Below are 144,179 nucleotides of genomic sequence, written 5' to 3'. Positions count from 1 at the left end.
TGCTCTTCAGCTTTCAGTAACCGTGAAAGCAGTTTTTACCCTACCTGTGGTGATAACTAGAAAGATAAACTCCTACACAGAGAGGCAGTGGGAGTGTCGGGGGTGGTGGTTACGGGCTGTGTGGGAAGCTGTAGGCTGCTGGGACACTTCGTAGTCCCAGGCTAGACCCCTGCTCATCTAACTATGGCATTACCATTTAGGACAGGCTTTTACTCAGTGTTCTTTCCCCTCCCCTACATTTGTCCCATACTTTCAAAAGCCAGCGTTGCTTTTAAAATGAAAACGTTGGGGTTCGTATCAACTTGTACCAGGACAGGAGATAATTTATGAACCACTTTCATACATTTTTAGTATACAGAATGCATGCCTGTGTTTAAACATGTTGTTGGGTTGTTCCACTTCAAATAGAGATGTCATGTATTCAATAATATTAAATTCAGCATTTTACCAGAAACTCCCTAAGGTTTTGGGTCACAGTGTTCACAGTTATTGCCAAGGAACTGTGACCTATATTGCGTTGTTAGTTGAAGACTGTGTCTGAGAATTATCTTAGAATACAATGTCCCTCTCATCAAAAGCATCAAATAAAAATTGTTATTCTGAGTTTCTTCTTAAGGTTAAGCAAATCCACCTTCAGGTCTTCACACACACACACACACACACACACACACACATACACGCTTGCACGCATTTGAAATTTACTGCCTTAAAAGCCAAATAATTTAAAACTTTCCACATGTTATATGTATTTTTATATATGTATAAGTATGCCTTTATATTTTTCTCTGGGTGTATAAATACATACACTCATATAGATTGGTAAAAGAAAAGAAAGAAACTAAAGTCACAGCCCTTCCAGTTATTTTTCCTATTTCATGGACACCCAAAGAGGCCTCTGACGCATAATCTTGGCTCAAAATCTGACCCCAAGCACCCACAGCTTCCACGAGGAGCTTTGAGATGATGGGGGCCATGGCATCATCTGTCTTTTCTGTTTTGTTGTTGTTGTTTCTCATTTGTACAAGGTAATTAAACTAAAGCCCGTGCTATTTTCCAAGCTCAATAATTCATCAACGTAACGGGAGGCGGGACTTCCTATTTACGCACAGTGCTGGCACAAGCCCCTTTGGTCTTCATTTCTACAGCTTAGCGTTCAATACATCATTAAAGTTGTTTCTGAGAACTCAGAGAAATTGTACCACATGTCTCCACTTCCCTCAAGACAGAGGCTCTGGGTCTTCAGATGCTGCCACACTTGCCTTGTAGCAGAGGCAGAGTTAGGATTTCACAAAGTTGTGGTCTGGGGCCATTAGGCCTCCAGGGTGACTCCTTCATGGTGTCAAAATCAAGGTAGTCTTTCTGCAGCAAAACTAGGACCAGGCTATAATTTTTCATGAAGAATTCCCTGATGAGTTAGAGTTCACAGAATCATGGCATAGAAGACATAGAAGGCAGCAGAGAAGGCAGCAGAGAAGGCACATAGAAGGCACATAGAAGGCAGCATAGAAGACATAAAAGGCACATAGAAGGCAGCATAGAAGACATAGAAGGCAGCATAGAAGACATAGAAGGCAGAATAAAAGGCAGTATAGAAGGCAGCTTGGATGCACATGGCTATTCTTAAGTCAGCTCAATGCCCACATCCTGCACACCCTAGGACTCAAGCTCCTTCTGTTTGTTTATGTGGACAGAATACCTGATGGACTCCTGTTACTTGTCTGTGTGTGTCTCAGTCTGCACAATCACCCTACAAGAACAGCAATAATTGAGAGAGGAGGAAAACAAAGCTTCCAAAAGGTCTGAAGTCCCAAAAGAGGGTAAAATGTAAGACACTCCGCCTCATAGGATGCTAGGAATCTAGTGCAGTGGGACTGACACTGCTCAGAGCACTAACCCCAGAGGCATAACAGTGAACTACCTATTGGTTCTTTTTTTTTCACTTTTTTAAATTTAAATTTAAATTTTTATTAGTTTATTCATATGACATCTCAATGGTTATCCCCTCCCTTGTCCCTCCCTCCCATTTTCCCCTTACTCTCCTCCACTATGACTGTGACTGAGGGGGACTTCCTCCCCCTGTATATTCTCATAAGGTATCAAATCTCCTCTTGGTAGCCTGCTATCCTTCCTCTGAGTGTCACCAGGCCTCCCCATCAAGGGGACATGGTCAAATATGGGCACCAGAGTTCACATGAAAGACTCTCCACTCAACAATGGAGAATGTCCTGTCCATTGGCTAGATCTGGGTAAGGGTTCAAAGTTTATTGCACATATTGTCCTTGGCTGGTGCCATAGTTTGAACAGGACTCCTGGACCCAGATCTGTGCATCATAATGTTCTTGTAAGTTTCTAGGATCCTCTGGATCCTTCTATTTCCCCATTCTCCCATGCTTCTCTCACCTAAAGTCCCAGAAGGATGTCCTCCCCTCTGACCCACTTTCCTGGTAAGTGAAGACTTTCATGGGATGTGTACCTTGGGCTAGTGTCCAGATATAAGTGAGTATATATCATTTGACTATTTTTGCTTCTGGGTGAACTCATTCAGTCCATTTGTCCATAAATTTCGGGAATTCCTTGTTTTTAATAGCTAAGTAGTATTCCATAGTGTAAATGTACCACTGGTTCTTTATCCATTCTTCTACTGAGGGACACTTAGGCTGTTTCCATGTTCTTGCTATGATGAATAAGGCAGCTATGAACATGGTTGAACATATGTCCCTGTTGTGTGGTAGAGCATTTTCTAGGTATATTCCAAGGAGTGGAATAGCTGGGTCTTGAGGAAGCCCTATTCCCAGTTTTCTGAGAAAGCACCAGATAGATTTCCAAAGTGATTGTACTAGTTTGCATTCCCACCAGCAATGGAAGAGTGTTCCTCTTTCTCCACATCCTCGCCAGCATGTGCTGTCACTTGAATTTTTGATCTTAGCCATTCTGATGGGTGTGAGACAGAATCTTAGTGTTGTTTTGATTTGCATTTCTCTGATAACTAAGGACATTGAGCATTTCTTTAAGTGTTTCTCAGCCATTTTATATTCCTCTGTTGAGAATTCTCTGTTTAGTTCTGAGCCCCATTTCTCAATTGGGTTATTTGGTTTGGTGGTGTTTAATTTCTTGAGTTCTTTATATATTTTGGATATTAGATCTTTGTCAGATGTAGGGTTGGTGAAGATCTTTTTCCAGTCTGTAGGTTGTTGCTTTGTTTTGTTGACAGTGTCTCCTGCCTTACAGAAGCTTTTCAGCCTCATGAGGTTCCATTTATTAATTGTTGACCTTAAGGCCTGGGCTGCTGGTGTTCTATTCAGGAAGTTGTCTCCAGTGCCAATGTGTTCCAGGCTCTTCCCCACTTTTTCCTCTAATTGATTTAATGTCTCTGTTTTTATGTTGAGGTCTTTAATCCACTTGGACTTGAGTTTGTACATGGTGACAAATATGGGTCTAATTGCATTTTTCTACATGTAGACATCCAGTTAGACCAGCACCATTTGTTGAAGATGCTATCGTTTTTCCATTGAATAGTTTTGGCTTCTTTGTCAATAATCAAGTGACCAAATGTGTGTGGTTTCATCTCTGGGTATTCAATTCGATTCCATTGATCCATCAGCCTATTGCTGTGGTTCTTGAAGCACACATCAGGGGCCGTGAGAAAGGAGCCAGGCAAGGCATAGCATGCTGACCTTAAACTTGCCAGCATCCTCCTATCTTGAAACTATTGGCAGAAGCCACCATGTGAAACTACAATCCATGTTCTGGAGAGGTTAGAGGACATCTCAGGTCCGAGCAGGGATTTCTTCCTGGGCAGCCCGGAAGATGTACCATATTGGCCTTCATGCTTCTAGCAGAGTAAAGCCCATGTGCTCTGATTCCTCAGGGATCAGACGGATATACCCTGACTTTCTTCTTGCAGCAAGAATTCCAGTAGGTGTTCATACTGTCTTCCCAGAATCCACATGGGCCATAAAGGAGAGAATGTTATCACTGTACGAGGTATTCCTGGTACCCAGTTACTTGTTATATTCATTGAGTAACAGAACATACCAAGTCCAACAGCAGCTGTTATGCTAATGGATGGAGGAGGGATGAGTTGCCACACTTAAAGTTAGAAAAGAAGGTGCTTTTCCATTTCTCTTCATATGCTCTATGATTTTGAACAGTTTATGTTTTACACTGTTCTTACGATTGACATTTATAGTTTAAAAGTTAAAGAAAAAGTTATTTTAGGTTTTTGGCTACTCCAGATTCTCTGCATATTTGTGAAATAGAGGAAAAGTTTGAACCTAATACTTCATAAATACTAGATATTCTTATAGCTTAGTAATATATGCAATCACAGTTTTATCCAAGACCTATTTGCCATACTGTTCAAGTGAGCAACCTTTTTGTTGTGCTAGGCATCCAACACTAGGTTTTTTTTTTTTTAATTAACAGGTATATGTGTTTTATTTATTTTCTTTTTAATTTTACATATACTTTTATATTATTACACATATGTACAGTAAACTACCTATAGCAAGAAGAACCATGATACAATCAGGAATTCTATAAACGCTACATCTTTAGTGTTTTGGCTATTTGTATTTGGCAGCCTTGAAGAAAACATCTTTCCTATCTTGGTGCATCTAAAACACCACTATATCTTCGATACTCTAGTTTCATATTTGAAAAAGTTTTAATTCCTTGGGTAAAATTACAGCAGAGCAAAACCAAAACATAGCAGAATAATGTAAGAGCCATATTTGGAGGCTGTTCCCCTCAATTATACATGGACATTAAAATAGACTATTGGGGTTCTGGAGAGATGGCTCAGCAGTTAAGAGAACCCACTACTATTCTTGAGGACCTTGGCTTAGTTCTCACCAATCAAATGGGAATTCACAACCACCTGTAACTGGCCTCCATGGGAACAACATGCATATGGTATACATATATGCACATACAGGCAAACACTCATACACATAAAAGAAAAATAAAAATCTTAAATTAAGAACACTCAGCTTAGAAGCCATAATGCCAACTTTGTGCCTATATACTAAGCTATATAAAAATGTGCTGTGTGATATTTGCCATACAAAATGGTAGATGATTTGTCCCGGAGGGATATTCTTGCATGGTCCATACTAATGCTATTTTTAGAAGAAGCAACTGAGACAGCCAGTGTGTAAACAGGCCCTAATATATATATATATATATATATATATATATATATATATATATATATATATATATATATATATATATATATATATATATACATATATATATATATATATGTGTGTGTGTATTTACATAAATTAATATAAATAATATTAAATACTATATTATACATTATATAGTTAAGGCATACACCACTGGAGAGTAATGCCTTGGTTTAAATTAAACTTCTATAAATAGACTTTCTGCTTGGTATATAAAATAACTTCCAACATAAGTTTTAATATTATTTTATGAGTTTCAAAGTGCTGCAGGGAAACTTTTACATTTACAATATAATTTTCTGATTCCTTTGGGATAAAAGATTGAGGCCCTCTTCTAACTTCTGCATAGTAGAAAGCTTTACTGGAAAATACCCATAAAGCTATCCATATGCCATCTGTATACCCCTGAGGTTCCTGTCTATTCCCTGGTGCCTGACCTTCACAACAGTTGGAAATTAAGATCTGAGGATTATGGGAATGAGGGTCACAGACAGTAGGCGGGGCCCACAGATGAACATCAGGAATAATTTTCCTCCTTTTATTTTTCAACTGAAAACAAAATATAAGAAAAATATTCCTTCAAATGGGGTATGCAGGGTTTCCAGTACCTACTATCCATTCCGTGAATGGAGGCTGTAGGCATTGTTCAATCGTTGAATGGAATGGATTTGGTTCAGATCCCTGGTCTCTACGTTAATACTCTCTGGGTGGTAAGAGAGGGATGATCAAAGGCAAAGCTGATGTTGAAAACAGGCAGGGGTCTTGGAACTGGACGGGAAAATACATCCATGAGCTCTGGAAACAGGAAAGGATATGATGGCGGGGTTAAAAGTCACAGGTGCTGAGTGCTAGAGCCCTCCAGGGGCTGATCTGTACCGTCAACACCTAGCATTGCTCTTCTGAGAGCTACAGTGTCTTTTGGGTTCCCAGACAGCTGCGATTCTCGTTCATACGCGTCTCTAATCCATCTCCGCTACTTCTGCCTTTTTAGGAAGGAAACACATGCTCATCTCCCGCACCACATCTTCGCATGCTCTACGTTCCTTTGGGGCAGAGGATTGCAGAACAAAGCAGAATGGGATGTTTTCAGAGATTCAGCTGATGTTTTCATAAATACCATGTGATCTACCCTGAACTGTCTTTTAAACCACCTTTGCAGGGCAGTGAGTACGGTGGCCGAGAGCAGTAGCAAGCATACATTAAACTGATTTTGAAATAATTGCCAAACTTTTGCTAGGCCTACTTCTCATTCCAGGTGCCTGAATAAGATAGAAAACAAAAATTCCTTTTATGAATCTGGGCACTTCAAGCTAACAAACTTGATCACAGCATGTTGGCTTAGGAGACAGTGGGACACAAGCATGCAATATGACCCTTTTGGTTTTATACTCGGTCCAACTGGGAATCCTTGCACAGCGATTTCTGTCCTTCAGTAGTATCGCAGGTGACATCCTGAGGTTGTGAGCAAAAAATATAATCGACCTCTGCTTTGAATCTCTTGTGGAAATCTTAAGTACCAAGATGTGAAAAGAGTCATGGCCTCCCTCATGAAAGATGCTGGCGGGTTGTCTAGTATCCCAGTTCTCTCAAAATTATTACCTAACATACAGAATGTATTAGAAAAACTGGGAAGCTAGCTTACAGCTGACTAATGCTGCCAAACCTTTTAGAAAAACGTAACGGTGGTGAGATCTTTGAAAGTAGAATCTGCAACCGTATCGACTGCCTTCACAACTTCTGTGTCTTCTCAACTTCAAGTCCCTCTCTGTGATTTGGACACTGGATGCCACAAGGTCAAGCGGGAACAGGGCCTGAGTTCATGGCATGCACAGAGAGCCAGAGAGCACTTGGAATTCCTTCAGGAGGCAAAGGGGACTATCGTGGCACATCTGTGCAAGGCAAACTCGGGCACAGCCTGAATTTGAGGCATAAAGACCTGTGCAAGTTTGCTGACGGCACGGGCAGCTTGTCTTTGGAGACAGGCAAGGCTGTCTTCTCTCAGACCTGCAGTTGGGAAGCTGCTCACCTGAGACTTTTTACTACTCTTTGGATTTGGAGGAAGATGCATCAAGTCTGAAGCTTTTGTCTCTCCAGTGCCAACACTAACGTGTCTTGTGTTACTTCATCAGTCTCAGCCTCTCCCTCTTCCCACGCTTGTCCTGACACATGTGCCCTCAAGGTGTGTAAGCTTCGTTTCTCATCAGTCACTTTAGACGCAAGTCTTTAAGTTTTATTAAAAAAAATTGAGTCACTTCCTTGTTTTTCCCCTGAAGACCAATCTTTGGACAGAATGATATTGTGTGAGCAGCCCTGGTCACTGAGCTGGCAGAAGGCCAGCCCATGCTAGTGTTGATGTTCAGTGGCTTGGATACACTGAAGAGATGCGGGGCTTCAGGGACATGTTCTAACACTAGTATACCACAGCAATCTGAGGAGAATCCAGGGTCCTTTCCAAATAGAATGGTGGAAAAAGAGGTAACAAAGGCTGTCCATCCACCTTACAGATGCTCTTCTCCCCCCAACAGCATTCCCATGAAGCTTACCTGTCCATTTTCCAGTTTTTAATGAAAAACAACCTTTCACTTGAATTGACAGGATTGAAATATGCACCTATGTGTCTCCTCTGTCATTTAATTTATGTGGTTCATTATCCAGTGTAAAGAGGCACATAACTTGAGTTGGGAATTCTTCCGAGTTGTAATAATAATGTTCGGGCCATACATTTGTGCAGACTTCTGTGCTGTTAGAAATGCATACAGCAAGGGAAGGCCTGGCTTTGTGGAAGGTTCCATTCTGCAAGGACAGCTTAGCACCCAACCTTCTTGATGTTAGAGGGTGCATTTCTTCTTACTCTTTTGCCATCACACTAACGGGGCATATTCTTGGGAAACAGTAAATACTTATTTTTTTTCACATGAAGAGAAATGAACAGGGCAAATGCCATTTTGTATTAACTGAAAGGCTTTTCAAAGGGCATTCAAAATATCTTGAAACAATGGTGTTTCATCAACTGTGTTTAATAACTCAGATTAAAGGCAATTTATTTCTCATTTTCTATTTTATTTTAAGAGAGAGGTTGCTTGACTGCCTGTGCAAACTACATGAATTATGTTTTTCTTTTGAATAATTTTGAAAATATATAAAAATACAAAATTCTAAAATTTCCATGGATTCAACCCCTAGAATTGATACTTATAAAAACACCATTGTTTTGGTACTAGAAATGATCATACTGAGTGAGTCAACCCAAAAGCAGACTCACATGCTTTATACTCACTTATAATTGGGCACTAGCCCAAAAGGCATGTCCCATGAAAGTCTTCACTTACCAGGAGATTGGGACAGATGTGAGGACATCATACTGAGACTCTAGGTAAGAGAAATATAGGAGACGAGGAAATAGAAGGATCCAGAGAGTCCAAGAAGAACATTGTGATGGGTGGATTCGGGCCTAGGGGGCTCTGCTCAAACTATTGCACTAAGCGAGGACAATACAAGTAGTAAACATCAAACCTCTACTCTGATCTACCCAATGGACAGGACATTCTCCACAGTTGTGTGGAGAGCAGGGACTGACTCTGACATGAACTCTGATGCCCCATATTTGATCACCTCCCCTTGGTGGGGAGGCCTAGTGATACTCAAAGAAAGAATAAGCAGGCTACCAAGATGAGACTTGATAGCCTATGACCATATAGTGGGGGAGGAGGGCCCCCTTGGTCATAGATCTAGGGGAGGGAAATAGGTGAAATAGGGAGGGAGGGAGGTATGGGGGGATACAAGTGATGGAATAACAATTGGGTTGTAATCTGAATAAATTAAATAAAAATATATTTAATGTAAAAATTAAAAAAGAGAGAGAAAAATAAAAACACCGTTGTTTTAAACATGCAGTTCTTTTAAGACTAGTTAACTCTAACAAATGCTCATAGGAATGGAGTTTCAGATGGGACATCTTGTAAACTGGTTTTAATTGGTGTGTCTGGGTATTACATGCCTACTCTGCTGAGAGCTGGATTGGTGTAGTCAGGCCCACACAGTAATGTTTGCCATTATTTACTCTGCTTCCCTTAACCTACTTAAAGAGTGAATTCAACATAAATGTATGGTATCAACAGTTAATACTCATTTGCATTAGGTATTTCATCAGCAAACATTTCATTCTGGAACTGGTGGAAATATCTACATGTTTGTTCTACTCTGGAAAAGCATGCCACTGCTAAGGGAGACTGTTTCCTAGGGTGATAATAGATATAATTCTCAGCCACTGCTTTTTCTTCCTTCCTTTCTTTCTTTCTTTCTTTCTTTCTTTCTTTCTTTCTTTCTGTTTTAAGGTAATACACTTATTTCTGGAGGGCTTTAAAGACCTGCTATTTAGACATTAACCTAGCTACTGCTTGTTCTCTCAGGGAAAGAAATGATGAGATGAAAGAGAGGAACATTCCTAGAAGTGAGTATTTGACCTGTGTGGTCCTTACAGTAAATTGTACTAATTCTAAACTTCTGTTTATGTGTGGCCCTTTAAAGCTGATAGAAGCTTTCCACTCAGTGGGCAGGTGGATTTCCTGTAGGACCCCAGTTGCCTAAAGTGTTTTCTTGTGTTTCCATTGCAACACTAGAGACTAAAAGGGAATCCTCTGTGGTATTTCTCATAGGTCGTGCATCTTTTTATCTATAGGTTGTGTTTGTACCGAGAGGTGAATATTAATAGCTACTGAGAGCAGAGCGACAAGGGGGGAGTTCCCTGAGCATGGGCGGGTTAACCTTTCAAAATACAGGTTTCTATTTAAACCACTCAGTTACTGTTTGATTGGACCTCTGAAGACAAGGGCTCCATGTTACACCCCACTGTGCCCGACCTAAATCTGAGAGCAGCTTTCCTATAGAGCATGGTGAGTGACACACGACGTGCTGTGCCTTTGCTTTCATTTTGCTTGACCATACTCTAACTTTTCTTCTTAAACTGCTTAGACTTTTCCTCTTAAAGTGGTGTGCATGTGTGATCACGAGCTCAGGACCGTTAGCAACCAGAACACGGATCTTTGGGTTCTAGGTGGGAAGTGACATTTGACTTGTCACAAGTGTAATGATGTGTGATGTTTCCCTTTAAAACATTCATTTTAGAGCTGTTGCCATTAAGGTATTTCATCCGCATCACCTAAGTTATTGAAGTGAACTTCTTACTGCATGAGTGCCATTTAGATCAGTTTTATAAATGATAACTAACTGAAGTGATATATGAATAATTATACTCTAGTCACTTTCTTGGGCCATTCAGAGTCTAGCAATACTGATTAAATTGGGATCAATAAAAGCATCATTTGGTGCGTTCTATAACTGGGGAACTTCTCCGTTGCATCCCCCATGCTATCATGTACCCCCGTTAATAGGGACTTCTAAAGTAATGTATGTTTTAAAAATTAACATTACTAGGATTATTTTGTTAGGTTTTCCAAAGGAGATTAGAAAAAAAATTCTAGGAATACTTTAAATATGTTTTCAGGGGAAAGCTATTTTACTAGTAGACAGAAGTAGGCTCTCTGTCTGTGGGAATGCTAATACTGTTGCACTAAGCTGTAAGCATAGCCAAGGAATTCCTCATAAAAAATGCTGAGAGCCATTATTGTTCTTGAGTTCTGAAATCACCGAGTGCATTCTGGTACTTGGTGGGGCTTCCACAAACTCATTCCTGCAGCGCGCGACCTCCACGGGCTCAAACAAAGACAAGAAACAAGGGGTAAAGTATTTGTGGAGTGGATCAACTTTCGCACACTATTTCTCAGTTATACTGCCCTTAATATTTTGTAGTATTAAAAATTACAAACCGCAATGTATTTTATAGTTAAAAGGCCCTCCTCGCGTCCTCTTCTCCTTTTCGCTACCTCTGTGTCTGCATGCCTAACTCTAGCCTTCTGTCTCTACAACAGATTGCTCCTGCTCCCTGCATCCATGAAGGATACATTTAATTAAGATATCATAGGCTCTAATATGACTTCCCCATTAAATTTGATGCCATTGTCCCAGTTTTCATGGCACAAGGAAGAAATAATGTTTAATCATGAGAAGCTGTTAGGTTCAATTCTCTTCCCATAGCAGGCAAGGAGATGAGTAGCCCAGTGTAGAGAAAATGAAGTCCTGTCACACTGGTTGTGTTCCTGGGTGAGCTGCTGGGTCTCTTTGTCCAGGAAAGCAGGAAGTGAGATGTGAGGAGGAAAACGCAAAATGCTTGGGTTTCCATCACCTGAACACTTCCTGCTCATGAGAAACTGAGCCTCATTTTAACTATTTTGGGATATTTCTGTTTAGTTCTCTGGCCTCTAGCTTTTTAACTGATATTGCTAATTTATAATTCTTTTATTTGATGTGTTTGGAATAGTGATGGTTCTGATTGTTATAAAAATATTTATTCCATGAAGAATAAGTGTTTATACTGAAAGAAACTTGCTTTCCCCACATATGCCTTTAACTTTAAAAATAAAGAGGCAAAAGTAAAAATGTCTTTCCTTGAAGTTGCATAGAACATGAGAAAAAAATCAATTTTATTTGAATTAAAATAGGTCAAAAATAAAATATCTTTGTAATTTTAACATAAAACACCATGAGGACCATATGGCTTCAGTGGATGAGAAGCACAGTCCAAACAAATGAGTGTCTTGGTGGATTTGAGATTTCTAGTGACAGAGGAGCCTCCACAGGCCAAGTCAGTCTGCAGTGAGTGGAGTGTCCTAGTACGCACTCAAGGCTAAGCACTTTTTGCCTTTCCTGACCCGAAATGTATACATTGTACCAGAAAAGACTTGGTCTCTAACGCAGACTGGAACAGAGCAGCTAAAAAAGATGCATCCGAAGGGAACCTGCCCTGCCATTCTCTCAAATTTCACCTCAAATTGTAAATCAGCAGAAAGGTTTCCTTCCTTCAGATGTAAACACATGTAGAGAAGGGCCGTAGGTTGTATCCAGGTGACTCTCAGAGGGATGGTACCCTTGCCACTGTGCTCAGCATCATTTTTGGGGTGTAGCCATAGTTTTTATTTTTCAGTTTTAGAGAGTACCTGGTCATTTTTCACAAATTTTCACTTGGAAAGTTGTTCAATTTTTTTCCTTCTGAGAAAATAGCTTGCTTCATTGAATTCCCAAACAAAACAAGTAAATTGGGTGGGGCAGCCCACGGATATAATTCCAGCAGTAAGGAGGTAGAGCCAAAATGGGTGAGAAATGTATCCTCTACTAAGCAGCAAATTCTAAGCTAGCTGGGATATATCAGACCTTGTCAGAATAAAACACAATAGATTTCCCTTTACCCTGGGACACACAGGGAGCACCAAGTGTACTCAGTGGTTTATTGCTATTGTTGCTAGTTTGTTTGTTTGTTTTTGAGGTTGTAACTTAATTCGATTTTTTTTCCCTTCCCTTTTCTCCCACCAAACCTTCCCACACACCACTCCTTACTCTCTTTATTTTATGTTATTGCATGCATACATGATTATATACACATATGCATGTATGTATATGTATATTCATATAATCCTAAATATAACCTGCTCAGTTTGTATATTGTTACTTGTATATATGTTTTCAGGGCTGATTGGCACTGGACAACCAATTGGTATGCTCCTTCCTAGGAAGGACCACCTCTCCCAAGCCCCAGCTTTCCTCAGTTGCCTGTAGTACTTTGTGGAGGGCCAAGACCTCCTGGGCTTCTCCCTATCCACTTTGCCTTGTTTGTTGGTGTAGACGTTGTTCAGCTCGCATTTGAATGGTCACGTCGGTGAGACATTATTGGTGTAGCTTCTGATGTTACTAGGAGACACACTCTCACAGAACACTCCCTGGTCCTCTGGCTCTTATCTTTGGACTGTCCTCTTCAGCAATGTTCCATGAACCTTAGGTGTGGGAGTGTTTTTTGGATGTATCCATTGTGACTGGACTCCACAATTCTGCATTTTGGTTGGTTGTGGTTTTCTGTAGTGGTCGCCCTTCGTTGCAAAGAAAAGTTTCTTTAATGAAGGGTGAGGATAGGTGGCAGAAGAACGGTGTTTATAGATCGTTGTTGGAGATTACACTGGTTTAGTGAAGCAGTGGGTGTAGATTCTGTGCCAACAGTGCCATGACTTCAAGAGTACTGAGCAGTTAGCTACATTTCCAGCACACAGCATGGTTTTATCTTGAGCGGGTCTTAAGTCCAATGGGAGAGTTGTTGGTTACCACCAGTGTGTGTATTCCACTACTGCACCTGGAAAATTTTTGTGTTTATGCTGGCCATGGATGTAATTCATAGGTATCATAGTTGGGTAGGATTGTTGACTGTTTCTCTTTTAGATGCTTGACTGGCACTCTCTGGTACCAGGAACTCTAGCCTTCAAAGAGGGACATTCAGATCAGTTCCAGCTCAGGGGCCTCTGGGCCGTTTCTGAAGTGCATGGCATCTTCAGCAATAGAGACATACCATCCAACTCTGGGGAATAACTAAATGCAACAGCAATAGACTGTGTGTTTTGGGAGACTCAGACAGCCATGGCCAACAATTCAAAAGAGGGCTTCTCATGTCTGGTATTGGTGTTTTTCTTAGGTAATCTTTTATCTATTGGGAGAGACCACATAAGTCTCTCTGATTAAAGTTTCTTTTTAACCGTGTGTGTGTGTGTGTGTGTGTGTTTATATACTGAATTGCTTGTATTGTAGTGTTTTTTGTAGGTAAATAGTTAATAGTTTAATTCCCTGTGATTTTTCTCAGAAATCCACATTGTTGTTCGTTCTAAGCCCCTCCTTTGGCTGTATTTATCTCTTTTCCCACTCTCTAAGGAGATCCCTTTTTCTCACTGGTTCACTTGTATTCCTCTATTTCTCTTTACTGTTCTCCCACATTCCTTAGTGTTTACCCCCTCCCCATCCCTAAAGTGCAACCCTTTCCCATTTCCTTATACGGATTAATTATACGCTACTATTCCCTTTCTATTGCTCCCCAACCACTCTCCTCATACTAACAAGGGTCTTGTTTTATTCTCCTAATTTTGCTAGTTGGACAATATTCCATAATGTTTATGTACCACATTCTCATTATCCAATTATCAGTTGAAATGCATTTAGGTTGTTTCCATTTCTAACTATTGTGAATAGAGCAGCAATAAACAAGTCAAGTAACTGTGGGGTAGGATATTAATTTCCTTGGGTATATGCCTATGGTACATATGGGTCATATGTAGGTTTATTTTTAGCCTTTTGAGAATTCTTCACACTTATTTTCATAATGGTTGCACCTCTATGCAATCCACCAACAGAAATGAGGGTTCTGTTTTCCCTGTGCTCCCTCCAGTATGTGCTGTAAGTTGTTTTCCTGATCTTTGTCATTCTGACTAAAGTAAGATGAAATCTCAAAGTTGTTCTGATTTGCACTTCCATAGTTACATTGGACAATGAGCATTTTAAAAGGTGTTTCTTTGCCAATTTGCTTCTTGTGAGAACTCTCTATTCAGGGTCGAGACCCATTTTTCAAATGGGTTATTTGTTTTATTTTGGTTTTGGCTCTTTTAAAAATGTATTAAAAATTTTACATATACATTTATGTCATTACACATATATACAATAAACTACCTATAGCAAGAAACAATCAGGATTATATATATATACATATATATATACATATATATATGTATATATATATATCTTACATTTATAGTGTTTTAGCTATTTGTATTTGGCAGCCTTGAAGAAATCATCTTTCCTATCTTGATGAGTCTCAAATTGTAAATGTAAATCAATGTCTATCATATCTCATCATTATCAACTTAAAACATCTATCTAGATCTAAAAACATCTTAACCCCTAAACAACTAAGCTTAATTGTACATTATCTATCTGGTCTTCAGCCCCATCAGAAACTTGAGAAGGAATAAAATTGATTACCTGAGTATTCTGGGAGTGCAGGTTAGCAGCTTCCCAAATGAGAAGATGACAGAGATAGTTTGCTATCTGAACAGTCACCCAAAACTCTCTATAATGTTGGAGAATCATCTTCAGCCTTCTGGCCCAATATATATCTGACAGATATATTTGTGAGACAGGAACTATTGAGGACTTGCTTACCCTGTCTTGGCAGAGTTTGGCCATCAACTCTGCCTGCATCTAAGCCTGGCCAGTTTTAGGCAGAATGCTGTCTGTGGTAGAAATGAGGATATTTTGCTCAGTGTCTGGTTTTTAATTCTTGAACAAATTGAGTCTAACTCAGGAAGCCCTTTCCGATGCCCATATTTTGTAGAGTACTGTTTATGGAATACATGAGACCCTGTTTGGAAAAAAAAGTGAATTGTCCTATACCTACAAACATTCTAGTAGCACTATGTATATTCAGTATCTTTTGAGAAAAACAAAACAAAACTAAACACATAAAATTGGGAAGGAATAAGGGGAGGGGTAAAAAGAAAGGAAAGAAACCCCAGGGATGAGAAAGGGGCTGGATTTAGTCAATACAACACAGTATATGCATATATGAAACTCTCAGACAATAAAAGGCACTGTAATGTATTAAAATTAGAGGAAGATTGTTCAGCTTTAATGGGAAATGTTCACGTCTTGCAAATCCTTGTAGAATTAAACATAAAACATAAATATTACCAAAACCTCAATTGTTTGATTTACGATAAAAAAGAAGTATAACGTGTCTAATGTGGACAAATTAAAATTTGCCTAAATGTGGATTAATATAGGAAAGTAAATTTTTATTAGAATATCTGTTTCTTCTTTAAAAACATGAAACAATATTTTAAAATAATAATAAATACTGAGATATAATTATTCTGAGAGGATATGGTAAAAAAGAGAAAGGAAGGAAAGAAAGAAAGAGGAAGGAAGGAAGGAAGGAAGGAAGGAAGGGAGGAAGGAAGAATGGATTCTAAACCTGGCATCCATCCTGGCCCTCATCACCAGAAGAGTGTTACCAGTGCAGTCTGAGCTCAGCCATCATTTCTGATGGCTATAACTGATTTGTCTTTCACTTATTTTCATTTGGAACTGAGAGACACTGCCTTCACTCTTTTGTGGCTGTGTGTAGAACCCAAATTCTGTGCTCCTGGCTTCAGTTCTCTGAGTTTATTTCTGTCAATCGAGGGACGAGCACCTAAGTATTGATTCGCAAGGCAATCCCTGTGTAGCTCTGGTAATCACGTCGAGTGCAGTTGACTGACGTTAGCGATGGCAATTTGAAAACACATGCTCTCTTCATTGTTAAAAATTTAGGACAGGTTAGAATATTTAGGTTACACAGTAAAACCTTGTCTTAGAGAAACAGAAGCCAAACAATCAAACTGAGTTAAAGTTGTAACAGAGTGATGATGGATTGCTCACATAGCATAAAATACCTAGATCCATCCCCAGGCGCATAAACAAACAAACAGTGGCTCAGCTTGGGCTTTACCAACTTCCTTTTCAAGTGAGTGGGAATGTATCTGGGGATTGGTACTGTAGCAAGAGGCTAAGGTTGGAGGAGGGGCTGGCTTACCTTCTGAAACTACCTGAGGCGTATCTCCATAAAGAAGACCCATCTTCAGTGCTCCATTGCTGACCTTCCTCACAATAGTCTGCATTCATCAATAATTACAAACACGATAACATTTGTGTCTCTTTACAACTCGCTTTCTCCACAGGCGTTTTAGAGAGCTTTGACACACCAAATCTACCACATGTAGAAATTTCAGTTCACCAGAAAACACTAATCAAATTATCTGGTAGTCAGAGGAGCTGAAGGCTGTTTTAAAATGGACCATCAGGCCTCACTATCTGGCTCCTCCTCTGTAAAAGGCAAATGTCTGCTTCACAGGTGGAGCTTAGTGTAAAGGGCAGCTAGCTCGTTAAACGCAGGAGATAGGGTGAGAGCCAGGTCTTCTGATTTTAAATCTAGTCAGCCTTCCAATTAAAATGTGTAAAAGGATGACTTTGTAATTTCAGAAACTTTCATTAAAATTGTCCAATTAAAAAAAATCTACAAAACATTAAAAAATAAAATCTACAATGCAAAAGCATTTCCCAGGAGAGGGCAAGACTAAGACTAGGGAGACGTGTGTCCTGCTGCAGATGAGAGAACCTTCCACAAGCAAACCATATGTCATAGGGTAGAAGTTGGTTGTTGATGGTTTTTCACTAAGCCTGTGTGCACAACGGCAGGATTTAAACAATGCCGGGTTCACCAGTTTTCATGACTCACAGTACTGGAATGAGTTTTTGATACTGTCTACAAGTAGTAGTTTCTAGTAAGTGGGGCGAGAGACTCTGGTGTTCTGATTTATGATCTCGCATTCCTGGCCTTTGGGACATTTGGAATGGCAGTCCTCCAAGTGCCATTTTTTTTTTTCAGGTGAAAGAAATGCAGGTACCTGAACTATGTGACTGAACTGTGTAGAATATGTGGTAGAAAACTTTGACTTCTATAAAGCAAAAAAAAGGTTTCTTAGAAGGAAACAGGTGTTAAAAGTCCCATGGTTTAACACCTTTCTCAGAAATATAAAATGGAAAAAAAAATACCTCAAACTATAACTCTTTGGTTGTTTCTTTTGATTTATCCAAATGACATGTAACCGAAGGTCTCTCATTCTTAATTTCCCTCAAGCCATTACTGTAAATGAGACAGCTGTGTAAATTTCCTTCCCTCTAATTTCTTCCACACAATAAGCAACTTTGCTTCTAGTTAAGTAGGTGAATTGTGTTGACTAGAGACAGTAAATTAACAAAAGTGTAGAAGCTATACTCTTTTATTGATGCTGCTGACTGATACTGTCATATTTTGGAAACCCATGGCAGTGCAGGGTAGTGTCCACCTACAATCCTAGTACTTGGGAGACAAAGGCAGAGGAGCCAAGAGTTCTGGGCAATTGACCCACATAGTGAGTCTGAGGCTACCCTGAGCTACACAGTGAGTCTGAGGCTACCCTGCGCTACACAGTGAGACACTGTACAAACAAGCAAAGCCGAGCACCTGCTTTTGTTCTTATAGAAATAATAATATTCTGAAATAATGTAGTGGTGCTTTGGATTTGAACTTTTAAATGTTGGTAAGCTTCATCGTTAATTGATAGGTTTTATTTTTCCTGTGAAAGTATACAACTGTGTGTTTATCTGTGTGTTACACACACGTGTGTGTATGTACACACACAACTACTGTGGGAGGCTCTAGGGATAAGGCTTCTTGAACATACAAACAAGTTATTCTATATATGATGAGTGATTTAGACTAAACAATACTTGAGGTGTTATTAGGGGAATGTCTAAATTCTGTACTAGATGTGGTACAGTCTCTTGCATAATTATCTGGTACCATACCTAGTATTCAGTTCATCCATTCCTTGTTTCTGAGGCACTTATGCATCCCAAGCACAGTATGGAGTACTGGGCATCCAGTTGTGGCAACCAGCTCATAGAATTTACAGGCCGATACAGAAGAATAAGCAAGAGTAACCAACTATATGCTCTAAAATAGTAAAATCACAAGTGCTGCTAAGAAGAAGAAGAAAGTCATAAAATTGAGCATTAATGGAGTTACAGCGGCCTGGCAGAGATTGAGCCTAGGAAGAGTAGGGAGCCCAGTGGGCATGGCAGAAGGGAGCACTGCACTTTGGGAGAACTTGTCACTACAGTGACTAGGGGGTAGAAATGGCAAGTACCTGGGACTAGCAGAGAGAGTCCGGTGGCCCCTCTGAGGGATTCCGAGCCTGTCAGCTGTGTTCCCAACACTGTCACTGTGAAGTGAGACTGCAAAGGTTTTATTGTGTGTGTAGGAAGAGGGTACTGACAAGATCGAATGTGTTTTGAGAAGATTGCAGACAGGGAGTAAGAAGCAGATAGGAAACAGGCAGAGCAGTCAGGGTGTTCCCACAGTGGCAAGTGTGGACGGCACTGTCAGCGGTCTCTACACACCGGGAAACCTTGTTTCTTCTCCGTCAACTTGGCAAAGTATTAAATGCAAATGAAAGTTTAACATCTCAGATTGCCATGCTCAGATGGTGCAAATCCCCTATTTGGCTTAGAAAGGCAGCAAACATGGAGGCCAGCAGCATCGGCGCTGTGCACGGAGGATCCTCCTCCCCACATGCCCGGTGCTAAGCATTCATTCTTGGAAGCGGTAGTCAGAAAGCTTTACACTCCTAGGGACCTTAATGTCCCTAGAGATGACTCGATTAAACTGTGATTCTCTGGAAGGTTGATACCCAGAGAGTAAGAGGCTTAGGATTTTTACATTTACTTAATTTAACAATCAGGCCAGAAATGAACATGGAGGGGAAAAAATCTATAATTCCTAATCTACTATGTGGTTTTCCCCTTTGCATTCCTTTTTATTTTTATTTTTGCTGATAATAGCAGGATCCAGTGTTACTTATTACCATCAATATATTGACATCAAATATGTTATGCTTTGAAATTTGCAAAATGCCACCCATAGAAGTTACTAGGCAAAATGAAAGGTAACCAAATGAATGCTGAACCTTCTTCTCATGGCTTTATTTCTAAATGAATGTAATGAATCAGGAAGAGAAATTTGTTTACTCAGTCACCACAGCCATATGTCCACCTGTTGATGTTAAGCTTCCTGACTCTGCAGGTGTCTGCCCACTCCTGCCTGAATCTGCTCTACTTCCTCAGCCTCCACCAACGGACTCTCAATCTGAACTTACCGTACTCTCCCTTCTCTCTCTACAGCACAGGAACAGCGCGAAGGGCAGGCCGTATGCTCGTGTGTGTGTGTGTGTGTGTGTGTGTGTGTGTGTGTGTGTGTGTCTGCATGTATCGCATGTCTGTGTGTATGTATTTGAGTACACCTGCTCATGTGAAGGGGAAGGAAGCAACAATGCCAGGTGTCCTTGTCTGTCACTCTCCACAGTACTCCTTTAAGTCAGTCTCTCACTGAACCTGGAGCTAACATGGCAGCCAGCAAGCATACCGTCCCTGTGCCTCACAGCACTGGAGTTACGGACGTGCATGGCCATCTGGGGCTTTTGTTGTGCTTGCCAGGGATTGGAAGTCAAGTCTTACTCTTGCATGGCAAATGCTCTTACACATGACCCATCTAGAAACAACCAGTTCATTTATTATTACCTCTAAAATCTGAGTGGTGCATTTGCAAAGAACCAGCTTTGTTTGTCCTCCCAAGCTACTTGTGAACTTAAATTTTCTGTACTTCACCCAACTTAAATGAAGTGTATATATACTATGTTTTATGTAGCCAAAAAGTAGACTATTGTATATATGCAAGCTAACTTGTATACCTTGGAAATTTCTAACATAGGTAGTCAGCCGACTAAATTTGGATGGGATTGAAAAATATCATAAAAATCCACAAGCACTATGTATTCAGAAATCATTACTGCTTTCTAATGAAGAAACTAAAATCAGAATCCACAGGATTGATTAGAAGCCCAGGTTGGCAGTCCCCATATATCTCTGCTTTTAAAAAGAGGCATATATTTAACTACAAAATACAGTAAAGTACTATGGATATATTACTCTTCTAGTTTTAACAATATTTTATAAACTTTCTACTTGTGAGTCTCCTTTGGGGTCTGTTATAAAGCTTTGATACATATCCTTTATTTCTATTTTCTATGTATGAATGTTTTGCACATATACACATATACACATATATATGCATGCATGTACCTGATGTCTTCCAGAGGCTAGAAGTGAGTAGCAGATCCCATGGAACTGGAGTTACAGACGATTGTGAGCCACCATGAGGGTTCTGGAAATATAACCATGTCCTCTGAGAGAGCAACCAGTGCTATTAGCTACAGGCAACAATGCCATAAAAAATTAAGTGGCTGTCCATACACATAATATTATATATATCTATCTGTGTATGTGAATGAACATTATGTGTATTTTCAACACAGTATCTTTTATAATTGTTAGTAGTTATATATAGAAATGAGGATAACAATTTTGATGATGGTTTAGGGACTACTAAGGATGTGTCATAAAAATGTACGGAACCTGGTTAACATTCAACTTTACATTTAGCAAAGGCAGATCCTGAAATGAAACAGGCTTGCTAAGCAAGTATAATGAGCTACAAATGGAACACCCCAGAGAGATGCACATATTGTTGAGATAAAAATCACTTGTCAGCATCAAGTACCTCCTGTCTTAAGTGAAGGTGTCATGTCTTTTATGATATTTATATTTTGACACATTCCAACAATATAGCATTGACTGGATTGGCACAGCGTATTTCCGACAATGTGTCTATCCTCTAAGTTAGAATTATTTTGGAACTGGATTGTGTAAACTTCTGCTTAAATAATCAAACAACTTATGATCTTCACTGATGTACTGAACTCCATCCAAGAATCCAAGGTAGTGTGGTAAAGTTAAATACAAAAACACCATCTGCTTCTTTAGCAATATAGAGATCCCTTTGTGAAAAGAAGGAAGTGAGTGGGGTGAGGAAGATAAAGAAGAAATTAATCACATGATGGGAAGGAAGAAGCAAAACTGCTTTTAGCTTGAGGGAATGCCCTCAGTCAGTTTGGTGTCTTTCCTCCTATGGTCTTTAGCACTAACTCTTTCAGTCCTAAAAATTACAAATGACTTGTAATTTATTTCACCACGGAAACTAAATTTTGAAGCAACTTTAAATAAGGTTTTAACCTTTTTGGCTTCCTGTTTTGTTGATGAAAAAGATGCAAAAACAAAACAAATTAACTACTCTACTAAAAACCTGAGTGGACCATGGTTAGCAGCAGTGAAATGTAGCCCTCTACTCTTAACTGACAATAGTGTTTAACTTTCATTTCATCATCTACAGTTGGCATATGATTGTTTTTCTATTGTTAAGATGGAAAGTCCTCACTATGACCTGTACTGGGATATGAAAACAAGAAACTCCTGTTTTGGGACCTGGTTTGTCACCATATATTTCTCAACAGGATGGTAACTTCTTCAGGGCAATTTCCTATAGTCATTTTTGAAACCATTAGTTAAAAAGAGCCTTAGAAAGAATAATTCATATTTAGTTATGCACGTCAAGCTGTGTCAATATGATCATGAGTCCAGATAGTGAACTTACCCACCTCCTCAGAAGGGAACAAAATAGCATTATTTCTCTACAAACGTCATCTTTGCATATTGTATTACTTAGGGGAATCTTATACCATTTCCCAAGTCTTAAAATAATACAATAGTAGCTACCTGCCAGGCAGGTACTCCAGCTGATGGCAGTCCTGTGAGGGCTACACTTATCACACTTAGTACAGAAGAGGAAATGGGGAGGTGTGAGAATATTAGACCCTTCCCAGTGAGCTACTGACACTCGCTCTGCTGCTCTCGCTCTGTGGCCCCCATATTTGACCACTTCCTCTTGGTGAGGAGGCCTAGTAGTACTTAGAGAAAGAATAGGAAGGCTACCAAGATGAGACTTGATAGGCTGTGACCATATGCTGGGGGAGGAGTCCCCTTCTGTCACAGACCTAGGGGATGGAAATAGGATGAAAAAGGGAAGGAGGGAGGAACAGGAGGAGACAAGCAAAGGGGATAAAAATTGAGATGTAATCTGAATAAATTAATAAAAAAAAAGTAGCTCATAACTAGGGGGTAAGGGAGCAGCTCTGGAGTTTTCATCCTGTGATTTATTTTTTTCTAAAGTGGCCAGCGGTGTGCAGCTTGACTTTCTTCATCTCGTTCATCAAACTTTAATGTAGAACTTCCCTACATTGCATCAAAAGAATATATTGTAAATTCTAGAGGTGATTTTAGAAAAGGCTGATAGATTGACAGCAACCTTGTTGAAGATGAATCGGATGTATCATGGCAAGAGTTCTGTTCGACCATGTTACCCACAAAGCACAGAAGTGCTTCTAGCAAATAGTGGCTTCTTAGATTATGAGGCTCACTACACAATCTATCTTTGTTTTCACACTGTTTATTTAGTATACAAATTTTACATTTTACTTATTTTTTAATTGGCATACAAAGTAATGCCAATTTCTTTATGGCATTTTCATGCATAGTGTTTTTGGTTGACCCTCCTCTAACTCCAAGATAACTGCTGTGCAAAAAAAATTATCTTCTGTATCCAGCTTGGTTATTTCATTTAAGATCTGGTTTAAGTGTTTAAGCTGTTTGATAAGGTTAAAATGTCTTGGATTACATCGTACAATAATTCAAGGAGCTATAGTCAAAGGCAATTGCAGTGTGCTCCTAGTGCCACATAGGCCTCTGATTCAAGGCCTCTTTGATATTGTTCCCTTTGCCTTGCTGGCAGCCTTCATACTACCCAAGAGAAATGCCGTAAGTTCATGATCACTCAGTGTCGGGACCGAGTGAATGTATATTGTTTGACATGGGTATGACCATGACAAATATCCCAATGCCTCAGACCCATGGGAGTGCAAAGCCTTCCATGGTAAGTCTCTCTCAGAGGGATGGCAAAGCCTTCCTTTGTTCCAAGAGAGAATGTTGACAGTATACAGATAATATCCATGGTAGTGTTCTCTCAGCTTTCTCCCCAGATCTGTACACCCTAAATACTGCTCTCCTATAGACGTATCCTGCCAAGACTGGCCAAAGATGCCTTCTTGTTCAGCTGGATACAATAGCCCTGCTTCCTTGTTTATCTCAATGCAATAACTCTGCTTCCCTACTCAACTGTATAAAAAAAACACACTGAGTTTCCAGAGACCTGAAGCTTCTCCATCAGAGAGCCTGGTCCACTTGGTCCCAGCTTTTCCGTGTTTGTGTGTATATACTTTGTGCATTCTCTCATGACCTCTAGTCAGCATTCCAGGACCCTAGCTATGGAAGGAGAGGACAACTCAGCTATGTGGAACCTGTGCTTTATTTGCTTAGCAAAACTTTGTTGAGGAGAGTATGTCAGTGCAATTCTTTGATTTGCAAGTTGAGGTTACCCGAATCTGGGATTTGGTGGAGAAGAAGTCTTAAGGTTTCCCTTTCCACACACCCTTTTTAAGATTTCCCAGAATCCAAATAACGTGATGTCATTGCCTCGGACATATCTCCAGATGGGGTTTCATTTATATTGTAAAAATTAGTGTTAAAACAAGTATACTTTTATTTCAAAGTTAAAATATCACCCATACAGTGTGCAATTATGGCACGATGGAAAGGAGGAACCATGCGTCTGGTTCTCAAACAGTGGCTGACTGGTTGTTTGGCACTTTAGCATTCCACTGCTTCCCTGGGCAACTGGGTGTGACAGAGTTCATGATGCCTCCTTTAAAGTAATAGTATCTTTAAGCCACTTGCTAAAAACATATTTATTAATTCATTTAGATTAGAAGAAAACCCCTCATCTTCTAGAACTGTTAGAATAGGCCTTCCTGCCCCTTCTGGTCAGGTACCTCTGGCTTTTCTCTTTAGTGAGTATGGGGAATTGTGCAATATCTTTGGAGCATCATGCAGAGAAGCAGTTGTGCAATTCTGCATAATTAGAAAAAAAAGCTATACTAGTTGGTGGTCCACTTCTCTCAACAGTCTCCAGAGGCATCTGCTTTCATCTAGTAACTGGCTGCCATGGTGGTAACAGATGGCTTTTAAACAGCTGTCACGAGCTGAAAACAAAATGAGACAAAAGCCACCCTCCCACACTGTGCCTAGGTAGCTTGCCAATAGGTAAAGTGAGTCTTTCTCAGAAATCAGGGACAGGCAGACCTAGGGGGCTTGTTTTTACAATTCGACAGAAACTCAAAAAACTCAGGCAAGCTGCCCTTGTGTTTCCCATAGACCCAACTTCCTATGTTTTCTAAAGGGATCATGGCAACTGCTAGTTTCCGGGAGGCATTTTAAATGTGTTAATTGACTACGGGAATTGCCTTTCAAAGGACACACTAGCCATCTAGCTCAGCAGGTGTCACGTGTCAGGGATGCACCCTCTGAGGCAGTGTGCTGCCTCTGTCACTTTTGACAGTTTGGGAAACTAAGTTGCAAGTAATAGTTAATAGGAAAAATGGGAAGTACAATTATTTCCATTAGTTGTGACATCACTAATTCTCCTGTTATTCTGAAAATCATGGAAGTGATTACTAACTCCCATTGAACAAAATCTGGAGTAAACGAAATTCTGGGAAGAAAGGCCTTGGTGGTACTGGTTAGGCGCTCCTGGATAGCTTGTCCCTGCAGTGTGGCTAATTGAATTGCAAACATGTCAGTCTGACAGCTTTAACAGTTTATGCCTTCGATGGTGGAATGTCCAGCCTTCTTCTCCTTGTTACTGGACAATTTCTCTCTGTCATCAGAATCTTCTTTCCCTGACAGGCTCAGCCTTTGTTTATACTCAGTGCTTTGGCCTTTCTCTGAAGCATGCAGAGGACACAGTTGTGGTCTGTCTTCTCATGACTGACAGCACTGGAAAATAAGTCACGAGAATAAAAACATGGCATTGGATGGAAAAATGCATCTGCCAGGTGGTTTCTTTCTGAGACTGATCTTTTTTTTTTTTTTTTTCTTCCCACATCTGAGACTCCCATCCTTTGAATGTATGTTTTGTCTTTCAGATTCCACAGCGCCACCTCACAAAGGAGAAAGATGACGAGACACTGATAACAATCAGTCACCAATGTGAAGATTATGAAAGGTAACAGCAGCATTTCACTTACAGGTTATATTCCTCTAATGAAAATATTCTGCTTACAACATTTTTGCTTTGACTCAACAAGGATGAGTCTGTTAAGAACTCTGACAAGAAAATCTTCTGGATGGAAGTGAAGGGAGTAGATAGGGAAGAGAAGGATAGGTGGTGGAGCCGGGCGTGGTGGCGCACGCCTTTAATCCCAGCACTCGGGAGGCAGAGGCAGGCGGATCACTGTGAGTTCAAGGCCAGCCTGGTCTACAAAGTGAGTCCAGGGCAGCCAAGGCTACACAGAGAAACCCTGTCTCGAAAAATCAAAAATCAAAAAAAAAAAAAAGTGAAAGATATTAAAAGACTTATTACAGCTAAGATTCTTCAACCTTAGTTTTCAATAGGAGACATCTGTGGGGTTGGAGAAATATTTTCAGGTTCTGAGTTTGGGAACAACCTACTTCCAATACGAAGATCATGGGTGTGGCCAGGGGGCTCTGGTAAGGGAACTGATAACAGGAGAGTCAGCCAACAGTGTCTACAAACTGATTAGTACAAAGAGAAGTAGTGTTAATAACAGCAGTGCTCACAGAACCCTACATGTACTTGTACCCTGGCCATTTGTGCTCTCTGGTCTACAGGAAAAGACACACCTGCTGATATGTTACCAATAAATATTTTATATATGTTTTAATTTCAATAATTGCTGTTATATAACCCAAGCCGAGGAGGTAATTCTAAAGGCAGAAGCTTGCTATAAAAGGAAGTTTAAAGTAACCTTACTCAGTAACTTCCTTTTTATAGAGAGGTACTCAGTCTACATGGCCATGTGTTTCTCATCCAGTCTTGATGTCCTGGCAGACTTATATACTATGTTCTTATAAGTAGTGTGTGCCAATCATACTTATATACAAATAAAATATATAAGACAAAATTGTATGGTTGGAATTTTTGTTTGTTAATATGTTTGTTTTTATTTTTAAAACTCTATCACAATATTGAGTTCATGCATTCCTCTAAACTATTTAAATTCAGCATCTCTCATAAGTATATTAACTTCAATCGTGGAAAATCGAGTGTTTTGTTATGTATTGCTCATTGTCCTTCTGTAACAGTGGTATGTGTCTTGACTCCTTGGGAATACTTTATCTACTTCAAGGGAAAGGTTCCCCAGAAAACAATGAACCAACAATAAGTTCTAATAAAACATACAAGAAGTGCATTCACACTACAGGAGTAGTCTGAGGAGCAGTCATATTACACCCTCTGACATTAACAGAGAAAGAAAGTGGAACGGGAGTTGGGGAGGGGCACACCTCATCCCAGCCCTTGGGAGGTAGAAGCAGAAAGGTCAGAAGATTGAGGTCAGCAGAGGCAAGATGACACCTTGTTTCAAAAAAACACAAACAACATGAAAGAATGAACAGGGATAAAAGAGATGGAGGGAGGGAAAATTGAGAAACCCAGTATTTGTACAAAGAGGTAAAAGATATTTCCGCTCCATCCTTTTGTCTTGGACAAATACTGAAACCTGAGCCACTTCCTTCCTCCCTTGTCAGGAATTCTAAGGATCTTATGGAATCTTCAGAGTTTTATCCTATGGCTTTATGAATAAAATGAATCCAAGATTTCAGACTGTGCCCCTATTTATGTGGTGTTAAATTGACTTGCTATAGCCACGCTCTATTCGGCATATTAATATTTAGTCTTTCTGTGTTTACCCCGCCTGAAAAATCACACAGACCATGACAGTTCACATTTCTTTCATACAGTGTAGAAAGTTTTGTCCTGAAAAAAAGAGAGAAGGGTGGGCCTGTTTTAGATTACTTCTAAACCATGCAAATAACTGGCAGGTTAACTTGTGTGGCAAATGTGACTAGAGGTCCAGAAGATAGGGGATGGAGCAAATGCTGCAATTCTAACTTTGTCCTGGGAGAAACAGAAGCTTTGAAAAAAAGACAGGAGATGAAAGCAAACAAGGTAGGAAGTAGCCTGGGTTCACCACTTCTGAACTAAGTCCTTTTTAATGGGAGCATTTCCTATCTCCAAGCAAAACTCAATGCCCTTGAAGTTCCAGGGTTTGTGTAGCGAGCTACCTTTCAAAGGAAAAGCAAAGAAAAGGTAGAAGCATCCTTGATCCTCAGTGTGAGGCATTACTAAAGTCAACATTGATTTTGGTTTGCACGGTCCACGGTGTTTTATTTATTTTTTTTAATTTTTTTATTAATTTATTCTTGTTACATCTCAATAGTTATCCCATCCCTTGTATCCTCCCATTTTCCTTCCACAGTGTTTTATAAGCAACCTTACTCGGCATTGTAGGATCATGGACTCAGTGCTTCATTTATTATTTTTTTTGTAAAGCAATGTTTGCTTGATTTTTGTTATAACATTTATTTTTAGTATTTTTAAATGGGTCATGCATTCAGAAAATTAGTTACAGGCTAGCAAGGAAACCATAATGATTTACCTTAGTCTAAAGGAGAGGTCATCTGAGAAGGAAGTGAATGTGAGTTCTTGTGAACTGTCTGGCATTGAGCTCATGCATGACAGCAATCTTTGGCCCCATATTACATACAGTCTAATACCAGTTATTCATGCAGCAACCTCCTGTCCTCATGTAGCAATATACTGGTTTTCAGAAACATTTAAGGAGCTCTTCTTTCTGCATATCCGAAGTATTCAAGTATTTTATATATATATATATGTATATATATATATATATATATATATATATATATATATAACATTAGTATACTTTAAGAAAATTAAACAATAGAATGTTTCTTTTTCTCCATGTGAATAGCACACTCCCTTCCCGATGCAGTGTTTAGCAGCCAAACAGCTGCTGTCTATTAAAAGTCTCTTAAAGCCCCATTTATTTGCTCATAAAGGGAAGAGAAGTGTAAGTACGTTTATGGGGTGACAGGCAGATGTTTGGCTTGGAACAGGACAATGGTGGTGGTAATCAAAACCTAAAATCATCTCTTTTATGGCATTGTAAGCAAGTATTTTGGCCTCTTTGTTTTGAACCCTTTCCTTCCTTAGTAAAAATTTAGCTATTATGAACAGGCAGCATAAAAGCACTTCTAGATCGATACCCTCTCTACTACAGAGAAGGGACTCATTTTAAGTAAAAGAGAAATCCCTTTTGAAGAGCTGAATAAATACTTTCATGATACAAAGGATGCAAAAGATCATAATTGTTTTTACAAATTGTGCTAATTTATTTGCAATAGAAATGTGTCAGTTTTTCAGAAATTTTATTTCTCCAAACCAATAAACAAATGTCCATCCCAATGGATTTCTGGACATCAATTTTAATTAATTTCCTTTTTGGTTTCCAGACCGAGAAAGACTGTCAACCACGTGCTTATGTGTAATATAGCAAATGAAATTAACCTTTGGTTGGTGGAGACATTCACTGAGAATTGAGACATAGGGCTGGGGAGGCATGTGGTTTTACAAGGACTCAGTGAACCTCGTAAAAATACTCTCTGTGCAGATCATCCATTTCTGAGGCCCCTCTGGCATGGGAAGTCAAAGCAGCTAGCACGGTGCATCTCTCCACAGATGTTAATAAATTGTGCTTGCTTAAGCTTTTGGACCCATTGCAGCAATATCGGAAAGTATAGCAGATTAGACTTTTCCCAATAATTAACTCACTATTTACCTAGGAAGGAACCCCAATTCCCTTTCTACATATGGAATTTTGTGTGTCTGGAGACTACACAGCTTTCAGTGGAATATTTTCAATGAAACTATGAATGCTTGGCACTGGTGTGGAGATCTGCTCTGGGCTCTGGCATCCACCCACAACACACAGCCAACCAATGAGTTTGAGCACACACACACCCTTCCCCCTTCATGCACTGAGTCATTTTCTTTTTGTGTAAGGTTTCAGAATTTATGTTGAATTGTCTCCTCCCAAGCTGATAAAGACACAGACCCTTCTAGGGTCTGGAGTCGAGGGCAATAACATTCCCTCTCTGTGGCTTGCATCTGAGGAGGCTCAAAGGCGATCAGCATGATGAAAGATGCTGCATTAGCAAAAATTCCAATTTTCAGGGCGAGTGGAAACAGAAAACTTCAAACTCTTTCCAAGTCTTTGACAGGAAGTTGTGTGAATACACTGAATGAAAGAGAAGGAGGAGTGAAGGAATAGATTTTGGGAAATTCAGTTTGCTTTTGGTTTGGACAAGTTGCTTTAGTGAAAATTTAGTGCCCTGAGGAAACCAAGTTCTCTTCTCTGGGGGTTTCTTTCAGTAAACGCATTATGAGCCTCTGCTCAAATTTGGCTTTACTGTGGAGACCAGTTAATTATACCGATAAATTGTTTGAAATACATTTTTACTCTTGTCTTTCAGAAATTTTTATCTTGCTAGATTTCTGTTACATAGATTCCATGTGATACCTTATATTACAATGCCTTCTTTCATTAGACCGGCATGTAAATGACTTAAATCATGCATCAACTCATTTCCAAAGCAACAGAATTAGAAACATTTTTTTTTTCTCATTCACGTCTAGGAAATATTTCTAAATCAAGAATCATTTTGCTTTCCAAACTCAGTTATTTTCATTGTTCTTATCATTAAAATATCCTTAATTTCTTTATATTTGCACATGCGTTTTTAATTATCACAGCAAATGGTAGCATGATAAAAGCAAAATTTATTTTGATATGCAAATTGCTTGTTGATGTGTCATTTTGCTTCATTTTTCTCCTTACTGTAATGACTATTTTAGGTTTTTTGAGTTTTTTGTTTTTTGAGGAGACAGGGTTTCTATGAGCAGCCTTGGCTATCCTGGGCTCACTTTGTAGACCAGGCTGACCTTGAATTCACAGAGATACACCTGCCTTTACCTCCCCAAGTGCTGAGATTATAGGCGTGTGCCACCATGCCTGGCTGAAGTTACTATTTTAAAACACAGCAGTAGGCTAAACCCTCACACATAAACCAGAAATCTGAATATAAATCCAGAAGCCAAATATAAACATCTCCAATAAAACTCAGAGATGTTCCACACGTCATAGCTTTACCGTTATTTAATTAGAATTGGATGCCAGTGAGTGCTACCATTCACAATTAGACCTTAGGTTTGTGGAATGTGCTGCATGGTATGGAGATTTATATTGCATCAAAATTTAAAGTAGTTACAGAGAAAGGGGCTCTTTGCTGTGTGTTTCTTCCTCATTTCTGGTTGCATCCATGTTGTGTCTGTTGCTTGGTTAGCTGCTAACACAAAAAGACTTAATGGCAGTGAGGGAGTGACATGTGGCAAGTGCCCAGCATGTGCGATTTTTCTAAGCAGCCCTTAGATCTGAAGGTACAAATTAACCCAACATTCCCATCTTCTTATTCTTGTCTTCTACTTTTTAAAAGGTTTTTTTTTTTTTTTTTTTGAGCATTCTTTTTCTTTTTTTTTTCTCTCTTTTTTTTTTATTAATTTATTCTTGTTACATCTCAATGTTTATCCCATCCCTTGTATCCTCCCATTCCCCCCCCCCATTTTCCCATTATTCTCCTCCCCTATGACTGTTCCTGAGGGGGATTACCTCCCCCTGTATATTCTCATAGGGTATCAAGTCTCTTCTTGGCTACCAGCTGTCCTTCCTCTGAGTGCCACCAGGTCTCCCCCTCCAGGGGACATGGTCAAATGTGAGGCGCCAGAGTACGTGAGAAAGTTGTATCACACTCTCCACTCAACTGTGGAGAATATTCTGACCATTGGCTAGATCTGGGAAGGGGTTTAAAGTTTACCTCCTGTATTGTCCTTGGCTGGTGCCTTAGTTTGAGCGGGACCCCTGGGCCCAAATCTGCCTATCATATTGTTCTACTTGTAGATTTCTAGGACCCTCTGGATCCTTTTATTTTGCTATTCTCCCATGCGTCTCTCATTTAGAGTCCCAATAGGATGCCCTCCCCTCTGTCCCAGTTTCCTGGTAAGTGAAGGCTTTCGTGGGACATGTCCCTTGGGCTAGTATGCAGATATAAGTGAGTATATACCATTTGATTCTTTCTGCTTCTGGGTTAACTCACTCATTATGATCATTTCTAGCTCAATCCATTTATCCACAAATTTCGGGAATTCCTTGTTAAAAGGTTTTTTTTCTGATAATAAAATTAGAACAGTTTATGTCAGTTATTTCTATATGTGCTCACTCTAAGATGTACTGTATATATGCAGAAGTATTAAATGATTGTGAAATAGAAACAAGAAGAATGGGGGCAGGGAACAAACAACTCTTGTTTAATCCCTAATCCAAGATAACTAGTAGAATATTTTGGGTGTCTTGTTTGTTTGCCTACACTGAGATCATCGGAGATGGTATATCCTCTGCCTATCTTGCTTTCAGCAGAGCTTGCCAGGCCACTTTCTTAAGGCCATCCTGCTGCTGGGTCCCAGCCCTGTGACGTCACTGCAGTCCCTCTCTCACACAGCTTTTCTACTCAGCTGTGTTTGTTCTTGAAAGCAAGCATTGTATTAGCTCCTTTTCTATTGTTCCAGACTTTCAAAACTCAAATCAGGATCCAATTAAAAATAAAATTACAAGTTAGTTAATATAACTGAGGCATCACAATTTTAGAATGAACAATTTAAGTAAAGATTAAGAGGGGAAAAAAAAAATAATGAGTATGGGTCATAAAGAAGACTCAGTGGGTAAGAGCGACTGCAACCAAGCCTGACAACTTAAATTCAATCCCCAGAACTCACATTGTGGGATGAGAGAGCTATATCCCCCAAGTTATCCTCTGTCCTCTACATCTGTACTGTGGTGTATGCACAAACATGACCCATCCATCATACACACAAGCACACACACTATAAATACACATAGTAGAAATTATCTTTCAAAAGTGACTATACGATAAAATGATTCCTTTTGAAGTTTCATTTAAAACATTTTAAAAATTCTATCTCTATTTTATATGTGTGAGACTCTGCTCTGCATTCATGTGTGTGCACCACATGCGTGCCTCATGCCTGCCAAGGTAGATGTAGATTCTGTAGAATTGCAGTTACAGATGGTTGTGTGAGTGCTGGGAATTGAACTTAGGTCTTCTGAAATCACTGAGCCATCTCTTCAACCCCAACTCTTTTTTAAAAAGAAAGTACTTATGAAAATGTATGAATTAAGTGTTTATTTGGAGAGTATCCAGTCATGTAGCTCTATGGATATTATGTATCCAGCATCCTGTTTTGAGCTATTTACCTGACTGAATTCAGTCACTTAGCATTAGAAATAGTTCTGTAACAAATACACCTAAATCATTTTTTAAAATATATTTTATTAATTTATTTATATTACATCTCAATTGTTATCCCATCCCTTGTATCCTCCCATTCCTCACTCCCTCCTGCTTTCCCCCTACTCCCTTCTCCTATGACTGTGACTGAGGGAGACCTCTTCCCCCTGTATATGCTCAGATATGTTATTTTGTTGTTGTTTTCTTGGATGAATTCCTAACAGCAGAATTGTTGAGCGAAAGCACTAATACACATAGAATGTTTGATATGCAGTTCCTGGTATTTTTAACAAAACATAACATATCAAACTGTGTCTCCAGAAGCAATTTTTCCTATATTGTTATTGCTAGAGAAACACTGTTCACTATTGAACCAAGTAATTCCATTTCCAATTTTTTTCTAGCAACAATACTATTTATCTCTAAAGTTAAAAACCACGTTCTACCGAAGTCATTGGTGTGATGGTCTGTTTTGGTTTTGAACCCCCATTTATCAAGAAAGATCAGGTGTTAGTACAGCACACTGCTGGTACCCACAAAGAGAGGAGGACCTGTCATGAATGTGGTTGACAATCCCAGTGGGTCACTGACCGCTGGCATGGACTTTCTGTTCCTTTTCCTCTCCCTGGCCTCCCCTAGTCTATCTCTACTCTCCTACACAGCAGCCATAGCAGTACTCTGCACTACAGACTCTCTTTACCATAGTAGACTAAAACTTCTGAGACTAGGAAGAAACCTAAATCCTGCCTCGCTTCCATTGTGTTTCTATCAGACTTGTTCCACTAACAGGAAGGTGTGACCAACACTGCCTTCTATGTGTTCCCCCCACCAAGGAAAAATAAAATCTGCCAGATTTCCTCTTGGTGCATCTTATCTATCTAACTGCCAGGCTCTGGAACCCACTTCTTGAGCTCTGTTCTCTACAGTCTGGTCTAACGCTCTTTGGCCTGAAATGTAGTCTTTTGCACAGAATTTTCTTCACCACCTCAGAACTTGTGACATTTGTCTCTCTTCTGGATGTTCAATTTTGCAGTTTCTTCTGCTGAAGATGCATAGCTATCTAAAGTGAAGGAAGAAAAGTCAGACTACTGTGTAGAGGTTGTGCCTCCTTACTCCCACGCCAATCCTATTCTGAGCATCTTTTCTCTGACCCAAAGGCTCGGCCATCTATTTTTCCGGCCTATCCAATCTCAGGTTCTTGACCATGCAAACAGCACTGGGTTCCAGTTCCGTCTTACGGAGTGGGCCTTAACTCAAATCAGATATTGGTTGATTTCTCCCACGATCTTTGTGCCGTGGTTGCACCAGCACATCTTGCAGGCAGATCACCCTTGTAGATCTAATGGTTTTCAGATGGGTAGCATGCAAAGTACATTCCAGTCCCATGAATACTAGTCTATGGGGTGAAGGTTTTAGATAGGCACCAGCTTGACTTCTCTGTGTTTAATTAGCTGGGTATGTGCTGTTCTCTGCAATAGGACCTTGCTGTTAGTGTCTAGAGCTGCCAATGGCCAATGGCCCTGGCAATAGTCTGGGTTGTTTGATGGCTCCCACAGGACTCTTTCAGCCAAGAGCTCAATTAGATGTGATCCATTTCTGGTACTGAAGCTTCATTAGACGACAAAAGGTCTCCAGTTGGGTCTCTGTCTCTCTTGTTATTTTAATGGTTTAGATTGCCTTCACGAATGTACATATTATAGGAAGTTTTACTCTATTATGCTTCCATATGTCCCTCAAATGGCCCTTAGTTTTTAGCTGTTTCTCCCTATGTTCTCTCCCTTCCTAACCTTTTCCTTCTTCTCCCTGTTTGATCCTCCATTTTCAGTACCTGACCTAGTGAGATTCATCCCACGACCCCAGTCTCTTACTCTCTTCCTAACTTCTGTAGTTATCTGGATTATAGTTTACTTATCAATTGCTTAAGCTATAACATCCATATATATGCAAATACACACCAAATTTGTGTTTCTGGGTCTGAGGTTCCTCACTCAGGATGATTTTATTTTCAGTTACAGCCAATTATCTGCAGGCTTTTATGATTTCAATTTTTAATGGCTGAGTGATGGTCCATTGTGTAAATGTATCACAGTGTCTCCATTGACACACATCTAGGTTGTTTCCAATTTATGGCGATTATGAACAGACTGGCAAAGAACATGGTTGAACAAGTCTCTCTGAGGCAGGATGAAGGGTCCTTTGGGTTTATGCCCAAGCTTTGTTTAGCTGGATCTTGAGGTAGATTGATTCCCATAGTGGCTGTACAAGTTTGCACTCTCACATGCGATGGGTGAGTGTTCCTTTCACTCCACACTCTCACCAGCATGACTTTTCTTTTGTTTTACTGGTCTTGGCTATCCTGGTTGGTATAAGATGAGATATCAAATTAGCTTTAATTTGCGTTTCCCTGATGGTTAAGAATATTGAGCATTTCAATAAGTGTTCATTTGAATTTCTTTCTTTCTTTTTTCTTTTTCTTTTCTTTTCCTACTTTTTTTTTTTAAACGAGTTCTTTATTTAGATCTGTACCCACGTCTTAACTGGGGTACTTTTCCTTAGTATCTAGTTTTTTAAATTCTTTATATATTTTAAATATCAGTCCTCTATCTGATATGTAGTTGATTAAAAAAATTTTTTTCCTGTTCTGTAGGCTGTCATTTTGTCTGAATGAAAGTGTCCTTTGCCATACAGAGGCTTTCAGTTTCATGAGGGCCCATCTATTAATTGTTGATCTTAGTGCCCAGGGTATCAGTGTTCTGTTCAGAAAGTTGTCTCCTGTACCAATGCTACAGAATACAAACTTGTGTTCAAATTTAACGTAATGACAGTGTTTCTCCCATTTACTAATGGTATGATTTATTAGAGAAGGCAAAATCTCTATCGGCAAAGCTGAGACTATGGTTCCTGTTTGTTTGCAAGTGATGAGCACTCACTATCTCAATGATAACCACTTAGAAACAGTGTTGTGGTTAAGAGTGTAGTCAGACTGTCTGAGTTCAAATCATACTTTTTAGGTATGTCGTTTAGTCTCTCTTAAAAATTTTTTACTTTTTTTTTTTCATTTTCCCAGTAGACCTGATAACAGTTGTTAGGATTAAATAAGGCAATGCATACCCAGGCCCTGGTCTGTAGTACATAACCAGTCATCATGCAGGTATCCTTAAAACAACTAGCATGTGCTACTGTGTAGAACATAGCTCACTGAAAGATATTTTGAGTCTCAACCATTTCCGTTTAGATGTATAACAGTAGATGCTGGATACATTACTGGAAAGTATGGTGCTAACTTGCTTTTTTATGATAATAATACATTGTTTTAAAAGCACATAAGGAGTTTTGGGCTCATGGGAAACTTCATAGATATTTTCTGCGTAGGTGAATGAATATAACATTCATCTCAGAGAGCCTTGGAGGGACCCTATAGGACCCAACCACCAGGACCACCCCCTCTGGGCTCCTTCTCTGGATAATGCTGCTAGCTGTATTCAGGGAAGCCACTTACATATCAATGTCAAATCTCCCTCTCTCCCCTTTTTTCTGTTAAAAGTGGGCTTTTGTTTCATAGAAATTCTCCAGTGCAAACAAGACATCCAACAGTTCAGTTCCATTAGCAGCAGCCAGGTGGACATTTAAGCGGGGCTCCTCAGAGTTCATCACTTCCTAGAACAAGTTGCATAACTCAGGAAAGCACTTATGTTTTCAAATATATTACAAGAGAGAGCCCAGCAGTACACAGGTGTCCAAGGAGGGTTTCTTGCCCTTCCTGGGCTACCCTAATCTATCTGCGTGTCACCAGCAGGAAAGCTCTGCCAGGCCCCTTCCCTGGGCACTGTGGGTTAGGAAGACATGTCCATTCTCTAGATGTTGGTGTGAATTCACTGGTGATCAGACTCCATCCGGAAGCTGTGGGTGGGCCCTGCAGGAGGCTTAGCATCATAAACCCAGGTGAGATCCAGAGGGACTAGTTACAAACAATAAAGGACAGTTCCATATCTCAAGAAATGTCTTCTATAGGGTGCTTTGTGCTGGGCCAGAGACAAAGACCCATTAAGTCTTTTTTTTTTTTTTTTTTTTTCATATTAAGTTTGGTGACCTTGTCTAAATTGTCCTCTCTTTTGTGACTCAACTCTTTGCCTTCACTTTGCTTCTATTCCTAATATATTAGTGTAGTGTTGGAAATGTCACTTTAAAGATCACCAAAATGATGAAACTATAGAGCATATAATTTTAAACAATTTAAACTTTAAATTATGCATATAGGCACGTATGCCACTGATGTATATGGAGGTCAGAGGACTCACTTTGTGGAGTCAGTTCTATCATTAACCTTTATGTAAATTCCATGGATCAGATTCAGGTCATTGGTCTTGCATGGCATGATTTAAAAGTTTTATGTATACATAATACATAGTGTGTTTGTGTGTGTGCGCATGTGTGTGTGTATGTGTGTGTGTGTGTGTGTGAGAGAGAGAGAGAGAGAGAGAGAGAGAGAGAGAGAGAGAGAGAGAGAGATTTCCTCCATTATTGTTTAGTTATTATGCTTCATTTCATGACACAGACTGATATCTAATAAACTTGAATAGATTCCACTTAAAATGGACTTGTTAATTTCCCCTTTGGTTCAAGACTTTCTCCAAGCAAAGCTTAGTGAGCGCATTCCGAGTTAAAACACACCATTAAACTCTTTCTTACCCTCTTAAGGCTTCGCTGGCTTTTGAACAATTCTTTACACTTCTGAATGATTCTCTGAACACCCCAGTGTTGACATCAGCAACAATACAAACAAACCAAAAGGCAGTGCATGCATGCTCAGTTTTCACAGACACTGCATGAGCATACCTTGCCAGCCACCTGGCCACCCTTTTTCCTTAGTTTTAGCTCTTTGCCCTTCTCAGTTGATGCTTAGATGTATCGTTTGTTTTTCAACGTAAAGGTCAAGTGGGAACACTCACGAACACAAAGTTGTGTAGCTCTGTGCCCTAAGGAGTTTTCCACACAAAGTCTTGGGTTGTGTGTATATTTAACACTGCAACAACTTTAAATAAATCTGTACATAACAAAGTGAGAACTAATAAATAAGTCATATGTTTATGATGAAATACCTATGCCAGGAGACGTATGGTATAAGCCTAGTATTCTGAAGACTAAGATAAGGTGATCAAAATTTTGAAGCCACAGAGAGAGAGAGAGAGAGAGAGAGAGAGAGAGAGAGAGAGAGATCTGTATGGACACATATCCATGTAAACATTTATTTTATGAAACAGATAACAATCTAGCAATGTATTCATAATATTGAGCCATCATAGTCCAATGGAACTGAAGGAAGAACATTGTGTGTGTGTGTTTTCTGATTTGTTGTTGCTGTTGTTGTTGTTAAAATGCTCTCTCTCTCTCTCTCTCTCTCTCTCTCTCTCTCTCTCTCTCTCTCTCTCTCTCTCCCTCTCTCTCTCTCTCTCCCCTAGAGTGCACCCCTTGATTCCTTCTCTCCTGATGCTTCTACAATAAATCTTATACCATTAAAAAAAAAAAAAAAACAAAACGAATGTGTTTGTGTGACGTAAAAATACCCAGGAATGGATGTAGCTCAACGGTAGAGCCTAGCATATTTAAGGCCCTGAATTAGGGGCACGAGAAAATGTATATATAAATAAAGTAAGAATAAATCAGGCTAGCATATAAAAGTCTGTGATATGATAAGAAAATAAGTGTGCCAACATAGCATAGCTGATGACCTAGATATTTATCTCAGCGTCAATAGAAGGTGGCATTTAAGATCAACAGCATGACCTCAACACTGGAACTGAGGTGAGATAGTTCCTTTAATTTACATTTCTTCGTGCACATAGTGGGCTATTGCTATACTGTGTTAATACGGCATCAATTGATGAACGTCTTCTCAAACCACAGCTGGGAGGTGGCTGAGGTATGCTGAGAGTCCAGCTCTAAATTTGCATGTTGGCACACTTTCTCCATGAAACATAGATGGGTACTCAAATGCTCTGTTCTCATTGGCTTGAGCTAATGTGGAAGATGTGTGATTGTGTCTCCGTTTTAGAAATGCTATTTTCTTTTCTTTTTTTTTTTTGTTATTAATTTATTCTTGTTACATCTCAATGTTTATCCCATCCCTTGTATCCTCCCATTCTTCCCTCCCTCCCATTTTCCCATTATTCCCCTCCCCTATGACTGTTCCTGAGGGGCATTACCTCCCCCTGTATATGCTTATAGGGTATCAAGTCTCTTCTTGGCAACCTGCTGTCCTTCCTCTGAGTGCCACCAGGTCTCCCCCTCCAGGGGACATGGTCAAATATGAGGCACCAGAGTACGTGAGAAAGTCATATCACACTCTCCACTCAACTGTGGAGAATGTTCTGACCATTGGCTAGATCTGGTATTTTCATTTATATTTAAGCATTTTTTTCGGTTGAACCATATAGAATAATACTTAGAAATGAAATGCAGATGCCTGAGGCACAGAACGCTGAGTATTGGTGGACTCTTCAGGAAGCCACTGCGATGGATTTGCCTCAGGCTCCGTGCCCCAGCTCTCCACTGTCAGCCTCAGTATGGTCACCACGCTTGCTCCCTAGTGGAACGTCTGATTAGCAGGGTTTCTAGAATTTCCTCACACCCCAAAACTTCCTTTCCTGACGCCTATTCATCCACATTCATCATTAGGGTCCATTCAAAAGTCAGCCACACTTACTAAAGCCACCAAATTTCCCTTTGCCCTTCAACTCCTACTCTCTTCCCCAACACCAAGTTCTGCTTTTACTTGCTGTCAAGTCTCTTATCACAAAATGACCTTTGCTTTCACTCTAACCTAGCAGATCAAAGAGTCAGTTCCCTTTGTGACACTGCCCTCCTGGGCTTAACTACTTTCCAGTTTGCTCTCATAATGGGGCCTGAGCAGAGGAGTTGAAATAGCCAGTGAGGCCAAGAAAGCAGAAATCGGCTGGAGGAAAAGAAACACTATGCTCTCCGAGGACGTTAAAACAAATAAACAAAAGTTCATCTTTCTGTTGGAAAAAAAAAATGAAAGGCCAAGGTAATGGCTGGCAAATGCTGCCCTGTTCTTTAAATCACATCCAGCAGTCAACCACAGCTCTTTGACCTGAATTGTTTCACCCAAGCAAAAGGAAGTATTATAATCAGAGGGCTGTGTGGTGGTTTCCTAATGTTCAGAGGGAACCTGCTGACCGGGGCACATGTTCAGAGTCCCTTTGTACACGCAGAGATTCTGGGGACTCAACAGCTGCCAACTGCCACAGCTCTGTGTAAAGATTTAAAAAAAAAAAAAAAAGTGCTCAGTAGCGTGGAAAACCCCTGCAGCCTGGAGAGTGCTAACTGGGTACAGTTTTGAGAAACTGGATCTAAATAAAGAGTAAGGAGGACCCTCCTATAAAGTTTTTGAGAAATCTTAGATTGTTAATATTCTACTTAGTTTAACATTATGCAAAAGAGATTTTGTGATTCGAGCAGTGGCGTCTTTGCCAAAAGTCTTCCACAGCTGGTGAAGCTGTTGTTCGGCATCCTCTGATGTGGCTGGTGTCACTGGTTTGGGTGATATCACTGTCGTTTTGAGGGCAGGGAAGGAACCAAGTGAAAGTGGCCACATCTTCCTAGCACATAACAGAATAAATGCTAAATGTCACTCCAAGATTAAAGTGGACACACACAGTCTCCAGGGCACCACTTGCCTGCACAGGCGCCCTTTCCCCTGGGCAGGAGCCCCATCTCAAACTTGTGAATTAAAGATCCTCTAGCATTAAAATAAAAACTTTAAACCATTATTACAGTCTATAGAGAGTTTGGGAACTTTATTTTCCTTATCCTTTTATAGTGTACCTTTACAGATTACCACAGTTTCTTCCTTCCTTCCTTCCTTCTTTCTTTTCTTTATCTTTTTTTTGTTTTGTTTTGTTTTGTTTTGTTTTTCTAGACAAGGTTTCTCTGTGTAGCCCTGGCTGCCCTAGATTCTCTTTGTAGACCAGGCTGGCCTCAATCACAGAAATTCACCTGCCTCTGGCTCCCTGAGTGCTGCGATTACAGGCATGAGCCACTATGCCTGGCCACAGTTTCTTTGTGTGACTCAGTTTTCCCAAATACCTAAAGCTTAACAAAGTTAGCAAAGACAAAGAGGCTACATGCATCCTAAAGTCAGTTTTTGCTAGCCTAAATAGACCTTAAGACTGTATAAACCGTATCCATCAGACATTTGCTGTTCCACATCTAAAAATTTTTAGAAAGCTAATATTGAACACAGTTATCAAAGACATGTCATCAGATATACATCTCTAAGTCAGTTTCTGTTAACCTGAGTAGACCATCATAACTAGGAATTAACAAAGTGTAATCATCAAGCATATGTTGTTTTTAAGTCCTTTTTGGTCCTAATTGCCACAAGCCTTGTTCATGGTTTTATCCTCATTTTTCACTCTCAATGCAAAAACCATCATACAAAAAGCCACACTGATCCAAAGTATCTTGAAGACCTGCTGCTGCCTCCTCAATGAAGGGAAAACAAAATAAAACAAACCATGCTGAAGGCCTGCTGCCGCCTCCTTACTCTAGAAAAGAGATACAGAGATAAGAAAGACCTCAAGACAATTGTTTTATGGGTACTGCCTTAGTTTGCTTGCACTGCAGATTAACCAAATGGCAGAGAAGTCATATGTTTTACCTCCCTTTAACCTTAGGGAAGATGGGCTACCAGCCACATAGCTGCTTCTATCCAGGTGACGTCATCAGCTAAGAGGGCAGCAAGCCACATCATTGCTATTTACTTGGAGGTGAGCCCAGCAGGCACACACACACCCCTTATTTTTAACATCTGTTTTCCTAAACAAGAGTTGAATCCAAGTTATATACAACCCTTCTCTAGCCAAGGAAGATTACCTATGAATAAATTTTTAACTATCAACACTTTCTTTTCTAAGTTTTAGCTTACTTTTTGTTATAGATTTTTACAAATATTTTAAAATCACCCCCAATAAGTTCACACAATGGTCTTTCAAATCCTGAGATTTAAAAAAAAGAAGAAGTTTATACTTTAGCAGAAGTTTACCGAGATAGAAGAGAGGGGAGATACTTAGAGAGTCATTCAGGCATTTTAAAAGATAGTAATCAAAGCCAAGGAAACAGTATGAGCTAAGCACTAGCAATCTCCGTTGGGAGTTTCCTTTGTAGCCGGTCTTAAGTACATAGTGTTGCCCTGGGCTGTTCTATTTTGCCATCCTTCACTCTGTACCAGAGTCAGGTGGATAGCCCTACCCAGGACAGAGATTTTGGAGGAGCCTCTTAAACAAGCACACTGGGGTCTGCAAAGAGCACTTCACAACCCAGCTCCAGAGCCTGCTCTTCTAAAGCATAGAACAGTGTAGGGCAATATTTAATACCATCCATACCCACGAGTCCAAACCTCTGTAAGATCAGGAAGGACCAGATCAAGAGGAATGCAAAGAGGGCCGAGAGATGTAAGACTTGAAAGAGTGGAAAAAAAAAAAAAAAAAAAAAAAAAGACTTGAAAGAGTGGAGAGCAGAGAAAGCTCAGAGGTAAGGGGGCTCAGGGGTCTCTTGCTTATGTGATGGCAGAAATTGTCACAATCTACGAGAATGTGGAAGTAAGAGTGCCATTTTCTGGACATTGAGACTGATTATCAAGTTTGTACTGAGGCCATACTGTGTGCAACAAGACAGTGAGGTTTAGTGGACTCACTTGAGTCTGAGGAGGGGAAGAAATTAGAAAAGGCTCGGAATGAGAAGACCCTGAGAAGACCCTGCGGCTAGAGACAGAGCAAGCTCCTGACAGAGGAGGCAGGAAGGGAGAGAAGAATTTCCAGGAGAAGAGCAAGAAGGAGGTGGGAGAGACTTAAGAAAGGGGCTGCTGGGAATTGAACTTAGGACCTCTGGAAGAGCAGCCAGTGCCCTTAGCCTCTGAGCCATCTCTGCAACTTCATTTAGAGTTCTAAGTTTCTAATGGTCTCAAGGCCATATTAACATTTGAACTTATTTCAGAAAGATAAGGCTTTTTTTCATAATAAATCAGTTTGTCACAATCAATAAAATATTTGGTTTTACAAAGAGTTTACAAAGTGGGGAGGTGGCCTTAGGGGTCCTGCCCAAAGGATTCTAATAACAAAGGAAAGGAGACACAGGGAAGGGAGAGTGTTGTGGTGACAGTATCTCCATTCAAGAATGTCCCTAAAGGGAAAGAGACTTGTGAGAACAATGTTTAGGATCGGTGGAGAGGTTTCCCTCCTCCATATGGTGGAGTGCCCAGGAGGCATAGGGAAGCTACTTGGCACACCAGACACCACTTTTCTAGCAATAGTAGTAAGATCCAGAAGCCAAGAGAGACCGAGAGATAGACTCCAGTGAGCCCGTGAGAGAGAGATGGAGCTGGCAGCTCCAACGTGGTACTTAGCAGAGCAGACAAGGAGGTAGAGGAGAAGCAGCCATAGAGGTGAGGTCTAAACCTTGGAGTAAAATATGGTGGGTAATAGGAGGCAGTAGAAGAATAAAAATCAGAGCATAAAAAGCAGTATATGGGTTCAGTTAGGAGGGACAGGGCCTTTGAGGGTACCCAGTGTCCCTCCCAGGTTTCAGGCACCAAATATAAGCAACGGCACAGAGGAACTACCAAACTAGACCATTCTGTTGGTAGTAAGCAAGGTTTATTGGGGGATCAAACTTACCAGGCCATCTGGGGGCAGTGGGTGGCAGAGAGAAGAGCAAAGTGGCAGAAAAGCAAGCACATTTTATATGACAGTCATTATGGTGGGGATCTGAGCTGATACAGGCTGTCCAGCTTGACCAGGAATTAGTTGATCTTTGGGGGAAGGCTAAGGGAGGACCCTGGAGGATTAAAGATTAATTCCTGGCAAATAGGAGCCCACCTTATGAGAGCTGCCTGTCTAGTACAGAAACCCAATTATAGGCTTGCTCATTGGATAACAACGCTGCTTAGAGTAGCATCAGGAGCTCTCCCATATTTAGGGGCCGGGCTTTGGCCCTAGCGCCTGGCCCACTACCCTGCAAACTATTTCACTTTAGCCAAGTGGCTCCTACACTGAGCATAAGGTTTTTAAGTGTTGAATAGGCCTTTAAAAAAGTTTAGTATTCTTAAGGATAATATTTCTTTTTAAGTAACTCTAAACATAAGAGACAATTTTAAAGAATTATAAAAAATAATGTTTTTTTTTTTTCACTCAGTCACTTGGATGAAATTATTCATGGATGATTTTTTTTTTTTTTTTTTTGTTTTTTTTTTTCGAGACAGGGTTTCTCTGTGTAGCCTTGGCCATCCTGGACTCATTTTGTAGACCAGGCTGGCCTCGAACTCACAGCGATCCACCTGCCTCTGCCTCCCAAGTGCTGGGATTAAAGGCGTGTGCCACTACGCCCGGCTCATGGACGATTTTTTGATGGTTCTCACAAGTAACAACTTCCTCACAGAGGCCCACAAGAGAACCATGAAATCAGAAAGTGAACATGACGCAAAACTACCCCATTGAAGTGTTACTACTTACTGTGTCAATCCTTCATTCCAACAGGATTAGAAAGGATTCAACCTAGGCTTGAGCCTGACATTTATTGTTCCCAGTTTTTACTGTCTTGTAATCTGTGATAGCTTTTCACTCTTTTCTTGCAATTTATGACTGAGCTTTCAGAACACTTTAAACTAATGCGCTGTAGAAGTTCCCTCAGTTTCTCTGCACTTGTATTTCCTGATAATTGTATTCTGGTTTTAAATTATTAATAGAAATACTACAGATGTAAAGCCATTTTTAATGTGTTCTATTGTCTGATGGCAATTGGTATTTTTCTTATGATTTTGACCAACATTTGCATAAGCTTCAGCTATCTACAAAGATTCTCATTTGTACATTCATGTGTGCATGGGCCTGAATGTGCGTGCCTATGTGTATGCATGTGAATGCATGTGTGTGAGTGTGTACATGTGTGCATGCACATGTGTTGAGTATGCATATGTGTGCATGTACCTCTGTGTGCGTGTGCGTGTGCGTGTGCGTGTGCGTGTGCGTGTGCGTGTGTGTGTGTGTGTGTGTGTGTGTGTGTGTGTGTGTGTGTGTAGGACAAGAAGCTGGAATCAGATTTCTTCCTCAGATACTTGTAATCTATTTTTGACAGAATCTCTACTAAAATAGTCAACAGTGGGCTTTAGGGATCTTTCTGCCTCCACCTCCCCAGGAACAGAACTGCAGGCTCTTTCCAGATCTTTCTTTTCTTCTCTTTTTTATATGGGCGTTGGAGATGGACCTCAGGTCCTCATGTTTTCATGGCAAGTGCTTTCCTGGGTGAGTCACCTTCCAGCCTCAAGAGTCTCTAAGTCTTCGTATTTCTTCTAATACCAAATAAGTTTTTGATCAAGATACAATACAATAATATAAACATCAATTCTTACCAAAATTTGTTATTGACATGGAGATTAAAAGCTTACTTGTGATTGCATGCTTTTTGCTTGTGCTGTAAATTAAGCCCTGGATCTCACTGTGCACATGTTAAACAGGCACTCCACCACTGAGCTACATCTCAAGCCCTCAACTGTAATCTTATTTTTGCCTTCTTTGAGGGTGAAAGTACTTAAGCAACTCTGGCAGGATGACTCACTGTTTTCTGGAACAAAAAGGGATCCCAAGTTCATAAATGTCAAATCCATATGAACATGGCAAAGAGAACAATGAATATAGACTACCTCAGTCTATGTGGACAAGTGTGGCAGTCCTTTCAATCTCAGATAAAATGTCCCCTATCCATCTGGGCATGGTGGCACACACCTTTAATCCCGGCACTTGGGAGGCAGAGGCAGGAGATCCCTGTGAGTTCAAGGCCAGCCTGGTCTACAAAGTGAGTCCAGGAGACCTAAGATAGCACAGAGGAAGCCTGCTTTGAAAAATATATATATGTATTTTTTAAAAAGCCCCCATGAAGCTATTAAGAGCAAACCCCAGTGTCAGAGGTGGAAAGTTATGGAACATGCCTAATCAAGTCATCACCAGCTATCACTATAGGTGGGTAATTATTTACATTTATCAAGAATGGTCTAAATTTTCTATATTGCATATAAGAAAACAGCTTCTTTGTAATTCTGCTGTTCAGAATATTCAACAAGGAGTGCAACTTCAGAAATGCTTAATCTAAAAAAAGTTAAGAAAGAAAGAAAGAAAGAAAGAAAGAAAGAAAGAAAGAAAGAAAGAAAGAAAGGTCCTTCCTTTCTTTGGTTGTCCAGCTACTAAAACTGTGTGATTTAAAAATTAGCATGGTCTTTGCACAAAGAAGAAATGCTAATTCATGATGTATTCTATATTTTGAACAAAAAGTATTTCATTAAGAATTTTTAAATGTATTAAACAAAATAAATGAGCTATGATTTTTATTCACATGAAAACAACACCTTATGCCTTTCTGTCTATCCTCCCTTCATCTTTCATCATCTCAACTTCTGAAGTTAAAATTCAAGGTGAAAAATCTGAAGGAAGCAAAGTCAACAATGATTTTCTAGTGAACTAGATGCAGAGCGCCCTCTAGGGACAGCATAGTATTAATGCAGTGTTTCCGCCTCAATGAGTCAGGTGGAGATAAAAGACCTGACTGTGCAGGCAGCCACAGGAGTGTGCATCTGTCTGCTCCGGTCTGGCTTCTCTGTGTCCGTGGTTCTCCTAGATATAGACACAAAAAGTTTGACCCGTGCATGCGACATCAGAAGAGTGACTTAGATGATCTCAAAATGTAGGAAATAAACCAGGATCCAGCCAAGAATGCAGGAGGGCTTAACAGGGTCCACTTCCGGGTCATCTGAACATTGTGTCAGTAATGAAATGCAACCTTAGAGTTATTCACATTGTTAACAACACACTAGCTTGGATAAAACTTTGGAAATGTTTCTTCTTGCCCAAGGGCAATATTACTTTACAAATTCATCTGAGGATTCAGCCAGGAAAGGTGCTTGCCAATAGGCCTGCCGGGCATCCCGTGACCCACGTGGTGAAAAGAAAGAACTGACCCCATACAAAATAAATGTAAAAATTAAAAAACAAAAACCTTTAAAGACTTTCTGAGCAAATGCATTTTCTTTGCCTCTTTTGCAAGCCACAGGTCTTAATATTTTCATGAGTATGATAAGTAAAACATTGAGATTTAATAACTTAAAACACCAAACACAATTTCTTTATTGACTAATTAGTTTCTTTGCACAAAGACAGGAACATATGCCATAATCAACCATACTTTTTGTGACACTATTCCTGGGGACACATGAATGAAAATCTACTCACCCCAAGTAAAGAATGCACCTATTAGGATTTCATACAGAAGCATAGGTAAAGCTTCACATACAAAAGTAAAAATGATTCTGACAAGTGCACTGCCAAATATCCCAGGATGGGTGATAGTTCATGGGATCTGGGACCCAGAAGCACATAACACAATTTTCAGTCAATTCTGGACATAAGAGAGTATCACTTCTAGACAATTTAGTTGTTCTAAGGCCCTTTCTAGGCAGTCCCACTGGTCTGAGAGACTCTTCACACTCCTTACTGTTATATTTAACCTCAGATAGTGAGGAGCCCAGTGAATCTGGTCAGCCTTAGGGACTTCCTGAAGCCTATGTTGTTTACTTCCTGAATTTTGATGCACTTCCCTCCAAGACAGTATTTTATTCCAGAGGAAACTTTTATACAACCTATAAGAGTAAAACCTAACTGGTACAATTTTGAGCCTCGATCAGTATCTTTAGGGCTACGCTTCTCTGTCTGGGTTACCAACCCCTGGTCTTTGAACATCTGGAAGCATTTTCATTAAAAAAGAAACTATCTATTTTTTCTTGTCTCATGCTCGAATCTTTGTTCTCCAGAATCTTTCCTTTGAAACAAAGACTTGAGACACAAGATCAAAGCTCAAATTGTGACTCTAGCAGTGAGTAGGCAGAACATGTGGACACAGAAGGAGGGAAAGAACTAATCCTGAATCCTTGTCCTGACTTTGTTGTCTGTCCTTTGCCCTGCTGAGACTGGCTTCCCTGTCACATAGGAGACAAACTAAGAGGCCATGTGGTTACTCCCAGAAGTGTGGTTTTCTACTTTGGCGTGTTGAATGCAATTATTTCCGTCAGAACTTTGCCGACATGCCAGTGTTGATTGAACAGCTATACCACAAAACAAAGTCTTCTCATTTGAGTGTGTGCTTGTCACACACCACCAATGCCAGCTAGAAAAATGCAGGTGCCCAGTAGTGTTAATATACAATATGCAAAGAGTTGTAATCATGATTCAGGCACAGGCTAGAAGAACATCTTCCCAGGGTTTTATTCAACTCACGAATAGACAAGGGTTCCTGAAAGATAAGTCGGTTCAGTCACAGAGCACTTGAAGACTCGGGTGTCTATATAGGCAATTAATGAGGAACTGCTAGAATAAAAAGGGTTGAATAGATACAAAGCTTTCCTTTTAAGGCAAAAAATCATAATATTTGAGGGCGGTTTTTTGTTTGTTTGTTTGTTTGTTTTTGTTTTTTCCTGCCAGAAATGACTCTACAGGTCAGCAATGGTTTGGCTCTGATCAACTAATGCGATTTAAATAATTAAATTACCCTGGATGAGCTTTGTAAACAATAGCATTAAAGACAGTCATTTGGGGGTGGGTTGATGTTTTGAATGTTTTAAAGATGTTTCTTCTGGAAACCCTTGAACTCATTCTGAAAGCACAAAAACTGCAAATATTCCTGACAATTATTCATCCTTCTCTCTGTCCTCTCTGGTGGTCCACAGTGCTCCCTGGAGGATAGTCCCTTGTGTAGAAAAAGCTGATGGTCCACTGTGCTCCCTGGAGGATAGTGCCCTGTGTAGAAAAAGCTGACAACTGTATAGAAGCCAGGGGAAGCTAGTTTTCAAAAGTTCCTTGTCAAATTGGCTTCACACACTTTCCCAAGTGATTCCTATTGTAGTTATGTGATGAAATTTTGCTATAAGGTGGCCATAAGTGTTGGGGGCGGGGAGTAAATTTGTATGCACATATATGTGGAAGAAAGAGGACAAAGTAAGGGTCATTCTTCAGGCATCATGTATCTTTTCCTGAAACATGGTTTCTCACTAGTTTGGGGCTCAGCAAGTAGACTAAGATGTCTGGCAAAGAACCCTGGTCCCACATATTTTTGTCTCCCTAGCACCGATATTGTGTTTGGTGTGATGAATTTTTTGCAGTTCTGGGGTCAAACTAAGATCCCAGCGTTTATAAGGCTAGTACTGTAAAGACTCCCCAGCCTCTGTTTTTATTTTTTTTTTATTTGTTGTTGTTGTTGTCATTTTGTTTTGTTTTGTATCTTGGTTCATTGTGTTATAATAAAAACATAACTATGTGCTTGCAATTAATTAAAAAGTAATGATCTAAAAAAACAAACAAAAGTCAGCCAAGTTTAACAGTTTCTGCTCCCAGCTGTCAGAATTGTGACCCTGTAAAAAAGAAGCAAGCCTCTATTTCTCTTGGTTTTAGGGAACATTGAAATTCATAAAGCACAAGGAATTATATTAACTAAAACCAAAGTGTGCAATATTTTCATCTACTTAGTTCTTACATTTATTAGGCAATATTCTAAAAAAATGTGTTAATATTTTTATAACACCTAAATAGGTCATCTTCTATCCAACAATGCTACTAAACATTTTATTATCTCTTTTACTACATTGAATTCTGTGCTTTTAAAATTATTTTCCCTTTTCTTTTTAGCAATATACTAAATTTCTGAGTTCTACTTTCCAAATGCACTTGTGGCAATAGTCGGTAACTATGTGGCATCTTTAGAATAAAGCAACAATACTAAAGCTCCATTTGGCAGCACCTAGCAAACCTTGACCTGTGCTGTCTTATGACTGAACCCAACAGCAGCAAAGCACTAGAGTGTTTTCCTACTTTATAAACCAGGCCAATGGAGTACACAGAGGGACTTACACTAGGGCCCACTATGCTTGGCCTCTGAGGAATATTCATATATTTAACTTCTGCTGAATGCTTCCACAGAGGCTTCATGTGAAACTTCTCAGTCATACTCCTAGAGGCATAGACCTTGGCAGCAACCGTCGCAATGAGAACAGCAGATTAGCTCAAGTCCTAACCTAGACGCAATACCTGGAGCCACGCCCTTTCCACTTCCCTTGAGCTGCCAGCTGAACAGTGGTTGTACATGCCCTCCCCACCTGAGAGAATAACCAAGCACTGCTCTGCGCATGCCTGCAGAGGAAGATGTGCCCTCTGTCCCCATCTGAAAGACTAAAAGCCCAACGGACTGGCAAGGAAAGTGGGAAGACAATTGCTGCCAGAGCCATGATTTCTGTGCTACCAGTCCTCACAAAGTGCATCGTTACTGCCTGTGTTAGGCTGCCCCACCCTGGCCCAATGCAATCAGTCAAGCTGGCCTTGGATAAAGGCTTCTGAGACACTGAACCAAAACATATCTTTCCCTTTATAATTATTCCTTCTAGGTATTTGTTAGTGACAAAAAGCCAACGTAGTTATTGTAGGAGTCTTAGGAGTCCTCTTAAAGGAGTATGGGAACCTTGAAGGCAGGTTCAAATTCTGCACAGTATTTATTAAATCTTTTTGGCCATGGAAGATGGTCTGTAGCCCAATAGATTCTCTTTGCAGCAGGACAGTGTGGGGTGTATTTGACAGTGTGAAGTACAGACACTTTACAGCCTGCTAGGGGAACATTAAAAAAAAATAAAAAATACAAAAATCAAGTTACATTATTTATGGATCTTTTTCTTACTACAAATAATAGAAAACAAACAAAACTAGCTTCGATGCTTTAAAGAGAACAGATGGTTAATTCTAGACATGGAGCAGTAAGATTAGTTGGTTACTTTGAGTCTAATAAGCATGATCAAAGTCAAGTGTCGTTGTAAGCCTAAATGCTCTGGCTTCCTCCTGGTAGCTACTCATAAAGAAGGGACCAGACTAGGCAGACAGTGCCAGCAGCCACTCTCATTTAGATATACTGTTAGGCTTTCCAACACTATGTTTGTTTTATCTGGAGACAATTTAGAACTCTTTAATCCCCCTTTCTCTCTCTCTCTCTCTCTCTCTCTCTCTCTCTCTCTCTCTCTCTCTCTCTCTCTCTCTCTCTCTCTCTCTCTCTCTCATGCCAACAGCCAGCACAGCATAATAAGTAAGAATACTGATCTTGTGGACTGGAGCAATGTCTCAGGCATGAAAGGCTAGGTTCATAACCAAACTGATGAGAATTCTGCCTGGGCTTGTACTGGAAGGGCATGCTACACTCACAGTGCCATGTGGCAGCATGGCAAGGGAGAGATAGATGCCCTCCCCTGCTCCAGCTCCTTACCACCTGCAGCAGGTGGAAGAGCTGGCCCTAGGGTCATGAGAGCAAGAGAGCCAGCCCTGGCCTGCACCTGCTGTAGTACTTGGGCGAGAAGATGGGCATCTCTTTCCCTCTCCCATGTCACTGCAGGGCAGACAAATGTCGGGGCCAGCTCTCCCACTCTCGTGCCCTTGGGGCAGGCTCAACTTCACTCCCACCACCAGGGTCAGCTCTACTGTGCTACCCAGGTGAGGTAAATGTGGGGCATGCTCCCCGGAGTGCTGCTGCTGGTGAAGAGCAGGATGAGCTCTCCTGCACTGATGACCCCAGGTCTCCTGCCTGCCGCAGGTGGTGATGGGAGAGGCAGAGGAGGGCATCTCTCCTCAACCATGCTGCTGCACAGGAGATGAGTTGTAGGGCCAGCTGTACCATGCACATATCCTCAGGGCAGCTCAATCGCAACTCCCCAATGTGCAAAGCCCTACTCTCCCACAATGCCCAGGTGAGAGGTGGGGACAGTTTTGCTTTCAGACATCAACGTGTCCCCTGGCGGCAGCCCAGACCTCGGATGCCTGTCTGGCCTTTGGTGGTAACAGACCCCGGCTTCTGCAGGGCCACAAACCGAGACATGGCCCAGGTGGTAGCACAGGCCAGAACCCCTCCATGATCCCAGGTGGCTGTTCCTCACTGCCCTTGAGTCTTCAGTTCTGTCTTTCCTCATTAGGGCCACATCCTTCTGTTTCTCTTTCTCTTCCATTTCTTCACCACTTACTTGCTCCTTTTAGTGGTGCCGAGGACCTATGAGTATCTGGGGTCATCTCAGGAGTGGTCTCAGGAGTGCTTTGCAGGGTTTGCGCATTGTGGTGCCAAACAGGGGTCATTTGCAGCATTGTCTGCCCCTCCAGGCCTGTAGGCTCTGGATGAATGGTCATCTTAGGCTAGTTCCTTGTCCAGTCCTGTCTGGGGCTCTCTTCTTGCTCAGCTCTCCTGAGTGGCCCCATACAAAGGTCTTCTATCTTGGGCTCATTCCCACCTGTGGCCCCTGGTCCTTCTGGTTTCTGGCTGCCTCTTCTTCCTGGGAGCCCCTCCAGGCCTGTGCAACACCGGGCTGCCGGTGGTCTTGGGTTAGCTCTTGTCAGGGAATGTTAGGCTACTTATCATGCAGGTGTCCATTCACAGGGCAGAACACAGACATGGCCTCTCTCCTCTCTGCCCGCAATGGACGCACAAGCCACACAGCAGCCATACCTGTAAGGCCTCTAGGGGCAGACTTGACTAACTTCTAATCACTTTTGTCACATGTGACTTTCCTGTGTCCTTGTTGCCAGGTGTGAAAGCGTGGAGCTCGATGACAAAATCCGGGATCTGATAGCAGGCACCCCAGAGGCCACATCCAGCAGCAGAAATGTCCATTCTCCAGAGGTAAGGAGCTACGAGAGCAAGGGAGAGTCCTACTACTAGAAAGACCAGTTGGTATGGCAAACACATCTGATGAAGGGGACCCAATTGGCTAAAATCAACATAACGTATGCCAATGTTTGTTTGCAGTTGATTTTATTTCCTTTTGCATTGCTTTTAAAGGGGGGGGTGCTTTCCTGATAAGGAATTGTCTGGGCTTTTAAGTTTCTTGTCTTTGAATATGTTTGTCTATGGTACTTCTTTGTGAGTAGAGACATTTAAGGTTAAGCGCAAACTGAGGAAGTAGTGGATGCTTTCCAGGAAGGCATCAGACAACACTGGGAACCGTGTGGGTTCTGGACAGTACTTATATAAAACTCACGTATAACATCCATTTCTAAGATCCAATGTGAGGTTTTTTTTTTTTTTTTTTTCACTCAAGGCTGATGTTAAAAACTGAATACCTTAGATTTTGGTCAAAAGCAGAAGAGACTATGAAAACCAGAAACAAATAATTACTTTAGAGCAAATGGGGATTGGATGACCCTAAAAACACTTATTACCACAGAAAATTTGCAACTATAAATTCACATGCTTCTTTCTTAAAGAAAAGTCTCAGAATTATACAAACTTTAGCCATCACCAAACACAGACACAGGCATGGCCCTAAGACTCCTAGAACATGCTTGAAAGGAAGCACCTTTTTCACATTATAGCTGAGCCTGCTGATTTCATCATCAAAACTCACATAGTAAAACTAGTAGCTTCTAGCCAGCCTGAAGTAGTGCAGACCTTTAATCCCAAGCAAAGGCAGGTGGATTTCTAAGTTTGACACCAGTCTGGCCTACAGAGGGAGTTGGAAGACAGCCAGAGCTACAGAGAGAAAACCTGTCTTGAAAATCCAAACATAAACAAAAACTAGTAGCTTCTAAATTGATGAATTTAAATCATACTTTTACCTTGCTTTTTTTACCCATTACCTCATTTGCAAATGACACTAACCAGAATTCAACTTTCTTCAAATGTCTCATACATTGCTATTTATAATACGAATCCTCCTCTTTCTTATACCTTGTTCCTGTGATGCGTTTCTTCTCCTTTTCCTTCACAATGTTCCCTTTAGTCACCTCCTTGTGCCATTAATATTTTTCAGGGGTATGTCTATAATCCTTAGCCCATGAAATTGTAAGGCACATATGCCATTAGACATATGCACTTGGAAATTTGTGGGTGTGTGCCACTGTGTCCAGGGACCTATTGTCACTGCTCAAGTTGGCAGCTTGAACCTGGGACTGTGGAGCCTAAAAATGAAGAAGACAAAAATCACATACAATAGCCATCTTTATTCAGGGCATCAGGCAATTTGTGTTCTGAGGATTGGCAAAGTCACATGATGAAAGTTCATTTGAGTTCAAACTGTACACAGTCACACACACAAGGTCACATCCAGTCGTTCTCAACCTGTGGGTCATGACCCTTTGGCTATTAAATGATTTCACAAAGGTCATTTAAAATCATCAGAAAACACATGAACATTCATTACAGTAGCAAAATTACAGCCATAAAGTCACCACAACATAAGGAACCATATTAAAGAGTCACGGTGTTAGGAAAGTTGAGGACCACCGATTAGGCCGTAGACAGTCACAAGGACAACGCTAACTCCTGCTTAGACACATCATTGTGAATAATAATGGTTACTGTAAAGTAAACCCACTCCTATTTATTACACCTGGGAGGGACACAAAAGCACATTCCAAGAACAAGCCATGTTATGAAGAAACAGAGATTACAAGACTTTTGTCTTGTTTCTTTGGAGTTATTTCACGAACTCTCAAAAATTCCTCTCAGGTAGCTTCATTCATGGCCCACGAAGTCGTGAACAGGGCTTAGACCACCTGGGGCTGGAGTTACAGGCAGCTATGAGCTACACAGTGTGAGTGCTGAGAATTGAACTTAGGTCCTCTGGAGGAACAGCAAGTCCTCTTAACTGCTGAGCCATCTCTCTTGCCTCAAACTTGAAGTTTTAGGATATGTGTAATTCTTTTTTGTTGAATATAACTTTTGACACAATTTATTCTGATGTCTCCATCCAGATCCTTCAGTTCCCTCCAGATCCTTCCCACATCTCAGTCTAATTCCATGCCTTCTTTCTCTCTTTCTTTAGAAAACAGGCAAATAAAAAACAATCTAGAAAACATACCAAACAGAGAAGAAAAAACAAAGAAAAAGTACAAGAAACACAAACACAGAGACAAAACCCTTAAAACCACAAAAACAAACACCATAATATATAAGCAAAATACAAGTGAGGTAAAAAAAAAAAAATGACCAAATAAAGCATTATGAGACAAAAACATCTCCAAGAGAGACATTGAGTTTGTTTTGCCTTGGCTGTCTACTGACACACAAGGAGCCTGCCCTTGAGTGTGGTTTGTAAAGCCAGTGAGACTGTTGGAGAAAAATAATTTTTCCTTTATGAGCAGTCAATTGCAGATAGCTTCTGGGCTATAGATGGTGGTTTGTGTCTAGTTTCTATCTCAGCACTGGGACCCCATCTGTCTTGAACCTGTGCAGGCTCTGTGCATGCTGCCATAGTCTCCGTGGATTCATACGTGTATCAGTCCTGTTATGCTTAGAAGACCTTATTTCCTTACTATCTTTTACAACCTACCAGTACCATGAACACTAGTCACTCAATGTAAAGGCTCTAGTTAGGCACCACCTTGAATTCTCTTTATTCAACAAGAGATGCAGGTGTTGTTTTTTTATCAATAGTGTCTTACCGTCAGTTTTTGGAGAGAAACCAATAGCCATGGCAATAACTTGAATTGTTTGGAATTCCCCATGGGCCAACAACTTAATTATATGTAACCCATTTTTGGTTCTGGGGATTTTATTTGGTGGTGAAAACAATTAAGTTGGGGACTTGTTCTCCTGTTATTTCATGATCCCATTTATATTTCGCCTACATATGTATATATTTTGAGAAGTTTCTACTCTACTAGATTTCCGTAGGATGCCTCAAATGTCCCTTACTGTTAGCTGTCCTTCCCTTTCTCCCCTCCAACCTCCCGCTATTTAATCTTCCTGTTCCAGTCCTCTCCTTATATCTCCCTAACTATATCTTTGATTTCCTCTTCCTTGGGAGAGTCTCCCTTGCCCCCCAGTCCTTTACTCTATACCTAACCTCTGTGGTTATAATAATTGTATCATGCCTATCAAAGACTTAAAAGTTAACATATAAGAGAACACACACACACACACACACACACTTTCTTTTTGAGTCTAAATTACCTCTCTTAAGTTTTTTTTTTTTTAGGTTTATCGATTTTCTCTTTAATTTCATGATTTTTTTCCTTTTAACAGATGAATAATGAATATTCCATGGTGGAAATCTACTGCATTTTCATTATGCATTCATCTTGCTAAAATATGAGCCCTTGAAGTTTGAAAGTTATTTCCATTAGGCTGCAGCAGAGTGCAAAGTATTTCCATGATGCAGAAATTCCTCTGCATACTCTGAAGGAAGGGTCTAGTATTTGTTTATAGCTAGTTTGGCATCTGTAATGACAATCAGGGCCATTGTTACCTTTGTTTTACAAATAGAGAAATTAAGCGACAGAATATTTTAAAATCATTGCCGGAGCCCACAAAATTATAAAATGTTGAGGGTGAGGAGTCACTCATGTTATTTTTCCCCACAATAGATTGTTGTATTCTGCATATTCCTCTATCTCATTTTCTTCAATTTTCAAAAAGTCACCCCATAAGCCTTGAGCAGGCTGTAAGATTTTGTATGTTGTGACTTTCTGTCCAGGAGCCTCGTCCATTTGCCCACTGGCTGAACTATCTGTTACTCTTCAGGTCTTTCCCAGTATCTATAGCCATGTCCATGTTCCCCCATGGTGTGAGTCCCTGCCTGATTTTGTATAAACATTTGCCTTCCTTAAACTTTATTCATAAGCTTTATAATCTCAGTTCTAGGCTCATACTTGCTTGTCCTTGTTTTCTATGCTAACCATGGGTTTCCTTTGAAATTTTCATTTTTTACATTTAATTTTTAAAAAATTTGTGTATATGTGTGCATAATTTGGTGAACACATGCAATGGCAAGTCTGTGGAGATCAGAGGACAACGTGAAAGAATTGTTCTCTCTTTCTATCATGCTAGTCCCAGAAATCAAATTCAGGTCATCAGGCTTGTTGACTCATGTCCTTACTCAGTGAGCCATCTCACTGGTTGGTCGTAGGGTTCCAGAAAGTAAGTTGTTTTAGAATCATAAGAAACACAGCACAGACGTCAGCAATAAGCAGACTGCTCAATTACATGGGCCATGGTAGGGTGAGGTCTAGAATAAACTACCCCTAGACTCCCCTTACAAATCATTCTCCAAATCCATAGGAGACAATAATGTACAGTGTACTCATGGGAATCCATTTTTTTTTTTTTTTTTTTTTTATCATTGTGACAACTGTCTGAGACAATTGACAAGACAAAAGGTTTGTTTGGCTCACTTTTTTTTAGCTTACTTTTTTTTTTTTCATGAGCTGTTGTAAGACAGAACATGGCAGAAGGGTACAGAAGAGCAACACTGCTTACCTTACGGTGGCCAGGAAGAGGAAAGCTAGAGAGGAGAGGTAGCCAGGGACAAGGGTATCTTTCCAGGGTACATACCTACTAACCTGTTTCTCCCACCTAGTCTCCAGACCCCCTTTCCCCGCACTTCCTAAGAATGTTGTCAAATGGTAAATACATGACAATGAGTTAAATCAGAGTTCCCAGGACCCAATCATTTCCCAAAAGCCTACCAGCTTTTAGCACATGAGGCTGTGGGAGAACACTTCATACTCAAATCATCCCACTCACAGACGCAATCTCCCTCTTCTCACATGACAGTTGCCACATAATCTTTTTTTTTTTTCCTTCTGTCTCCCATAGTCTGCTAATGGTTTTCATATATGAACCTCTTACCTAGGTGCCTGATGTCAGGAGCACTGTCAGGGAACCTTCATTGTACCACCAAGCCTTCAGCAGGTAGAGTGTGTCCCCTGAAGTCCTAGAGGCAACTGCACACTCTAGCGTCCACCTGTGAAGATGAGGGGTGCTTTCCTCAACATTGGTTATGCCAGCTCCTCATTCTATCTGGTACTTCCCATGCTCTACGTGGGAAGTGCATCATCACCATCCTGCCAGCTTCCTCTTGTTTGGGTTCTGGATGTTGTCTAGTTAGTAACTATTCTGAGCCAGCAAGTTTCAAAGTATTTCTCTTCATTAGCTTATTTAATCCTAACCCCTGTCTAGGCACGGAGCAGGTTTAATAACGTGAAATAATGTCTGCATGGTCTTATAGCTTGTAAGATTTAGAATCGGTACCTAAACTCAAATCTGTTCAATTAAAACAATTATTCTACAGGTTTGCTTTTAATCTTCCCTCCCTCGTGTCAGTCATCAGGGAACTGGCCTCGGGCTGGTGTCCAGGGTGACCCCAGCCTCTCTGGAACAGCTTCTGCTCTTGGCCACAGCATCATACTTGGTTCAGTCAGTATGCCCCTCCTTCTCTCCTCCTCTCTCCCTCTCTCTCTCTCTCTCTCTCTCTCTCTCTCTCTCTCTCCAGAATGGCCTTGTGAGTCTTCATTCTTTACCCACTAGACTGTCCTCTGAATGTGTCTTCAAATATTTGATTCCTCGAGTAAATAGCTTAGTCTCCAGTGGAAGTGGCTGAACTGTGACTTATGCAGGAACACTCCACAGGAGGCAGTCCTCTACTCAGACCAAAACAAACACTTCCACACTTTCACTCAGATAATGACAAAATGAAAAGTATAAGAAAATTTCTATTTGAGTAAACAGAAGTGGGCCAGTAACCAAGGGACTGTGGAAGGTAGCTCTGGTTTTCCTTTGAGTGGAATCTCATAATGGTAGGTAGACTCTTGGTGCAGGAGCTGAAAATGAGTTTATGACTTGATGAGTTTGGGAGATAATAAAACAGAAGAGATATGATTTAATTAAAGGCTCTGAGACAAATACATAGTTCTCCTTTTTCTCAGCTTCTATTGCCAAGAATAAAGAGGGCAGAGAGTTACAAGAGACATGAGCAGACCGACTCATTGTGCAGAGGAAATGGGACAGTGGTGAGAAGTGTGCAGGAGACCCTAGCAACATGAAAACAGGCTAAGATCTTACAGTAGAGCCTCTGAAGTCCAGTGCTGTTGGACAAAGGGCATTTTTAGGGAAAAGAAAAATAACTGCCTAAGTGAGAACCAAGTATCAGTTCTATGTGAAAATGATATTTGATCTTAGTCAGAAGGCCAAGAAGAGATTACATGTAGAAATTATCAGTTATTAGAGCCTACTTAAAGCTACAACGCACACAAGATCCCGCAAAGAGTTTTATAAAGGAAATTGAGGCCTTAATATTTCAGCTGATTGAGCCTTTAGAGCAGAAAGAATACCCTTGGTTTTATAGTGATCAATCATTACACCTCTGTCTTCTCTAGGATGGGTAATGAGTTCATTAAGCAGCGTTAGACAGGTCTCCTTTTTCATGGAAGGGTTGCCTAATGGGGTAATTTGTCAGCTCAGGACAATATCACACAAAAGTTATGCTTCTTGGCAGATTCCATGAAGAGCTTGATCCTAAGGTTGTTTAGTGTTAAGTTCTTGGTGTCTTTGGTTTTCTCAGATGTAGAAATTCCAAGGAGATTTAGATTTTAACCAACCGATGAGTAGGCAGTCCTCTACTCAACAAAGCAAACACTTTCACACATTCACTGTGATACAGACAGCATGAAAAGTACAAACCCATTCAGTGGGCTGGGATTCAGATTTTATCGCCCCAACCCCCCATGAGCCCTCTTTCTTAAACAAGCCTTCTTAGATCTAGTTTGCTTGAAAATTATTTTTATGATGAGTTTAGGAAAGATGTTAGAAAGAAAACGCAGATCTCACTGAAGAATGTGTGTGCGGTGTGAACTCCACTTCCACTGAGAAGTGAGTTTCAAGTCAGTTTTACCTCCTTTTGTACTCTTAGAGAGGATAAGTCAAGGCCTATGAATTATGTAAGGAAATTTCCTGTAGGATTTTTCTATAAGTACCAAAAAGTCTCATAAATTATTATTTTTATTCAGAAAATAGGTACACAAGTACATTTAAGGGCTGCAGAGATGGCTCAGTTTACTCACTGCCAAGGTAAACAATAGGAGTTCAATCCCTGGGACTTGCATGGAGGAAAGAGAGAAATCATTTCTCCAGGCTGTCCCCTGACCTCCACACATGTGCTTTGTCACACCCACAAGCGAATGAATGCTGCAAAAACATTTAAAGCACACTTATTTATTCATAAGCAAATATTAGGAGGTGTTACCAATACCTTGTGTTAGCACATATGAAGATTTTCCTTTGACTCAAGCTCATCTTGAGACAAAATTCTCTTGATGAAGAGTTTCTTAGGTTCCTTCCCTTCCTACTCCTCACCAGAAGCCTCTAGCACAGATGCTTTATCTGTGTGTCCACACAGTTGTCAATGCTTTTTATAATGATAGTTAAAACATGAGCTAATTATTGGTGCAGTATTGAAGGTTCAATTCAGACTTCTTCCATAACATATTATTGTGGAAATTTTCAAATGCACATTGAAGGAAAAAACCCTTTACGGTGCACACTGATATTCTCAATACCTAAATCTGCCATTAACACTTATCTATTTACGCATCAAGTATCTATGCATTTCCCTTTCCACCCATCAGCCATTTTTTAAGTTATTTCCAAATAAATTGCACAGAAGATTTCAGCCTTTCCAACACCAACAAAATTCAGCTGCAGAATTCCAACCTCTATAACTTAAAGTGTTTGCTAACACAGCTGTGGTTTGGAGAGTCTATTAGTCTCTTTCAGGAAACCCTTGCTTGCCTCTCCTTGTCAGAACACAGTGAGATCCAGGAAAACACACAGTTGTATTTTTTGCTGGATGGAACTTATTTTTTCCCCTTTTTTGTCTAAGATCCACCTAATTACCTTTCAGGCAAACAACAATGCTTACTGAGCAAAGAGACCTAGTTACAGAAAATGGTGAGCAGTGGTGCTGCGAGGGGTCATCAGCTCATATGTCAGCATATCGCTTCTTCTCTTAAGACTTTAAAAAGGCCCATACAGGGGAAAATTTATTACTGAAGATCATGGCCATGACTCAGAGATATTTCACACCAACATATTTACTTAGATTGCTCATTTATTCAATCTCAAACAAGATTAGGGAGGATATTTTAAGGAATTATACAAAGCTAAATCATTATTGATTCAAAACCAAAGTATGGTAGGGTAAGTGTTCATTTACAAATTCATTTACAAGGTGTTCATTTACATTAAGGCAGAGTAGCTTCTTAAAGATGTGTTGAAGATCACATTTGATCACCACTTGGCTTGCTGGTAAAGCCTACAACTGTGTGTGTCTCTGGCATGCTACAGTGCTCTGAGAAGCAATGCCAAGCTAAGACTTCCTGTAAAAGGCTGACACAGGAATACAGGGTCTACTACTCTGTGTCCTGAAGGTATTATGTTGTTCCTGTGTCTAAATGATGAATACCAACCCATTTTCAGGAAGATTGCATATGGGGAGCAAGGTAGTAAACCATGGTATTAAGAGATGGAGTGGATGAGTCATAAGATTCCCGTAGAGCACAATGGAAGATGTAACTAGACAGGGGCTTTTGCTAAGTTGTGGAATACTGAGAGGCACTTAAACAGGAAGGTTTCAGAGACCACAGACCAGTTAAAGCCAGCTATTTGCCAGCTATCTGAAGTGGAGCGGCAAATAACAAGTGTATAATCAAAATGAAGGAAAACTGCATTCCCACATTGCATTAGAAAATAGTGCCAGATTACCATAATCAAGAATAGTTATCATCAAGCAATGAGAGAAAAACAAATGCTGGCTAGGGTGCTAGGGAAAGAAAGGTTTACTCACTACAAGTGAGAGTGAAAGCTGGGACAGCGACTATGAAAATCAGTGTAGGAGTTTCTCAGAACAGTAGGAAGAGAACACAATATGATCTAGTTATACCATTTCTGGATACTAACTCAACACACTTGCACAGCCATATTTATTGTTACCCTGTTTCCGATGGCTAACAAGTGGAACCATCCTGGATGTCCATCAGCAGATACAAGGATAACGAGGTCATGTATATACACAATAGAATTTTATGTACCCACAAAGAAAAATGAAACATGTCATTCCAGGTGAAATGGACAACCCAGAAATCATGTTTTAAAAAAAAATTGGCCAAACTCAGGTAGATAAATATTTCTTGTTTTACTCCACATGCAGGTTGTGGTTTCAGGTCTTTATATGATTGTGTCAATTTTATGTGTGCATTCATACATATGTGTGGACAGAGAATCCTGAAAGCATGAACAGGAAAATGAGGTCTTAAGGGATAGGGAATAGGAGAAGCTAGGAGAATGGAATGGAGTGTATGACATGGAAGTAGAGAGAAAGCTATTTGGGGAGGATAAAGAGGATCGTCCAGTAAAAGAATGGAGGACAGGGAGAGCAGTGGGAGAGGATGAGGAATAAGAACAAATTATAGTGATGTAGATGGATAAAAATTCCCTAAGAAAACTATTTCTTGTGGTAACAAAACTTTGGTATATAAAAAAGAGTTCTGCTTTCACTTCAAGTCAGGTGGGATGTCACTGGGGGCTATGGGATGTCACTGGGGGTTATGGGATGTCACAGATGAAGAATGCTGACATTAAAGTCTCATAGTAGCTACTGTGCTGATAAAGGGAGAGGGGTAGCAGGATGGTGAAAGACCTTAGGGTCTTTCAAGACAGTAATGGCTTGCTGTCAGTCCAAAGACTGAGTATCGTAAATAAGGCCATTTCATTTCACTAATAGGACTATAAAGTGGTAAAGCCAAGGATGGTTCACAGTTACACATAGTCTCAAAAGTGTTCCTGTGGATAAAAGCAGGGAACAAATGTGTAAGCATCCATTCTGAACAAACTATTAAAAGGCATATTTTATTTCATGCTCACTTGTCAGTCATCAAACTGGGAATTCTTTAGGTCTTATAGCAGTGGAAAGCTTTTTTTTTTTTTCTTTCTTTTCTGTTTTTGTTCACTTGTTTTTGTTCAAACAGTCTAGAAAATGTTCATAGAAATTGAATACAGGTACTGAGATACAAACAGGATTTAAAGATGTCTCCCAGACTTTTGGTCTGGAGAATAAGATTTCACTAATTACAATGGGGAAATGGATCTTATATGAGAGAATCAGGGAACAAGTTGTGGACAACATGAAAACAGAAGTGACTCTGAAACATCCCAACAGAGATGGCAAGATGGCTATTAACCTGGGGGTACTGGAGTTGTTGTGAGTGAGGTCTGTATCAACTGTTTCTTAAATATTTTGATTGGCACAGGATGCTACACATTTGAAATATTACTTTTGCTAGGGTATATTACCTTATGTGCAGCTGCTTATCTTTCCCACTCAATAGAGTGTGCATATGCAGGATGGTTTTTCACTAGAAGGCCACTTTGATCATACAATTGATATGTTTGAGGTTCTGTGATAGAAAGTCAAAAGTACTTACTCTGAAACTGGAAGTCTTAAATAGTTTCTGTCACTAGACTTATATGCATGAGACCTGTTCTAGTTAAAATGGGCTTTTTAGAGCCCTGTGCCTGCCTTTGGCCACTTCTACAGTGTTTATTAAAATGTGATTTTTATTACATGCCCTATCAGCTTTCACTGTATATATAATCCAGGACAGTAAGTCCTTCCATGACTATTAATGGTGGAAAAGGAACATTCACGGTTTTGAGCTGTCACTTGCCTTACTGGCATTAGCACTTATTTGCTGCTTCCATTTACTACCTAATTTGCATGTATACGTCACACATATGTGTGCATAAGTACTCATACATATGCTTTTCAACAACTATAGATATGCACACATGCATGCTGTGCATGTAAATGTCATTGTAAGCAGGGACTTTTGCTTATTTTCCTTTCAAACTCAATTCTAAGTGCATAATGAATGATACACAAATTATGGATGGCCCTTCTCATTTGTCATTTAAGATACTTGATTAGCCTACTTTAAACATCACCTTATGATCAGTATCCAAGCGTTTATTTACAATGCCACAGATAGTCATTGTAGGAAATATGGCGCTGCTATCGCAGTGCCTCATGTTGGAGTTGATCCTTGGACTGCTAAAGCATCTTGCCCCGTCATATGCCTTGAGCTGAGGTATGACGCCAGATGATCTAACATCACAAATAGAACATGCCTCTTCCATATCCCCTCTCTCCTACCAACATGGCGCAGGCCTCTCACATTCACGCGCATTGATTCACAGAGAAGAGACGTTAAAAGAAGCCTGTCCGTTTTGATTGCCAAAGAAAGCCTCCAGGAATCTGCAGATACACCACGCATTCTTCTCAGACTAATTGTGGGAGAATCACTGTTAACACCAATGGTAGCTGCCAATTAATGACTAGTGATCCCTTTGGTTAATTCTCTCACACTTAAGATACTGCTTTAGCAACTTTGTGGTTGAAGGTTCTTTAAAATTGCTTTGGAAATGTAGAGGCAACTCTTCAGATTCTCTGAAAGTCACCTCAGCTGGTGAGATACATCTCCTGAAACATAAGGTAACTAGAAACCACACCTGAGAGTGGGTGGAGCCAAGGCACTGAGACCCGAGGAGGAGAAGCTGCTTTTCATGCCTGGGGCAGGCCTACTGATGTTTCCATTTTCCTCCGGAAATGTTGTTTATTCATATGTATCTGGACTGAGAACTTCCAGGAGCTCAGTGAGCTATTCAGTCTGTACAGCAGAGAGATAGGGGAGTTGGGATAAGAATCGCAAAGCTGTAGGCCTCCACATGGTAGACGCCATCTTATCTCACGTGAAGTGCGTGCAGGGAAGAGCCCAGGGACAGAAAGGCCAAGGGGAACATTCGAAGAGAATGTTCTTTTAATCAGTTCAGTGGGTTCATGCTGTTGCAGCTACTGTGCCAGTACAACCAACACGAAAAAACATAAGAAGTTTTAACTATATACACCTTGTTCGGAGCAGGGTTCATGGTACATGGGTATGTATTGGAATAAAAGTCCTTTCACATGAAAGATTTTTATTTTTGGTTAGCATGTCTTAGAGTGGATAACACGTCACTATTTAGGAAGCCTTTATTTCTAGCCTCTAAACTCAGAGCGCCTGTGTATCGTATCTTTTACTTATGAACAAAGCTTACTTAAGAACTCTGCAGGACAGTTTGAATCCCACTGTATTTTTGGATATTCTAAGGAAACGCAACTCTTTTTCACTTGTGTGTATCTTCAAAACAGATCGGCCCACCACACACACACACACCAAACAGCATGAAGTAGACAAATACACTCACAAACCTACACATTTGAAGTGTAGTATAATTCACCCGTTTGCCCATATAGCAAGATGAGTTGAATATCATAGTGTAGACGCAGAGATGAACACAGGAACAAAGAAAGTCACAAGTGCTCCCTCTGGCTGGGAAGAAGAAACTCCATAAAGTGGAGACAAGAGAGATTCTGTGTTCTCCAGGCATATGTGGGGAGGGGTACAAAGAGACAAGTTCAAGGGCATGTAGGGCTAATTTAGGAACCTGGAGTGGACTAGGGGAAGACTATCAATCCGATAGATGAAAAAGAAGGAAGGTCAGACCTTGGACTCACACTCACTTCCTTTTGAAAGTTTTGTGCTTCCAGAGTTTGTTACTTTAGCTTACCTGTAGATAGGTGTCTCCGTGAAAGACTCCAGTCATGTGATTGAACCTAAAGAGGCTTCTTTTTACTATGAGTTACCCATTCTTCCCTTGTTTCTGTTCCAGAAAGTACAGTCCAAAGCACAGCTCCTGTACCTCCCTCCACCCACAGGCCCCCTCTGCAGCACTTAGGGAGTCTGCTTTTAGCTGGACGGCCTGTAGCAGGCAGGAGCCACCAATTAAGGCAGACCAAAATACTGGAGAAAAACTGATTTAATGGTTTAAGCAAGTGCATTGGTGAAAAGTTCAAACCAGGGCTATGGAAAGTTAGTATTAAACCTGAAAGCCTGCCTATCCTTTTTGCCAATACAGAGCACTTGATGGTCAAGCAACACACATTTTTTTTTTTTTTAATTTTGTAATGAGTTATTTTCTCTTTTGCTTCTGTAACAGTTAGTAGCACTCACGGGCCAGTGTGACTGATGATGCCCTCCCTACCCAGCTAAGCTCACAGAAAACCAGACCTGTAGGAAACAAGAAATCAAGCTGTCAAAAAGTCAACAGTGACCTAACTGCTCAGGGAAATATAATAGATTTCGGCAGTTAGGCCCCCAAAGAAAGGCTGGGTTTGCCCCAGGCATTCTGTGGGTAAGTGCTTCCTCCTCCAGTCGGGGAAAACTGCCCTTAAAGGAAGAAGCGCAATTTACAAGCATAGCAAGGCTAATCTGTCCTAGGACTTAGTCACAGCCTGCCTACTTGAGACATCCTGGGAAATCCCTGTTACATGGAATCCAATAAAAGTGAAGATCACATTTCTCCTCTCGCATCCTCATTCTGTGTGACTAACATGCAGAGTCACCTGCTCCAGTCTCCTGAGGTTGGCTGTTATTCCCTGGCATGAGCTAACACAGACACACACTTTCCAACGTTTGAGTGTTCTCATCCTAAAAGGGACAAGAAGTTGTCTTTCTTCCTTTTCTTTCTGCTTTACAAGATTCTCAGAAAAGCAGCTTCCTTGTCTTCCTAGGATATGGCGGGACTGAGTGCTGCAGGAGTTTTCATGGAGCCTGCAGAGGTAAGAGCATACATCAGGATGGGGCGGCCATCCTGAGAGCCAAGGGCACAATGGTAGATCGTGGGATGACTAGATGACTAGAGAGCGGCAGTAGCATAGTGGAACTGCGTTCTTCAACTAAGACATGCTCTGTATTTTGAACAGCATTATTTGACATGGGAAAAGTCACTGTCGCCTTCGAACTCACTGGGCTGGGTTGCTTCTACTAAATGACAGAATCACATTTGCACAAATTTCTCCCTCTGTGTTATGTGCTTTACATCCTTTTCTTATGTAGACAAGGTTAATTCAATGTAAAATCCAAAAAGAATACTTACTGTACAGATGGGGTTTGAAATAGGACATTTATCAATAAAGGACTTACCGTGTTAATATATTCAACTAATGCTATAATTTTTCAGTTATTACAATAACATTCATTATTTCAATGAATTAATCATTGTACTTTCTTACTTCTGTTATATTTTTATTTATTTATTTCAACTGTGTGCATACACATGTGCCACAGAGCAACTGCAGAGGCCAGAGGGCCACCTGCCAGTTAGTCCTCTTCGTGCACTATGTGGGTCCTAGGCATCAAATGCAGTTGTTTGTGTTGGTGGCCTGTGCCATTACCCAGTCATCCAACTTGCTGGACTCTCTGAAATTCTTTTTAAAAAGTTAACCAAGAAACTAAATGGAACTCATTTATTTGTTTAGATATTTAATTTGCTGTGTCAAAACTTGAATGACATAGCGGTTGACTTGGCTGTTTTGGTAGAAGAAAAAATACCAAGATATTTTCAACACGGACTGCATTTCTCAGAAAATAATAAGAAATTGTGCAGAAGGAATAATTTTTAATAAGTAAGCCCTTCCAGTGACTAAATATCTTTGTATTTACTATGATATCAGATGCCTTTGCTATGTGAAGAAAAACGAAAAAGAAATGCACACAAACATTTACCCCTGTGTGTTTGATTGACTCAGTTTGATTTTAATATGTACCTGAGGTGTACAAGCCACGGTACAATGCTGATCACTGTCTCCAGAAATGCCTGGTGATAGATTTCTTTCACAAACTCTTTCTAGACCTTGTGTTCTCTATCTTCTCTCTGCCTCCAGTTATAATTATTGTTTTAGGATCTCATACATTAGTATTCCTATGGTCATAATTAGACTTTCTTAGATATTTAGTATAGAAACTTTACTTATAAAGTAAAAGCCAAGAGCCAATATGTTTTATGATTTTTTTTTTTTTTTTTTTTTTTTTTTTTTGCTTAGAGAAAATTGCTTAGGGGTTGGAGGATACATGGGATACCAGGGCTGAAAACATGAAAATGTTTGCTACTCACAGTTTTTCCATCACAAATAGGAAGATTTTTAAATTTTATTAATTTATTCATATTACATCTCAATGATTATCCCCTCCCTTGTATCCTCCCATTCCTCCCTCCCTCCCATTTTCCCCTTACTCCCCTCCTCTATGACTGTGACTGAGGGGGACCTCCTCCCCCTGTATATGCTCATAGGGTATCAATTTTTGAGGCCCTAAAGTTCACGTTTCCAGGCTTGTTGTTGGGTATTAGGATACTTAGTGTGAGCAGCACTTATGAATTGCAGGGTTGGTCTGGTGCTCAGGGTGCTTTCTACTTCCTAGAGTCCCTTGTAACATGGTCATGCTGTCACTGAGAATCACACACCAGAGATGCCACTGCAGGGCATCTCTGCCTTGCTGAGTTTGGAGCACGCTGCTTAGGATGGGCTTGTAGCACTTTCCAGATCAAGGACAAGTTTGTGCTTAGTCCATTCTATTCCAGTATGGGCTAGGATTCTTAGCATCATCTCCCCAGAGAGAAAGTCAAATAACAATGCCAGGCATTGCTGCCACCTAGGCTTCGATGTCACACATCTGGCTTAGTCAAATGGCTTCTTGATGCAATGAGCTAATATAATCACCTTGTTTATTGACCAACAGAAGGCTGTACTAAGAGTGTGGTCAGCTGAGAAGATGACTCTAAACTAAGAGAAGCAAAAACAAAGAGCTTCATGCGTTCTAGATAAAATGTTATCAAGCACTGAGGCATAAATAAGTTAGAAAAATAGTTTTATTAATCATTTCCAATAAAGTCCTTGAAATCCCAAGAGGCTTGGCAAACAGTCACTTCCTCTGACCACTTCTGGTAAATAGCAATCAAGTCTGGACAGTGTTTCCTGGTTGTTTATGAATGGCATACAGCATCATGGTTCATGGTAACGATTGCTCCTGAAGCTGAGGCAGAATTCAGGACTGCCCTGGTCACCCACCAAGTGACTCAAATGGAATGTCTGTAGACTACTGAATTACAGCAAGGAAGCAGGGTTTTTTGTTTTTGTTTGTTTGTTTGTTTTTTGTTTTTTGTCTGTTTGTTTGTTTTTTCTGAAAATGTTCCTAGAGGTAGTCCATTTTGCTAGATGGCAAGCAGTTTCTAGAACTTTAGCCCTTTCTTTGAATGAGTATCTCAATCCCTGGGGGAAAGTAACTGAGGACAAAGGTTACTAGTTCTCATTATGCCAATAATATATTATTAGTCTAAACTGATGCTCTAGTGTCCCACCCAAAATGGCTCACTAAAATACCTAGAGTCAGATAATCTCTACCTAGTTCTTTGACTTCCTTGTGTAATAGCCATAGAGGTAGTACATTTATTCATAATTCTTAATCAGTTTGATGCATTATAGCTCTATGGGTGGTCTTGTTGAATTTTTTTATCAATTAATTAAAATACATGAACAGTAGATAGTATATTAGGCTGGTACATCAGCTTGTCATTGTGATGAGGTTATTGGGTACTAAGTTCTAGGAATCAAAATAAAGGCTTTATGCATGCTAAGCATAAGCCACAAAGACACATATCTCTGACTCCCCCCTCCAAACATTTTTATAAAACATAAGGCTTGGCTGGATGCATGAGGTTTTTGAAGAACAGGATCTCTTTTCTTTATTTTATAGACTGCTTAATCTCAATCTTTTCTTTTTAATTAAAGTGTGTTCCATCAAGAAGAAAAGACTCAACAAATTCTCTTGAGCAAAAGATAAAGCACTTGGAAAAACAGAGACAAGAGGTAATGTATAAATATTAGATTAATTTGAGCTGGGCATGGTGGCACATGCCTTTAATCCCAGCACTCAGGAGGCAGAGGCAGGTGGATCACTGTGAGTTCGAAGCCAGCCTGGTCTACAAAGCAAATCCAGGACAGCCAAGGCTAAACAGAGAAACCCTGTCTCGAAAAAACAAAACAAAACAAAACAAAAAAATAGATTAACTTACATAGCCACATATTAAGACTGAGAATAAAATAAGATATCCTTAGTCCTTTTATCTCTGTCATTAAGTAACAGGATTTATCTCTAGAATACTGGACTACACTATTTTAAAAAGAAAAAAAGCCTTTAGAAATCATGTTTGTGCTATGACAAATGGAAAAGTGCTGATGTCATAAATGTGGTAATTATAACCCTACTTTTGCAATCGTTAATATTTCTTCCATGGGCATCAAGGGAGCTTACAGACTACGATCTTGTCAACTGGCACATGATGAAATTTGATTTGTTAAATGCTTGTATGCAGTGGATTTAAGTTCAGTGACTTCCTGAATTGAACACCTAAATGAATGTGGGTTATAAAACCTTGTCTTAGGGTCTGGAGAGACTGCTCAATAGTTAAGGTTCTTGTTGCTGTTACAGGTGACTCATTTTTAGTTCCCAGCATCCACATGATGGTTCATAAACATCTCTAACTCCAATTCCAGAGGATTCCATGGCTTATTCTCACTTCTGAGGGCACAAGGCATTCATGTGGTTCACATACATGCATGCAGGACAAACATCCAAAGACATAAAATAAAAATTAGAAGTTAATTTTTTTAAAAGCACATAATGCATAACGTCTTAGAAGAAAGATACTTTCTAAAACATTACTGGAATTAAGAGATGCTCTTCATTGCACTGTTGGTGCACTCCTCATTTACAGGGGTTAGAACTCTTTCCTTTTCTTCACAGAGGAGGTGAAAAGCAAAGCAGGTGCATCATACATATGAGTTTTGTGGCTCATTTGCTGACTCATTCTGTGTGTTTCATCTTTCTTGTTTTCTTCTTCATCACCTTCTCCTTCCCTTTGATGCTGGGTGGTACTGTGTCCTTCTGGAAAATCACTAAAGTATTGTAGAAGGTCACTCTGCATAGTCTTGCATGGAAATGGACCAAGTGTCTTCATAGATTTTTCAGCAGCTGTATACTAAGTAACCGTAAGAGTTTTCACCATAAGAGTTATCTAAAGACATCCATTTGCATTAAGTCTTCTGTTTTTATTTTCATTTAGGTGAAAGTTTTAGGGTTTTTGTTTTGCTTTGTTTGGACATTGTGACCACCTTCTTGTTGACTGCCTCATGTTGGTAACTGTTGAGATGTTTCAACACAAATTGTGAACTTCTTTTATAAGAAAATATAGCACAGACTAAGATGTTATTTTTTTCTCCTAGTTAGTAGAGCATTTTTTTTCTGTTTACAAATAATTTATTCAGATTATATCCCAGTTGTTATCCCCTCACTTGTATCTTTCTGTTCCCTCCTCTATCTTTCACCCAATTGTCTACCACTAGACCTCTGACAGAAAGGGACCTCCTCTGCCACCATATGATCACAGCCTATCAGGTCTCATCTGGATAGCCTATTCGCCCTTCCTCTGTGTGCCAACAAGCCTGCTCACCAAAGGAAAGTAGTCAAATTGAGGGCACCAGAGCTCATGTCAGAGGCAGTCCCCACTCTCCCCACAACCATGGAGAATGAGCTGTCCATTGGCTAGATCTGAAGAGGGGGTCCAGGACTACTGTATGCATTGACCTTGGTTGGTACAGCAGTTTGTGAAGGCCCCTTTAGGTCTAGATCTGCCAGACTCTAATGCTTTTTTATGACAAAAATTATTACTCCCCAAAATCCATAGTTTCAAAAATATTTTATTTTACTTTCATCCAAGAGGAATCAAAAAAATGTCTACACTCTAAAACATATTAGTGCAAGCACATGACTACCAATTAATAGACTTTGGGCTTCAAGAGACATAGTAAACAAACAGGAAAAATATGGAATAAGAGCCTTCATATAATAATAATTCTTACAAAAATAAATGCAAGGTTCATTAGATTCTGGTTGAATTAAACAAAGATGGAAACTAAAGTAAGTACAAAATGTTGAATGTTTATAACAAAACATATCTGCTGACTTGCTAAGGCATGACTTACGACTTAATAGCTATTTATTCATGAACCAGTTAGGAAGCTATGAGACCATGTCCATCTAAATTGCCATCAGGGGTGCCATGGGGGACACAGCCCAGCACTGCTACCTACAGCTTGAAGTATTTCTGTTATGGAGACCACCACTCAGAGGAAACCTGGTCCTTGACCACTGAAAAGAGTTTCAGGATGAGCCAGCGTGCAGCTGGAATTGAGTCTATTACAAAAGAAGTTGCATGCAGATGTCAGCAATAGGAACATACACTGTCAGGGAAGGATTAAGGTACAGTCCAGGGTATGGGTGTGGCCTCCTCACCTAGAAGTAGCCATGTATACTATTTGGGTGACTCAAGTTACAACTCACAGTGCTTCACGGAAACATATTTCCCCTTCTTGTTTTGATAAGGGAGGTTATAGGATGGCTCTTGAGATGCCGCAGATGGGACTGTATATCGATAAAATGAATAGGGGCTCATAAAGTTTGCCTGAAAGAAGATAAGCTTTTTGCTGTAAATGGAGTTTCTAGTGAGATTCCTAAGTGACTCTAGGTTTGCAGCTGGAAAAAGAGGAAAGCTATTCAATCACACTCAAGCTTTGAGAGTGGCCATATTTTACTTGAAACTTCTCAGTATAAAAGGAAATCTCTCTTCATAGACATTTCTTACAGTAGACTCTGGAGTTCTTGGCTTAGCTTAGCTGCTGAGAGGCTTCTGTCAGACTCTGGAGCGGGGGTGGGGGCTCTTCTCCCACCCACATCCTCAAAATCCCCTCTTTCTAGCTGACCTCAAAACCATCCCAGCCCAACCAGAGCTTTGACCATGGCTTCGACAGTTTCAATGAGTTCAAACAGTAATCACTTGTTTCCAAAACTTCCAAACGGGCAGAAATCTTTTGTTGAGTCAGCAAATTTTAATAATTTCAGCTTCTGGAAGTCAATCAACAGTGGGACCAGCAATTCCAAAATATGAAAATGTTATATGAAAGAAAGGTAAGAGACTCTTTACTTTGTGTGTTTGTTTGTTCATTTGTTTGACCGAGAACTTCTTTGTGAAGCTCTGGCTGGCCTGGAATCAATTTTCAGACCAGGCTAGCCTCGAACTCATAGAGACTCACCTGCCTCTGCCTCCCCGAGCACTGGGATCATGGCATTCGCCACTACCACCCAGCTCACTTGGGATTTTCATTAATGCTGGGAGGGTCACAGAGAATTTTGTGGGTCCTTAACCACTGGCAAATGAGGGACAGAATTCTACCATCATGATTTGTCTCTTGGACCCAAGGATGTAATGCCATTCATTTGCTGGAAATGTAGCCTTGGCTCTGTTCCGAGAGTTCCTGTGAGTGCACCCAGCTCTGAGTTGTAACTGCCAAGTTAAGGTTGAGGTCTAGTCATCAGCTACCTTCCATTCATAGAGAAACAGTGGTGACAGCCAGAGTGGAAGGGAAATGCTCGCTTCTACTTTTTTTTTTTTTGCCAGAAAGGAACAGTTTGGGGAAATTTTTCTTTAATAGGTTAAAGTCATTATTTGAAAGCACTCCATTTTCAAAGAGACAGAAAAGAAAGTAAGTTCCCCTACATAATTCATAATGCACAAAACTGACCACAGTAACTCAACAGCCCTTGCTCCTTCTTCCTCATCTGATGCTCAGAAGAGTTAAATTTAAAAGCAGGAAGAAAGAGTCCCAGTGCAATAATCTGGCCACCTGGTTCAGTCCATCCTGGACCAGTCTCTGACTCCAAGTCTTAGCAACAATGGTCCCAGGAAGAATGTTTCCCCCACTTCCTAGAGTGGCCAGTGAACCCAGAGAAAAGAACAAGTATGGTTCTCGAACTGGAGGAAGCACCATGACTAAGGTTCTCACTCAGTTTTGATTTGTCAGGAGGTGGAGCAGTGGATCCTGGCCTGGATGGTTCTATCAGCTTCCTGACCACCTGAGGCTTTTTCTTGCCCGCTACCCACAGAGGCTAGGCACACCTGGAGAGCTCAGAGCCCTGACTTCTGTGCTTTGGCTCCTCCATGCTTTGGAAGCAGGGGTGGGAGTTTGGAGAAAGGAGCGATGAGCAGGACAGCACTGGGAGTAAATTATATGCTTTCCCTATAGAGCAAGTCCCCTGTAAAAATGCAAATCTGCTGATGTGCTTTAGGGAAGAGCTCTTCCTTGGGGGAACCTCCTGAACAGGGTGGGGTAAGGTGCTAGGCTAGAGCCCTGGTGTGATTGTCTGTAACTATCTCCCCTGACTCCCTAAGGTCCTGGAGCTGAAAACTAAACTGGCTGCTGCATTAGATGCCCACACTCTTGAGAAGGAACAGAAGCCAAGCACGACAGAGGGCACCAGGCAGCTCGAGGTGGGTGGCCCGGGACTGGCCTCTGGTTGAGCAAGGTAGGGTTGTGAAAACAAGCTCCCTAAGGAGCCACACACAGGCACAGTGCGGCTGGCACGGGGTTGTCGGGGGAGGGGGGAAGTGCCTCCAGTGGACTATAAAATAAGAAGCTGCCTGATTGGGCAAGAACCATGTAGGACTTTGCAGCCTCTCCTGTGACATTTATCACTAATGACAAAGTGGCACTAAATTTCCCAGCAGTGTTACCTCTCTTGCCCAGAGTTGGTTACTGACCATAGGCTGGCCTTGAATCTGTTATCTTCCAGCCTAAGTGTCTCAGGTCCTGGGGTGACAGAAGTGCTTCATCACACCTGGGTAAACAGAACACTTTGAAGAGCACTTCACAGTCCTTATTTCATTCATCATCTGGGGCCCAGCCTTGAGCAGATCAGCCCTAAGAATATAGGGAGCTGAACCCAGGCTCCAGGCTGCAAGGGTGAGTAGGGACACCGAGGGGAGTTTCTCCTGATGCAAGCTTTATGATACAGCATATGAAGAGAGAGTATTAAATTCTAGTGACCCTTCTTCAAAGCTATAGTAAAAATAAAAACAAATATAACTATTCTCAAGGGAAGGCTTGCCTCTGTCATTGTCAGGTACTGGAGATGCGTTAAACATGCTGAAATCCGACAATACTGTTAGCAGAGCTTCCAGGGTGAGAGTCCGCCCTGGTACCCTCGACAGGCAGAGCTCAGGCACTATTCACAGTAGGCAAGTTAAAGAGACAGTTAATTGTGAAAAGCTGAGAAAGGAAAGTGAGTCAGTGTATGCACCCACATTGGGAAGACTAACAATAAAGAGGTTTAGTGACCTCCAAGTTCACCTTCAGGGTTCTGACGTGAGGTTCAGTTTTACTTACAGGTCAAGAAGTTTTCACCACTAAGCAGTCCTGGTTAAATCGTGGTGCTTGTGAAATATTGATCAATCCTCCCCTGTGTCAGTCAGCCCTGTAAAGGTGGTCTGACCAACTGTCAGAATCTGCTGAAGTCTCCTTGGCTGGCTTCATTCTCAGAATGAGATTCCTGGGGGAAACCCCAAATCCTTGGGGACGTTATCTCAGTAGTCTGACAGTCAAATGGAGGCCCTGAGTGTCTCTCCGAGTGTCTTTGCTCCTGCAGGGACAATACCTACCACACCATGGTGCAGGTTTATCAACCTTGCTAAGGATGAACCAGGAAACTGAGTTGTGACGAGCCCCTTTCTGCCATGCAGCACACACTCACTTCCTCCTCCAGCTACGCCCTAGCCAGGAATTTCACTAATTTTTTTTTCCTCGTGTACTTGGGAATATTTTCTAGATGTAATATAACAATATTCTCTTAACCTCTGCTAAATTAGAAAATGATTGAGTCATCTTTATGCACAGGCCCAGCCTATTCAAGTAAGCGCTAATGAGAGGGTTTCACCTTTTAAAGGAAATAAATTGCCTAAAATTGATCTCTTAAATTTAAAAGCTAGATTGGAATGTGAGGAAAATAACATTTTAATCCCTGTGTTAGCTATTTCTCATCTTGAGTTATCTATATTCTGCAATATTTGTTTTCGTAGACTGGATTCTCAATAAGGATCCAATTTACTCCACAAAATGCTGTGAACTATTCTATAAAACAAAGAACTGAGAGGCACAAATCAGGGTCCTCACGTATGTCAAACAGTGAGCTGCTTGGACACTGTCTGAGGCATGCTGACAGCAGAAGGCTGGATCTCTGCCTTTAGTAGCCCTTGTGACAATGCTATGCTCTGAATAGGTATGTGTGGTGTCAGCCTTTAATTGTCTAAAACTTATTGTCTTCATCTCTGGAATAGAATGGTGCAGTATTGCCTTGAGGTATTTGTAGCAGTCCCTTAGAAACAGGAAGTAGATTATTCTGCTGATTTGACTATTGCATGTGAGTATTAGGGCACCACACTAGCATATTTTTTTGGGAGGAGGGGTTTCGAGACAAGGTTTCTCTGTATATCCTTGGCTGTCCTGAACTCGCTTTGTAGACCAGGCTGGCCTAGAACTCAACAGCAATCTGCCTGCCTCTGCGTCCCGAGTTCTGGGAGTAAAGGTGTGCGCCACCACGCCCAGCAGCATTAAGTTTTGATCATGAATAATACATTCAGTAACCCTGTCCTCAGCTCGAATTATATTGTTCAAAAGGAATGTTAGAGAAAACCCTGTGGTTCCTGTTTGCTTATGTTTGGGGGATAGTTGTCAGAAACAGCCAGTCTCTGGATTTCTGTCCCATCCTTTCCTTTGGTAATTTTTGTTTTCTTCTCCTTTCCTTCAGAAGGAAAAGGACAGCCTAAAGGAAGAATTACAAGCACTGAAGAAGGAGAATGAGTTGCTGAAGGAAAACAATGCTCTAGCAAACAGGAAGAGAGAACATTATGCCTGTGAAATTAAACGACTGAATAAGGTACCAGATCAGATAAAATATCTAGGGTCAAAACGAAGGGCTCAGTAAGAGTCCCCCTGAATCACAACAGAGGCGTGGCCACCGTGTAGCTCAGGCTCGCAGCTGCTGAGAACCATCTCTCTGGTTTACATGCACCATCCAGCCTCAGCATGTAGCCATATTTGGCTAGGATGCTTCAGGGAATTTCTGTTCTTGCAATGGACCGTGAAAAGGAGAAATGTAGAGAACTTAAAAAAAAAAAAAAAAAAAAAAAAAAAAAAAAAAAAAGAACCACATGATGGCACTGGGTGTTTGTGAACAATAATATATCTTTTGGCCAACCACGAAAGCTTCCTGAGGAAGCAGCTGCTCTTTAAAGTGATGGTGACAGATCTGGGTGTGATGCATGCATGATGTATGGATGCATGCTCAATACCAAACTCAAGGCTGAGATGCTTGATGTCTGGGGTGCAAGCCTGAATCCACTGTGAAAAGGAACTTCAAGCAGAAAGAAGCAGGGCTTTGAGACACACAAGTGGCTCAATAGCTAAGCTCAGAGGAGAAACTGAGGATGACAATGAGTGTTTGAAAATGGACATATGTTTGTATATATGTGTGTATGCATATATATGTGTGTCTATGTATATATATGTGTGTATGTGTATGTACATGTATATGTTTGTGTATATGTGTGTATGTATGTGTGTAAGTATTTTGTTTCATGAATTTATGTAATATTCTGGGAAATGAGAAAACTAGTTTAGCACAAAAACACAAGTTCCATACTATTGTTTCTCCTAGAGCTAAGCCAAGGGTAAACACAGGTATATTGAAGTGTGTGGATGAGTTAAGATTTACATCACTCAGTTAGGTATTTCATGAACAAAGTAACAGAAAGGTCTACAACAGAAGATAGCAGCTGACTGGCCTTTAAAATGTGCTCAGTCCTCTAACTTTGGACTGCATGCCAGCTCATACTCAGAGGTGTTGCTTGAAGACTCCAGGTGAGATGTGTGTTGTGCCCTTGTCAGGATGCTAACAAACCAGATGTGGCATTAGGTCTGCTTGCAGTAGAACTCATCCTTCAAGAAAAAACAGGAGGTGATGTATAGAGGGTCTTGTAGAAAAGTGGGGTAAAGGAGAACAGGACCTGGAGGTGACAGGAGCTCCACAAGAAGACGAACAGAGACAACCAACCAGAACCCAGAGGGGCTTGCTGAGACTGAAGCACCAACCAAGGACCATAAATAGAGTGGACCTAGGCCTCTTATACATAGGCAGATGTAGCCAATGAGTAGCTCAGGATTCATGTGGTCCTCTAGTAAGGGGCACAAGGGCTGTGCCTGACATGGGCTCTGCTGCCAACTTTTTGATCATTTCCCCTTTGTGAGACTTCCTTGGCAGTCCACAGGGGAAAAGAATCTGCTCAGTCCTGATGGGACTTGATGAGTGGGAAGTTGGGGTGGATGGGAAAGGGGGCTCCCCTTTTCTGAGGAATAAGGGAGGACAGATGGGGGAGAAGAAGGGAGGGTGGACCCGGGAGGAGAGGAGGGATGGGGGCTACAGTAAGGAAGTAAAGTGAATAAATAAATTAATTAATAAAGTATATGATAAAATGAAAAAAAAAAAAAACCCCAAAACCAAAAAGAAAGACCAGAGAGAAAGAAAATGTTTAGAGCAAGTAACTTGTCTTTTTTCTTTTATCTTTTATCATCTACTGGAAAAATTACTCCTCAAAAATCAGAGGAAGCAGGATAACTGTGATTACATTTGAAGCTCTAGGTCACTTTGCCATATAAAGGCACAAAAAAAAAAAAAAAGAAAGAAAGAAAGAAAAAGAAAAGAAAGAAAGGAAGGAAATGAAAAGACATAGGTCATTTTGCCATATGAAGGCAAAATCAAACAAGCAAGAACACACAACAAAACAAAACCCAAATAACAAAAACCCAGTGCATATAAACAGCCAAGAATTCTGTATGTTGGTCCGTTTTTATGTGCACATAGTATTTTTCTGCTATGGGGGATTGTGGTCGACAGAACACATTTAAATTCAGAGAAATAGGCAGCTGTGGGGCACAACTATATCTCAGCTCTTGGGTGGCAGGGCAGGAGCATCTACTAGAAGTTCAGGCCAGCCTGCTCTCTATAGCAAGCTCCAGGCCAGGGAGGGGTATCTTCAAAGAGTAACATCACAGTTTGATACACAGAAACATAAACTCTCATTGAGCAAAAATAATCTTAACAAAATCCTTGTCTTTATACATATATGACCATTTCAACAAGTACTGTTCTTCCCATCCTGACTAAAATTTATGCCCCATCCCAGTGACAACCTACTTTAATTTTTCCTTGGCATTTGTGCTTGCTACTCAGTACAATATAACATCTAACATCTTTTCTCTATTTATCCACTACTGAGTGCAAGTTCCTGGAGGTAGGCTTGGGCGTGCTCGAAACACCGGTTACCAGAGTAAATACAGTGTGTAGCCACAGTGCATGCAAGGCCTTATAAATGTGCCGCTTCTTCTCTTTAAAGTAGATGAAAAATAAAGTTTTAGGCTAAAAACATTATTTTATATATACTAGTGTTTATTCATATAGCTACAAGCTACAGTTCTTCTATGTATCTTCATGGCGGGAAGGCCTGGTAGAAGCAAGTCATCAGCATGCAGCCTTAATGTTCACTGCTTTGGTCACTGAAGTTTCTGGAATTTCTAGAGCAGGGCCTTTGTTACGCAACATTCTTAAATGATCGTTGAGTAGTAAAAGCATGAGTGCAAGATTTATTTAATCAGCTTAATTAGTAAGTCCACATTATAAGCAATAACCAATTTTTGGCCTGATCTTCATCATTTAACAGGCATCACATTAGCATAACACACAATTTATTGCTTATGATTCATGATAAAGAATGTAACAGAATACTTAAAACCCCAAAAGATGTCATTCCACTCTGATCAACAGAAATTTTCACTTAAAAGCCTAGACATAAAGTGATAATGAGATGCACATTATGAATATTACTATTGGGCTTAATTTATTTGTTTATTTTTATTTATATGCCTGTGCCTGTCAGTCTTTGTGTGTTCCATGTGCACTCCTCTCAGACTCCAGAAGAGGGCACTAGATCTCCTGGAGCTGAAGTTACAGGTGGCTGGGAATAGCCTGATGCCAATGCTAGGAATTAAAACCCCAGGCTATCTTAAGTGTTCAGATGCTTGGGCTTTATGATGCGTACTTTTCTTTTCTTTTTAAAGATATTGTAATAAATACGGACTTATTTTGAATATACTCAGAGCATCAATTTGAGGGCAACTTTTAGCTGCTAACTAACAGAGTCACAAGGGTTTAAAATAGCAACAGGAACAGACAATAACACAAGTAACTAATACAAACTGTTCAAACGTGTGCGTGTACTGAATTGAATTCATTGCTTCAAAGAAAACATCCAGCAATTTTGTCAACATCAGTTTCTTACAGAAATGATAGATATTTAACCAGAGTGAGAATTGAGCCTAGTCAGCTGAGGCCATCCAGGGCTAAGTTAACTTGTCTCCTACCTCATCATCTTGGGAATGGATGGATTGTTTAGCGTATCAGAACTGATAGTGAAAATGACTCATCTAGAACAGACTCAAGGAAGTTGGAAAGCGCCAAGATGAAATAAATGTTGACTCAACTCACATTTCGTTCATGACTCAGCTTAAAATTTCCAGAATAGCAATGCAAAGTAAACCAGGAAATCAAGATAAGATGACTTAGAGAGGCTGTCTAGTCACAAGTTCTGGGCATTCTATTGGCATATGTGATTACTGTCGCTCACTTCTGCCACCCGTGCTGGGTTGTCTCTACTATCGTTTATACAGCCTAACATTATTTTTTAACTTCCTTGATATTTCCTAGAGTTACGCAGTTTGTACATGGTACAAAAGGACTGAGTGCTCTCATACTCATGATGGTCCTCAACACACCATCATAAATAAATAAGTAAATTAAGACAACAACCAATTTATTTCGCAACTTTGTTCTCTAATTTTCTCCTAGAGGAAGAAAATATAAAAACAAAAGAGCAGCAACCACAGAAACATTGTTTCTAAAGGGACTCTAGCCAGCCTGAGCGAGCATGGCAAACATGGCTCTGGGAGGCCTTGCCCTGATTGTCCATTCCCTCTGCCTTGCTAAAAACCATTAGAGTACACACCTAAAGCTAGCCACAGGTCTATTCCCTTATTTGGCCACTTCCTTCTCCAAGGATCAAGCTATCAAAATACTGAGATTCAGTAATCAAAAGCCCCCTTTGGCTCACCTAATTAACAGGCCCAATTAAAATTAAATACCTCACCCTAACATGGAGTTTTTCCTTTTCCCTTTAGACCATGGGCCATGTCTGTCTCCTCTCTATCCAGAGGCCGTCCTTTGCTCCTCCCCTAGGCCCCACCCTGGGACAAACACCCGTTTTCCCCTCTCCCTTGTTCCCTTCCCCTTCTCCCCCATTCTCTGTCTCTTGGCTTTATCTCTTACTCTCTTCACTTTGTTCCTCTGGGACTAATAAATCTCCTTTGTGCTGAGAACTGGGGTCCCTGAGCTGATACAGAGCTCTCCATTTTTGTTTTGCAAAGTTCTGAAAATTAACACTCCCATTCAGAATAGGCAATATGTGTAGATTCCAAAGCCCACTACTAGGAAATTCCCAGTTTGACCACATCTGTTCAAAACTATATGCTAGCTTCCTCTTCCTGCCTTTATGACAGTCCTGTGTAGACAGTATAGGCTACACTGAGACTGAGATCGTTCGTTAGCCAAACTTAGTTTTGTAAGCTGTGAATGCATAGACTCTGAGATAAACTCGACTCACTCGACTGACTAGTCAGTAAGCTGCCAAATTGTGGCGCTGAGGACAAGCATGGACGAGAGTACCTGCCACAAGGTTGAAAAGTATTTTTTATTACACTCATCATAAATTGTATATGTCCAAACTAAAGGTAGCATCCTTATGTAATCTAAGTGTGAGTACATAACACCATAAGCTGGTGAGAAGGAATGAGAAATCACTAGCAAATACAAGCTTCTCTTTGCTTCCTCATCCCATGGCAAAAATCATAAAGTTAGAGCACACAGTCATGAGTAAATAAATGTTTTGATAAAACATAAATATGGCTGGCTAGGTCAGGGATAGGAGTTCCAGAAAAGGACAGAGCAGAAGAGAAACGCAGCAGGGCCTACGAATGGCCACATGGTATAGACTTCCTTGGAGGTATGGTGTGGTTATATAGCACTATTCTTGGATCCCCTTAGACATGCATAGCCTCTGGATACAGTGCCCAGGGAGGATACGTCTGTTCTTCTAGATGCCAGCAAAATTTGAGTAGCACAGATAGAAAGTACACTGAAGGGAATCAGAGACTGCAGAAGGCTCTTCCTCTCTTTTTCTTCTTAGCTAGGAAACAGTAAGGCCAACATGAGTGATCTCCTTTACTATAATGGAGGTGGAATACCGTACCCATCACCACGGGGAAGGCAGACCTGGGAAATATTCACATACACAGACCACAGAAAAAAGCTAGTCAGCCATGTAAAGAGCATTTTAAGAGGCCTCCTCTTAGGCTGGGGACATTGTAACAATTATGAAAATTTGCTAAGATCGCAATAAACAACACTGTGCTTTGTTTTTTGTTGTTGTTGTTTTTTTGTTTTTAATTTTTTTTATTAATTTATTCTTGTTACATCTCAATGTTTATCCCATCCCTTGTATCCTCCCATTCCTCCCCCCCCCCATTTTCCCATTATTCCCCTCCCCTATGACTGTTCCTGAGGGGGATTACCTCCCCCTATATATTCTCATAGGGTATCAAGTCTCTTCTTGGCTACCTGCTGTCCTTCCTCTGAGTGTCACCAGGTCTCCCCCTCCAGGGGACATGGTCAAATGTGAGGCACTCAGTAGAAGAGTGGATAAACAAACTGTGGTACATATACACTATGGAATACTACTCAGCTATTAAAAACAAGGAATTCCCAAAATTTGTGGATAAATGGATTGAGCTAGAAATGATCATAATGAGTGAGTTAACCCAGAAGCAGGAAGAATCAAATGGTATATACTCACTTATATCTGCATACTAGCCCAAGGGGCATGTCCCACGAAAGCCTTCACTTACCAGGAAACTGGGACAGAGGGGAAGGCATCCTATTGGGACTCTAAATGAGAGACGCATGGGAGAATAGCAAAATAAAAAGGATACAGAGGGTCCTAGAAATCTACAAGTAGAACAATATGATAGGCAGATTTGGGCCCAGGGGTCCCGCTCAAACTAAGGCACCAGCCAAGAACAATACAGGAGGTAAACTTTAAACCCCTTCCCAGATCTAGCCAACGGTCAGAATATTCTCCACAGTTGAGTGGAGAGTGTGATATGACTTTCCGTGCTTTGTTTTTAACATAGGCTCTTCAGGATGCACTGACAATCGGGAGCTCCTCACCTTCCGAGGACTCAGGGAAGTGTAAAGGCAGGTGCAGCCACGGAGAGGTGAGACAGTCACAAGCAAGCAACGGGGGGGGGGGGGGGGGGAGTGAGAGGCCAGAAATGGTGTGAAGAGGCGGAATTCTTATAGAGGGGGTTGCATTTCGGATGGGTTAAAGGGGCTTTACCCGGGATCAACAAGTCAACAGGCGGGGCGGGGGCGGGGAGGGGACACATCACCAAGTCAACAGGCAGCGGGAATTCATCAACTTAATATGAAAGTCTTTTAGCAGTGAGTCTAGAGAGTCTTGTGGTAGGTTTCTACAACACTACTAACTCAGACTCTGGACCGTTTCGGAAAATGATGGCAGTAGGGGCCATTCTACTGCCACTGCTGGCCTCTGCCTGGCTGAGCAGTGAGTGGAGTCTTTTTTTCCCTTTATGGATAGTTATTTATTTGTATGTTTATGTCCAAGCACACGCGTCGCATGGATCAGTGGAAATCAGCGAACCGCTTTCAGGAGTTGATTTTCTCCTTCCACCATGTTGGTTCTTTAGGCTCAGAGGCAGATACCTTATTTCTTACCGAGTCATCTTGCAAGTTCCACACGTGTGGTTGTAAAAAGAATCCTTCTCACTGATGTACTCACAGGCCATCAGGCTAGCTCAACTCCTCCCATCTGTGGGTAGTATGCTTTTGAACATCAACTTCCTCCTCCTCCTCCCACCCCAGCCTCCCTCAAGATCACCGAGTGGACTTCGTTACTACATCATAGGGAAAGAGGCAATCTGCAAAATTTAATGGTGACGTTCGGTCTTCTTTCCCAGCAAGGCCAATTATCTGAGTAAGTGATTTGGCTTAGGTTTAAGGAAGACAGTGGCAGGTGTACCCTTGTTTATAGTAGGAAACCCAAAACCCCATCTCTTCTGTGTGGATGGCTCTATTGCTAACGCTCTTAGTTTACATTTTTACCATTTTGGCTTCTCGCTGAACAACTATAATGGCCATGCCACCAAGTGCAGGACTTGAGGCTCGTGGAACTCAGTGGCTGCCGTGGCTATTGCCAGTTAGTTCTTATTTAGAACTTGAAATAGTGTTGACATTAAAGCCCTTTACTGGCCAGTGGTCCACAGTGGAAGATGGAACAAAATAATAAGTAAAGACACTTTAAAAAAAACTATCAATGCTTACTTCTGAGCTCCTAATGTGCCCATGAATTAAAAAAAAAAAAAAAAAATTGGCTGGCTCTCCAAACAAACAAAGATAAAATTATAATCATAGCTATCTCTACATTCCATTATGAAGGAATATCTGTGAAAAGAGGTTAAGAATATTTTTGTTTGGAAATACTTTTGTTTGAAAATAATTTAAGTATTTAAGAGGAAAAATATGTTCTCAGTTCCAGTTAGATGGACCGAAGTCTCAGTTGTAGGCTAGGAGAAAGAACTTTCACAAAGCATATGTGTGTTCTATTTTTATTTTCTTATTTCTTTTTAAACCTCAAACTCTTTTGAATTCTGGTGATTGGCATTCAGTTTTTAAGAGGTTATTAGTGGGAATGAAATCATCCCCATACATTCTTATAAGGAGATAGAAACCACTAGAAATTTCTTTTAACTTAAGTATATTAAAGAATTTCCTAACCCTGGGTCCCAGAGACTGTTTATGATATAAGAGTTCTTCTGATCTTTTTCTTATAATATTTATCTTGGTGGAGTGAGAGTTTAACTAGCTACTACTCAAATACAGGCAAGTTGTTTTGAAGCCTTTTTCTTTGAGGGGCTGTGCTGGAATGTTCCTGCTTTCCAAGGTATACATATTTCTAAATGCCATGCACATGACTAGTGAAATCCCAGGTTTTATTCAGTGCGTTTCCAGACTTAACAGAACTGGTTCACTTTCAAGGAAGCCAGTTTCAGGAGATAGAGTATATTAAATGTAAGCAAGTTAAATGTAATAGAATATATTAAAAATAGGCTCAGGAAATTACTGAGTAAATGCTGGTGTTAATTAAGGAAAATGTAGCTAGTGTCCCCTTTCTACTAAGTTTGAAGTTAACTACAACGTAAAGCATTCCATTGTGCCATTCTCATAAGCATGTTCATGTTTGCCCCTCTTCTCTCTCTCTCCCTCTTCCTGGTGTTCTTCCTCCTCTCAGATGCTTCTATCCTCTTAAGTCCCATGTATTCATCTCATAAGATTTTTACCCCCATCCTTCTCCTTTAAGATGTTTTCCTCTTATATTTTTTTTGGTTGTGAACCTAGCCTTTAACAGCTGAGCCATTTCTCCAATCTGACTCTCACACAAACTCTGGTGCCCCTTTTCTGACCACGTCCCCTGGATGGGGAGACCTGGTGGCACTCAGAGGAAGGATAGCAGGTTACCAAGAAGAGACCCGATATTCTAAGAGCATATATAGGGGGAGGAGGTTTCCTTCAGTCACAGACATAGGGGAGAGGAGAAGTGGGAGGGAGGGAAGAATGGGAGGAAACAGGGGAAGGGCTAACAATCGAGATGTAATATGAATAAAATAATAAAATGGAAAAAAAAAGATGTTTCCTCTCCTCTCATGGCCTTCTTTATAGTTCTCTCTCTCTCTCTCTCTCTCTCTCTCTCTCTCTCTCTCTCTCTCTCTTTCCCTCCCTTCCTCCCTCGTTCCCTCCCTCCCCCCTACCACTTACATAATGTGATTTATAAGTAATAAAGCCAGAACATTGTACTTGAAAGTTATCTCACACTTTCAATAAAGAGGGAATTGGCACGAGGCCTGCTCTGCTGGCCATTTAGCTTCAAAAATTTCAGCCTTCCAAGAAATGTTAAAGTATTAATTCACAATAGACTGTCAATTAAATTGTACTTTCTTGACTCTTTTTCCAGCACTGACATTAAATTCCCAATTTTACATGTGAGTTATTTTGTCAGATCCATTTCTAAGAAATTAGAAATTATTTTATGCAATAAAAATGTGAGTTAATGAGATCAAAACATAATTACATAATTTTAGGAAAATCATTTATTCAATCTAATAAGGAACATAATGGGTGAAAGGTTCTAATTGTTCTTAGTGAACGAATTACACTCATTTATTTCTTACATGAGAACTTACTTTAATTCATTTTGTTTAAACACAAATTATTTTATTTCCTGCCATATTTCATTCCTACTATATTAAATTTAGTTGGTGATAACTTGGTGTCGAGGTTTGGCAATGTACTTCCTGTTACAGATCTCTGATCCAGCCAAGAACATATGTTCATCTGTTTAACATTACAGAGAACGGCCCACAAGTAACTTTTATTCCCATGACATCTGTAGTTTTTATTTACATAAATAAAAAATCAATTGTCTAAGTATAATATAGGAAAATTTGTGTTCATCAGTTAAGAAACATCCTTAGATCCAATGTCTTAAATCTATTAGGATTTTTCTTTCAAACTATGACAAGCTAATCATTTTCAAAAATGTCTCACTCATTGTTGTAATATACTAGTAGAATTCATTAAAAGGTGCAGGGGATGATTTGATGGTTCTTGTTAAGTGCACTGACAGGGACATTTGACCATACTTTACAGGAATGCAGAACACAGACATAAGATGTCAATGGTATGAATAAGAATTCAAAAGCCAGCTTCCTCTAACTGTGTCAGGTATGGAAGGCTTCCAGGCTGTTGACTTTGCAAGATGAAGTTGGGCCTTAAATAGTGAGAAGACATAATGTAAAGCAGTGTGACTCTAAATAACTTATCCATCTTGCATCCAAGTGTCTTTGCCTCTCAAGTGGTGATCATGCTGTTCTGCAGAGAGGCACTGGCAAGGCCAGACTGTATAGAAAGTACACAGAACAGCAGGTGTCCTGTGATAAGACATAGCATACTTCTGAGAGAGAGAGAGAGAGAGAGAGAGAGAGAGAGAGAGAGAGAGAGAGAGAGAGAGTCTCAATGTGAGACTGACCAATTTCAATTTCAGCAAGTGGTGGAGGTTTTTGTATTTATTATCTAAATAGCTTTACCAAGACAGAATGATATGACCTGCCTTTGAGAATTTCAATATAGAATCACAAGCAGGGACAGTCTCTTTCATTTGCCATTACTGCTGGCAGCACACCTACCCTTGGGCTTCTGGGTGAGTAAGACACTCATAGTTTGGTCAAGATCAATTTGGAACTAATGACTTGAAATCTCCTGATAAATAATATCTATTTTTTTTCTGTAGATAAAATTCTGTCAGATAGAGTAAGAAAAACTAGGAAAGCAAGCAACTAAAATGGGTATATTGGCCCATACATAAGGCCTCTTGCCTTTTACCCAGGTTTTTTTTTTTCTCCTAACATTTCTCATTGTCCCAACGACATCTTTTCCTAGTAATGCAGTAGATGGTCCAGAATCCTACATATTTCTCATCATATCTAAAAATAGCACTGGGAATTACAGAGAAAGTCAGGGAACCCATGTACTTCTCAGAACACATCAAACACACACAGGATGTGTGGGAGTATGTTCAGGCAAGACCACAAGCACCTGAGAGATAAGCAAAGCTATGTGTACGTACTTTTCAGTTGTTCCCAATTTCCTTAATGAGGATGCCATCTTCCTCAGGAGACATTTCTATCACTCCTAAGATTTATTGACACTTATTGTTTTGAGCAAGTATTATGCTAGATTAGGCTAAACCTTCAAATGTAAACAAAGGTTGGTTGTTTATAGAAAGTGTCAGTGTGACTTCTCGATTTCACTAACTTCCAGTAAGCTGACAGTCTTGCTTTCCCTCAGATTTATCTCCCTACTTATAACTGTGGCCTGGATTTCCATCTGTGAGATTCGTGAGTACCAAAAGCCCCAGGGCCAGGATAGCATCCATGGGAGCATGCAGTGAACAAGACTTCTAGTCCAACATATGAGTATGTGGGACTCTCTTTGGTAGAAATAATGTGCATCTCTGAAATAAGAGTTTGTTTTGTTTTGCTTTGTTTTACCTAATCTCCAATGTGCGATGTCCTTATGGTCCATATTCACTATAATTATCTTTGGGAACTGAAACCATAGCACATATAGAAATAAATAGATTAAGTAGAAGCTATCAAACTGAGCTCTAATTTATTTGTGTGTGGGAAGATTATTTTAATTGTATTAATTTATTCAGATTACAACTCAACTGTTATCCCATCACTTGTAACTTCCCATTCTTCCCTCCCTCCTGCTTTCACCCTATTCCTCTCCCCTAGGTCTAAGACTGAGGGGGACCTCCTCATCCACTATATGGTCATAGGCTATCAAGTCTCATCTTGGAGAAAGTTCTGTCCATTGGGTAGATCAGAGTAGGGGTTCGATGTTTACTACTTGTCCTTGGTTAGTGAAATAGTTTAAGCAGAACCCCTGATAAAATACTCACAAAATGATTACAAGAACATATCAAAGATATCATTCACTGTAACAAGTTAGGCTTCATTCCAGGCATGCAGGGATGGCTTAATGTACGGAAATCCATAAATGTAATCTACCATATAAACAAACTGAAGGGGAAAAAAACCACATGATCATATTCTTAGAAGCAGAAAAAGCATTTGGGAGCTCTATTTTCTTGAACAAACATATTTTACATGAGCCACTCTCAATTATCACATATGATACCACCCAAAGTACATTTTTACATATAAGACATCAAACCCAACAACTGTGATGCTATCTTCAGTCATAAACTGTTATTGAATTACCATAAATTCTACCAAATACATGCAAAAGATTTTTGACTTTTCCCAGTTAAAAACTGATTTTTTTTTTTAAGATCCAAGAAAACATAGCTCACTAAAGGTCTTTGTAGTTGTGTCGGCCAGGAGAGTTTAAGAACTGTAAGTGGAATTTGTTTGGACCATCAACCTGTATGAGTCAGAACCAGAGCACACTTGCTGTCCTTCTGAGGAGAAATATTTTCTGCCCCTATGATCACCATGTTCCCAATTAGGAAACTGAGAAATTTATCAGCATGGGTGGGATCCTCATCCAAGTGAAATAGTCATACATTTTCTGCATCTTGGAATAAACAGACAACTCTCTCTGCCCTTAGGCTTTATAAACAATGTTTATAATCATGCCCAACTCTGATACTTTGAAACAGGGTTTTCCTAGCAGAACACTTAGAGAAATGCATTTCTCCAGTTGTCTGGAACCCTGGTAATGCTGTGTGAGAGTGTAACACAAACTTTTCTCCTGTAGGAGCATATGGCATCTGTTGAGTGGCAGAAGGATCATGGAACTTAGTGGGGTCCCTTTTGGGACCTGTTCCTTTCTCTGATGTGGCCACTCTGGTTGTATCTACTCTCTATCTTTGTTACCTGATCTATTGCTTTTCATTCTTTGCCAGAGACACTTCTGGGGCTCTTCAACCGTAGCCGTCATTCCTTAAAGCGTTTCCCTCAAGGATGGAGAAGTAAACTGTTTGTGGGAAAGATAAGGAAAAAGAGTTAGGCCTACAGTTTGGGGAATTGGGTAGTCTTGTGAAATACAAAGCACAGGAATAACTCAAATCTATGTAGGAATATAGATGGTTGGCTGCTCTGTCAACCTTTATTAACATGAAGAAATTCATGCGCTATGGCATAATAAATGTCCCTCTCTGTTAGAAGAGGCAAGGAATTACATATCATAAAGTTATGACCCCAAAAGGGGCCAATATTTGATGAAGACAAAGTAAAGGCTTACATTTTAAACAGTATTCTGTTGAATGAAATGATATAACACAACCTCGAGGTGAATTTCAAAAGAATAATTCATCATTATTTACATCTAAGCTTGAATGAAATCACAGCTAATAATGTTGGTAAGATTATACTTTATTGCCTGCTTTTGGCAGCTCTCCTTGAATATAAAGCCAGGGCGCACATCACTTATGTGCACTTGAGTCATCTCAAAATAAACGAGAACACAAAGAAGGAGAGCTGATCTCATTTCCTCTTGTAGCTCCTTCATAAGGCAAAGGAGCCAAGAGCCTAGGTGTCCAAGGGGTGAGGTGGGTGAGGCTGCAGTCACGGCAGCCTTTCTCAGGAACTGAACTAAATAAATTACGATAGTTAAGCTTTGCCTCTAATTTTTGTATTTGCTATTTGCTATAAATTGCTGTTGAGGCAGCCTTGCAAATTCTCCTTATTGGCTAATTTTCCTTGCATTGTATTTAGGAGAGAATTGAATAATTGAGCGCAAGGCCTGCGTTATTTGTGGGGGAATGGAGGAAAAGGAGGCATAGTGAATGTGAGCAGAAAGCTAGACCAACACAGTGGACGACGGGAAGAGCTGACAAACCTTCAGTCCAAGAGTTAAATATAAAGTCAGTGGCTTAGACTTCTTGTGGCAGTTTAGGACAATAAGTGTCTTAGTTGAGGCTAATATTACTGTGACGACACAAAATGGCCAAAAACAAATTGGGAAGGAAAGAGGGAAGCCAAGGCCGGAACTCAAATTTGTCAGGAAAAAAACAGGACAGATGGAAGTAACTGATGCAGAGACCATGGAAAGGTGCTGGTTACTGCTTTGCTCCACGTGACTCACTCAGCCTGATTTCCTATAAAACTCAGGACCAGCAGCCTTGGGGTGGCACTGTTAGCTTTTAAGAGGCTACCTCTATGTTGCTTAGCAACCTCTGACATCATCACCTGCCTCCAGGTATGTGCTAGATACCCTTCAGCTCCAGAGCAATATTTAAGGAGCAACCTGCCACCTTGTCTCCCTCCTACCTCTCTCTCTTGTACTCTCTCTAAGGGGATCCCCCTTTCCCTTTCTCTTTCTCCCCCTCCCTCCCATCTCTCAGTCTCTCTACCCTCATGGCCCACTCAGGCCCTAAGCTCTTCCCAATCTTCCTTTCCCCATGTTTCTACAATAAATCTCTCCATATCAGATCTGTTGCCTCTCACTCTGGTCATTTTTAATCCTAACAGGCACCACCCACAATGGGTTAATTAAAATGCACTACAGGCTTGCCTACAGCCAGATCTTATGCAAGCATTTTTAGATGACTACAGCTTGTGTCAAGTTGATGTAAAACTAACTAGCCAACACAATAAAATATCATTTATTCAATGCAGCTAGCTTGTTCCCTGACAATCAACATGTAAGCTTAGGAAATTTCAAGTCAAAAACAAAAAAAAAAAAATCTAGTCCATTTAGCATTCCTACGGCGCAATGTGGACACAATCTTCTGTGGAGGCGCAGCATGAAGGAAGCTTTGTCCAGTTCTGATTCCTGAGCTTCTGATAGCTGCATTCCCAAGACATCTGTGAGTTCTTTGTCAATCCACTAGAAAGTGTTAAATTTGTATTTTGTCCTGGCTTTCTTTTATTTTTTGTTTTGTTTTGATTTTTTGATGTTGTTTTTTGTTTGTTTGTTTGTTTGTTTGTTTGTTTTGTGAGATAAAGTTTCTCTGTGTAGCCTTGGCTGTCATGGACTTGCTTTGTAGACCAGGCTGGCCTCGAACTCACATCGGTCCACCTGCCACTGCCTCCCTAATGCTGGGAATAAAGGCAGGCGCCTCACACCAGCTTTCTTATTACCTATAAATGAAGGTTTTAAAAACAGCATTTGTTGACAGCAATGTGCTTCATTTGATTTGCAGGAGATATTAAGACTCCAGAGGTATTTTTCATCTTTAGAGATCCAAAAACATCATTTCAAGACAGAGGAGAAGGAGGAAGGGGGGGGGGGGTTGTGAGTAGGAGGGAAATCGAAGGAAAGGAAGAGAAGCAGAGAGGGAGGGGGGAAGGGAATGTTCTAATCATGGCTTGATTTACTGCCTGATGATATGATAAAACACTGACAGAAACCAACTTGGGGAGGAGAGGGTTGATGTGGCTCGCGCATCTGTATCACAGTCCATCCCTGAAGGAAGCCACAAGCAGGAACCTGGTGGAGGCAGAAACTAAAGCCCAGAGGGTGATGAAGGAATAGTGCTTGCTCCCCATGGCTTCCACAGCCTTCTTCCTTCACAGCCCAGGGCCATCTGCCCAGAGTTGGCACCACCCACAGTAACCTAGGTCCTCCCACATCAATTGTTAATCAAGGGACTGCCCCACAGATATACTCACAGGTCAGTCTGATGGGGGCAGTGCCTGAGTTGAGGCTTCCTCTTTCCCGGTGATTCTACTTTATGTCAAGTTGGTAAAAATGCCAAGAAAAGAGAGAGGTTGGAGAAAAGAGCGAAAAAAGAAGAGAGAGAAGAAAAGGAAGGGAAGAGGGGAAAGGAAACAGACAGAAAATATACAAGTCCCAAGTCATAGGAGTTCTAGCCACGTACATGCAAAGGGGCTGAGGTAAAGGGGAGTGAACTGAGGAAGATGGGTAGAAGATTTGTATTAAAATGTCTGTTTTTGTGCATTGGCTACTTAATAAAATCCACAGAGTATGATTATATTTTAATGTGCCACTATGCTTTACTTTTGAGGTCTATGTTTCTATAACTACTTTATTTTCCCCCCACAGCCAGACTATCAGTGGAATGCTCTCAACCAGCTTCCTCCACATGTACAGCACAAGGCACATGGTAAGACCACAACTGTAATGGCCATTCTTTCATGTTTCCGTACAAATAGGGTCTTTGGGGAATGCCTACTCAACATCCATTTGTACTATGGAAGAACTTACTGTGAAGTTGTGTTGCACATGCAACTCTAATTTGTGGTCTGGAGTGAACTCCTTCAGACAAAGTTGAGTTGCTGAAGTGTGTGTCTCAGTTCTGTTCTGCTCCTCTTCCAGGCTGAGAGGAGAGACTTAGAGATGAAACCTTCCAATTCTACCCTGAAGGACAGGTGCAAGCCCACAATTCATGAGGTTCCAAGGCAGACTTTTTTCTTTTCTTTCTTGAGACATGGTCTCATATAGACTAATAGCCTCACACTCACTATGTAGCTAAGGAAGAGCCTGAACTCCCGGTCCTGCTGTGATGTCCTAAGAGCCAGAGAACAGGTGTGTACCACCAAGCCCAGCAAAGCAGATGTTTCTGATGAGCAGACAAAGGGACCCCAAAGCTCAGACCTGCTTTGCCTTGGGATGTGATGCTAGACTCTAAGGAAAAATTCACTTCTTCCAGAGCTGTTTACCAGCCCCTCACATAGCACTGAAAACATTCTAAATGCCATCTGCAAAATGCTCAAAACTGAAAGCGCCTGAAAGTCTCATTCTCCCTTAGTTTACTATTCTCCCCACTTCTCTCTAGAAGCAGCCTTGCTTTCTGCTTGTTTGCACAATGCCTTGAGGCCATCCAGGAGTGGGTAGGCACAAACCAACTTATAAGCAGAATCGTTTTATTCTTAGCCAATTAAAGCCTTCCATGACACACACTGTAAATCCACCTTATTCACTTTCAGAGACATGGATTTTTCTAGAAACCTCGAGATAAGCTCTGTAGCTTGAATCTATACTTGAAACGTTATCACATTTAATTCAAAGCTGGGATAATGACTTTTGTTTTAATAGGCTCCACCGCTCCAGCTCTGCCGTCTGCAGTGCACATAGCCTCTATTCTTGGCTCATCATCAACCCACTCCACGGGTCTCCATGGCAAATATTCCAGCTTCACACAAATGTCTCCATGGACCTCTCACCACACGTTGCCTAGCCTCTCCTGCACGCTGAAGCCACACACGGGAGCAGGACTCCATGACACGCACAATCTTGTCTTTCATGCCTCTAATCCAACACCATGTGGATGGCACTGCCAAGTTCTGCTGCCATCATTAGAAGGAACTAGGATGCTTGGACCACAGTGTAGTCAGCTTCTTCGTGCTGACTGTTTTTTTTTTTTTTTTTTGGAAAGCCCTCTCCTAAGCTCCTGCTTTTGAGGAAAAGGAAACTTCCTCAGCTGCTTTCACTCTCAATTCAGGCTTTCTCCTTCCATGTATACTTGCATTTCTTTTTTTTTTTTTTTTTTTTTTTTTTTTGATATAAATGTAATGCTAAGTCAACGAGAGGACATATTTTTAAAAATTATTAATACTAACGCCTATTCTGGAGGCAATGATTTTTCTTTCTTTTTTTAAATTTTATTTTATTAATTTATTCATATTACATCTCAATGATTATCCCCTCCCTTGTATCCTCCCATTCCACCCTCCCTTCCATTTTGCCCTTACTCCACTCCCCTATGACTGTGACTGAGGAGGACTTCCTCACCCTGCATATGCTCATAGGGTATACATTTGCATTTCTATAAATTGGAACCTTTAGTGAGTGAGTTTTATCCTGAAGCTACCTTTTGTACTGTTCCAGTGCAGAGTACCATCTTCCTCTTCAGCAGAGATTGTCCTCTTGAACAATTATGGCTGCTTTGCTGTCATCTCTCTTCCTGAGAAACTGTGAGCCTGTTCATAATCCCTTCCTCAACCAAACGAATTTTAGTCCATTGTCTTTAAAGTCAGCTTCACTCAAGTTCTTAGAACACAGGTAGAATGTCATCAGAATCTTTGCCAAAACATCACACGAAAGCCTCCTAGTCCTTTTCTAATAAAGCTCTCATTCTCCTTTGAGCCCTCATGGGCCACACCCACACTGTCTTCATTTTTCATAGCATTTCTGTTTCACAAGATCCCAGCAAAATGGCCATTAAGTTCTCCTTCCAGAATTGTATGGCTTTTATAGTCCAAAGCACCAAACTATTGCATGTTTCAGTGATGTCATATAGCTCCAAAGGCTGAAGAACTTTATTATTATGTCTCTATAGCAGCTGCCCCACTTCTCTTATAGGCACTAATTTTTGTCTCAGTTTCTCCTCTGTGCTGATAAAATGCTCTGAGAAAAGAAAGTTGAGAAGAAAGGGGTTACTTGAGCTCACAGTTTGAGGCTATACTGTGTAATTATGGAGGAGTCACAGTGTCAGTAGTATGAAGCAGCTTCTCACATTGCACCCACAGTCAAGAAGCAGAAATGAAGACGTGCCCTCAGTTCTCTGTCTCCATTTTTTGTACAAGAGCCCACGCAGGGAATGGTGCCACCCACAGTGGGCAGTTCTTCCTATCTCAATTAATGTAACCAAAGGAATTTCCACAGGCTTATCTAGATGCTTATCTCCCAGGTGACTTAAGTTGACAATTAACACTGAGCACCATAGAATAACACTGAGAGTGGTATTAAAAGCCGTAGATTACCTTAATACCATAAACAAACATGAAAAATTGAAAATTCTATAATAAAATGTACAGATATTTTTCAGACAGCTACTATATTTTCATTTTTCTCTGCTTTCTACTAAATATAGACTTCAAATATAACCAGTAAGGTTTTCGGTTCCCTCCATAATGAAGAAATTTATTAGAAAGGCCCAGGACCATTGCATTTACCTACACGGTGTGCTTTTCCACTTTCTATTGTTTTGCCATGAAAATAAGATATTATTTCCATGTGCTACATTTTTAGTCACTAGAAAATAAAATTGCTATAGAGAATTCACTAATCGGTAATTCATACATTACTACCAAAGTCCTCCTAAGCCAATGTTACAGAAGACAATAATCACATAAAATATGAACTGGTTATGATGACATTCACAAATTATCCATCAAATCATATCTGCCTAAGAAAATGTGAGCTTTGTGATATATAAGCTTATAACAAAACAGTGTCTACAAGCATAATATTGCAATCAAGAAAAATATGTGTAATGTACCAACTCAAGGATAATATTGCGATCAAGAAAAATATGTGTAATGTACCAACTCAAGTAGTTTTATGACATCATTTATTTTAAAATTCTCAACAATACTATAACATAGGTGCATTTTATGCTGGATCATATATGAAGAAACTGAGCCTTGGAGAATTTTAGTAACATTTAAATTTCACAGTGCAACTTAACACTAAATTTAGATTCTCTTATACACAGGATTACAAACCTTGGGATTTCAATTTCAATAAACAGTGTCTTTGAAAGCCCATCTCCATCACTACATTAAACATGTTAAAAATGAGAATTTGGGCTGTAACTTGGATAATTATCCAGGAAATGCTTAATTCTCAATAATTCCATCTTCCTATGAGCTCACAGCATGCATTATGGCTTTTTCTTCAAAAAAATTATTATAATTAAAAAGTAATGAACTCATTCTATAAACAACACAGTTGCTCCAAAGGAAAGGAGCAACACCACCATATAACACAAAGAGAGTGTATTGTGTTTTCTTCATTTGCTATTTAGAATAGCACAAGTCAAAGGCACAGTACTGTATATAAACATTAATAACTATATCATCATTACCTAACCCGTACATGACAGGCCTTGGCAGAACCTCTCAGGTAGCTGCTGGTGAGATCTGCCATTCTCTGTTTCCACACAGCCCTGTCACTGACTGTGGCTGGATAAAGCAGAAGGATCACTGTTTGTAGGCCAGGGATACTAAATAAATCCCTGACTTAGAATCTATAACTGTTTCTGCTTCTGCTGCTCCCTCTCTCCTTTGTAACTCTGTCATAGCTCAAGCCAGGCTGTATTCATCAAGTCTCTGAAATCATCCTTGTCATAATGATTCATATGTTGTCATGAGCTTTACCACTGAATCTTGCTTGTGTTGTGGTTCATCTGAATTGGAAAGCTCTCTTTATATGTGCAGCTCTCTCTCTCTCTCTCTCTCCCTCTCTCTCTCTCTCTCTCTCTCTCTCTCTCTCTCTCTCTCTCTCTCTCTCTCTCTCTCTCTTTCTGCCTTTTTTCTCCTCCCAGTTCCACCCTCACACCCCTCCCCCCACTACCCCTTCTGTTCTCTTCAAATAAGGGGAGCATCAACCCACCCTGGCATATCAAATTGTGGTAGGACTAAGCGCATCTTCTACCACTGAGGCCAGGCAAGAAAGCCCAGCTATGGGAAAGGGAAACAAAGGCAGGCAACAGAGTCAGAGACAGCCCCTGCTCCAATTGTTAGGGGACCCACATGAAGAGAAAGCTTCACATCTGCCACATATGTTTAGGGGCCTAGGTTGAGCCCATGTATGCTCTTTAGTTGGTGGTTCAGCCATTGCGAGGCCCCGTGGACCACGGTTAGTTTACTTTGTAGGTCTTCTTGTGGTCTCCTTGACCCTCCCAGCTCCCTCAATTCTTCCTCCTACTCTTCCACAAGACTCCTGGAGCACAGCTGATTGTTTGACTATGGGTCTCTGCATCTATTTCCATCAGCTGCTGGATGACACTTCTCAGAAGACAGTTATGCTAGGCTCCTGTCTGCAAGCATAGCAGAGTATTGTTAATAGTGCCAGAGGTTGGCTCTCTCCCATTGGGTGGGTCTCAAGTTGGGCCAGTCATTGGTTGGCCATTCTCTGAATCTCTGCTCCACTTTATCCCTACATTTCTTGTTGGCAAAACAAAATTTTGGTCAAAGGTTTTATGAGTGGGTTGGGTACTTCCTCCACTACAAGTCCCACCTGGCTACAGGATGTGGTAACTTCAGGCTCCATATCCCCTGATGCCAGGAGTCTCAGATAGGGTCACCCCCATAGATCCTGGGAGCCTTCCTGTTCCAAAGATGGCCCCCCAATTATTTGTAAATTTCATATAATAATTTAACAGTAATGATTATTAAGATATCACAGGTTTAAATATTTTAATTATACATTGTCTTAGTTAATTCCTGTTGCAGTGATAAATATCCTGATAATTTAAGGGAGAAAGGCTTTATTTGCCTCACAGTTTGGCTTACACTCTACATGAATGAATTAATCTCTCTCTCTCTCTCTTTTTTTTTTTTTTTTTTTTTTGTTGAGGGCTAGCTCATGTATCGGCACTGTTCACATTCAGACTGTCTATTCTCACCTCACTTAACCTAAATATAAAAATCCCTCACAGGCATGCCTACAGCTCAAGCTACTCTAGACAGCTCCTATCGAGGGACTCTTTCCCATTTTATTCTAGATTGTGTTAAATGACAATTGAAACTGATCATCACACACATCTGATTGTTCAGTGATAGTAGTCCTTGTTTTGGTACATGACTAGCAAATTTACTTACTATTCAAGAGTGAAATTCATTAGTATAGCATGTTTAGATTGGAAATACCATGAGTAAAGTGATAAAAGGAAAAATTAATGAAAAAAATTGCATTCTCTCTCTGATAATAAGTAAATAAGTTAATTCTTTATGTTTTTAATGTGACAACTACTTAAAATATTTTACTTCTGTGATCAAGAATGGCCTCTAGAAGTGTGACTATTTTATTTTCTGTTTCTTCTTTTTAATTAATATGTAAGTATATGAGATAGAGTGTGGTGTTTCAGTGCACATGTGGTTCACACTCATCAATCAGGATTGTCAATACCTTATCTTCTCACTGTTTCTCAGTATCTGCAACCCTTGAGACTCTCCAGATTCTCTTAAGATGTAAGAGGGTGCTGTGTGCTCTGGTCACCCACAGACCGATACTAAGTGTCCACCTTCCTACAGTCCCCCAAATTCTACCCACCCTTCTTAGTGTCTAGGGATTATTACAGTTGACTCTTTGTTTTGAGATAAAAGGGTTTAGCTTTCAAATATAAAAGAGAACATCTGGTATTTGTCTTTTTGCGTCTGGCTCATTTCATTTAACATAACAACCTTCAGTCCTATCCATTCTGCTCTAGATGACAGGGTTTCATTATGTTTATGGTTGAATAATAATCTATCCCATGTATATAGCCCACATTTACTTTATCCATTTGCCCATTAATAGATACATAGGTTGAATTTATGCTTTTACACTGAGGAATCTTTTTGCTACATGGATTTCTTCCCTAGCTGTATTTCTAGAAGTGTGAAAATTTGACCCTATGGTAGATCTACAAAAAATGTGATATTTCATGCCCTGGCCTGCCAGGGTTCGACTAATGCTTGGGAGGAAAAATTTCCTGTATAGAGACAGAACACTAGACACGAAGAAGGGGGCAAGTCTGCATTCTGATCAAACCCCGTTTATTGAAAAATTTCAGAGTTTATATAGGCACAGAGGCATGGGTATTTGTGTAAGCAAGGGTTGCTATGGATACCTAACTCTGGAATGCTCCAGTAGGTGTCTACCTTTACAGCTGCTATAATTGCAGGAGAGAGAAATTCCAGGAAAGTCGTGAAGGATCTGGTTAGTCAGGGAAAAGCTCCCGGAACTGCTGCTTGCAGGCAGCTGGCTTTTAATCTGATCTTATCAGTAGTCTCACCAGAAAAGGAGTAGCTTGGGGGTCTAGAGTGACCAGCCCCCACAATGAACCACAACAGGTGTCTAACTGCCGACCTACGACAAGGTCAGTTGGTTTCTGGTGAATGGCAGACTGCTGGAGAAATAGGAAACTAGGCTCTGACAAGATGGCTGAATATTGGCCATGTAGCCCGTCCCCTACAATTTCATATTAGTTAACTGACATGTATGCCTTAAAGATCAGACAATATTGCTATTAGGCTCCTGGATGCTGACAAATTTCTTTTTATTTCTAATTAATGAAAGTAATAAAAAATAATAATTTTTATCCCAGATTTTCCATTATAATTATTTTTGTTATGAACATTAAAGCTGAAATTACAGGTTTTTTTTTTATACCTTGGACATGTATTTGGAATCAACTTCATCCATCTTATTTCACTTTATTTTTACATACAAGGGTACATATATATATATATATATATATATATATATATATATATATATATATCTTATTTTTGGTTTTGGTTTTTCTTGTTTGTTTGTTTTTTCAAGACATGGTTTCTCTGTGTAGTCTGGCTGTCCTGGACTCTCAGTCACAGTGATCCTCCTGCTACTGCCTCCCCGTGTGCTGGAATTACAGGTGTGTACCCCTGCACCCAGCTTTAAATTTTATATTTAAAGTGAGCATATATAGTAATGGGTCTCATTGTGGCATTTTAAAACATATGTTTCATTATATTCTGTTCTTATTCATTCCCATCCCTCATTGTGACCTGTCTTCTGCATCTCCCTTCAACGTGCGCGTCACACGCATTCTATTGCCTTCTCTTTCCTTCCCATTAAGGCTTCTTACTTCCTTTCTGATGACTGCAGGTTTGTTTAAAATTCTCTTATTACATTGAGGTACATTCCTCCCATCAATACTGTTTTGGAGGCTTTTTATCATTAAGGGATGCTGGCTTTGATTGAATGCATTTTCTGGGTTTATTTAAGAATATTGTTTTATCTCTGCCTTGAAGTTTATTTATGCTGACTTGTATAGATGGAACCAGATTTGCATCCGTGCAAGGAAGCCTCATTGATCATGGGGTCTTACTGTGTTACTGAATTCATGGAAGTGTCCTGAGCATTTGTGCATCTGTGTTCACGAGGGAAATATGGCTATGGCTGTTTTTTCCTTGTTCTCTTTAGGTATCAGTTAACATAAGGGCTTTGTTGCATGACTTTGGTGGTGTTTCTCCTGTCTGTTTGTTGAACAGTGTGACTCAGAGGTTAAGAGCACTGACTGCTCTTCCAGAGGTCCTGAGTTCAAGTCCCAGCAACTATATGCTGGCTCACAACCATCTATAATGTGATATGATGCCCTCTTCTGGCCTGCAGGTGTACATGCAGGCAGAGCCCTGTATACATAATAATAAATAAATAAATATAAATATAAAAATAATGTAAGAAATACATGCACTAGCTCTTTCTTAAATGTTTTGTAGAATTTGCTGTGAATCCATCTAGTGCCGAGTTTCTTAAATATATCCCTGCAATCATTTTGGCAGCTCATATGTGTCCAGGAATTTATCAGCTTTTTCTGGAGTTGTCTGCTTCTCTTAAATGTGATTTTTTTTTCCCTTACAATTCTCTGGGTTTCACTGAGTTGTGTTGTGATATTCCTCTTTGATGTACAATTTCATTGGTTTTGGGGCTTTTGTTTAGTTTGTGTAGGGTTTTGTCTTGCTTTCCATTTCTGTAGCTTGTCATTTTATCTTTTGCCTTTAACTCTCAGTCTGTGGGTGTCCTTACCAATATGCTGTGTTCCTTGGAAGCAACAAATGACTGAATCTAGTTTTATAACCTGGTTATCCAGAATGGGGCCCTTGATTGGAGAGATGAGACCATTTACACTTAAGGTGATCACTGAACGATATTTGCCAGTTTCTGTAATTTTGTCGATTGCTTCTACCCGGCTTGATGATGGCTTAATCTGTACCTTCTGGTCTCTCTGTAGCAAGGGAAGGCTTGCTGTGTGGGATGTGATGAATTTCATGCTAGTTCTCCTTTATTTGGAGACATTTTTTTCTCTTCGATGCTGTCGTTGTTGCGGCAGGTGGCGGGGGGGGGGGGGGGCGGGGGGGGGGGGGCGGAGGGATGGGAATTGTGTTTTCAAGGCCTCCTAAGGGTATAGTCACTCTGATGAAAAGATGAAGCTGTGAGCGTCAAGCACCTGCAAGGCTTCAGAATTCTCAGGTTCAATAGCAGTGCCCAGAAACAAGTGGCCCCAGAAGTTGCCTGATGTCAGTCACCGGGCTCCCAGACGCCAGGGTTATTTCCGTTCCTAAGATCTGCTCCTGGCAGGCCACGGCAGAGCTACGTTCTTCAGCCTTGGTATCATCTGCTTGGCAGTGCTTCTCAACTGCCTACAGAGGCTGTCTATTGCCCTGTGGCAAATTAAATTCAGGTTTCTGGGGTCTTGTGTTTTTTACCTCCCTCTGTGTTAAGATCACCAGGGCAGCTACTTTCAACAATAGGCTGTTGCTGTAAATGGTACCCGATCCCTGTCCTCCAAGCCATACTGAGCTACAAAATGAGATCCCTACACATTGCAGGGATCTCTGTCTCACCAGAACCTGCAACTGCCTTTGAGGTCACTGAGGCCCATGGCTTACCCTGAGGACAGGACTGCCAGTCTCTTTTTTTTTTTTTTTTTTTTTTTTTTTTTTTTTTTTTTTTATTTATTGATTTATTTATTTTTTTTATTAATTTATTCTTGTTACATCTCAATGTTTATCCCATCCCTTGTATCCTCCCATTCCTCCCCCCCCCCATTTTCCCATTATTCCCCTCCCCTATGACTGTTCCTGAGGGGGATTACGTCCCCCTATATATTCTCATAGGGTATCAAGTCTCTTCTTGGCTACTTGCTGTCCTTCCTCTGAGTGCCACCAGGTCTCCCCCTCCAGGGGACATGGTCAAATGTGAGGCACCAGAGTATGTGAGAAAGTCGTATCACACTCTCCACTCAACTGTGGAGAATATTGTGACCATTGGCTAGATCTGGGAAGGGGTTTAAAGTTTACCTCCTGTATTGTCCTTGGCTGGTGCCTTAGTTTGAGCGGGACCCCTGGGCCCAAATCTGCCTATCATATTGTTCTACTTGTAGATTTCTAGGACCCTCTGGATCCTTTTATTTTGCTGTTCTCCCATGCGTCTCTCATTTAGAGTCCTAATAGGATGCCTTCCCCTCTGTCCCAGTTTCCTGGTAAGTGAAGGCTTTCGTGGGACATGCCCCTTGGGCTAGTATGCAGATATAAGTGAGTATATACCATTTGATTCTTTCTGCTTCTGGGTTAACTCACTCATTATGATCATTTCTAGCTCAATCCATTTATCCACAAATTTCGGGAATTCCTTGTTTTTAATAGCTGAGTAGTATTCCATAGTGTATATGTACCACAGTTTCTTTATCCACTCTTCTACTGAGGGACACTTAGGCTGTTTTCCATGTTCTGGCTATTATGAATAAGGCTGCTATGAACATGGTTGAGCAAATTTTCTTGTTGTGTGCTGGAGCATCTTCTGGGTATATTCCAAGGAGTGGAATAGCTGGGTCTTGAGGAAGCCCTATTCCCATTTTTCTGAGATAGCACCAGATAGATTTCCAAAGTGGCTGTACTAGTTTGCATTCCCACCAGCAATGAAGGAGTGTTCCTCTCTCCCCACATCCTCGCCAGCATGTGGTGTCGCTTGAATTTTTGATCTTAGCCATTCTGATGGGTGTAAGATGGAATCTCAGAGTTGTTTTGATTTGCATTTCCCTGATGACTAAGGAGGTGAGCATTTCTTTAAGTGTTTCTCAGCCATTGATACTCCTCTGTTGAGAATTCTCTGTTTAGTTCCAAGCCCCATTTCTCAATTGGGTTATTCGGTTTGGTGGTGTTTAATTTCTTGAGTTCTTTATATATTTTGGATATTAGACCTTTGTCAGATGTAGGGTTGGTGAAGATTTTTTCCCAGTCTGTAGGCTGTCGCTTTGTTCTCTTGACAGTGTCTCCTGCCTTACAGAAGCTTCTCAGCCTCATGAGGTCCCATTTATTAATGGTTGACATTAAGGCCTGGGCCGTTGGTGTTCTGTTCAGGAAGTTGTCTCCTGTGCCAATATGTTCCAGGCTCTTTCCCACTTTTCTTCTAAGTGAGTTAGTGTCTCTGGTTTTATGTTGAGGTCTTTAATCCACTTGGATTTGAGTTTTGTGCAAGGTGACAAATATGGGTCCAGTTTCATTTTTTTTACACATAGACCTCCAGTTAGACCAGCACCATTTGTTGAAGATGCTATCCTTTTTCCATTGAATGGATTTGGCTTCTTTGTCAAAAATCAAGTGACCATATGTGTGTGGATTCATATCTGGGTCTTCGATTCGATTCCACTGATCAACCAGCCTGTTGCTGTGCCAGTACCATGCTGTTTTAAGTACTATTGCTTTATAGTACAGTTTGAGATCAGGTTATGGAGATTCCTCCGGAGCATCTTTTATTGTACAAGATTGTTTTAGCTATTCTGGGTTTTTTGTTTTTCCATATGAAGTTCAGAATTGAACTTTCAATGTCTTTAAAAAATTGTGTAGTTATTTTGATAGGGATTGCATTGAATCTATAGATTGCTTTTGGTAGGATGGCCATTTTTACTATGTTAATTCTCCCGATCCATGAGCAAGGAAGATCACGCCATCTTCTCAGGTCATCTTCAATCTCTTTCTTCAGAGTTTTGAAATTTTTTTCATACAAGTCCTTCACTTGCTTAGTTAGGGTAACTCCTAGATATTTTATATTGCTTGTGGCTAATGTGAAGGGTGTGGTTTTCCTAATTTCTTCCTCTGCAAGCTTGTCATTTGTGTATAGGAAGGCTACAGACTTTTTTGAGTTAATTTTGTATCCAGCCAATTTGCTGAAGGTGTTTATCAGCTTTAGGAGTTCTCTGGTGGAGTTTTGAGGGTCACTTATGTACACTATCATATCATCTGCAAAGAGGGATAATTTGACTTCCTCCTTTCCCATTTGGATCCCCTTGATCTCCTTTTGTTGTCTTATTGCTCTGGCTAGAACTTCGAGTACTATATTGAAGAGATATGGAGAGAGTGGGCAGCCTTGCCTTGTTCCCGATTTGAGAGGAATTTCCTTGAGTATCTCACCATTTACTTTGATTTTGGCTATTGGCTTGCTGTATATAGCCTTTATTATGTTGAGGAAAGTGCCTTGTATCCCCGATCTCTCTAAAACTTTAAACATGAATGGGTGTTGAATTTTATCAAATGCTTTCTCTGCATCCAAGGAGATAATCATGTGGTTTTTTATTTTCAGTTTGTTTATATGATGGATTACATTGATGGATTTCCGTATATTAAACCATCCCTGCATGCCTGGAATGAAGCCTACTTGGTCATGATGAATGATATCTTTGATGTGCTCCTGTATTCGTTTTTGCAAGTATTTTATTTAGTATTTTTGCATCTATGTTCATAAGAGAAATTGGTCTGAAATTCTCTTTCTTTGTTGAGTCTTTGTGAGGTTTAGGTATCAATGAGACTATGGCCTCATAGAATGAATTTGGTAATTTTCCATCCATTTCTATCTTTTGGAGTAGCTTGAAGAGTATCGGTATTAGCTCGCCCTTAAAGGTCTGGTAGAATTCTGCACTGAAACCATCTGGCCCTGGGCTTTTTTTTGGTTGGGAGACCATCGATGATTGCTTCTATTTCTGTCGGGGAAATGGGACTATTTAGCTTGTTTATCTGTTCTTCACTCAACTTTGGCAAGTGAACTTGATCAAGAAAATCGTCCATTTCCCTTAGATTTTCAAATTTTGTGGCGTATATGCCTTCAAAGTAGGATCTTATGATTCTTTGAATTTCTTCAGTGTCTGTTGTTATGTCTCCCTTTTCATTCTGATTTTGTTGATTTCAATACTGTCTCTCTGCCTTTTAGTTAGTTTGGCTATCGGTCTGTCTATCTTGTTGATTTTCTCAAAGTACCAGCTCTTGGTTTTGTTGATTCTTTGGACTGTTTTCTTAGTTTCTAATTTGTTAATTTCAGCCCTGAGTTTGATAATTTCCAGGCGTCTACTCCTCTTGGGTGTTTCTGCTTCTTTTTTTTCTAGGGCTTCCAGTTGTGTTGTTAAGATGCTTATGTGCGATGTTTCCAATTCTTTTTAAAGGCACTTAGTGCTATGAATTTTCCTCTTAGCACTGCTTTCAATGTATCCCACAAATTTGGGTATGTTGTTTCTTCATTTTCATTGAATTTCAGAAACTCCTTGATTTCTTTCTTTATTTCTTCCCTGACCCAGGTGTCATTTAGCAGAGAGTTGTTTAGTTTCCACAAACGTGTAGGCTTTTTGTTATTTCTGTTGTTGTTGAATTGCAGCCTAAGAGCATGGTGATCTGATAGGATACAAGGTATTATTTCAATCCTCTTGTATCTGTTGAGGCTTGCTTTGTGACCTACGATGTGATCAATTTTGGAGAAGGTTCCATGGGGTGCAGAGAAGAAGGTGTATTCTTTCTTGTTTGGGTGAAAGGTTCTATAGATATCTGTTAGATCCATTTGACCCATGGCATTGGTTAATGATGTTATTTCTCGGCTTAGTTTCTGTTTCAATGACTTATCCTTCAGTGAGAGTGGGGTGTTGAAGTCTCCCACTATTATTGTGTGGGGATCGATGTGTGGTTTAAGCTTTTTTAGGAGATCTTTTACATATGTGGGTGCCCTTGTATTGGGAGCATAGATGTTCAGAATTGTGATGTCATCTTGGTTGACTTTACCTTTGATAAGTATGAAGTGTCCTTCCTCATCCCTTTTGATTAATTTTGGTTGAAAGTCTATTTTGTTCGATACTAAAATGGCTACACCTGCTTGCTTCTTGTGACCATTTGCTTGGAATATTTTTTTCCAACCTTTTACCCTGAGGTAATGCCTTTCATTATGGGTGAGATGTGTTTCTTGGATGCAGAAGAATGTTGGGTCTTGTTTATGTACCCATTCGGTTAGTCTGTGTCTTTTTATTGGAGAATTGAGGCCATTGATGTTGAGAGATATTAATGACCAGTGACTGTTAAGAGTCTTAATTTTGATGTTGTTTCCAGTCGAGCGTTTGTGTAGTTGTGTTTTTGCCATGGGATAGTTATCTATTTCCTGGGTAGTTTTGGTTGTAGCTTGACCCTTTGGGATGGAGTTTTCCTTCTAGTACCTTCTGTAAAGCTGGGTTTGTGGATAGGTACTGTTTGAATTTGTTTTTGTCATGGAATATTTTGTTTTCTCCATCAATGGTTATTGATAATTTTGCTGGGTAAAGTAGTCTGGCCTGGCATCTGTGTTCTCTTAGGGTTTGCAGGATCTCTGTCCAGGACCTTCTGGCTTTTATGGTCTCTGCTGAGAAGTCAGGTGTAATTCTGATAGGTTTACCATTAAATGTTATTTGGCCCTTTTCCCTTGCAGCTTTTAATATTTTTTCTTTGTTCTGCATGTTTTGTGTTTTGATTATTATGTGGCGGGCAGTTTTTCTTTTCTGGTCAATTCTATTTGGTGTTCTGTAGGCCTCTTGTATGTTTATAGGCATCTCTTTCTTTAGATTGGGGAAATTTTCTTCTATGATTTTGTTGAGAATAGTTTCTGGGCCCTGGAGTCTGATGTCTTCTCTTTCTTCAATGCCTATTATCCGCAAATTTCTTCTTTTCATGGTGTCCTTAATTTCTTGGATGTTTTGTGTCAGGAGTTTTCCAGATTTGGCATTTTCTTCTTTAATGGTTGATTCAATATCTGTGATTGTATCTTCTAGCCCTGAGATTCGTTCTTCCATCTCTTGGATTCTGTTAGAAAAGCTCACCTCTGTGTTGGCTCGCCTTCTTCTCTGAGGTCTCACGTTCTCGTTTTTCTTCTGTCTGTGTGTTTATCATTGAATCCATTTTCATTTCAGATCTTGAACTGATTTTTTGATTTCTTTCATCTGATTTTTTGTATCTTCCTGAGTTTCTTCCATTGCCTCTTATAGGTCTTCAGAGCTTGAACCGTTTTAGCTATTCTTTCATCTGGTTGTTTGCATTTTCCTGCAATTTTTCCAGTTCCACTCTATGTGCTTCTTTTATGTCTCTCACCTGTTTTGTCTGCGTCTTCCTGCATTTGATTACGAATTTTATTTGTTTCCTCCATTATCATCCTCATTACTAAGGATTGAGGTCATTTTCTTGTATTTCCGTTGTATTTGAGTCTCTGGGTGGTTTTCTTTGGGATAGCTGGAAACTGGAGACGCCATGCTGTTTTGGGGTTTTTTGCGTATGCTTTTTCGTTGTCCTTTAGACATCTTGCCGTCTTTGTTTTTGTTGGGTAGCTTCCAGAGTTGAATGGAGGGTGTCTGATGATAGATTCACTTGTTTTTCTTACGATTTCCCTAGGCTGCGAGCTCAAAGCTTCACTGGTGTGGATGTTAGGAGGTTAGCCCTGTTGTTCTGGTCTCTCACAGCCAGTGATCCTCAGTCCCTCTCTGCTGTGGATCCTGCAATTGTTCTGGGTCTCTGAATGAGCGTTGGGTCAGGCCAAGGTATCCACAGCCTTCTGTGTTCCCTGCCAAGTCCAGCCAGGAGCACTGGGACCGAACCACGGGCAGAACTCAGCTAGATTCTCAGGGCCAGAACCGTCTGCCAAGCTCAGCTAGGGATTTTGGCCCAAAATGCACACAGGGCCCAGCCAGAATTTTTGGGCTGGGACTACGCACCAAGCTCCACTAGGGCCTTTTGGCCCAAAGTGCGTGCTGTGGTCAGTTTATTGACTCAGGGCCCGAACTGACCACCAATCTCAGCCAGGAATTCTGGATTCAAACTGTACACTGTGTCCAACCAGAGTCTTAGAGCTGGTGGAACCGAGAGCTCTGTCCAGCCTGTGCCACAGCAGGAGAACTGCGGCTGCTCTGAGTTAGCGCCAGTAGTGGAACAAGTGCTCCACCCGGACTGTGTCACCGCAGGGGAGCTGCCGCTGAGCTGAGGTGGTGCCTAGGATGGAACCGAGCACGTCACCAAGCCTGCGCCACAGCAGGAGAACTGCGGCTGCTCTGAGTTAGCGCCAGTGGTGGGACAAGTGCTCCGCCCAGACTGTGTCCCCGCAGGGGAGCTGCCGCTGAGCTGAGGTGGTGCCTAGGATGGAACCGAGCACGTCACCAAGCCTGCGCCACAGCAGGAGAAACTGTGGCTGCTCTGAGTTAGCGCCAGTGCTGGAACAAGTGCTCCGCCCGGACTGTGTCCCCGCAGGGGAGCTGCCGCTGAGCTGAGGTGGTGCCTAGGATGGAACCGAGCACGTCACCAAGCCTGCGCCACAGCAGGAGAACTGCGGCTGCTCTGAGTTAGCGCCAGTGGTGGAACAAGTGCTCCGCCCGGACTGTGTCCCCGCAGGGGAGCTGCCGCTGAGCTGAGGTGGTGCCTAGGATGGAACCGAGCACGTCACCAAGCCTGCGCCACAGCAGGAGAACTGCGGCTGCTCTGAGTTAGCGCCAGTGGTGGGACAAGTGCTCCGCCCAGACTGTGTCCCCGCAGGGGAGCTGCCGCTGAGCTGAGGTAGTGCCTAGTGTGGAGCAGCGTGCTCAACTACGCCTGCGCCACAGCAGGGGATCTATGGCCACGCTGAGTTAGTGCCTCAGGCTGAATTGTTTGCTGGGCCGGGCCAATACCCGGGACTCTGGGGCCGAACTGTCCGCCGAGTCCAATCTGGGTCCAAAGGCTCCACGCGACCCAAATCCTGCCCCGAGTCCCCTCTCCCGCAGCAATTCCCACCAGCCACCACACCAATCGCCTCCACCGGAAGGCTATGAGCTGCAAACCTCAGCCGCCGCTGCTGGTGCCGCTGGTGCTGCCGCCTCTACCGCTGCCGCTCCGATCAGAGAAAAACCACGCTCCTCCCGTGTGCAGGGGCACGCAGGTCCACCGCACCCTGGTCCCTCCGAACCGTGGAGCACTCCCGCTGCCGTGATGTTCGGACCTCGGTGTTCCTGGCTCAGAAATCTGTGCAATTCCCTGAATTGTTCACTGGAGCCTCCAAACGCGGTCCACACTGCTCGCCGCCATCTTGGATCCTCTGCCAGTCTCTTTTTAGAGAGCTCCCCTGGCTGATCTTTTGGAAGAGACTTCTGTCTGTCTGTCTGTCTGTCTGTCAGTCTGTCTGTCTGTCTCTCTGTCTCTCTGTCTGTCTCTGCCTCTGTCTCTGTCTCTGTCTCTGTCTCTGTCTCTCTCTCTCTCTCTCTCTCTCTCTCTCTGTGTGTGTGTGTGTGTGTGTGTGTGTGTGTGTGTGTCTGTCTATGTCTCTCTCTCTCTCTCATATCACTTTTAAAGTACCCTATCACTACCTTTATGAACTTCCAACTCTGATTTTGAAGTCAGTCAGTTTTCCCCCTGATTCCTTCCCTTCAGTGGGTCACACACAGATACCCATAAGGTATCATCTTACCTGGGAGTGCTTCATACAGTGTAAAAGGTAAACAAGAGATGAATGGCAAAAATTGAATACCAGGACAACCTTTAAACAACCATTGCCAGGTGCGGGAATAAGTAGGGAGTTGCATACTGTACACACATTTTTATAAACGACACTTGGAAACTGTTATGGACCATGTTTTACATTGAAGGCATCCCTGGGGGTGCTAGAGTACATTTAAAATGCCCTTTCTGTGCTATTTCTTGACTTCAGTGTGAGCCCTAGCTTCTTGCCCACAGTTGCCCTCTTCTCTTCCCTCTCCGCTCTATAGGGCTCTTATGTGGGGGCTTCAAAACAGCACAGCTGGCACAATCTGATTCCACGTACATCCTTCACCATCCCGTAAAAATGTCTCCCGAGGGAGCTCTAGTTCTACAGAGACTGAGTATTTCCTGGAAGGTTTCTAGTCATTTGGGAAAGATCCTTAGGGCCCACATTTGGGTACCAGGAACTTGTGAAGGAAACAATGCACACACAGTGAGGAGGGCTATAGCTAGGGTGGAGCAGCCAGCCACCTGACATAATCCCCCAGTCAACGAACTTCCAGCCTGGATCTCACCCACTGTCTGTGGCTAGTTTTGAGTGCTTTAGAGGCACATTGAAGTAACTGAACATTTCAAGGCATTGGAGGATCTCCTGCCTCCTCACTGAATATCTCGAAACAATGAGCTTTTCATGAGAGGAAATCCACAGATGTTAATGAACGACAGCTTCTGTTTACAAAGGTGCTTTTACAAAGCAGATTTCATATCCTTTCATGTGCTGTTGAAGTGGGATACCAAATTGCTTCCATGTTTCAATAATGACTGTGGCATAACAGAATCAGTACATCTTGAAAACATGTTGTTTGTTTGCTTTCTTCAAACGTTCGAGAGCTCTGGCTCACTGCATTGCATGACTAGCACTTGAGCGCATTGCCAGCTTCTCATGTAGTGCAGAATCGAAGTTTGCTTAATGAGTTAGAGAGCTATAAAATAAGGAAATATGAGAATTTTCTGCAAGTAGAGAAGGCCAGAGCCTAAACATCACAAGTGATCATTTCTAGCATATTGAATAATGACTTTGTTTTGTATAAATAGAAATACATAGACCCAAACTATTTGCCTTCAAAGAAGAGAAATATTCTTCATAGTGGCTTAAAATCAGGGTGTTGGCAAGGACATGATCCCATTAAAAACTCTGTAAGGGAGGTGTCTCTTTCTACTTGGAGTAATTCCAGATATTCTGAATATTAGTTGCTTTCCTCATCATTGTAACAAAATGCCATACAAAAAGTAACACAGAGGATGTGTTTATTTTTGCTTAGCAATTTATCCACTATGGCATGGAACGTCCGGTCTCAGGAGCATGTTGTAGCTGATTTTATTGTGCTAAGTCAGCAAGCAGAAAGAGCCGAATGTTGGTATTCCACTCACTCTGTTGTACTCAGTGCAGAACCCTAGCTCATGGGACAGCCCCGCCCACATCCAGACAGCTCTTCGCAGCTCAATTATATCTCTCCGGATATGCTCTCACAGACATACCCAAGGGATTGACTTTCAGGTGACTTTCAAGTAAACACTAGACATAGCCCTTGCAGCCAGCACAGATCCTATCTCTACCTTCCCTTCCCATGATCATCTTCCTCTGTGGTCAGACCCCAAATTCCCCTTTCACACTGAACACATTGGTTCTATGGAGAGGGAGTCATCCCGAGGAGTGCTATCTTTTCTCCCCTAAGCCACGTATGCAAAGACCCCACTGTATTTCCAGAACTGGTCATGCATATTTCCAAACTTTGGGAATTAAACTTTAACTTCTCAAGAGTACAATTAAACCCATAACACTGACTTCATGGCAAACATTATTTTAGGTGCTTTGTATCTGCATACAGTACTTTGTGGAAGCTTCATAGCAAGCCTGTTAAGTGGGCGCTATTATTGTCCGTGGTAGCTTTCAGTGCTTCGATTTCCAGATAAGACAACTTGTGGACATGCACATAGGTTACTGGTTAGCACATAGGAAAGCTCAGGCAGCCTGACAACACACCCCACATTGGGACCACCAAGAACATAAACTGTCTTGAGCTACATAGTAAGTAAAATAAAATAGACTCAAATGTGAATGGTTTATTGAAATAAATTATAATGATCTTATTCTGAAAGCCATCCTCTTTAATTTTAAGTTTCTATTTTTTTTTAAATTGCCTTTCCATTGCACCATTGCAGATAATGCTTATGTTAGTGAAAAAACAGGCTTATTGGATATTTTTCTGTTTCTGTCAGTATGCAAAAAGAAAGGTACTACTATAAAAAGCAAGGCCTACTTTGAGATATAAGAAACAGGATATTTACAATTATACCTACTGTAATATCCAGTACAGATAGATTATTAAAAATAGTTTTCTGCTGGGTGGGTAGTGGTGAATATCTTTAATCCCAGCACTTGGGAGACAGAGGCAGGCTGATCTCTATGAGTTCAAGGTCAGCCTGGTCTCCAAAGAGAGTTCCAGGACAGGCAAGGCTACACAGAGAAACCCTGTCTTGAACCACCACCCCCCAAAACAGAAGGAAAAGTAAAAAAAAGTTTTCCTTATAAAATACGGTTTTCATTATTCTACTAGTAATTAACATACAAAATTGATCAAAGATTAGCTTATCGATCGATGCAGTAATTTTGCTAAAGAAATATTAAAGTTAAATAGATATAACATTAAATGTTAAAATTAAATACATATATGATAGATGATAAATAGGTGACTAGATAATGGTAGCGGATAGAGAATGGATTAATAGATATTGTATGACTGATAGAAGATAGATAAATGGATGAACAATAGAGGATATATAGAAGGTAAATAGATATCAGATGGATCGACAAGTGATAGATTGATAGACATACAGATAGACAAAAATAGATATTAGATAAAAAGATAGATAATTGATATGGAGGTGATAGGTGATATATAGATAGATAGTATATAGATAGATGATAGATATTGGATTTATATGTAGATAAAGAGGGGCAAGTGACAGATATATCGATGAATAAGTAGACAGAAAGACACACAGCTAGATGGAGGGATAGATAGATAGACATATAGATGATAGTTATAGATAGGTAGATAGGTAGGGAGGTAGGTAGATAGATAGATAGATAGATAGATAGATAGAGTTAAATAGCTAAAAGATAGGTAATAAATAATAGATGTGTAGATGACAAATATGATGACAAGTGCTTGGTAGATAATTGATAGTAGATGGACCATAAATAGATGATAGGTAAAAGATACATACATACATACATACATACATACATACATATGATGATAATTATGATGATAAATTATAGTTGATAATAGATAATATATGAACATGAATATATGACAGAGATAATTTAGACAGATGATAAATAATAGATGAATATACAGAATATAGATAAATGATAGATGAACAGGTATGATTATATAATTAGTTAATTAAATTAGTAAATTGTTTATATTCCCTTAAATAAAAACTAAATACTTTTAGGAAGCCGTATATTATTGCATCTCAAATAAAAAGGAGGTTATTTGCCTAGGTTTTAGGAAAAAACTCTCCATTCCCTTCAAAAAACTAAAGGTGTGGCTTTGGTTTTATCAAATTTCCATTCTGCAATGGATTATTTCATGGCCACGGACTCTTCTCAAAGCAGTATGATAAAGATCTGACCTCTACCTATCTCACAAAAGGTGTCTCAAATGACAAGAGAACTGTTTAAACACACCCGTAAACAGGAGCCGTTAGTGTATTCAGTCCTTAATCCCTCAGTTACCTCGGTAGGTACATTATGCTTTAGTGTTAAAATTATTTATCTTCTCAGTATGCAGAAAGCTTTTAGTTTTGTTTTCCCCATTATTATGAGTTATTATAATAAGATGTGTGTCACATCACATGATCTCATGCATCTTGTTTCTTGTTCAGGCGGGTGCACTAAGTAACATTTCTGCATCTTATTCCTGAGGGCATGTGTAATGACTTCTCCTCAGTGCCACAGCACTCCTTCAGATAGCTTTTTAAAGATGGCCGCACTTTTCTGATACATGTTTATTTTTATCTTTTTGAAAATAAAATATAATTACCTCATGTCATACTCTTCCCATGTACCCTCACACTCTATTTCAAATTTATGGCCTATATTTTTAATTGTTACATGTCTGTCTGTTTAAACATGTAATCATTTATAAGTATATAAATACATTTAGGAATATAAATAAACATTTGTATTCTTAAATATATCATTATAACCTGCTAAGTCTATATAATGTTTTTTGTTTATATATGATTTCAGGGCTGATCACTTGGTATTGAATAACAAATTGGGGTCTTTTCCCTGGAGAAAACTATTTCCGCCTCACTCAGCATACCTTACTTGCCTGTAGTTTTTTGTGTAGAGTGCTGGCTCCTTTCATAGTAGCATGTTCATTAGTGTCATCTTTGCTAAGGTCATTTTTAAACAGCCATCTGATGAGGCATTATGGGTGTAATTTCTGACATTTCAAGAGGGCCCAATCCCACAGCAAACTCCCGTTCTCTATCTCTTACAATCCTTCTGCCTTCTCTTTTGGTAGCATCCCTAAACTGTAGATGCAGGAGTCCTGTTGTAGATTATTAGTTCGGGTTGGGTACCACGTCATCCCTTGTCCTCTTCATTTTGGTTGGTGATGGTTTTCTGGGATGTTTCTCATCTATTGCAAAGAGATGTTTCTTCAGATGAAAAATACTAACATTTTCTTCCTAGTTTTTTTGTTTTTACCAAGATGTTAGTTCTTCACGTCTTAGGCATTCCAAAACTCAGGATATCAAATATAAACATTCAATATATTTTTATGTTATGAATAAATGAGACATTTTCTTCAGTGACATATATTATGTTTGTTTTCTGTTCCCATGAGCAAGCTCCCGGTTCTACCTTCTTTGTCATGCTCACTTATGGTATTCTATCCAAAACCCATGAAAATATGTCAGCACTTTCATCTTAGGCTTCATACGGCACGAACAAATCTTAAGAACGATGGTATTATCCTTTGTGGCTTTCACAATACAACTAGTAATATTTTATTCTTCTTTTAGGTTTTTTTTTTTCTTGAGATGTGAAACTGCTATGTGGTGTCAGATGGTCTAGAACTGGCTCTCCACCTGCCTCAGCCTTTCACATGCTGGATTATAGAGTACACCGGGGAAACATTTTAACCAGCACCTTTGTGAGCACTTGGCAAATGCTCTTCCTTTGAGGGTTTGGGTGAGCCTCCCTGGTAGCAGTAAAAATGACTTACTTTTAAAAGCAAACACCCAAGCCATTGAAATGCCAGTGAGAATGAGAGTTCCAATATAGAATATCCTTCTTCATCCATAATTAGAATTAGACCACAAACAATTGCCCCAATGGTAAACATGTGTTAGAACTTGAAGCAATGACCATCTATTTCCCACCTTTGGAAGCGCGTGAGGAGTTCATGAGTGACTAAAATATCTTGCCTTTTTGCCAACCCAGATGGGTACGTTACTTATCCCTAAGCCAGAAGAAAAATGAAATGTAAAAATTTAATCTGAATCAATTTCTTGCTGTGTTTCATAGGTTTCTCTTCAGAAAGAAAATCCAAGTGGTAGAAATGCACATTGGCAGAGAAGAGCAGCAGGCAGAGGGCTCTCAGCTGTGGCCACTTTGCTTCTTCAGGACAGCTGTGAATATTCTCCCCTGAGATCTGCTTGTGGTTATCTTCCCTGTGGCCTGGATACAGGAAGAGTCAGGACCACTGGGACACAATAGAGCAGCAAGATGCTCTGCAGCCAAGTTGAGCTTTTCTCCACCAGTGCCACGGGGCAACTGGTGATATGCTCTTCCCAACTTTCTTCAACTAACAGCTGCTCGGTTTGCGAAGATGATGCCTGGAATTATATGACTCAGGCTCTGGTGCGGTGACATTACATACTGATTTAGAATGTACAGATATTAAGCCAGGCACGGTGGCACATCTTATCATCCCATGGGAACTTGAGGCAGGGGGATTGCAGTGAGTTCAAGGCCAGCCTGGGTTGCAACAAGAATACCAGATCAGTCAATTCTTCATCTCAAGAAAACTAATAATATACCATATAGACTCTGGGAGAAACCCTTTTTCCATAATGGCTAACAGTTCTTCAGCAGTTTGACAGTTGGACTAGGTGATATGATTAATGAACTTGAAACTAAATGAATTTGAATAGACAATCAAAAGACCTATAGACTTCCCCTACTGAAATGAGTCAAGCTGAATAAAATGGTGAACATGAAACTGGCCTTCCAATGCATCATTTCTGAGCTTGTCAGAAGTTGTGAGTCTCTTCCACCTTTAGGTATAATGGATTATGGAAGGAAATGCCCTGACAGAATGGTAATGGCCTCCTTCTGCCTATATGTAGTTAGCAAGAATTGCCAAATACATGCATTGAGCTTCTGTCTCTTTGACAGCCTGTGAATTTGGGAAAGATTAACTGTGACTTTTTTGAACTAATTTCCCCAAAAATAATATGTATCTAAGTTTTATTGCAGTTGAATTACAGAGTGACCTCACAGATTTCTAAAAAGTCAGCAGTTTTAAATGCATTACTTGCATCTACTTCTGTAAGATTTGCTAGTGTCAACTTGAGTTCCTGTTTGTAAGGATGAATGTTCATGACAAGAGTGTGAGATCTACAAATACCTCACACTTCGAGATGAACCTAAATAATACTAGGAACATCCAGGGCATGTGCAAATAAGACTACCGGATCTATTTAGCTTCACTTCCTAAATTATGCAGCTTGTCTAAATAAAACTATTTTAGTTTTAAATTGTGACTACACGCTGCATAATGAGAAGGTAAAAAAAAGAAAAGTCTTAAGAAATTTTTTCTTAAGGCTTTGCCCACGCGGTAGCTTAACTCTTAAGAAAAGCAGAATGATTCTGCCACATTAATTTCCCAGTCCTTTATTTAAGCTACTGTTTATCAGAAAGACAAGTCATACGTGGACGTCACTTCATGTATGTCAGGGAAACAACTGTCAGCTCTAGGAAGGCATTCTGCACACAGGACTTTTCCATTTCTTCAGACTGTTAACAAAATCATTGTAATGTCTGTTTCTCCTGCTGAATTAAGTTATGAAATAAGATGTGCATAGAGAGTGAAAAAACATACACACAAGAAAACACTTTTCACAGGCCACTAACTAATGCCAGCAGCAACAGAGCATGACTTGACTATTCAAACTGACCCTATGCTATTACAGTCAACAAGGTGGCAAATACTGGCAAGAATGCATAAATGTTAAGCTAGGGGGAGAGTGGTCTATTAATAACTATTTTTCCTCCCAGTATGTGTGTGTCGGGGGCAGGGGACTATGTGTGAGAAGAGAACCCTTCGCTCAGAGAGATTTCGGCTGTTCCCGCTTCCTATGTTCCTCTCCCTATAACATGTGGGAGACGTCTCTGCTGGGAGCATAAGGTTCCTACCTTCATCCACAGCTCTGTTTCATTTTCACACAGAGTCTGTAGGCATTAGTGAGGACTAGCTGTGTTGCTTTGAAAGGAAAAGAGGTCATGATGCCTGTCTGAGGAAGGAAACATAAAAGCAGGCACACTTCAAGAGTCTGGGTGATCTTGGAGGGTTTGATCTTTGTCTTGAAGCTATCACATAAAGAAACATGTGTTCAGTTTCTATTGGTTGCAATATAAGTTTAGGCGAAACTGCAGATCTGATAACATCCGGGGCATAGGTCAGCCTTGGCTCCTCCTTACTGGCTTTACCTTATTTGCTTCAGGCTTTATTTTCTGTTTTGTACTGTATTTGCTGACCTCTGATACCAGAAAATAAAAGTATAATTATGTTCTTGTGATGTCTGATTGGCCTGAACCTTAGGGAGGATCAGGAGTGTTCTTGGAGACGCATGAAAAGTAGGTGGCAGAGCCAAGATTCAACACTGTCCACAGAGGGGCAGCCTAGCTTTGCTTCCGAGGCCAGCCCAGAAAGTTCTGCTCACTTTGATGATCCGTTTGGTTTGCATTAAGCTCTATCATAGAACCATAGTTTTGAAAAAAAAATAATTAAAGAAAATAGTACACATTGAATGGAATTATTAAGTTACATCCTGAGTTAAGAGAAATATTTTTTTTATTAATTTATTCTTGTTACATCTCAATGTTTATCCCATCCCTTGTATCCTCCCATTCCTCCCCCCCCCCCATTTTCCCATTATTCCCCTCCCCTATGACTGTTCCTGAGGGGGATTACCTCCCCCTATATATTAGAGGGGAAGGCATCCTATTGGGACTCTAAATGAGAGACGCATGGGAGAATAGCAAAATAAAAGGATACAGAGGGTCCTAGAAATCTACAAGTAGAACAATATGATAGGCAGATTTGGGCCCAGGGGTCCCGCTCAAACTAAGGCACCCGCCAAGGACAATACAGGAGGTAAACTTTAAACCCCTTCCCAGATCTAGCCAATGGTCAGAATATTCTCCACAGTTGAGTGGAGAGTGTGATAAGAGAAATATCTTATTTACAATATGTGAGGGAAGAAAGAGGCGCACAAGGCGTGAGACACTCCAAGTGTGGGCGTGGTTTTGCTTTAGGCTTCCAACATTTTTAACAAAGGCCAGTTACTAGTAGAATTAGATCTAAAATGTATATGATAGGTAACAGATATTGCAGTGTGATATTCAGTCCAGCTGTTAGGACTTACATGACCTGTTATTTTCTTTTAAATGGCCCAGCTACCTGCCTCCCCCCACTTACACTGCATGTGGATAGATCCACATTTGGAGAGGATGCTTTTTTGTTTGCTTGCTTGTTTGCTTGTTCCTACCATTTCTCTCTCATCCTGCTGAAATCCTCATAATTACAATCTCTAGAGATCAATTCTGTAGCATTAAAGCTACACCGAATCTTCCTTCTATGCCCAATTGCTTGCGTCCCAATTACATGGCTAAAAAAAAAAAAAAAAAAAAGAAAGCTGCTCTCATCTTCACTGGTCAGTTATTTTAGATATCATGTGTTATGCCTAGTTTCTCCCATAGTATTCAATTTCTCATCTTCTGCTCCAAGAGTGGAAGCTACTATGAAGTAGCAGTGTTATGTTTACGTTTCTGTTGATCTGATAAAGCACTAACCAAAAACGAGTTGGGGAGGAAAGGACTTCTTACGTTTGCAGGTGGCAGTCCATGCAGGGAAGCCAGAGCAGGCTTACAGGACAAGAATCTAGATGTGGGGACTGAAGTAGAGAACATGAAGAATTCCACTCACTGCCTCATTCTCCATGGCTTGTTCAGTGTGCGTTCTTATACAACCGAGGACCGCCTGATCACAGGCAGCGCTACTCCTCTAGTGGGCTGTGCCCTCCCACAGTCGTTAGTCAAGAAAACTTCCCAAAGGTAGGACCTCAGGCCAATCTGATGGAGGCACTTTCTGAATAGAGGTTCCTTCTTCGCAGGTGACTCTAGTTTCTGTCAAATTAACAAAAACTGAACCAGCATAGGTAGTTGCACTCCTTGTCCTTTAGATTCCATAGGAGAGGAACTGCTTGTCACCATCCACCCACACATGACACACCCCCACCTATAGACATGACATATATATATATATGTATATATATATTGACATGCATGTTATGCATGTACAAACTACATGCAATATATAATAAATACAACATACATTAACACTCTACAGTCCCTATGATTAACACACACACACACACACACAGAAAGACAGAGAGAGAGAGAGAGAGAGAAACCCTGTAAGTTTGCCCCATTAATCTTGCAAGCCATCTACTTCAAGTACTATATCAAATAGGTATGGAGAGAGTGGACATCCTTGTCTTCTTTCTGAGTTTGCTGAAAGTGAGTTTTTCTGTGTAGATTGATTTGGGCTTTGGCCTTATAAACTGCTGAGATATGTTCCTTGTATTTCTCGCTTCTCTAGGACTTTTATCATGGATGAATGCTGAATTTTCAAAGGCTTTTTCTGCATCTAGTGAGATAATCTTACAGTTTTTGCCTTTTAATCTGCTTATATGGTAGATTAAGTTTATTGATTTACATATATATTTTTATTCCTTTTTTCTTTCACTTTTTGTTTATTTTTTTTATTAATTTATTCTTGTTACATCTCAATGGTTATCCCATCCCTTGTATCCTCCCATTCTTCCCTCCCTCCCATTTTCCCCTTATTCCCCTTCCCTATGACTGTTCCTGAGGGGGATTACCTCCCCCTGTATATGCTCATAGGGTATCAAGTCTCTTCTTGGTAACCTGCTGTCCTTCCTCTGATTTACATATATTTTTATTAAGTCTAAAAAGTTTTTAATTTCCTTCCTGATTTTTGTCTTGACCCTGTTTTTATTGAGTTGGGAGTTGTTCAGATTGGCAAGAGTAGTATACTGAAGTCTCCTACTATCACAGTGTAAGGGTCAGTATGTGATTTTAGCTATAGTAGTTTTCTTTTATGAACTTGTGTACTCTTCTGTTTGGTACATAAATGTTTAGAAGTGTAATATCTTCTTGGTGGATTTTTCCTTTAATAAGTGTATGGTATCCTTCCTATCTCTTTTGATTATATTTCATTTGAAATCTATTTTTTAGATATTAAAATAGTTATATTTGCTTGTTTGGGGGATTTATTTGATTAGGATACCTTTTTCATACTTTTAAACCAAAGTGATGGTGAACTGTGTTTCATGGATGCAGCAGAAAGATGGACTCTGTTTTCTAATCCAGTCTGTTACTGTGTGTGTGTGTGTGTGTTTTACTTGGGGAATTGAGACCATTAACACTGAGAGTTACTAGTGAGCATTGCTTTTATTATTATTATTATTATTATTATTATTATTATTATTATTATTATTATTATTATTATTATATTCCTCTTATTTTGCTGCTATGATGTAGGTATTTCCCCTTTTTTGATTTATCATTTTATTATTTATTTCTTGTGTCTTCTTGGGTGTAATGAATCCATTTAGACTAAAGTTTTCCTTCTAAGGTATTCTGTAGAGCTGGATTGGTAAGTAGAAATTGCTTAAGTTTGTCTTTTTTATTGTTGAAATATTTTTTGTGTTCTGTCAATTTTGATTCCTAGTTTTGCTGGGCATTGTGGGCTGGCATCTGCTGTCTCTCAGAGCTTGTAGAATCACTGTCCAGCTTTTTTTACCTTTCAGAATTTCTTTGATTTTTCACAAACCTATTTTATTTAAGGTTCTTAAACAGTTTTACTTCCCTTCCAACCCTCGAAGGTTAAAAGGAGGAAAACAGAGGATGTAGACTTCTTCCAGCTGGATAGAATCATTGGGTTCTTTTGGGGATAAGACCAATCTCAGTTATCAGCAGCAAATGCAGCAGGCATTCCTCCCTCAGGCTCCTCCAAACTTCTGCCCCTCTCTCAGACTTCATTCATTCATTCATTCATTCACTTTACATTCTGGTCATAGCCCCATTGCTCCTCACTTCCCAGTACCCCCTCTCTCCTCCCCTGTCCTAATCTTCAGAAAAGGGGAGCTCAGCTCCCCGTCAATCACAGCTTATTAAGTCACATCAGGACTGCGTGTGTCCTCTTCCGCTGTGGCCTGACAAGACTGATCCACCAGAGGGAAGTAATGGAAAAGCTAGCAAGAGAGTTCATGTCAGAGACAGGCCCTGCTCCCCTTACTAGGGGACCCCCATGAAGCCTGAATTACCCATTGGCTATATCTGTGTAGGGGTCCTTGGTCCAGGCCATGCAAGGTCCTTGATTGGCACTTCAGTCTCAGCAGGCCCCTCTGGGCCCTGGTTAGTTGGCTCTATTGGTTTTCTTGTGAAGCTCATGTCATCTCCAGGTCTTTTTCTTCTTCCCCCCACTTTTCCAGAAGCCTCTCTAAGCACTGCCTAATGTTTGGCTGTGAGTCTCAGCAGCTGTTTTGAGAAGCTGCAGTGTGGATCCTCTCAGAGGACAACTGTGCTAGGTTCCTGTCTGCAAGCATAGCAGAGTATCATTAACAGTGTCAGGGCTTGGTTTTCTCCCATGTGGTGGGTCTTGGGTTGGGCCAGGCATTGCTTGGACATTCTGCTCTATCTGTTCTATCCTTATCCCTCCCCATCTTGTAGGCAGGGTGAATTTTGAGTTGAGGATTTTGTGGGTGGGTTAGTATTCCCCTCAGTCTCCTAGGAGACTTGTCTAGTTACAGGGTAACGTCTTCGGTCTCCACGGCCCTGCTACTAGGAATCTCTGCTAAAGTCTTTCTCATATGCTCCCAGGAGCCTACCCTGACTTAGAGCTCCAGCTTTTTCTTTATATCCCTCAGAGTCCTCAGAATTCAACTAACTCCAGCTGGCAAAGACCATGCCCATGCAGGAGGCAATTATCAGCTGTGGACAAACTAAAGCCCAAACTAAAATCCCACACTTAGGATTAAAACAAAAACATATTTACATAATATGACTAGGTTTACAAAGAAACCAAAACTTCCATTACAGAAGTCAGATGTTATTCTAATGGTCATGCTTTCATATGTAACTTGGTCTTTTCCCACTGTATCTTTTAGTTTTAGTTTGTTGTTGCTCGTTTTGTTTTTGTTGTTATTAGTGCTTTGATTATTATGTGTGGTTGGGAACTTTTTTTTCTGGTTCTGTCTGTTTGATGTTATATATGCTTTTTATACCTTGGTAGGTACCTGTTTCTTTAGATTGGGGAATTTTTATTCAACAGTTTTCTTAAATAATATTTTCTGTGCCTTCAGCCCAGGTTTCTTCTCTTCTCTTCTCTTTCTTTCTTTCTTTCTTTTTTTTTTTTTCAAGACAGGTTTCTTTGCATAGTCCTGGCTGTCTTGGAACTCATTTTGTAGACCAGGCTGGTATCTAACTCACAGGGATACACCTGCCTCTGCCTTCCAAGTGCTAAGATGAAAGGAATGTGCCACCACTGCCTGGCCCTTGGTTTCTTCTCATTCCTCCATCCTTATTATTTGTAGGTTTGGACTTTCATAGTACCCTAGATTTTCTGAACGTTTTATGCCTGGGCTTTTTTGTCTTTGAGTGAGCTACCCATTTCTTCTACCTTGCCTTCAAGTTCTGAAATTTTGCCTTATGTCTTCTGGTCTGTTGGTGAGGTTTTTGTTTGACATCCTGAGTTTTTTTCATTTCCAGGTTTATTTCAGTTTACATTGCTTTAGTGATTCGATTACTACGTTTATGTGTAAAACATTTTCATTACTTCATTCCTCTGTTTTTACTTTCATAGTCTTTATTAAGACATTTGTCCATACCGTCCTTAAGAAAATATTCTTAATTTCTATTTTGAAAACTTTATCTTGTACTTCAGCTAAATTCCGTTTCTAAGGTTCTATTGCAATAGAAATGTTGGCTTCTGGAGTGGCATCTTTTCTATTTTTGCTCTGAGATCAAGGCATCTGGAGTTATGATGTTTGCAGTGCTTTTGGGGTCTTTTTCGGGTGGATGTTCCGTTCTTTGGTTGTTGTTGACCACTCTGGGTTCTCAACAAGTGTCATGGCTCTGGAGTCCCTGGCAATGTGTACTTCTACTAGTAGGTGAGTGACATAAAAAGAATGGAGATGGGGTAGGAGAAAAGGCTGAGAGGGCCAAGTGGGGAAAGCTAGAGGGATGCTGGGTCTGCAACACGTGGTTGAGTCCCAGAGAGTGGGAGTAGAATTGGAGGAGGGGATCCTGAAGGCAGGCTAAGAACAAACCTGAAGAGACCAGAATGGAGGACAGGAAGGATCATGCAATTTGCTTCCCTGTATCCTAGTCCAATGTGGCCACTGGAGGTTCCTGACGAAAAGGGTTTCACAGAAATGGAGATGGGCTAGAAGGGGAGGCTGAGCAGAGTAGAAGAAAAGATCTGGGAGAACTTGAGTCCATACCAAGAGACAGACTCAGATTTTTATTCTACAAGATGTGTTAGCTTTTTATTTCTTTATTTTTATTCTTTACAGAATCTTATCTTATCTATGCCAAATCTTACTTCTTTTTGAAATATCTCCATCTTCTGGCTTATATTCTGATGTTGGTGGTGATGGTCATAGATTTGCCTCTATGGGTAAATAGGTTGGTGTAGACTTAGAGCAAGATTGGTAGCAACACCCTGGTGCTGAGAAGCAGACTACTTGATTGTGACTCTGTGACTTTTATGGCTCAATGCTTCCTCTATAAAATGAATCCTGCAGGCATCCTAAGACTGACAAAAACTTTTTAAGACTCTTCAAAAATAAATGAAAGCACAGGAGAATTATATTGGAAGTTTGAATAAACTGCTACCCACCAAAACCACTAGGGCTCCATAAATAAATTGGCATCAGCTCAGTGAGCTTTGGACACTGAGATTAGGGAGAAAAGCTGCAGTACAGAGGTCAAATATGTATAAAAAAAATTCTTCATTTGGAAAACTTGGAGAGTTGGTGAAGTTTTACCGTCGATAACTACGATTTGAGAGTCAGCTGTCCTTATGGAATGTCAAGGCCACAGACACTAAGAGGTTTCAAAGATGAGCAGCCAATCTCATCACTGTCTGTGTCACTGTGGTCATGGGACCCTCACCCTGCTGCAACCCTGCCTGTAGGCTCAGTTCTACTGTGCTGAAGAATTTTCAAGATGCCATTTGCTCTAACATAAGAATAAAATCTGGGCATTATGTCTGCAGCCTAATTTCTTGACAATGGTCCTATAGTCAGGGATATTCATGTTTGCATATGATCTGCTCCTTGGGCTAAACTACAAGAACCAACGAGTGTACCAGCTATAGGCAAAGGAAACAGAGGACCAGCTGATGCTCCATGTTGGAAAACACAGCTGTTAAGAACTCACAGTATGGGCATAAAAGAACTCTCATCAATCTTTCTTCAGCACTTCGTCTGTAATTTGTGGCTACCTAGATTGGCTTTATATGTGGAGTAAACAATGGCACCATCAAAACCTTGACATCTTGGAGGAGGGCTAATTGAAGTTCCTTTGTATGTACCCTCAAATAATGCTCTGCCTTGGTCTTGGCCTTTTGCATTTATATGGGCACATTCAAGACATTCACACCACATGAGCGTAGCATATAACTGCAAGGCGAACAAACAGATTTCTTTTCTTTCCCAGTTTGAGCCATACTAAAGGGTGCTGCAGAGGCCATGTCACATTGATCTGGGCTAGGCTTTATTAAACCATCTGGCTTCTTTTCTAGGGATATCCTTAACTAACCCATCAGGGCCGTCTCCGCTATACATCCATCCACGTGAAAACAACAAAGGGTGTCAATTGTGCTGGTTCTCTGTGTGAGCCCCCATACCAGGCTTGTTAGCAGAAGCCTTCTTCACCCAGGCTGCCTAGCCTCCCTTTCTCAGTCAGGAGTCTTCATTTAAGTCCCTTTTAATGAGAGGAGCTGAGCACTAACTCAATAGTTCCAACCTTCCTCTTAAAGAAACTTGAAGGGTGAACTCCACCCTCCCAGCAGAGCTACTTCCAACAGCATTCCTAATAAGACTCTGTAATGTTTCCCTATGGTATTTATGCAGTGCCTACACAGTTTTATTTTCAGAACCGCTGTGTTCCTTTTCAGAATAACTGTGTTATAAGAAACTTATTCCATTTGAAGTAGGATCCATCACTTACCGCTTTCCCAAAATAGCTTGTGTATTTATATTAGTGCATATGAAAAATATAGACTGCTAGAAAGATTGATCATTCAGACAAATATTAGAAACCCCTTCAACCAAACAGCCTATTATACTATGTGCTGGACTGGTTATTACTTCACTGGGTAAAACTGGCTTACTGGAGAGGTATGTTTGGCAGTCGGAAAAGGAGGAATGGCTGTAGGAGTTAGTTCTGTTTCCAATGAACTCAGTGATTCACTTGGAGCTACAGAAACCATTTAATCGAGAGGTGCTTAAATAATGCGTGGCCTGGGGTAGCTTGCTGACGTGTGGTGGTGAATCTTTTGATTTGAAAAGAATCCATATGGCTCTCAGATGACTTGTGACATCACCAGGAAGTCTATTCTTCCTGTTTCCTTTGTTCTTTTTTTTTAAACCAACTTACCGTTTTCTTCAAATGTAGCCTGTTGTGTCCAAAGATGTGTACTGGCAAATTTCACAGTGATTCCTGCTGGAACACATGCAAGTGTACAAACTCACCATTGAGAATCTTATCACTATTTAAGGGAAAATGAAGCCAGTTTATATTTCCACATCTTCCCTTTATTTGTCAGAGCCTAATCTGCCTTGCCTAACACTACAGTCAACTTTCTGCCACAAATGCTGCTGCATCTCACCTGTCATTTTGCCTAGGACATCCATGATGAGTTGTGTGAGCAGAGAGGTCCACGCATTAAGTTAACTTAGTGGCTTCATCACAAGCTGCAACTTTGTCATTTCAGTAAAGATTTCCTCACCATAATGAAGCACATCGTTCGTACTTACAAATGCTAGTCTCAAAATGATCTTCAGCAGTAGCAGCCCCAGCTAGGGACTTTCTAGAATTGCAAATTCTCAAGCCATAGCACATAATTTGGAGTAGAAACACAATTTGAAAGGTCTATCTACCAACCTGTTTTGACACACACACCCTGCCCGCACCTCCCCCCCCCCCCCCGTGATGGTTCCCTTAATGCCAACTGGCCGCAAAGCAGAATCACCTGAAGAACCATTCTAGTTGCTTTAACTCATGTGGAAAGAGCCCCTGCCCCCAAGTATAGACAGCACCTTCTGGAAGCAGCCCAGTTAAAAATTGGTATGGCAGAAGGAAGATTGTTTTTCTTCTCCCCATTGCTCTTTCCTCCTGCCTGCACGAGCTTCCTTGTTACCGTTGACTTGAGTGGATTTACCCAGTTGCTGCTGCTAGTTACTTTGCTGACAACAGAACCATTGTTTCCAGGCTCCCATCATTGACAAAGGACCAGTGGCTCTCCAGAAACTTCCGAGTTTTTCAGTGGCAAACCAGGACTGCTGAGGCACCCCCCAAGAGTGAGTGACTCCCAGGTTCAACGCCACAACTGCTGCAGCTATGTTAATGTGAGTTTACTTAATAAACTGTTTTAGTATATAGTCATTGTATCAGTTCTGTTTCTCTGGAGAATCCTAAAATACTCCCAAAGCTTTATTGACAGACAAATACTTAGCAGAGCAAAGCTTACCTGCCCCTTAACTGGAGAACTGTTCGCTAAGACATTTCACACTTAAATGTATGTTATATCATAACTCACAATTCAAGAACACAGTAGCCTAATGGTACAGGATATCTGAATAATCTTTTCATAAAACCATTGTCTTTGGCAGAAAAATGCTGAATTTTGATATTTTCTTGTTTACAGTCAAATACATCCCAACATGTTAAACATAATCTTGCTTCTGAAAAGGGAAGCAGACCTGTTGAAAGGGAGGGGCCAGTTACAAAGCCAGTTACTGGCAGCCAGAATGGATGTAATGTACATGCCTCTCAGCTTAAAACCTCTGTGTGTTTTAAACATTTAATCATAAGAATCTTCACCTGCAAGATTTTTTTCCCTCTACATTACTAAACTAAAACACGTCTTTGAATGGTATTTTGTCCAATGACTCTGAAGCCTCTCCAATTGGCTTTCTTCTCACAGCATCTTTTTTTTTTTTTTTTTGGTCATTTCATATCCTTCAGTCACCTTAATTGGGCCTTTTGGTCCTGTACTGTCTTCAGTCTGCCCTCTAATTCACTTCTCTTTGTCTTTTTCTGCTGTCTATTTAACATCTGACCATAATCATTAGGCAACAGCCTCTAGATTTAGGGTCTAGAAGAACAGAAGGAGGTGCCAGGGGAACATCGTAAATATTCACTAGGAAGGCTCACAGGAGTGCCTGTGTGCTCGAGAAGCTGCCCAGTCTACGGAGCTCGATGCCCAGGATCCCAACCCAGGGAGGAATGCCTGGAAGATTCCCAGGAAGTCACTACTCTTCAGGCTGGACCGCCAAGGGTGCTAGTTGGTGGCTGCAGTCAGCAGAGGTGGTAGTGGCAGCAGCAGGATAGGTAATCTCACTCAGCAGGAAGCAAAGAGGGCCAGGCATGTAGCACTCTCTTTTCCTCAGATCGCTTTGTAATCCAGGCTACATGAAGGAAGGAGCCTTCATGTCCGCCTTAGTTAATTCTTTCTGTAAATGTCCCCACAGACCTGAACAGAAGAATGTGGCTTTGGTGATTCCAGATCACGTTAGACAACCAAGATTAGTTACCACACCTCCTTCAGAAAGGAAAATGTTTAGCAAAGGTTCTCTTCATGGAAGAGTATCACAGGACCAAGAACAGTTTGATTTTAATACACTGAGCCGTCTCCGATTCTGTGTCATTGCAGTCTTTGTGCATATCTTCCAGCCTCTGGCATAACCCATGCCTTTGTGCAAGTTATAAAAAGCAGATGTTCTTGGCCAGATTAGTGCTAAAACGACACAACTCAGATGACAGTTTTACACAGACAGTACCACCCACCCCTCTGGGTGGATACTATACAGAAAGATAGTGGCCCCCTCCTTAGGAAAGTCTAGCTTTGGGGCTTGCTGAGTATGAGGAGGACTGACCTGAAAGGCCAGTTCTCAAGTCAGAGCCCATCCCAGTGCCTTTTCTCATGCTAGCTTGTGCATCCTGATCCACAGTCTGCCCCCACCCCCCCCCTCCCCCCCCCCCACTGCTTTCTGCTGCATCCAAAGCTACACAGCCTTTGTGAAGGTTATAAGAGCATCATTCTTGTTCCAGTTGTACTGTGAGCTAGAGACATGCTAAAAAAAAAGAAACTCTGAAACTCTGCTATTGACTTGACTCAGGAAGCAACACTCTGCAACCACATCCTGCAGAGGATTGTGCTGGCTTCGAGAAGGTTGTCCATACATGGCAGGTCCTCAGTAAATATCCATTGGCTGAATAAGTGAGTGAATTCTTCCTTCAAAGAAACCTAGTTTGATCACGCTATCCCTTTGAACTGCCCCTTCACTACATGTTTGTCCCCACCCTTTTCTGTGTTCCCAGGCTTCTGGACTACTGTGTAATAAGATTTAAGTACTTTGTGAAACCTTCCGCTTGCCCGGTTTTTCCAGTGACTTACACTGGGGCACTGCTTTAGCACGGGAACTTTTTACTAAATTACTTCTGTAGACAGCAGGCAGTGCCTGGGCCACGATAGAAATGTAATTCACATGGAAGGAGGCAAAGAAGGAAGATGCAGAAACAAGCAAACAGGCAAAGGATGGTCATCTTCCTGTCAGTTCAAAAGTCCTGGCTAAGGAAGTATCTGTGATCATTTTCCTGAAATAGGTGCCTGGTCTTATTCCTTGATTCACGAGTCAATCTGTACAGTATGTCACAAAAGAACAGATCAAAAAGCATTCAATCATCTCAGCACACCAAGAAAAGACCAGACAAGCTAACATCTGGGAGATCACAGCAAACATAGCTGAAGCCTTGCTCAGTCCAAAGCCAGGGTTCTACAAAGCAAGGGTTCCCATGGGGATTGCTTCTGTTTCTGATGTACTGGAAATACCAGCAGGAATAACGAGTAAGAAAAAGAAAAGTCACCTAGATTGGAAATAGAGAAGAAATGTTTTTACTTATGTAAAAACCTTAAATCCTCAACATCAAAAACTCATAGAACTAAAAAAACAAAAAGATGCAAAAAAGTGACCAAATACAAAGTTGGAGTATAAAACCATGGTATTTTCATACTCCAGTGTGAACCAGGATATTTTGGTGCATGAACAATGAGCTGTTCAAAGGGAAGCTAAGAAAATAATCCTATTTATAACACACACACACACACAAAATCCCCAGTAAACATGGGCAGGCAAGATGGCTCAGCAGACTTTCTTCTAAGAAAGTCTGGAAACCTGGGATTTAACCTAAGAGACCTTGTGAAAGTGGAAGAAAAAAAACAAAACAAAACAAAACTGACCATCCACACAAACTGTTGTCTGGCCTACATATGTGTCTCACAACAGAAGATCTGATCTACAGTAATAATAAAAGATAAAATTGAGTCAAATCCTAGCTGGTTGTACTAATTAGGGTTATTATTGTGATGAAATAACATGACCATAATTAGGGTTATTATTGTGATGAAATTACATGACCAAAGTCAAGTTGGGAAATAACGTATTGCTTTGCCTTATGCTTCCACATCATTGTGCATTGTTGAAGTCATGATAGAAACTTAGCCTTTCTTATGGAACCCAGGACCACCAGCCCAGGGATGGCACCACCCACGAGGGGCTAAACCCTCCTCCATCAATCACTAATTAAGACAATGTCCTACAGCTGGATCTTATGGAGGGCTTGTTTTAATTGAGGTTTCCTACTTTCAGATGCCTCTAGCTTGTGTCAAGTTGACAAAATACTAGCCAGGACATTGGATGTGGGGATTCATATCTACGATTAATCCCAGCACTTGGGAGCTGAGGCAGGAGGCCTGGGAGTTCTAGGTTATCTAAAGAGACACAGTGAGACCCTGTCTCCATACAACCTCTCGCCTTTAACACAGTTCAGTAAAAACTTCCAGTGGGGCCAGGGGAGGGAAAGCTGGTATTAGGAACTGTGTATGCTTCCTGGTGAAATGCATGACTATTCTGTGTAAGGCCCTGGGATTCAATCCCCAGTAACCTCCCTGGCTTGTAGAAGAGCAATTTCTATCCATTAGCATTAGTAGTAAGTAACATTTATAAAACCACTTATTTAAACCACTAGATTTTTCTATGAATCAAAGCGTTTTCTTCGCTCCGTTGTCACATCTGGGCTTTGTTCTCAGTCTCTGCTTTCCTGGTCTGTGGGGATTTTATTTTATTTGCTTGCATGGATCCCACGTCACCTTCCAGTTTCCTAATCTATACCATTTCATTCTCGAAGTTCTCTTTTACCGGAATCACTTATGGAGATGTTGTCAGGCCTCAGGAGTAGTTGTGCTGAAGTTATTTTGCAACTCATATGCGGAAAAGTACTGACTAGCAACAAAGACGTTCAGCAATACGTTGTCCATCCCAGGGAAAGGACAAGGCTTAACTCATGAAGCCTACAGAAAAGACATTCATGGATCATCATGTCACTAATTAGAAATGTAAGCCGGCCATTTTGTCAGCCGGAAGATATAGGAATCGCGAGGGAAATAGTAGCCCATAAGCCTAAACTCGGGCTAGAATTGGTCCCAGAGTGTGAGAAACATGCAGCAATTTCCCTCTCAAGCTGGGGTGGCCCTTCTGGTCAGGCTGCCGGCTGCGGCTTGAGTCAGCAGTGAAATCAGGAAGCATCTTGTCTCTTCCAGATCTTTCTATGAGAATTGAGACTGCAGGTTTTAAAAGATTTGTCTTGTGTGGTGATTTTGGTTTTGAAACACAATAGAAGTAAATAATTATCTAGCCAACCATTTGATCTTTCAGAATAAAATTAATTCTGAGTCTGTTTCATAGGACCATTCATAGAAGGCTCAGGTTTTTTACACTCATTGACAGAGAGTTAAGAAAGAAAAAGACTGCCACGACAGGCTCCTTTCTTCCCAGGGTTCTGGCTGGACTACAGGCTCTCAGTCTACTTTTAGAGTAGTTAGAACCAACTTTCGACAGAAGCACACTTCAGCTGGGCTAGTAGTGTGGACTCATTGGTGTGGTTGGCGTTTGAGTTGAACACCTGAACCAATTGGCTGTTTAAAGAACAGTGCTTGTCTGAGGTGAAGGGCTTTCTTTTTCTCTCTGAAAAGTCTTTGCCATGGTTCACCTTCACCTATTGTCAGGCGTCAGCATAAATAGCCCTCGGTACTTGAAGCTCCTTGCTAAAGCACACACTTAGTGTCCACACACTAAACAGTAAACACTGTCTGAGTGACTAATGAATAAGTGACCCTGTCATGACGTTTTTATACAAGACGCATTTCAAACAAGTTGCTTTGTTTCTGGCTACAGTCCTCCTGGGCCTTTTGTGTGACTTGGCTCTTTTTAGTCACAAATTATTCAAACCTCTACAAAGTATCAGTTCATTCCTAAACGTCTGACTTTTTAATTTACAGATAAATAATTTTTTCTGTTAATACCTTTGACTTCTACCTTGTTAGTTATAAACTTACTGTTCTCTGTATTATTTTCCTTTAATGTTGATTTCATTAGAAGAGAAAACTAACATTTGGATTCAACGGTTTGTTTCTAAGTCAAATGTCCACTAGATGGAACCATTGTCTCAAATGAATGAGACTGAAAAGACCCTATTTCTAACTTCCTCTGTTAGGACACAAATCTAAAGGGACAACGTCTTTTCTTTTCTCTGGTATATCTTTTATACAAGCGACACCAGCACTTGGTCAGCTATGTGCCTCTGTTAAGATTTTAGTCTGAGCCCTTCCAGATACTTTTCTGTTTCATAGGCTTAATAACAACAAGTGAAAATACTTAGCTTTAAAACTGCTTTAAAACTCTACTTTTTGGAGACTTTCCTAATGAGTCAGCAATTAAAGGTTCACACATGTAGACAAAAACTTGAAATACAAAGTACCAACCAAAAGGTTGAAGAAGCCCTCAAGACTAGAAGCGTACCAGTCAGGACAGACACAAAATCCTAGTGTCTGTCCTGCATGTCCGTCAGGGTCTCAAAAAGTACCATTGTGTATTCATTCACACACTCTTATCCAGTGGGCACGAGCTACTTAGACTTGTATCTTGCTTTACCTAACACAAATAGCATGCTGAGAAGTTGCAACGCTCATTTTGTTCTTATTTGCAGTTGTCATGAGTATGAAAACCCCTCCTTACTAAAAGTTACCATGCTTTGCAGTATTTTAATACATTTAAGCGGCTTCCTCAGCAATAGTTTTGTGTTTTTCGACAATAGTATTTATAGCTAGTAATGTTAAAAATATATTTATTCAAGCTTTAATGGCACTGCATACTGTATAATAAAATGTTACTCTAGAATTAATTATTGACTTTCTTCTTAGTAAATGCAATTCTATTTATGAAGCAATGCAGAAGTATCTCAGTTGGAGCATCAAACCTCTCACTTAATTACAAGTTTCTACTACCTGTCACACGCAGCAGCTGATGATGAGAAGTCAGTTGGCCCCCAGGAAACCTTTGTGAGGCAACATTGGGAAACATAAAATAGTATATGTTTAAAAAGCCAAATCTAAGTCACTGTAATAGCACCGAAAATACTGCAGTTCCCCCCTCCCCTTTTTCCTATGAAGGCTAAAGAAAAAATTTAAATTAAATTTAAATAGTTAGAATATTTTACATTTTCAAAGCTCTCATAATTGAAGAAAACATTAATTTTTTAAATTTTTGAGATATACAGTCTTTACATTTATAGTCAAAATAGTTTACCCAATAATTTAGGATCCTCAAAAACTGCCAGGAATTCTACATTTTTCCTTTAAACCACGTATCACAATGAAATTCCAAATATCAGATTTTGATGTATTGTTTTATACACAGAAACAAAAGTAGTTCACACTCAGTTAATTTTTGTATCCTCTTTGTGTTTTGAAAAGCCTAGGAATTAATTCACTTTTGAGTCCTAGAGTTGGGCAGCTACACTAGTGTAAGAATTCGCAGGCTAGTTTATTGTACATCCGAGAACACTGTTGATGTGAAATACAGACAGTGGGACCTAGTGGACAGTGTCCCGCACCAAGGGCATAAAATAGTACAGCCTCTGTGCCACAGCATGAAGAGGACAGCACTTGCTTTCTTACCCATCCTGCTGCTTCATTGTTTATTAATCAGTTTCTACCCAAAGCTTATTTATGGCTTTAGAAATGCAACGTTTTGATGTCTTTAGTTTTAGTATGTCATCATATCTTTCTAAATTCTCAAAAGTCTGGATTTTCAAATATGGGGGAAAAACTTCTCCAACTTTCTGTTGTATTTTAAATCAAGCCCAAACTCCTAGGTTGAGATTCATGGCTTTGTTCCATACAGCTCCAACTTAAATTATGAGATGTAGTGTCTGTCATTCAACATATATAATACTACACTAAAATATCTATTCACCACTCCCAAAATATTATTTTGATATTTTTTCACTGATATTATTCTCTTACTACACAATAACTTTATCACATATTTAAGAGAGATCTCAAATGAAAACTTCCTCCTTAATCCTTCCTCTTTGCTTCATCTTTTTTAGCCTTGTTCTTTCTTTCTATCTGTCTGTCTATCTATCTATCTATCTATCTATCTGTCTATCTATCTATCTGGCTTTTTTGGGATTCATTATGTAGCCAAGACTGTCCTGAAATTCGCATCCTACCAAAAACTGGCAAGACAGCTTCACATCACCTTCCCTAGCTTGATGCCACCGTCTTGATGAGGTTCAATTCCATTTCTAATGAGGAACAACCTTTGAAGTGTTTTTTTTTTTTTCTTCTTTTGGTGGCTTTGACTTGGCTTTCAGGTCATTTATTGGGTTTTTTTGTTTTGTTTTGTTTTTTTGTTTTTTGTTTTGTTTTGTTTTGTTTTGTTTTTGCTTGGGCTTGTTAGTTCTTTTTCAACCTGACACTAATTGGAGTCACCTAGGAAGAGGGAGACTCAGCTGAAGAATGACCTCTATCAGATTGGCCTGTGGGCTATCTCTGGGGCATTTTCAGTTAAAACATTTTGAGACAACCCAGCCAACCGTGGGTGATATAAACCCTGGATGGGTGGTCCTGGTGTATATAAAGAAGCAAGCTGAATAATTCATGGGGAGCAGGCCAGTTAGCAGCACATTTTCCTGATGTCTGCTTCAATTCCTGCCTCTGGGTTCCTTGCCTGACTTCCCTTGATGATGGCTGTGACATGAGGATAATCCAAGTAACCCCCTTTCTTCCCAAGTTGCTTTTGGTCATGGTGTCTGTCACAGCAACACAAAGAAAGTTAGGACAGTGCTGAGTAACATTTACATATGTTAAGTTTTCTGATAATCCATTTCCACACTGAAGGAAAGATATTCTTGATAAATAGTAGTCTGATTAACTCTTTGAACACATTAATTACCTAATGACTGAAGGACCAAGTCCAGATGCCCTCAAATGGTTACGAGGGAGTATAATGCTGGGTGTAGTGGTGCACACCTGTAATCCCAGCGCTCAAGGAGCAGAGGTAGGCAGATCTTTGTGAGTTCCAAGGACAGCCCAGTCTACAAATGGAGTCCAGGACATCCAAGACTATACAAAGAAACCCCATGTCAAACAAAACAAAATAAAACAAAAAAGAATGAGCATAACATGACCACTACCCCCTACCCTCAGCTATTTCCAGCTCAGTATTCATGTGCGTTTAGCTTGAGTTTCCTCAATTTACAATGGTCTTTGTCATCCTTGAAATTTCCCATATATTGTCTCAACCATCTTTTACTTCAATCCTCAGTGCCAAGCATGACTAAGTCCTTATTCATCGTACTTCAGAGCCTGTACATCTTCTTTTTCCACGTCATTCTAGCATGTCATCTTTGTTCAGGATCCATCCCATGTCCTTCCAGAAGCGTCCTACACTTTATAAACTGTACTTAATAGGCTTCTAACCATTTCCTTCCATGTATGCTCATAAATTAGTTCGCAGAGATTGTGTCTATTTCATGGCCAGTCATTATCATACTGTTTTGTATACAGTTAAAAAAGAAACACATTGTTTAAAAAGATTATGGAGCTCAATCATGTATATTATACATAATGAATATTTTATAGTAATTTAATTTATTACACCTTGGGGAAAAAAGGGTGTTTCATGGTTGTCTAGATGGTTTCATCTTTTAGTGTGTTACTTGTAAGACAATTATGAGGTCATATAAGCAAGTCAGTAATGTGTCCCAGTCATAGAGCAATTCTATCACATTTATTTTTTATGTAGAGAAATGGTATATCTGTGATGATTATCATCACCTCTTGGCATTTACATCATCCTCAAGTAACCAACAGTGATTTCAGGGAGTGACAAAATAAAAGAATTATCCCATAGGAAGTCCATGCATTAGGCCTTGTGTGTTAGGATATGCTAACACTTACATTTAGAACGATGTTTCTCATTGGTTATACTGAACTGCCGGAGCAGTCACTTTACCCCTGCTGCACCATTCTCAGCATTCACAGCTAGCAGTGGCCTTTATGGCTCAACTTAGAGACACACATCAAGTGGAACACTTTTTAACTATCTAAAATAATTAATCACATCATAAAAATCAACAATCAGCAGCAGTGTGGCTTACTTACTCAAAGTGACAGTCCTAACCGGGCAAGGCTTAGACAGAGGGCCATCCTCTTCAACTGCTCTATTTTACACGTAAGGACAAGGGAGGCCCAAGAGGTAGGGCAGCACTTTAAAGTGTTTCCCAGAACAGTAATAGATTCGCCATTTAGCATGTGAGTGGTCATTTGTCACTCATACTCTCTGGTGTGCTTTCCATTACACCCTGTTGCTGTTACTGACCACTCCCTTCCCACAGACAGGGAGACAACCCTTTGTTGGCCCTCATATTCACATTCTTGTGATATCATTAATTTTGTTTGTTTGTTTGGTTTGGTTTTTGGTTTTTGAGACAGGGTTTCCCTGTGCAGGCTTGGCTGTCCTAGACTTGCTTTGTAGATTAGGCTGGACTTGAACTCACAGAGATCCACCTGCCTCTGCCTCCCAAGTGCTGGGATGGAAGCTGTGCACCACCATGCCTGGTGACATCATGAACACTTTCCCATACATATTTTGGCAGGATTGTAAGCAGACAGACAAAATTAATGAAGCATTATCTGGAACCACATTATAAAACAGAAAATTAATGATCAGATTTTTTTTTTCAGAAAATTTAAATCCTCTTTGTTAGTACAACCTCTTTCAAAGGTCCCAGTTATTTAGGGAGAAAATTGTAAAAATTCTTCTGGAGTGAGAGAAGGGGATATCTGGTCACAGACATTCTGGATTCTGCCACTCAACCAAACTAGTGCTACCTCTAGGCACTGAATTGGCTGACATGACAAATATACTTTGACAGATTCAAGCTTTACCTTTTTTTTTTCAACCTAACATACTTGTTATATGACATTTCTAAACCTCAGTTTCTCCATCTGCAGTGATCACTTCATAGGTTTCTTGTTTGCTCCAAGAGGAATCACGGGTATGAAAGGCGTTTAGAAACTGTAAAAAGCAACAAAGTATGAATTGAATATCTGGTATACTTTGACTTTTAGGAGATAGCATAGCAATGCTGCATAGACTTCCAGGATTGCAGATGGATATCCAATAGCAGGTGAGTCTCTTTTGTGGCTTCCCAGCCATTCAGCTGGGCTTTTTTGGGACACCAGAGGTGATTGTGTTCTTGTTTGTCCTCCCATGGGTCTATTTATGTGCAAGTTACTATGGAACTTTCCCTAAAACCTTCACAACGCCCCCCCCCTCCACCTTTTTCCAGCCTGAGGCTCCTCTTAGCACCTTTGAAGGGTGATACTCATGGCTGACACCTACAGCTGGCCTTCTTGCATGGCTAACTGCATTTACTGCTAAAAGCCTCTCAGTCAAGGACAAAAATTTTTTCTGCAAAAGACATTATTCAAGGTGAGAGAAGTATGAGAGATTGAGGAAATAGAAGGATCCAGAGGGTCCTAGAAACCTACAAGAAGAACACTAAGATGGGCAGATCTGCTCAAATTATGGCACCTGCCAAGGACAATACGTGCAGTAAGCATCAAACCCCTACCCAGATCTAGCCAATGGACAAGACATTCCACAGATAAGTGGAAAGTGGGGAATGACTTTCACATGAACTCTAGTGCCCCAAATTTGACCACATCCCCTTGATGGGGAGGCCTGGTAGCACTCAGAGGAAGGATAGCAGGCTACCAAGAAGAGACTTGATACCCTGCGATCATACACAGGGGGGAGGAGGTCCCCCTCAGTCACTGTCATAGGGGATGGGAATAGGGTGAAATCGGGAGGGAGGGAGGGAGGAATGGGAGGATAAAAGGGATGGGATAGCAATTAAGATGTAATATGAATATTATCAACAAAAAATAAATTATGAAAAAAAGACATTATTCAATACACACAGTAAACCCCACCACACAGGAACACTGAGCCAAGAAAGCCCAAAGTGGTAGAGCTCTTCTGCTTGTAACTATAACAAAGCTATGTCCTTCTCCCCACATATCTCAGTAGTGACTGAACCTCAGCCCCTTAAAGTCAGACTTTTTTCTTCTATATGCCCTTGCTAGACTTAGTTGCATATAAAAATATATACATATTTCGATTTTCTTCTATATTTGTTTGAAAAAAAAACCTTACTTGAAACTATATTTTAATATCATCCTGGTTTATGTTATCTTATTTGTCTGCACCACGTTCATGAGAATAATAAGTAAATTAACCCCAAATATTATTATTATAAAGTCTATCTTTATGTGTTTTATGTGATTTTAATATTATAGTCTTTCTAATCTTAAAACTATTTTGGATTGTTTTTAATCACATCTTTCTTCATTTAATAGGATACAGTTACCAAATAAAAATAGTTCATTCAGAGTATAACATCAGGTTTTAATGTGCTTCTACATTAAAAAAATCACTACACAAGACATCTAATTACATGCCCATTATCTCACGTATTTTGTGATTAGAATATTTAAGATTTACTATCTAAGAAGTAGATAAAATAAAAATAAATAAATCCACATAAAAGTTTTAAAACTTCTATTTGTACTTTTAATTAACTTTACTTGCATGTCTTTAGTATATGATATGACACATGAATCTAATTTTATTCCCCCACATGTGTTTTCCCAATACCTTTATTGAAGCTATTCTCAAGCATGTACCCTAGGCATTTTTGGCTGAAGATCAATCAGATGTGTATCTTTCTCACCTCTGCATTCTGATAGGTCTTAATGCCACAATGTGCTCTTTGGCTTATTAGGGACATATTTCATACAGCAAATAATATGTATCTCTCAGAATCCAATCATAAGACAGAAGCCATAACTATTTTTAAAACAGTTTTGTGGTGCTTTTTTGTTTGTTCTTCTTTGTTTGTTTGTTTGTTTGTTTACCATTGATTTGTTAGAAGAACTAGAAACCAAGAGGTAGTTGCTACTTAACCACACAGGGTGCCCCTGCAAAGCTGTTGCAACTGGTGGGATGGAAGAGAGAAAGTGCTAGAACCCAGAATCCTGGAGAGAGACACATGGAGGTGCCGCTCTGATTTCCAAGGCTAAGACATTACTTAGTTCTATTGCCCTTGATCATTGAAAGAACATTGAGCCTCTGAGGAGAGGACACTGGTGGTTTGGTACTGATGTCTCTGAGGAACTGGGATGAGACTGGTAATAAATGTTGGGAAAGAAAAGACAGACAAAACCCCATAACCAGTCAACTGCTGTATCTACAAAATACTGTTGCTGCCTAAAGCAGCATCTCTACAGAGATGCAGAGGGCAGCAGATAGTAAAAACAGGTTCAAAGTAAACAAAGAAGGAATATGATCCTTTGAAAATATAGGCAATATTGACAAAATTTTAGCCAAATTAGGCTAAAGGGAAAAAACTCTCAAATAATAGAATTAGAGAAGAAAAGAAGACACTGCAAGAAATACCAATGAGCCAGATGTGGTGGCGCACACCTTTAATCTCAGCACTCGGGAGGCAGAGACAGGCGGATTGCGGTGAGTTCGAGGTCAGCCTGGTCTACAAAGCGAGTTCAGGACAGCCAAAGTTACACAGAGAGACCCTGTCTCGAAAAACCAAAAAAAAAAAAAGTTTTTAAAGGAAATGGAGTTTTCAGGAGAAACTGAGATTTAAGAAAACAATGAACTGTAGAAACATAATGAAGAAGTATGAAGAAGTAAAGTCTTCCTTAGCTTAGTGCCCCACATCCCACACCCTACACAGGGACATTCCCACACACTCACACAGGCACACAGGCACACATCCACACACTCACTTAGACACACACTCACACACTCACTTAGACACATATCCATACACACCCTCGCTGAAAGAGTCTAACAGAGAGCAAGCAAAGCAGAAATGTGTCATATTGAGAACATCCCCAAGACCACCAGGCAGACTGGCAGAGGAAAGCTACAGCAAAGAAAAGTTAGCTTAACATTGGGTAGAAAACTGTACAGAAAATTTTAAGAAAGCATTTTGAATGTTTATACTTCAAAAAAAAAAAAAAATACCCAGAAAAAAAAATCTTTCCAAACTAGAAATGAAGTTTAAAGAGTAAAACTTTTTATTGCTTTAGGCAGCCTTTGGAACTTTCCTTTGCTAATGTTGATACTGTCATCTTTTCCATTTTTTGGGGGGGGGGCACCAATATTACACTAGGAGTTCAGTGAAGTACTGCCGTGCCAATCAATTCTGTGCTTAAGAGATTAATAAGTGAGACCCAAGTCTTCCCTCCATCTCGACACTGAGTCATAGCTGCTGTCCTCCTGATCGTGTCTGCTCAGGTGGCTGGGATAGCTGTCTATGCTATGGAGAGTCTTTAAAAACAAATAAGATTTTTGTGTGTGTTTGTGTTTTAGTCAGATAGAAATAAACTAAACTGATCATTAGTTTGGTCCTTTCCATTTGTATTATAAGTATGGTTTTCCACCTTACAAAAACAAAAGAATACTTAGGAGTTTGTGTGTGTGTGTGTGTGTGTGTGTGTGTGTGTGTGTGTGTGTGTGTGTGTGTGTATACATGTGAGGCAGGATCTGAAATGGTACCCAAATTGGACAGAGAATAAAACTACATAAATCTCCTTTTCTCCTCATTATCCAATTCTGTAAAACATGGCATATCTTCAAAAGAGTGTGGGATTGGCACTTTGATTATAGAACTTCCTTTTAATTATGCTGGTGACGCTGTACTCAGCTATACTGAACTTTTAGCATATGATTATAGGAGCTACGATGGACCAAATGTGACGACAAATATTTTGTTCCACTATTGGACATAAAGTCTAGTTCCACATGTCTGAGAGTAGACCATCTTTGCAAGTTGCTTTTACTTGAAAGGGTACAGAAGCAACCAATCCTATTTATTCTCCCTAGTGGATCCCAGGACCCTTTCTCCTCAGCTCCCTCTGCTCACCCCAGCCATGCCCCTGTTGCAGACTCAGTACTCTGTCCATCGTTCTACTGTAGTTCTTGCCTCCTGAAGCTCTTTCAGGGACTTCTCACCACTGCAGATGCCAGACAGGAGTCCTTCTATGCTCCTTACAGCCTACAAACACTTCACCTCTAATGCATCCAAGAAACAACAGCATAAGGTATTTTAAGCGATTCCATTTTTAAAAAATGTTTATTTTAATGTGTATGAAGAAAAGAAAAAAAGCCATAACTAGTCCATGACACTGATATTGCTGTTTAGGTTGTTAATTTCCTCTTAAAATAAGCTATTTCATAGAAAGGGGGGTCTACATCTTAAACAAATCAATCACAGAAGTAATAGTAGACGCTGTGTTTAAATACAGAAAACCTTGGGGAAATTCTACCTTAAGGCAAATTGGCTTAAATCCCACTTGGTTCAAATCCACAATCCAATTTACTCTTTTTCTTTTCTCTGAGGAAAAAGACACTTCTGTGTCTCCATCCTCTGAAAATCCCTTAACGTGTTCTGTGATGCTTCTGTTTTGTTTTCTTGCTACATCCACATGAGCCAAAGATGTCATTAGGGCATTCTGGCTAAAAGTTTTACAGTGTTTTCGCTTTGTTATGCTCTGCCATGTCTGTCTTTCCATGAGCACTCTTTGCCACCCTCCTCACACTTTGGAAGCCCTTTTGGCAGCACTGCCTGTGGTGTTGACAAGCTACATAACATTGTTTTCTCTTGGACTTGTTAGTTGGGACATGTTGTTGATAATGATGATGATCTGTTCTGACTGGGGTGAGAATCAATCTCAATGCAGTTTAAATTTGCATTTTGTTGGTGGCCAAGGATGTTGATCATCTTTTCATATATTTATTAGCTGTTTGTACTTCTTTTGAGAAATGTCTATTCAATGTTAACTTGCTCATTCATTGATTTCATTTCATATTATTTTGGCATTTTGTTTTCTATTATTTACATATTCTAAATATGAATCTGTGTCAAATGAATAGCTGTCAAAGACTCTCTTCCAGCTTGAAGATTGTTTATTTTCTTCAATTAATTGTTTCCATTGCTGTGTAGACACTTTTTCACTTTTTGAAATCCAGTTTGTCAATTCCTGCTACTTTTAGAGTCAGTTCTCGCTTATGCCAGTGTCTTGAAATGTCTCCCTGAGTGGTTTGAGCTAGTTGTTTGACCCCACTTTGTATTGAACTTTATAAATGGTAAGAAGAGGTGAGGGTCAGAGTTTAGCTCTTTTCTTAGGAATATCTAATTACTACAAAGAGCATTTTTGCTTCAATTTTACATCTGCTACTCCAGCATTTCTGTTATCCGTTCTGAGTACTACTATTAATTTCACCAACTATTTTAAGTTCTTAATTATTAATCTCCTTTTCACCCATCCTACTCCCTTTTCCCCCTTTTACTTTGTTGTATTTTCCCCACTACATTATGTCTTCTCTTGAAGTAAAGATAAGAAGGAAATAGATTCACAAACGCATCTGCTGATGAAAAGAGAAAGAAAGTCACACTGTTGCAGTTCTCCAGTCTATTCTGTACTTGAGTCATGCTGGACTATATGTCCTCCTCTTTCAAGAACATCCATACCTGTATTAAAAGCTTTGTTTCAAAATTGATTAGATGTCGGTTTGTCTTCAGTTCATGAATGATACTCTATATTTACCACAACTTGCTCATTGGTTAGTAGGTGATTTGCAGTTTCTCAAAGAGGTGAGGTGTTTTAACTTTTCCTTTCTTCTTTTTCTTTTTCAAATCAGAATGCCTTTCCCTTGTTTTGACAGATGCATGAATAAATTTAAGTTTCTGATCATCTGAGTTTCAAACCTATTTGAACTCTCATTCTGCTGTCTTTGTTTCCCAATTGTAGGGAAACATCCTAGCTTTGAACTAGAATTCCATTAGATTTTGACTGAGCTGTTTGAGCTTGGAGGTAAGAAGTGACAGAATATCATGATTATCACATTACTAGAAATGCATGACTTCAGAAGAGTAGGAAGGTACAAAGAAAACAACAAGAAGAAAATAGAGAAACTCAAGTCTTTGTATTTGGGGAGAGAAATTACATATAAGGATTAAACCAATCCAATGAAGGGAATTCAGGCAAAATGAACCAAACTTACATTAGAGAAAATCAAATATCTTCTCTAGAACACCTGTAGTTTTCAGTCACATCAGACTTTAGTGTTATAGAAACTATTTTTCTAAATAATTTGGGGGATTCAATTATAATTTATTATTCAGGAGAAGTTCTTTACTCTTTTGAAGTGACCCAAAATAATAACAATTTTTTTTCTTCAGCAGATCATAAAGCTGTTGAGAAGTTGTGCCCAAGGTTTGGGGAATTTACTTCAGTGATAGAGCATTTGTCTGGCGATTGCAAAGGCCTGGTTTCAGTCCTCAGCTCTAGGGATGGCCTGAGGGGTATGCTCAGAAGGTGAGAACAAACTCCTGTTACTTAATATTTTCCATATACAGATTATACATTTTGCATTGTAGTGTTTATATTTGACTGAGTGTTCTGATGATCTGACATGGCACAATGAAGAAAATGTAAACATATTCTCTTCCTAGTAGAGATGTGACAAACTAATGCTAATTGGTTTGTTTAATCCAATAAGAACTTTAGTATACTTGAGTCTAATAACACACAACAAAAGCTTAAAATAATAAAAAAAAAGAAACAGTATCCTATTGAGTTTTCTTTTCTCTTTTTATAATAAAATTTATTTTATTTTTAAATATCTTATTTATTATAATTTATTCAGCATTTTCTTTTGGTTTTTAAAATATATTTTGTTAATTTATTCTTACTACATATCAATTGTTATCCCATCCCTTGTATCCTCCCATTTCTCCCTCACTCCCATTTTCCCCTTACTCCTCCCCCTGTAAATGCTCATAGGGTATCAAGTCTCTTCTTGGTAGCCTGCCATCCTTCCTCTGAGTGCCACCAGGCCTCCCCATCAAGGGGACGTGGTCAAATATGGGGCACTAGAGTTCGTGTGAAAGTCAGTCCCCATTCTCCACACAACTGTGGAGAATGACCTATCCATTGGCTAGATCTGGGTAGGGGTTCAAAGTTTACTGCATGTATTGTACTTGGCTGGTGCGATAGTTTGAGCAGGACCCCTGGGCCCGGATCTGCCCATCATAATGTTCTTCTTGTAGATTTCTAGAACCCTTTGGATCTTTCTATTTCCCCACTCTCCCTTGCTTCTCTAACCTAGACTCCCAATAGGAAGTCTTCCCCTCTGTCCCATGTTCCTGGTAAGTGAAGACTTTCATGGGACATGCGCCTTGGGCTAGTGTCCAGATATAAGTGAGTATATAACATTTGATTCTTTCTGCTTCAGGCAATTTTTATATGCCAAGACACAATGAAATGGTTTACAATGGTTGTTGAGATGATTAGTTATCTATTGGTTTTTCTAGTCTTTTTGCCACATTTGTGCGGAACTACCTTGAATCTAGG

The 144,179-nt window shown here is 40.4% G+C and overlaps 1 protein-coding gene and 1 non-coding gene across 2 annotated transcripts; one reads left to right on the top strand and one right to left on the bottom strand.

Moving 5' to 3' along the window:
• Positions 1–23,523: 23,523 nt before the first annotated feature.
• Tnip3 (TNFAIP3 interacting protein 3) lies at positions 23,524–115,394 on the top strand. Its single transcript, XM_051151493.1, has 10 exons — positions 23,524–23,574; positions 25,682–25,761; positions 52,658–52,751; positions 69,568–69,645; positions 72,737–72,802; positions 74,064–74,162; positions 76,475–76,603; positions 83,023–83,106; positions 92,504–92,564; positions 115,256–115,394. Exons 1-10 carry the CDS (start codon positions 23,524–23,526, stop codon positions 115,285–115,287), a joined length of 774 nt encoding a protein of 257 aa, XP_051007450.1. The 3' UTR covers positions 115,288–115,394.
• Positions 52,471–52,599, bottom strand: LOC127194924 (small nucleolar RNA SNORA17). The gene has a single exon (XR_007831314.1). It is a non-coding gene; the product is annotated as a small nucleolar RNA SNORA17 (small nucleolar RNA).
• Positions 115,395–144,179: the final 28,785 nt, after the last annotated feature.

This window comes from Acomys russatus, chromosome 10 (genome assembly GCF_903995435.1).
Source record: "Acomys russatus chromosome 10, mAcoRus1.1, whole genome shotgun sequence".
Lineage (NCBI taxonomy): Eukaryota > Metazoa > Chordata > Mammalia > Rodentia > Muridae > Acomys > Acomys russatus.
Note: the sequence above shows the minus strand (reverse complement) of the source record. Positions and strands in the feature narration are given on the sequence as shown.

Coding starts and splice junctions, on each gene's coding strand:
- Tnip3 (XM_051151493.1), top strand. CDS start 23,524: ATGACAAATATCCCAATGCCTCAGACCCATGGGAGTGCAAAGCCTTCC. Junction 52,752..69,567: donor GAAATGTCCATTCTCCAGAG/GTAAGGAGCTAC, acceptor TTTTAATTAAAG/TGTGTTCCATCAAGAAGAAA. Junction 92,565..115,255: donor TGTACAGCACAAGGCACATG/GTAAGACCACAA, acceptor TGTGTTTCATAG/GTTTCTCTTCAGAAAGAAAA.